At 38.0% G+C, this 133,778-nt stretch overlaps 1 protein-coding gene across 6 annotated transcripts; it reads left to right on the top strand.

The window, feature by feature from the left end:
• Nucleotides 1-28,146: 28,146 nt before the first annotated feature.
• LYST (lysosomal trafficking regulator) lies at nucleotides 28,147-133,118 on the top strand. Of its 6 annotated transcripts, none has more exons than XM_081940999.1 (54): nucleotides 28,147-28,288; nucleotides 28,774-28,848; nucleotides 40,081-40,161; nucleotides 41,852-42,050; nucleotides 43,716-43,806; nucleotides 44,563-46,639; nucleotides 47,856-48,828; nucleotides 49,686-49,847; nucleotides 50,513-50,669; nucleotides 52,233-52,453; nucleotides 55,078-55,144; nucleotides 56,524-56,633; nucleotides 58,010-58,433; nucleotides 59,463-59,604; nucleotides 60,071-60,244; nucleotides 63,078-63,238; nucleotides 65,836-66,026; nucleotides 66,499-66,744; nucleotides 67,610-67,783; nucleotides 68,445-68,594; nucleotides 69,759-69,896; nucleotides 70,654-70,852; nucleotides 72,222-72,350; nucleotides 72,979-73,609; nucleotides 74,458-74,638; nucleotides 77,774-77,943; nucleotides 78,788-79,018; nucleotides 80,398-80,564; nucleotides 80,669-80,821; nucleotides 81,200-81,391; nucleotides 84,175-84,350; nucleotides 85,152-85,358; nucleotides 87,316-87,492; nucleotides 88,602-88,678; nucleotides 89,268-89,456; nucleotides 90,237-90,382; nucleotides 90,467-90,563; nucleotides 91,201-91,262; nucleotides 93,198-93,253; nucleotides 93,676-93,828; nucleotides 96,041-96,285; nucleotides 96,443-96,509; nucleotides 98,000-98,156; nucleotides 98,448-98,588; nucleotides 101,499-101,716; nucleotides 103,029-103,250; nucleotides 105,033-105,222; nucleotides 106,301-106,437; nucleotides 109,021-109,119; nucleotides 114,860-114,999; nucleotides 115,266-115,363; nucleotides 127,478-127,634; nucleotides 130,365-130,436; nucleotides 132,572-133,118. In XM_081940999.1, the coding sequence occupies exons 4-54, from the start codon at nucleotides 41,859-41,861 to the stop codon at nucleotides 132,708-132,710; spliced, it is 11,325 nt and encodes a 3,774-aa protein (XP_081797125.1). In that variant the 5' UTR covers nucleotides 28,147-28,288; nucleotides 28,774-28,848; nucleotides 40,081-40,161; nucleotides 41,852-41,858; the 3' UTR covers nucleotides 132,711-133,118. The 6 variants fall into 6 exon arrangements, with proteins under 6 accessions (XP_081797125.1, XP_081797124.1, XP_081797120.1 ...); XM_081940998.1 differs by having other exon boundaries at nucleotides 52,227-52,453; nucleotides 74,461-74,638; XM_081940994.1 differs by having other exon boundaries at nucleotides 52,227-52,453.
• Nucleotides 133,119-133,778: the final 660 nt, after the last annotated feature.

The following is a 133,778-nucleotide window of genomic DNA, read 5'->3' as shown; positions in this document are numbered from 1 at the left end:
TATTTGCTGCAGGAAGCTACTTTTTGGTATAGTTTACTTTGCCATCAAGTATAACAGATACATACAGTAGATAGATGGAAGCAAAAAAACAAATTACCTATAAAACATGGGTTTTAAAATACAGTTAACAAGATGTGCAAACAGTTAAGCTGTAGAGCACGGGTGTCACGTTGCTGTCATATGACATTTCACTATATTTTTTCCCTTCGCAGAGCTGGAGTAAGCATGGCTTGCGCATGACACATCTGGCCTGCGGGCTGTCAGTTTGACACCCCTGCTATAGAGAAACAACAATAAATATATTCCTCCTGCCTTTAATTGTTTTTTTTTTAATCATGTGTGAGATTTTTATGGGCTCTGAAATGCTGTATGAGCAGATCTCGCCTTACTGGTAGGTTTAATAAGGCAGATAATTCAGGCAGAAGATGCTGTGGGATTGAATTAAAGTGCTATCTATCCCATATGGCCTTCCCGATGCCTTTTAAGCTAGGCTACTGGAGGGCAATTTCTTGGAAACTCTCACAACTTTGCTATTATGGATGATGGTTGTGGTGCAAAAAGTAGATTTCCAAGCAATTCCATACAGGGAAAGGAAAGTCTTAAATCACCTAATAGTGGATGTTCATCAAAGTTTATTGATCACATTAAAGCCTTACAAAGAGTTTGTGAGCACTTATTGCTCGTCTGACAGAGAGCATTAACAGTGAAAAGTTCCAAGTCTGCTTCTTCAGCAGGGAGTAAAAATAAAGCTGTTTCCTTGAGCTCTGAGAATTCATTTCTTCCTCACTGTTTGAAATGAGATCCTCTGAGGACATAAAATAACAAAAAGCTGAAAAGGTGAGTTCTTACTACCAGTTTCTGGGAGGTTCAACCAAATGCTGTTGCACAGTATCTTACTTACAGGTTTTCCAGAAGCATTTACTTGGCTAGTGAACATGATGATGGAGTAGACTGGCCTTTGATGGGACACCTATCACAGAGTTCAAGATCATGAAGAGTCTCAATTTCCTTTGTTGAACTATTCTAACACAGGAAATCTGTTCGCTTGGGATTTCTCTGATTGTACAATTTTGCCCCAATACATTTGACATCAACTTGATAGAATAACAAGAGATTATTAAATGATAAAAAGATAAAATTGTCTGGCTCTAGGGGGCGGTGCTTGTCTTCATTTCTTAGTCAAGGGAGTCAGCATTGTGCAAAGATATTTCCAATAGAGTATACAGTAATACTTAACCAGGTTCAGGTTTAATCTAGGATTGTATGTGATATATTCAAAGATAACCTGCCTTGTATCCAGAATAGATTATCAATGTTTCTGTCTGCCTGAAACCTCCTTATCTTCTTTAAAAGTTCCTGCATTATAGATTGTACAATTTGCGTACAACATGTGCACAAAGAGAAAGTGAACTAGACTCAACTTTAGTATAAGACTAAAGTTTTGTGTTGTAAAACACAAATGTTTCTCCCCTTTTGTATAAAATGACTTTTATTATTTCAATTTACATAGCCACTCACTTCACACTCACAACTCTAGATGGCTAACAACAATGAAAAAAAAAATCAAATACATAAAGCCGCAAAAACAGAATCGATAGCCAAAATAAAAACAGAACAGAACCACCACCAACAAATCAAAAAACCATTTCTCACAATCTCTGCCGTTTATCTAGATCTCCAAACCCCGTGACAAAACCATGTCTCTAAGGCCTTGTAAAAGGCCAGCAGGGTTCTCCAGTCTCCAGTCATATCTAATATCCAGGTGATGTTCCAAAGGACAGGCTCAATGACAGAAAAAGGTCTCTACCTTGGGTCTTGCCAGATGGATGGAAACTGGAGCATTCCTCTCCTACTAGACTTGATGGGATGGATAAGCACAGCTGGGGAGAGGCGATGAATCAAATAACCTGGTTTCATGCAATGTAGGACTTAAAAGCTACAACCAAGATCTTGACCTCCATGCAGAAGCAAATTGGCAACCAAAGCAGTTGATGGACCAGAGGTGTAACGTGCACACCCGGGAGTGCACATAACTGCTATATTCTATAGCATTTGTAGCTTCTGTGTTCTCTTCAAGGCCAGCCCCACGTAAGACACATTGCACGAGTCCATGTAAAGCCTTCCTGCTTGTCTCCCATGTTTTAAAGACTTGCTTTTCTAGCTATTTACTTAGATGCTCCAGTTGTACGTCTTCTTTTCTTCACTTAATTTTCCATTTTACTTTTGTTTTAACTCTTTGATGTCTCATTTATAAACAAATATTTATTCACACATGCACAGTCTGCATCTCTTTTGCAAAGGAGGCATTTCTCACTTTTCTTTTTATGTTGTTGCTATTTGTCTATCGCTCTTCACTGATACTAGCATTTCTAAAAGCTGGTGTAAACTTACCTGCAGCCTTTTATTTGCCGAGGTTTCATCACATCTGCCATTAGAGGGCGCAGTAGTTCTAGAAATTAAAACAGCCTCTGTTTTCTATCCAGTTTTTCTATAATTACTCTTCTTATATAAATAATGTCTTAATTTGTCTCATACTGGCCTTTCTCATTTTTATCCTTTCTGTTGCTGTTTGTAGATTTCCAGAGGATTATATGAAAATGAGAATTCTTGCTTTGGCAAGAAAAGAGAAGAAAAATAGTCAAGAGGACAAAATAGATTGGCTAATTTTTATATGTAACAAAACATACTTTACATTGTAGCCAAGTGTTATTTCTTCAGTGTTATCACATGAAAAGATATCCTTAACTATTTACAAAATGTGAGGGGGTTGTACTCACTTCTGTGATATACTGTAAGGTGCATTCACCTGATGTACATACATGATCTTGTACATTGTTACCGTAGTAACCAATAATATATATTGTATATTGTCCATGATCCAGATGAGATGGCTGCCATTTTTAGACATTCCAGCTCCTTCAGGGGCAGATAAGTAGCTGCAATATATAAAGAATGGCAATCCATTGCACCGTGGCAGCAGCTAGGCGATTTTTAGGCCTGCACTGTCTGCTGTGGATGCACTATGGACAGACACCTTCAAGGCTCTGCTTCTCCGGGTTCATAACTCTTTCTCTTTAAAACAGGCTTGGACTGGAACAACAGTGGACATCCACCGGTACCATATGAAGAAATCTGGACCGACAGATGAGGCGACAGACTACTGAGGTAACAGGAACAGCTTTTGAACCGAACCTCTCGCAAAGGTAACTATGTACAATTCAGCACCCTGCTCTGCTTGACAGCCATTTATACAGGAGCTGTCAAGCAGAGCAGCCAATAGTAACAGAGCAAAAACCCGGTTCCAGCCTGATGCGTCTTAGCCAATAGGCACGAGCCTTTGGTTGCCGGGCTGTCAGTCGTATGTTGAGGATTTGCGGCCGGTTGCAAGTCGCGGACATTACACCATAAGAAACAAGAAACAGAAAGAAGATATCCAGAAAGGGAAAGTAACAATTTCTGAAAGAGTTCCCAACCAGAGGTCCTTTTCTGAGGCGCTGATTCTGGAAACATCCAATGGTGCCATTGAAATCTTCCCCAAGATTTCAATGACATCCCTTGAATCTGTATTCTCCCTTACATTTCGATAATAAGAAATTTGCAGTGCAATTAAAATGACTCATTTTCAGGGCAATTCAATGCATCCCTATTCCAATGAAATATCTATTGAGTGTGATGAAACTTACTCCCAGATAAACACTACAAGTAGTCCTCATTTACTGACTTTAACTGGGATAGGCAAATTAGTCATGAAACAAAATAGACACTAAATGAAACCAGCATTGCACTTATCATCTTTGTATAGCTTTCTTATATAGTCCTGCGAAGATTGTGAATATGGCATTCATCACGATGTTACTTTTTATCATCATCGTAACTGCCAATAGTTGCTGTCTGAGACAGTGGCTAAACAAGGCTACCTCTAATCTTAATCATTCTCAGTAGAAGCAAGGTTATAAAATGGCTGTAATGCAAAGGCAATCTCTGTTTTGGTTTCCTATTAACACTGGAGCTTTTTCAGAAGAGACAGGTCAACCATTTGTCTGAAATGGTATAGGGTTTCCTGCCTGAGCAGGGGGTTGGACTAGATGACATCCAAGGTCTCTTCCAACTCTATTATTCTCTATTTTATTTAAACTGCCAATGGAGCCAATTCTAACATTTGTCTTATGTAATTACTATGAGGTCAAGTTAAAAAAAAGTGAAGTATTAAATGAATGAAAAAAGATGAATCTCTCCACTTGATGAAACTCAACTAAATAGGCCACCCTTAAAAAAGGAGAAAAGATTATAAATATTGTGCTAGGCCATCTGTTATATTGGCTTGCTTTGCTGAGAGATCATATACCTGTATGCGTCATTGCAAAGGAAAACCAAGAAGATATTTTGCGAAGTAGAGTTATTATATGTAGAGTATAAAGCACGCGCAAAAATAAAATAGCCATATAGTGTGATATAAAACCAATTGTTAAAACCAAACCAAACAAATGTTTGCTGTCTTCAGCTTCCTTTGCCAATCTGCATACTATACAGGAAAGAAGCAAAATATAGAAATTATTGTTAATATTGCTGTCAAATACTGCAATTAGTCTTCCTGGAACTCAGTATTTCAGAGATCTAGGATTGCAATGTAAAATTCTTTAATTGTAGTCACAACAATCTAAATGAGATGGAGAGCCACTGATGTCTAGTCATACCTAGAGGCATAAGGCGTAACACAGAATTAAATCCCAGGTTTTGTTTCTTGCCTTCTTCTCTCACAGAAGACTCCTAGCCACCATTTCCTCAGGTATTTTCCTCTTTCGGTAACACAATGTGATAGTTGTCAGCAAAACCACAAAGCAGCTGTGCGCTTTCCTAGTAGGTGTAAAGGTGGCCAAATAATCCTAGGAAAAGATGAAGCTTTTAAATTAATGTAATGTTTGGAGGCTGATTCTGAAGCCCTGCACACTTCTAGCATGCCGACTCCCCCGCAACATTATCCACACAATCTCAAGATGTAACACATTGTTAATTGTAAGCCTTTGTTGACACAGCTGAGATGTTCCACTTTGATATTGTTTCATAGGGTGCATATGTTATGAGCATATCAGTGGTGGGATACAACTGGTACGTCCTGGTACGGGTGTACCGGTGCCTGCTGGGAGTACCAGGTACCTTTCTGGTACAGTGCTCCGGAGGGCCCACCCGCCTGCCCGCCCTCCTTATGTGTTTTTGAGCCGATCGGGGCATTTGCACACGTGCATAGAGCATACGGCGCCTGCGAGACACACCGCTGAGCAGCTGGAGCGTTGCAGGCAGTGGGCATGCATGCGTGTGCTGTGCGCATGCTGCGCACACCCATTTGGTGGACGCCTGGCCCCGTTGCAGCGTACCGGTTGCAACGGGATCCAGAACCCACCAATGGAGCATATGTTATGATAGACTAATGTTCACTCATTGGCTACCACTGGAATTATTTTGCATCTGCAATGAAATCATGCCTGTGTGATACCCAGGATTCTGAGGTATTTCTTACCTTATGAAAATCCTTATGACTCAGCAAATATTTATTGATTGATTTAATTTATATGCTGTGTTCTTGTGGGTTGATCCTTTTCACCTGTAACATACAGATTTCCACATGAAAAACCATCTGCTGTGAAAGAAAGGGTGAGGACATAAAACAGCCCCATCACTCTGGTGCAACTTTAAACTTCATATGGAATTTCCAGTTTTTCAGGAAATATTGTAAGAATAAAGATCATTGCTTATATTCTTCAGCTTAACCTATTTATTTTCTTTCAATCACTTGTAGAAAATCCTGCTTCTAAAAAAAAAAAAGCACTTCCTTGTGAGTATTGTGTGTTTTGGACATGAAGAAATAAATACTACTCCATCACGATAAAGCAGTCCATTGTCAAGAGATGACAGGGCTAAATTCATTTTTCTGTAACCAAATAAGAGTCCAAAGTCAAAGGGCTTGGCTTGGCATGCTTTGGCATGCCATATCATGAATTGTGGCGAGCTGAAGGCAGAAATAGGATCCATTTTAGGCTGGGATTTCAGAAGATTTAATGGGGAAATTGCTGCCTTAAATTTCTGCTAGGCCTAAGGCATCCATTATACCGGATTAGAATTTCTATAGTCAGGAGGTAAAAATCTGGGTGACCACTGTATACAGAGATGCAGAAAACTTTAATACAGATTTTTGCAGTCCAAATATGGCAATCTTATTCTTAATCCCTATCTAAACAATGAAACTAAATAAAGTTAGATATTAATATCTACTACTCATTCAATAACTTTTCTTCAATTGTCATTGGAATCATTTGAAATAGAAACCTGATCCCTGGTAGAATATTTATTTTCACCAGTGGTGGGTTCCAGGCAGTACGCTTTGGTATGGGCATACTGGTGCCTGCTGGGAGCACCAGGTACCGTTCTGATATGGTGCTCCGGAGGGCCCACCCGCCCCAGCTCCTTACCTGCATTTGAGCTCTTTGGCGCTTCCGCGCACGTGCACGGAGCGTATGGTGCCTGCACGATGCTGCGCCGAGCAGCTGGAGCATCGCAGAGGCATCATGGAGGTAAGGACACATGCGTGTGCTGCGCACATGTGCATGTGGGGGACGCCGCGCCCCGTTGCACCATATTGGTTGCAACGGCATCCGGAACCCACCACTGATTTTCACTGTTTATGTTCTTCATAACCAGGGCAAGTTTGACTTTTTCATCTTATAATCTGAAATTATACTTTTTCAAAATTAGTAAATACTTGAATAATTTTTTACTATGTTTTGTTAAGTAGATTCCCAAATACTTAGAATAACAGGTTCAGACTTAATTAACAACAATGTTTATTATCAATATTGTTGTTATTAATGTTGCTGATTTACCTGTCTTGAATGACAGAGCTTTTCTAAATAATATGATGGCATTTTCAGCACAACCTTTGCACTCTTTAACCTTCTGAGGCTTGCAGTACAGTATGACCACTGGGCAAGGCTGCCTTAGAAGCATCATGTTCAGCTGAACAAGTATTAGAGAAGCTTTTAACCATTTCCCAATATTTCATTAATCCTCATATCAATCCGACTCATATTTCATATTTGTCTGAAATTCTTGGGGAAACTGGGAAAACTGTCAGAAAGGAGCTAGCCAGATGTATATGATGTTTCAAGACCTAGGGGTATTTCTCCATGGAATACCATCTTTCCTAGCATATTGGAACTTGGAGTCAGGCCTTTCCAGAGATTTTTATGGGAAAGCCTTAATTAATGCCTTCATACCATCTTGCTCCCTTGAAGTGAGAAATTCTGCAATATTACCCTTTGGGACATGGAAATGCAACAATTGCATTTCTCTGTGCTGAGCTGACTGATGGCGAGTACTCTAAGTCTAAACTACTAAATTCCTGGTCAGTCATGTTTTTTGAAGACTTCTCATGTACAACAGAATGCAAATAGTTCAAATCATTAGTGATATTCTTTTCAAAAAAGAATACATGGAAAAGAACGCATTTTATATACAGAAAACTAATATAACATGAATAAATTACTATGCTAAAACTCTTCCCCATATCTGTAACTGTTCTGTGTGAAATGATATGTTGAAAAGAAAAAAAATGCAATTACTTGGGTGGAAAATCTATGATCCTCCAGTTACAGATGGACTCCAACCATATCACTTCCAGTCAGAATGATTACAGGTAGTTCTTGACTTTTGACCACAATTGGGACCAAACATTCCATCACTAAGCAAAATAGTTGTTAAGTGAGCTGCATCTGATTTTATGACCTTTTTTTGCCATGGTCATTAAGCGAAACACAGCAGTTATGGACCAAATCCAGTTTCCTCCATTGACTTTTCTTGTCAGAACCCCTCTGGGAAAATTACAAATGAGGATTGTATAACTCCAGGATTCGGTGGTAAAAAGATGCTGTTTGCCAAGCACCCAAATTTTGATCATATGACTGCAGGGACACTGAAACAATTTTAAGTCTGAAGTCAGGGCATAAGTCATTTTTCAGCATTGTCGTAACATTGATTAGTCACCAAACAAATCGCTGTAAGTAAGGACCTATAATAGTAAAAGAACAACTTTGGGAATTTATTAACATTTGGAAGTGTACAAGTTCCCCATCCCTAAACTAAACTCCTACCTTAGCACGAACTGCTGCAGTCTGCAAATTCAGGGGCAGATGTATTATTTGTGAGTTTTATGAAAAACGGATACGGTATAATAGCTATTACATTTCTCCACTTTTTGTACTGCTTTTAAAACAATTGAAGGGGGATGAATGTTATGAATACAGTAGTGACGTTAAGCTTGCAGAGGAAGAAAGGCAACTAAAAATGGTGCTGGGAAAAGCAGAACTGAAACCACAGTGAAGAACAAAGAATCGGCAAGTAGACCGGCTCTGCAAACCTCTCTGGACAAAGAGAAGATGGGAGATTGTCCACAAGTGCTTCCAACAGTTGCTTTTCATGAGGAGACCACAAGACAGTAGGCAGTACATCTGAGTACTGGGAGATGAAGAAATAGCAATCTTGCTCAAATCATGATTAGCATCTAAAAGAACTCTCATGTTTGCATACTTTCTTTTCTAACTACATGCACAAAATGCTTATTAATTACTTTTAAGCTGTTAGAAACCCTTGGATCCATATGTCTGAAAAGACTGGGTCAGTCTGCCTTAATTAAAAGCTTAAGAACTTAATATTTTTTTTATAAACAGCAAAATGCTAATTAAGATTTTAGTTCTAGAAAGTTATAAACAGATTAGATTCAAATGAAATAAGTTTGAAATAATACCTTGGAATTAATTATAATGAATTCTTCCTGAGGGAAAGTTGATTTGTTTTGAATTGTTTCTATGAATAAGAAGAGCTCCTTGCCTTATCTTTTTTGTACAGTTAATAGTAAACAAGCGTTTATTAATGGCAATTGCAAAAAAGCTGGTTAGAAATACAATCTCTGGGCATCTATGGGAATCAGTAATTGCTATAAAATGTGAATAAATGCAGGAGATGAGATAATTCTTTTAAAAGTTCCCCTGTGATTTCCTTTTTTGTGTCCATTGCACAAAAATGGAACATATTTTGAATGCTTTGAGTTAGCCACAGGCAGCTTTGGATAATGACGCTTGCTGTTTGAATGAATTAATTTTATGATCCATGTGAATGATCGTAACTAAGCTGTCTTCCATAAATAATTGACAAAGGCATTCTTTTCATTATGATGAGCATGGAAGCTGGCACATTGAATAATGTAAAACCTCAAACATAAGTCTGCTATTTTCTCTTGGATTCATCGGGACAGTCTGTTTGGAACATGACAAACTGAGCTTAGTTGAAACAGAGAGAATGAATTTCAGTCAGCTAAAATATTTATGCATTATTCCAAATAATATGAATATCTGCTTCCACTAGACTAATATGAATTACGCAGCCAGCACTCATTAATGTACAAGGCTTAACAAGACTATTTTTCACACAAAGAAAAAGTCTGTATTAGAATTGCTAAAATTTATCCATGTTCTTAAATCCTATAAATACACTGAATAGAAAATAGATATGCAGTGAATTCTCACTGGATTAACTATTCTACCTGCTGAACTGTATTAAGAACTTAACTTTTAATTTTTCAGATGGTTATGCTGGCTGGGTATAATGAGAATTGTATTCCCACAAATGATATGTTAGAAAAAATAGATTTTTGGATACAATACAACAAAGCTGTTTGACATTAATGTTAAAAAAATGGTGACTACTTATTTTATTGCTTATTCTTCCAATGCCAGTTTCCTAAATCTTTTGGTAATAGGTGGTGCCCAGTGGTGGAATTCAAAATATTTTACTACTGGTTCTGTGAGCGTGGCTTGGTGGGCGTGGCAGCAGAAGGATACTGTAATATCTCCATTCCCTCCCTACTCCAGGGGAAGGTTACTGCAAAATCTCCATTCCCTCTCGATCAGCTGGGACTCAGAAGGCAGAGAATAGATGGGGGCGGGGCCAGTCAGAAGTGGTATTTACCAGTTCTCCAAATGTTGTATTCCCCGGTCGTAAGTCGAGGAAGAAAAGGGAATACAACACCAAACTACTCAAAATTTTCACTACCGGTTCTCCAGAACTAATCAGAATCTGCTGAATACCACCTCCAGCAATCAGTACCTCAATTTTTCCTCTAAAAGGTGTGTTTATTGTTGATGTTACTCTTGTTGTAGACTTCCTTCCTCAACCCGATTTTGTACACATCATCTATTTTACCTGTTATTAAGATAGAATATAATTCAAAATAAAACATATACTATTTTATTATTAATATATTTGTTACCTAGAGATGGAAATTTAAGGCTCATTGGGATTTCTCATTCTCCAGTCAATTTGGATTGCATTTTGCAGACAAAATGGTTTGCAATTCTCCTGACTTGTATGCCATTGTGTTGACAGCAGGATGACTCAGCCAGGATTTCATCAGTCATAATTGTTTTAGATTGTGTTTTACGCAGTCTTATGATATGCACTAACTATTTGGGGATCTGAGACTCATCACATGGTTTTGGGAACTACGTCCTTCCTGGATTATAGCATTGTCAAAAACACCTTTACTATCTGGACCATCTGGGCTTTGGCACTGGTTAAAATGGCTGTGTAGATACCTCTAATTTGCTTCCAGGCTGGCTCCAATATGTAGGAAACAGCCCTTCCCACCTGGATTTGCCCTAGGCCTACTCATTACTGATTCTGAAGTATGAGTCACGAGCTCTGTTCTCTTATTGGATAATATGGAGGCGGAGGGAACTGCCTAATCTTGTTTATATTTTTTTTTTTGAAAAAATAAAATGGGACAAAATTTCCAGGAACTCTGGAGGATTATAAAGAGATGAAATTTGTTCAATTTCACAGAAACCAGTGCAGATATTATATAGGGCAGGGGTGGGGAACTGTGGCTCTTTTGCGACTTGTGGACTTCAACTCCCAGAATTCCAGAACCAACATAGCTGCCTCAGGAATTCTGGGAGTTGAAGTCCACAAGTCGCAAAAGAGCCACAGTTCCCCACCCCTGATATAGGGAGACTAGTATAGATCCATTTCAAGCTATTTAACTCTCATCAGCTAGCCATACCCTTACTGGGATTTGAACCTGGGATGTGTTACATATTAGGCAGATTTGTTAGCCACTACACCACACACACACACACACACACACACATATATATATATATATATATATATATATATATACATATACATATATACACATACATACATACATACATACATATGTTTGTGTTGTATTTGTGCTGATAAATAAATAAAGGGAGACTAGTATAGATCCATTTCAAGCTATTTAGCTCTCATCAGCTAGCCATATACAGTATATTTATAATCTATTTGAATAATACATCCATAAGCTACTTGCTTTTAACTTCAATGAACTGGCATTTATTAGATGTTAGATTGTTGTGAAGTGTTAAAGGATGCTTTTCATAACAGTTAGAGCAGTTCAGACTGATCAAAATACAGTATATCTGTAGCATTTCCAAAACTTTCAGTACATATTGACCAAAACTAAGCCCTAACTTTATGTCGCTAAATGAGACATTTGTTAGGAGAATTTTGCCTCATTTTCTTACCACAGTTGTTAAGTGAATCACTGTAGCTGTTAAGTTACTAACACAGTTGTTAAGCGAATCTGGCTTCTCCATTGACTTTGCTTGTCAGAAGGTTGCAAATGCTGATCCTGGGACCCTACAACCATCATAAATAGTAACCACCTATCAAGCATCTAAATTCGGATCACGTGACATGGGATGCTGCAACAGTTACACATATGAAAAATCATCATGTCACTTTTCTCAGTGCCGTTGTAACTTCAAATGGTCATTAAATGAACTGTTATAAGTTGAAGATTATCTGTAATTCTTTGTGGGTGCAGATCATCTCCCTTTCTTGCGACGAAAGACATTTTGAGCTACTAATAAAAAAATAGCTTGTTTTTACGGTATAGATATTACGATATTTTGTAATACTAGAAAATCAATACTTATTTATTTCCAAAGGTAAATTTAGAAACCTATTTGACATTTGATTAGTACATGACATATCAATTGTTTCCTCCTTCTCTGTTCTTTCTTTTTGCACTTATGAATGCATTTCTTTCTTGCTTTATTTTATTTAGAGACAGAGCTGTAAAGCACTGTGAAGCAGTATATAAGTCTAAGTGCTATTGCTATTTTCTAATTTTTCTCTCTTCTGTTAAGCAATAAATAATACAATTTTTTAAAAATCATAAAATAAGAACTGATCTTGACATTTTCTTTTGCTATGAAACAACCTCCAGAATCCAAAATATTTGGAATGTGGAGGATTTTAGCACATTAGTTATGTCAATGTAGGTGTATTTGCAATTAGGAAATGGGTATTTGTACCTCGCATATGACCTTTTCAGCTATATACATAACCTAGTTGCTTTTCTAAAAGACGAATCATTAATTGCAATTAATAATTGGCTGCCATTACATCCTGTTTGTTAAAAATACTGGACACTAATCTACATACAATCTGAAAACAAATTAAAACAATTAACTTGAAAAAACCCGTAGTCATTAAAACCATCCTCTGGAGTAATGTTAGAATGATTGTCACAATCTATTGCAAATACCATTTACAATGTAGTAGGTATCAACTGTATTCAAGTGTGGCTGATATCGAATTACTAATGTCCGCTCACTTGGTCAATTGAGTTTCTTTCTCACTTTCACTATGTAATGCCTTTTGAAAATAGATGCAATTCTTGCGACATCCAATGCAAAGGTTGCATTGGAAAGTTCTGAACCTAAATAATCAAACTAAGTGAAGGCCTAATTAGTGGAAGGGCTATTCTGTCATTATTTCCGCTCTGTAGTTCAAATTACAACTCAGAGATATGGAAGAGTAGCAAAAACGTCAATAAACTATCAAGCATCACTTAATACAAGTTAAAGGAATATACATCAGGGATGTATTCCGGCTGCTGCTACTGCTGGTTCGTTCAGGGATGCGCCCTGCACATATGCTTGATGTGTGCTGCACGTGCATGCACAGTGCAATGGTCTCTGCTTGATCTCTGCCTTGACAATGTGACTCAGGTCAGAACAGATATATAGCCCTATGTTGCTGAATATTTTTTTTCAATATCCGTAATTTTTTTAAAAATCCATTCTCAGACTGCCTCCTGGCTAACCTTATCGGGCAAGGTAACTACTTTACTTACTTTACTTTATTTTGTATTTCTAGACCGCCCCCTCTCCCAAAAGGGACTCGGGGAGGTGTACAGTCAGGCTAAAACACAAATAGGATGCATATAAATAAATACATAAATACATAAATGGAGGAGGCTATATAAAACTGTACCTTCAAGTAAAGTATTAAAAGCAGTATTTAAAAACAACCCCTAAAAATACCCCAAAAAATTGAATTTAAAATAATTACCCATGAAATTCCCCAATTAAATATCTGCCAGGAGGTAAGATAAAACTATGAGTGGGCCAGGCCGGCTAATCGAAACAGGTGAGTCTTTAGTTTTTGTCGGAAGGAGCAGAAGTTGGTGGTAGTTCTGACTAACTAAGCAAAATCAAGCTTGATTAATACTCAGATGAGAGGCCTACAGGAAATCCTACCTGAGAAATTGATATCCTGTAAGAAGGCAAAACAAGTCACTTCCATACCATTCCAAGAAAACTGCAATGAAATCACCAGGAAGAAACATTTAAACCTGCCATTAAATAAGTGATCCTTTTCAAATGGCATTTGCTGCTCAAACCTAGGAAGAAGGGTTTTTTTTTAAATTAGGGCAGTCCCTGCTTTGAAGTGATTTGGGTGAAAGAAGTCCATTAGACCTTGTTGTAGCAAAGCAGCTTTATATTTTTAGTAAAGTGAGTCCTGGATTCCCCCCCCCCCACCTTCTGCACAAGGCAGAAAAAAAGGTGCACCATTAATGCACAGCAAAGAAGCATTGTGCTTACTTGTGGTTCAAAGCACATGCTCCAAAACATTTTCAAAATGTGAACAGTTTCAATGCCACCTCTCACTGTTTATCCAGAAGGAACTGGTGCTGTTTGCCTTTTGAATCATTGATTTCTCTGTTAAGGTGTAGAGAGCCAGAGAGATGGCCCTGAAGCAAATATTAAGAAACTATTAGGCAAACCGAGGTGCAGAAATGGAAGATAGTATTATGAAGAGATTCAAGATGACTCTTCTCTGACTCACTGGGGCATAAGAGGAAAGGAAGCAGAAGTACAATCAGACTTGCAAAATTTTGTTCTTACAGCCTCTCAGTATAATAAAGTATTCCGCAGTTCTTTCTGTGGAGTTAGTTTCCTGATCAGCTCCACTTCAAAGAGCTGACATAAGGGGATGCACAGCCTGAATCCCCCTCTGTTGATCTTTCAGTCTCTGGTTTTACTTTGATTGAGATTCATCTTGCAGCTTATTACCCTTGATTGAAAAGGTGGATGGTGTGATGTGTGATGTGATCCAGTCACATCAAGTCCTGTTTTATTTGGGGGAAGAGACCAGTGGTGGGATTCATCCAGTTCGCACCACTTTGGGAGAACCAGTTATTAACTTTCTGAGCAGTTTGGCGAACTGATTGCTGGAAGAAATCATTAGGGCAGAGAACTGGTTGTTAAATTATTTGAATCCCACCACTGGAAGAGACCATTGTTCTTTGATAAAGATCATGTTTCATTTTTGACATGTCTCCTTTAAAAAACCCCAGAGAACAACAGTGGAGGGATAGAGTAGGGATTACATCTGAGAATCAAACTCCGTGTCATATGATACTGTGCAAAAGAAGAGAAGACTGGAAGAGGAATGCCACTGACATTCCATTTACAAACAAACTTTTTCGTTTTCATAGGCTGCTCGGAAAGTAAAAAAAAATGTCAAAAGACAAATAACAGTAGCTCTTATTGAACAACTAGTTCAAACCAACAAACTTCATTTTATTCTGCTCAAATGAGACCGTTTGGGACCTTCTCTAAATGCTGCAGCTTTGGACATAGACCGATACTGTACAAGGTTTTATTTTGATTTACAGAAGCATGTTAAAACAGTTTAGATAAATGTTGTGCATTCCATGGATAATTGACACAAACTGTTTTTGTACATAATCATAGAAAGCTTGCTCATTTCTGCCATCTGTCTATTCACATTCTTCTGTACCAATGAATGCCTGAGATTGGAGCTTAGAGGTTTAGCTACCACATGATACCCAGTCTCATGCCTCTTCATCAAGTGATTAATTGTGTATCCTTCTGATTTCCTGCAGGAACTGCGCCTGGCTCTCTCCAACATCAGAACTGGCAGTCAGTTGGGCGGGTGTGGTTTTGCTGCCCTTTTCAATTTGACCCAATTATAAATCACAAAGTTTCCTGCTTTTTAATTTTGCACAAGAGATGCACAGTTGCAGGAACAGCCCTGTATACTGTGAAAACAAACAAGACTAAGCATCTTTTACTTAAAATTAAAACCAAAAGAGGTTTTGGTTTTGAAGGCTTGTTTATGGTTTGGTTTGAACCTGGGCTCATCAGAGCCTAACAAACTTTGGGGAGTGCTTTAATTGTTTATCCATATGTAGTGTCTTTGTCATGTATTATGATTTGGCTTGCTGGCAGTGACAAGCCTAATGGGCATTTCTGAAAGTATTTCTGCACCACTTTTATTGTAGCCTTGAATTCTGCAGGCTCAATAGAGCGTAAGCAGAGGTCAATGTGCTGCAGATGCTCAGCCAGGATGCAAAGGGGAAAGCGCTGAAGGGCTTATTCCTCTGTTTTCTTGTGCCTTCATGGATCACAGGAAAAGAAAGCCAGAGCAATGCTTAGGCAAATCAGAAATGATTTGATTAGATAATTGTGTCATGGGGTTGTTTTTCTTTAGAGATTTTATACGGGCTATTGGATATTTAACTCTGTCTCCAATTATACTCAGTCTGGACATGTGCACCTAAATTTAATTAGTACAAAATGCCATAAGCATAAGTGATAAACAAAGTGAGAAGAAAATTGCATAACAGCTGCATTTCTAAATTCTTTAAGACGCCCCATTTCATTATCCTGGTTCTTCGCTTTGGGGATTCTATTCCTATTTTACATCTAAATGAGCTATATATTAAAAAAAGGACCACGCAAGTCAAAATGACTGTCAAATAATCTGTTTACTTTTTTGAGGAGTTAATAGTGCCTGTCAGAAACTACTTCCTTCTATCTGTTTGTTACCTTGAGGTGTGTGTAGGGCAGGGGTGTCCAAACTTGAGAACTTTAAGACTTGTGGACTTCAACTCCCAGAATTTCCCATGCTGGTTGGGGAATTCTGGGAATTGAAGTCCACAAGTCTTAAAGTTCTCAAGTTTGGACACCCCTGGCGTAGGGTAATTAAAACAGAAAGTCAAGACAATAGCTAACAACCATGCAATTGAAGCCCTGCCTTTTTGAACATATCAATGAAACACATTAAAAAGGAGCAGAGCTTCAATTGCAGGAATTGCCATCCTGACTTTTTTTTTGATCTCCCTCTGGTTCCCCCAGTAAACCCCATCTTGGAAAAAACAACCTAAATGTTAGTTAGCACTCAGCCTAAACCTGTTTCCCTAAGCAATTTTGAAGGCTAGATCCTCATGATATTGCCACTCATCTCATCTTCAACCTACCATAGAGGCAGAGGTGGTATTCAACAGGTTCTGACCAGTTCTGGAGAACTGGTAGTGGAAATTTTGAGTACGTAGTTCGGAAAACTGGTTAAAACCACCCCTGACTGGCCCCACCCGCATCTATTCTCTGCCTCCTGAGTCTCAGCTGATTGGGAGGAAATGGGGATTTTGCAGTAACCTTCCCCTGGAGTGGGGAGGAAATGGGGATTTTGCAGTATCCTTCCCCTGCTATGCCCACCGTGCCATGCCACACCCACCAAGCTACACTCTCAGAACTGGTAATAAAAATGCCACCACTGCATAGAGGCAGCTTACATTTATTTAATTTAATTTAATTTAATTTAATTTAATGCTTCTAGACCGCCCCCTCTCCCGAAAGGGACTCGGGGCGGTGTACAGTTCATACAAAATATATCAGATACAATAAAATTAAGTATGTACAATTGACAGTTGACATGGAGGAGGTAAGAATGACATTAAAAGTTATCTTTAACTGTTCCTGTTTCTTTTTTCTTCACACACAATTTCCACTGCGATGTCATCTATGATGCTTCTTCAGCTGTGCTAGAAATGCATTGGCGCAAGCATTTCCCAGAACTTGTTTAGCATGTCTCCCACAAGGCCATTTGGGCTGCAACACCTGGCTTCTGCAGAGCCACTTGCCCATGTCATGCCTTCCCAGCTGCTTTCTGAAATATGTGTTGGGTATTTACATGGGCTTCTTATAAAACCAGGTTTACAGCTGTTTTGAAAGTGCGGCAGACACATCTTTAAGCAATGGGGTTATAGTTCTCTTGGATGCGAGTAAATGTATGCATGTAGCATCTTAAGAGAATCCAGCCAGGGAAGCAATTAAAAAATCCTGTTTGCCTTAATGTTATATTGGCACAATGACTATTGGATAACTCTAGAAGACACTGCAAATTGCTAATATTGAAATAGCCATAAAAAGGCAGAGAAATTGGCAAGAGCTACAGTGTCTAGGCTGGTGGGAGAGAAGACACTTCTCTGATTGCTGGCCTGTTCTTTTTTTCTGGGGCTCATTACCTCCCCAAAGTTGAAATCCATTACTGAATTCTACACCATATTCCTTTAGCTCTAAAAGGGAAAGGAAGAACTAATTACGTTTAAATGGACAGGAAGAATAAATTAACACATATACATATTCGTATCTGTTCCCAATATCCAGTAACTCCTCTCATTTCATCTCATCACTGCAGCATCCCACATGCATCAGTTGGTTTTCTTTTACACATGGGTTTAGCACTCTTCCAGAACAGTGATAGCTATTTTGGAATGTATTTAGTTGACTTTATCCTTTACCTTTATAATCGTTTATAAATAGCTTAAGACAGCAAATATACCTAATACTCTGTCCTCCTCCTGTTTTCACCACAACAACAACCTTGTGAGGATGGTTGGACTGAGAGAGAGTGACTGGTCCAAAATCACCCAGCTTTAATTCATGGTCTTCTGGCGCTAGGCCAGCACATTAACCACTAGACCAAACTGGATTTCAAAGGTACTATACCATGTCCAAGGGGACGGCTCAATGGCTAAGATGCTGAGCTTGTCGATCACAAAGGTCGGCAATTTGGCAGCTCAAATCCCTAGCACCGCATAACGGAGTGAGCTCCCGTTACTTGCCCCGGCTTCTGCCAACCTAGCAGCTTGAAAGCACGTAAAAATGAAAGTAGAAAAATAGGGGCCACCTTTGGTGGGAAGGTAACAGCGTTCCGTGCGCCTTCGGCATTTAGTCATTGCGGCCACATGACCACGAAATTGTCATCAGAAAGCACTGGATCCTCGGCTTAGAAACGGAGATGAGCACCGCCCCCTAGAGTCGGGAACAACTAGCACGTATGTGCGAGGGGAACCTTTACCGTTATCTATACCAGTGATAAGCTAACCTTTTTGTTGTTGGGTGCCAAAAATGTGAGCGCACATGTGCGAAAGCAGGTGCATGTACTGGCACTCATAATGCAAAGCACATGCCCCACACGCACATGCACGCACAACCCACCCTACGCTCCCCATCCATGCACGCTGCACTGCTTGCCTCCAAGCTGAGCTTGGTATTTCTTCCGGGGGGCCCTCCCCAAACTCCAAGAAAGGCTCCGGAACCTGGGGAGGGTGAAAACTGCCTTCCCGGAGGCCCTCCGAAAGTCAGAAATGGATTGCTTCCAAACTTCTGGTAGGCCCATTGGGCCCGTTTTTCAACTTCCCCAGACTCTGGAGGCCTTCCTGAAGCTTGGGGAGAGTGAAAACGGCCTCCCCCAGCCCTCCAGAAGGCCAAAAATCAATTGGCCGGGACGCACATGCGCACTGGAGCTGACGGCTTGCATTCCGGCAGATATGGCTCCGCGTGCCGCCTGTGGCATGGGTGCCATAGGTTTGCCATCACAGACCTATACTATGTCCAAAGGATACAGCATAATATCAACTGAAACTCAGGCTCTCTTTAAATGTGTATGCACAACACCAGTGTGACAAAGCTGTAAGGGCAGCCTTGTTCTTTGGGTTCATAACAAGAGTGCAACCAGTATCCCAATTACTTGGCAGCTGGAGCAGTGCAATACCTACTTTTCTGCTGACTGAAAGCCTGGAGGAAAGCTCTTTAACACAACCACAAGGAACAGCCCCATGATCAAATGGATTACTTCAAAGGTGGCATCCACTTTGTGGGCCTCCTTTCCCAAACACAAGGGCTCAAAACACTTTACTTGTTGCTAGGGAAACATTGGACAATATGGGTACACATTTGTGTGTTTATTTTACAGAAAGGGTTTCACACTCACAAATATATACAGGACCTATCAATAAAATATATATGCAATGTTTGTACTGTAGAACTGCTTAATAGTTCCTGGGTATTTGATAGAGTTTTATGGCTTTGCGTTGTGCTTTTGTTATCTATGCTTCTTCTCCCACCCAAAGTAGAGTCTGTCAATATTCTTCTTGAAAATAAAATCACATGGCTAATAGATTGACTCTGTAACACCACACTTCTAGGTAAACAGATATACCAGTTCTTTCCTTAAGCATATATGTTTTGCCTCTTCAGATTTACCTTCTTTGCTCTCTTTCACCCTTCATATAGTCATTGAGAAGCTTCCAAATTTGGAGTGTCATAGTACGAATAAAAAGATAAGTTGCTTTTTAGCAAACAAAAACCCTCCTCCACCCTCCAGATGTGCAAACTGCCCGAAGCTTTCAGAGTTTTGCAAAAAATTACACAAAGGGCGGGAGACGCTGAAAAGCAAGTTGTGTATAATGGGAGGGAAATGCTACTGCAGAAATCCAACATGTAACAAAGGGGGAAAAAGGAAGGGTACCATATAATGCTACTTTTACACAGCTTCTATTCCCTCATCCAAGTTGTTTATGAAGATACTGAAGAGTACTGAGCCCAAGATGGAATTGTGTGATACCCCACTGCTTCCTTCCTTCCATATAGACGTAGACCCATTAAGGACTATTCATTAAGTATGGTTTGTCAGCCAGTTATGAATCCATCTGGTGGTGATGCTATCTATCCCACTTTTTTCTAGCTTGCCAAGAAGTAGGTAGTGGTCTACTTTGTCAAATGCCTTGCTGAAATCAAAGTATATTATTTCCACAATATTTCACTGGTTTAATTTAGTCACTATTTTGAAGAATGAAATAAGATTGCTTTGGCACAGGGGTGTCAAACTTGATTTCATTGAGGGCTGCATCAGGGTTGTGTTTGACCTCGGGGGGCCAGGGTGAGTATGGCCAGCTTGATGTCACCTGTGTCAGGGGTGCCTGTGGTGGCCCAAGTGCTCTGCCAGTGAAAACAGGCTCCCTATCTCTGTTTTCAGCTGGGATGGCCTCCTGCAACCTTCTGCCAGCGAAAAAGGAGCACACAGCCCTTGCGAGCTCCATTTTCACTGGCAGAGTGATGCAGGAGGCTGTCCCATCCAAAAACGGAGATTGGGAGCCCGTTTTTGCTGGCAGAGGCACCGTGGGCCAGTCTTTTGTTCTTTTCAGGGTGGCCCCGTGGGTCAGATCCGGCCCAAGGGCCTTGAGTTTGACACTCCTGGTTTGGCATGATCTGTTTTTAATAAACCCATGCTGACTGCTAGTTATTATTTAACTCATTTCTAGATGTTGGCAGATCTGTTTTTTTATTATCTTTTCCAGTATCTTCTCGGGTGTTAATGTTAAGCTGATTGGTCTGTGACTTCCTGGATCTGTTCCCCCCCCCCCTTTTTTTTTTTTTTTGAAGATGGGAACCACATCAGCTCTTTTCCTGTCCTCTGGTAGTTCCCTGCTGCTCCAGGACTTTTCAACTATGTGATACAGTGGTTCTGATTATGGAGCTTTCTATGTAATTAACTGGGTCTACAACTGGGTCTTCAATCTGGCTGGAGAATTCTGGGAATTGAAGTCTACACATCTTAAAAGTTGCCAAGTTTGAATATTGAACATTGCCTTAAATAAATTCTGATGTGTAGAGCTGATTTCAGTAATAACCTTCTCTCATTTTACTTGAATTATTGTTTTTGCATCCTCTTTTTAAAACTTGTTATTTTTTTTTTGAGGTTAATAAATATTTGCTCCATTAAGCATGGAACAAATTAGCTGGGGTTACCACCCAAAATGAAGAAGCTGTAAGTTGGCAGAATCTGGGCCATCCTGAAACAGTTGCTGCTAAAAACCTTTGCCATAAAAAGCTGTATTATAACAGCCTATCGTTGTTTTAACGAACGAAGCCAAGAACATGGAGTGCAGCTTTTCTAGCATATGCTTCTTGCTTCTTAGATGGAAAGAACTGAATCAAAAGTGGCATTTCTCTTCCAGTCTTCTCTTCTTTGCACTATGCCTTAGTTAGTGTGCTGTGTGAAGCCAGCCTTTGTGGGGTATCAGCCAAGATTTCGGTTGGTAACGTATGAATTTAACAATTGAACTTAATTCAGCAAATTATGGCTTAAGAGAATGCATGAATCCAGTTGCTGCAGGATATTACTGGCTGTGCACACATGACACCTGGATGAAATTACTCTGTCTCACTGTAGTTTAGTGTCCTGAATTATTATTGGCTTACTTATGGCTAGCTCAAGTCCCATTTCTAGGACTTCCATACAGGTAGTCCTCGAGTTACAACCACAATTGAGCCCAAAATTTATGTTGCTAAGTGAAACATGGGTTAAGTGAGCTCACCCCACTTTACGACTTTTCTTGCCACTATTGTTAAGTGAATAATTTCATTTATTAAATTAGTAACATGGTTGTTAAGTGAATTTGGATGCCCCATTGACTCTGCTTGTCAGAAGGTCACAAAAGGGGATCACGTGATCCTGGGATACTGCAACCGTTATAACTATGCACCCCTTGCCAAGCATCTGAATTTTGATCATGTGACCACGGGGATGCTGCAAAGATCGTGAGTGTGAAAAACGGTCATAACTCACTTTTTTTCAGTGCCCTTGAAACTTTGAACGGTCACTAAATGAACTGTTGTAACTCGAGGACTCCCTGTAATGCATCAAAGCAGAAATTAATCAAAGTGGTTGTGTTTCCTTAATTCAACGAACCATTCATTAGCCACCATCCACAATATAATTTAGACTAGCATGTTGTAAAATCTCAGCTAATGTGTATCTTTCATGCAAGATGGTCTGGAGCAAAATTTGCTACATTAAACTCCTAATCCAAGGAAGTGAACGAGAAAATGAAGAGAGGGAAATTAATGATCCATTGTACGAGAGGATACTCTGATTATGGAAGGCAATGTCTGAGATTCAGATACAATGACAACAAATCTCAAAAATAAGTGCCACATATATAATAAAATGGAGAGAGATTAGACAGAAATTCCAAGGGATAGAAAAATTAAGCATATATATAATTTATCTACTCAAAATACCAAGGCTATTTGTATAATAGTTAATCAATCGTAGTAAGATATACGGTACTCTATTTCTCTATAAAATCTATGCTTTTGGTTCACTTCCAATAATTCAGATTTTGTTGGATGAGATGTGAAAGAAACATAAACTTTAAAATGTATGTTTCTGAGTCTTGACTGAAACTGCTGAGTCATAAAGACCTATGTTTCAGAGGTGACATTTGTGTAAAAGTCATGGATTATTCCCACTTATAGGTAAACAAGATTGCTTATCATTGCAGTGGAATAACGTCACAGATTATCTAAAAAAGATGAGTAACCTTGCTCAGTCATACAAGATAGGCAAGGTAAATGGTTTGCTCTTGTAAATGTGGAAAATACACATTCTAAGAAAAGCAGCACAAGAATAGGGGAAAAAGAGCAATAGTAATGTCTGATTTCTCCTGTCACAGCTATACTGTGATGGTAAAGAGTTTAGTAGCAATTTATCTTCTCTTCTCCTTACCCTATGATGGAAACTCTAGAACTAGCCGCAGTGGGGAAAATACAAGGGAGAAAAGACAGCAAAGCAACTTGAATTCACTAAATGCACTTTAGGCTATCATATTCTAGACCAGGCTCCCCAACCCCTGGGCTGTGGCCCACTAGCAGACAGTGGCCTATTTGGAACCAGGCCATGTGAGAGGTGGGCCAATACGCCTGTGTGCAAGTAGCTCCACTCATGCGAGTGGTGGGCCGGCATGCAAACACATGCACACCGGTCCACCACTCATGGAGTCCAGTTCTCCTCTCCCTCTTCCCACAAGCCAGGCAGCCAAGCCACAAAGTTTGGGGACTGAAATTCTAGACAATCAGCCCATATAATTAGCTTATGGTTCTATTTTTCCTATAAAAAGGTAAAGGTTCTCCTCGCACAAATGTGCTAGTCATTCCCGACACTCGGGGGCGGTGCTCATCTCCGTTTCAAACCTGAAGAGCCAGTGCTGTCCGAAGATGTCTCCATGGTCATGTGGCCAGCATGACTAAACGTTGAAGGCGCATGGAACTCTGTTACCTTCCCACCAAAGGTGGTCCCTATTTTTCTACTTGCATTTTTACATGCTTTCGAAAGGCTAGGTTGGCAAAAGCTGGGACAAGTAACAAGAGCTCACTCCATTACGCGGCGCTAGGGATTCAAACCACCGAATTGCCAACCTTTCTGATCAACAAGCTCTGCGTCTTAGCCATTGAGCCACCGTGTCCCTATTTTTCATATAAACTCATACAATCAGGTTAAGTTACAGTTATACACACAGTTTTACAAAATAAAGAGAGACAGGTATAATACTGTAATCTTTTAATTCTCTGCAACAAGGGTGTCAAGCTCAAGGCCCGCGGGCCAAATCTGGCCCACAGGTTGCTTATATCTGGCCTGTCGGGCTGCCTTAGAAACAGCGAACAACTGGCCCGTGGTGCCTCTGCCAGCACAACTGGAGCTCCGGAGGACTGTGCTCGGCCCTTCCAAGCACTGTTTTTGCTGGCAGAGGGTTGCAGGAGGCCATTACAGCCAGAAACACAACTCGGGAGCCCCCAACACAAGTGACATCGAGCTGACCATGCCCATCCTGGACTAGTTTGGGCACTGAGTAGCAAGTTGCTCACTTGTTACATGTTGAGGAATATTTAAAATGTGTTTATACAGGTATTATGGCTATTTTGTTATATACCGAGCTGAACCTCTTCCCTATGTTTTATATGTTTTATCCATGGTTAATGTTTATGAGGGGGGAAAATAATTTAAAGGGGGAGAAAAGATTTTTCAGAGATAGATACTGCCTAAATACACTTAGTGAAAGCTAAAAAAAGTGGACCGTCTCAGTAAATTAATTCAATATGCAATTATACTGCACAATTATTATATTTTATATTTAGATAAATTCAAGAGTTTGTCCTGAAAAATCTGTCTTAAGTAGAAAACAAGAAGCACGTTATTTGAAGAGTGCTGATGGCCAGAATGTTTACTAAATGCATACAGATACAAATGTAATCTTTGAGATGGAATAATATGAAAGTATTTCAGAAAATTGTGAATTCTTACATTTTGCACATACTTATAAAGTATGAATACTTATAAATGACTACATTTATAGCACAGTTATATGCACATTTACTAATAAAATATTCCACTTAGTTCAAAAGAACTTATTTCCTGGTATTTGTGCTTAGGATTTTAGCACTAGATTGCAAATAAGTATACTTATTATTACTCAACTATTTAGAGAGGACTTTCAATGTTTAAGCTTAGGTTTGTATTGGGCTATTAAGAAATTGACACTGACCTGTTCCAATTGTTAAGCCTATCAGTAATGTAACTCAGATCTTCTATCCATCTTCTTAATTGCAATTTCATAAAAAGAAGCACATGTGCGTAGAGTTATGTGTGACTTGTCTGCAACAATTCTGTGTACAGAAATGTTTGTATTTTACTTGAAGTCAAAGGTGAAACTTCTCATTTAGTACAGTAGAATTTAACTAGTTCACATGGTTTAATCTTCATAAGATCGTCTTGGTTAGTTTAGAAAGTAACTAAATCCCGTGAAGGATTTTTGTAGTGTTCAGACTTTATTTATTATTTATTTATTTGGGGAATTTATATTGCTGCCTATTTGCACATGGCGACTCAAGGCAGCTTACAGAATATAAAACCTCACATAAAAACAATAAAACTAATAAAAAAGAGTTATATAATAAATTAATATAATAAAATCACCCCCATCCCCTGCCCTGGCGACAACACCTCACACGAGCCAATTAATGGGCTCCATCCCGCTCTGGGTTCCCCAGGCCCACTGGCAAAACCAGAGTGGTAGAGTGGGGGCCATTCTAATCTCTGGGGGGATGATGTTCCAGAGAGAGGAGCTACCACGGATAATTATACTACTTTAATAGTATAAATGCTGTTCTTTATACAGCTACACTGATTTACAAGGTGATGATATAAGTCTGCACCTGACAATAGTACTGTAGAAATGCTAGTATTTTTTATAAGCCATATATTTCATAATTGGCAACACATAGGCATCTGATACAAATTGCGATAAAAGCTGACAAACTGTACTGCACCATCAAAATACAAATCCGAGCCTTTCTTATTTGTATCTTAACAAACAGCTTGGGAAGGCACATAGTTTGCATCATAATATCACAATGCACGATTTGTCATTTGTCCGTCCTGCTTACTGCAGAGCTTACTGCTTACTACTGATGAAAGAGTACTGCAAGACAAGCTCCACTGCGTTTATATCTGCATCAGAGTATAATCTATGTCTGCCAAAGGGGCAGTGTTTGCATCAAAGCAAACTCTTAAAAGTTTTCAGCATTTTGACAGAGCTTGTGATCCTGTGGATGACTGTTTTACCGAATGACTCTAACTTCTTGAACAATATACTGCACTGTAAATTACATAGAACAGAGTAACAAAGGGACCCTGGAGGTCTTCCAGTCCAACCACCTGCTCAAGCAGGAAACCCCATACTATTTCAGACAAATGGTTGTCCAATCTCTTAAGTATTACTGAATGGGTTCTCACTGTTTTCCTATTAACTGATCCATGATTTACTCAAACCAATTGTCCGAGGTTGCATAACATGTTGAACCATGGCAGTGTTCTGAAAATATGCTAAGCTATAGTACCGCTTTATAAAGCCTCAGTAAGACTACAGGTAGAATACTGCATCCAGTTTTGGTCACATTACAAAAAAGATGCTGAGACTTTGGAAAAAGTCCAAAGAGAACAATTCAGATGATTAAAAACCTGGAGACTAAAACATATGAAGAATGATTGCAGAATTTGGATTTGGCTAGCCTAGAGAAAAGACGGACTAGGGAGGACATGATAGCACTATTCCAGTATTTGGGAGGCTGCCACAAAGCAGACGGGGTCAACTTATTCTCCAAAGCACCGGAGGACAGGACAAGAAACAATGGATGGAAATTAATCAAGAGGAGAAGCAATCTGGAATTGAGGAGAAATTTCCCAACAGTAAGGACAATTAACCAATGGAACAGCTTGGTGTCAGAAGTTGCGGGTGCTTCATCACTGGAGGTTTTTAAGGAGAGACTGGAGAGTCACTTGTCTGAAGGGCATGCAGCACCCTCTCTGTGGGCACCGCAAGCCATCGTCCCAGCTCAGCTCCATTGCACATGCATGCGCGCCTCTCGCTGGCCACCTGCTCTTCGGGTCTCTGCCGCGCTTGTGTGAGGAGGCAGGGTGCATGTGGGGGTCACACATACATACGTGTGAGGGTGGGGTACATGTCAGGGGCCACTGCATTTTGGGGGTTCACATGTTTTGGGTACTTGGTCCAAAAAAGGTTAGCCATCACTGGTTTAGGATCTCCTGCTTGAAGAGGGGGGTGAACTAGAAGATTTTCCAGCCCTATTCTGATTCTATAGCGTGCTTGGCTACAGAATCCGAGTATGTGACCTGCATTTGCAACCTTTGAGAAGGAAAAAAAAAGTTACCGATAAATCAGATCAAAGCTGAGAGATCCCATATCGAAATAACAGTGGCATGTTAAATTTCTCAGGAGGACCACAAGGGATGAGGTGCTTGGGGCCCAAAGGGAGAGACCACTGAAATATAAAGATGAAGAAATTACCATTCTTAAACAGATTCCGAAAAAGATAAGAGAGAGGAGGAAGTATTCCTCCCTATCAAAGAAATTATACAATAAAGGAATTTGGTTTAGATGGTTATTGCCAGAGGGAATGTTGATCTTCTGGGAGGGAAATAGGATTAGAATTAATACAGTGCAGGAGGCTGAAGCCTTCATTAAAAAGCATTTCTCCCTCCTAGATGTCGAACACAGCGAAGGTAGTGAAAAGGGTAGCAAGGTACAAGACATGAAGGAGGGGGGGGTTGTGGCTCCTTCTGGGGACAGGGAGGAAGGATCAATATCGAAAAGGCTCAGGTCACAAAAATAAAAATATTTGAAACATTAGTAATTGTTAATATTCTAGAAAGTGACAAAGGAAAAACGATTGAACACATGGTTGACACAATATAGAATAGGATTCTGTTTTTTGCTTATCTTTTATATCTTGTTTTTAATATTGTAAAATTGTGAGATTTGGATGGATTTCTACCACTAGCGTGGGAGCTGCCAAAATTTTCTATATATCCCCTTACCTTTTCCCATAAATCTTGAAAAACCAATAAAATTCTTTTAAAAAAGAAAAGAAATAACAGTGGAATAGTAAAGGCAAAGTCCAAAAACGAGGTCACACGAAATCGAGATCCCGGAAGCCATGAATTCAAGAAGCCGAGAAGGGGAAATCCAAGCTCCCCCCCCCCCACCTCCGCCGCAGAACAACGCAGGCTTTTCCCAGCCGCTGCGTAAGAAACGGGCGTTCATTCAATGAGGTCAAGATTTAGAGCTACTTTCCTATTGGCCCTTCGGCTGTACGTGAGGCTGAAGGGGGGGCGGGACCCTCATTGCGTGGCCCGGCGGGTGGTTTAGGTTCAGGGAGCTGCTGTTGCTGCCTCCGTCGCTGTTGCAACTGCTGGAGTGGGCGGGCTCTCGAGTTTCCCTGGCGACGGGAAGTGCGGGGGGGGGAAAGGGAGGGCTTTGAGGAGGCCGGATTCTGCTCTGCCATGGGCAGCGGTAGTTGGACGCCGCCGGCTCCGCTATCAAAGGGAGGAGGACGAAGCTGGCGAAAGGCCGGGCTGAGTAAGGCGGTTTTTGCGCGGGCGGCGGGTGCAGGTAAGCGGCGGGGAAGGAAGTGGAGGGATTCAACTAGGAGCCGGGCCTAAAAAGCAAAGCAAAGCAAAGCGGGCGAGGGGGCATCTCTCCTTGGTTGCTGGTTGGCACCGACAGGCTTGCACCGCCTCGCTTCTTGAGCTGGCTCTCTCCGCCCCTGAAGAGCGGCTCTCGATGCCGCACTTGCTTGGGCTAAGGTTGCATCCTGCCGGGCTTTGCCAACCTTCCCGTTGGGCCGCTTTCCTCCGGGTTTGCGTGGGACACTGTCTCTTTGTTGGGTGGCAAAAGGGAGGGAAGAAGGGGGCTTAAAACTTGCAGGCACTTTGCCCTTCCTTTCCCCAGTCTTTTCTGCTTACCATGGGTATTTCTTCATTGAATGGTTGTCATCGCTCTACCCTTTATCTCCCGGTAGAGGAAAGGGGCGCCTTCAGATTTGGCAACCTTTTGGGACAGTTAGTAACTTTTGCCCGTGTTTTTTTAAAACCAAGAATCAGATGGAGTTTGCTGTCCCTGAAGAGGGTCCTGCCTCCATCCTGTCAAGTGCAAATCGCTGTTTCATGGGGGTAAGAATAGGTTCTGTCTCGCTTTCCCTCTGCATCATCATCATCTCTGATACATTAGCAGCTTTGACCAGAACGCAGGACTTGTTCTTGCCAAGGGGCCGATACTCGGCTTAACTCTCCCCCCCCCCCCCCTGGGATCATCAGACTGGCTGCAAGAAAATGGTAGGGAAGCAAGGATGGTTAATTAGCTGTAGCAGCCCTGAAGTTGGGTGCAGAAGGAAAACAATGCCCTGTTAATCCCTGGCACCTTTTCTCATTAATGCAGCAGCAGAACGCTGTTGCCAGGTGAAGGTGAGGACTTCATTATTATTTATTATTATTATTTATTTTATTGAACTTATTAGTCGCCCCCTCTCCCCACAGGGACTCGGGGCGACGTACAGAGCAATAATCAAGATAGCACCATAAAATCGTGCAGAGGAGGTAAAAATAAGTCCATAAATAAGCATACTTACAAAGTTTAAAACCCCAAAAATATTAAAAACAAAATTTCCCATTGTAAAATGACCTGGGAGCATTATAGCAGAGGATAAACCACAAGCCTTGCCTGGAATCTTGAATATGAAATGCACTTAGGGCTTTTCCTTTCCTGTACGGCCTTGGATAATTTCCTCATATTGTCACTTAATTGCCTTGGTTAAATTTATAATTCCCCAGTGTTTTGTTTGTGCTGTAGAAAACCCAAGAGTCGGCAGGTCACAAAATAGACTTGGTCCAATTCGTGTAAACACATAACTTGGTTATTGACGATATATTTGGGGTTGGGGGGGGGATTTGCATGATGCATTGACCTATAAACTGTCAAAATAGAGTGGGTTAATACAAAACATAAATTATGTGTTTCAAGTATTGAAAGCTGCCCAGACTTTTCAGAGTTGGACAATTTTAAAAAGCAACTTAAATAACCAAACCAATGTTAGACTAATCAGGCTTAATTGTTTTGTTCAGATGCATTTATTAAGCTATCTGATCTGGTTAAACATGTTATATGACTACCGCTTTAAGAGTAAAAGCAAATTTGGAATAAAGAGAAAGAGTTAAAGAATGCTTTACTCACATCAGAGTCCCCCCAAAAGAAGAAAAACCTTCATTACTTGGGAATTGTCCCTCAGCATAAGTGCCAAGCCCTCATAATTGGTTGATACTATATCCAGACAATGTGAGCCTAGAAGAATTAAATTGGGATAAGCAAGCAATAGATGGTATTTCTTCTTCCCTTAATTCTTTTTTTTGTGAATTTTAGTACAATCCTAAATTGTTTTACAAAGGAGGTTTATAATGTTACTATGGCTTACTTTAATGTAACGGTCATTATGATATAACACAAGGATAATACATTCTGAGATTAATGGGGATTTAGGAAATTTGCTTTGTATTATAGTTATAGCAAAGGTGACTGCTTAAAAACACTGAAGATAATCTATGTACTTTAATCTTTGAAAAGCTGTGATGGTTGTGTATCATATTTTGAGGAGGGCTTGATTCTTTTTATTTGTAGAATATAAATTTGAAATAGGTTAGGTTGAGAAATAGTTGTGTATTGAGTTCTATGAACTACTAGCCAGATGGATACTAGAACCTGTTATACATCCGCCCAACGTTTTATCTTCTTCATTATGGTATCTTAAGCATAATCTGAATTTGTTATCTTTTCAGCCATTATGCGTTCTATGAAGAATTTATCCACTAATTTAGATAACTTAATCTCTGTTAGATTGCATGACATGTCATTTCTTACATTAAACACAGTTAAAGAATATAATTCTTTGCATGTTACCAGTAATCTTCTCTGAAAACAGCATTGAATGTGTTGCTTGTAAAACATGTTAGGCACCACAAGTTTTTTCTCTGTATAGAGACCAAATCTCATGCAGTGTGCAGGGCAGTTCTTATTTGACAATTTTAACTGGATTTTTTTTTAAAAAAGATACCCTAACTTTATAAAAAATTATTACATTTGAGGGCCCTGCAGCAATTCCAACCAAATACGGATGTGTATTTTTTATAGTTATATTTCATACATGACATTTCAGTGCCATGATGAAAATGAGCCTATTCATAAATATAAAACGGAGTTTAAAAATAAAACCCCTGATGTGTGCTATCAGAAACCTTATGGATTCTATGTGTTTTAATACTAATTAGAAGGTTATATTTTAAAATCATTTTCTCCTTTAGTAAGTTTGTGTTGAATTCTGGATGAAGATAATTGAATAAAACACAAACATGATTTCAAGCTAAATTCAAGAATTTATATTACATTCACATCCAGAAAATTTATGAAAGATCTGGAATGTAGATTCAAATTTAGAATATAAGCTAATGTCTAGAAGTGCAATACAGTATGTTAATACATTATAATAATAATAATAATAAGTTTGAATTTATTAGCCGCTCCCTTTCCAAGTAGGACTCGGGGCGGCGTACAATGGAGCATAAAACATAAAGGATGTATAAAAAGCAAATAATCAAGGAGAGAAGCAACTTAGAACTGAGGAGAAACTTCCTGACAGAACAAATAATCAGTGGAACAGAAGTTGCCTCCAGAAGTTGTGAATGCCCCAACACTGGAAGTCTTTAAGAAGATGTTGGATAGCCATCTGTCTGAAACGGTATAGGGTTTCCTGCCTAGGCAGGGGGTTGGACTAGAAGACCTCCAAGGTCCCTTCCAACTCTACTATTGTATTGTATTATTGTAAATACATTATGAACTTATAAAAGAGTAATTATAGTCTTGTGCTTCAGTTCTGAGCATCAAAGTAAATTTCTTATACCTAATAGTAATTATGTAACAAATATATGCTTTTTTATTCCTTCTCTCCCTCTTTCTTGATGTAAAGGTTGTTAGATCATTCAACAAATACTGGAAGTCTAGTCAAACACCTTTCTAGCTGGATAGTGGATGGCAACATGTAATTCTGGATATTGAAAGAATGAAACACACACATATACCACCAAAATAAATGTGCAACTGAAACATGTAGATTGTTTATTGTAAACAAGAACTTTTGCTCACATGGACACTAGATAAGCTAGATACACCTGTTGGCCTTCTGAAAACCTGGCTCTGCAACCCGTTTGGGGCTCTGATGAGGGGGTGTCTCCTACTTTGGAGGAAGCCAGTAGATTAGGAGAAGATATCATCTTCAGCCTGTTTGCATACTGGTCCATTTTTATCCACTTTTTGGTTACCTTTCAATTTTTAAGGTTTAACATTTTAAACATTTAAATTGTTTTATATTGTTTCATGGTATGTAAAGTATACAGAGTTGCTTAACAGTGAGATGGGCAGCATGCAAATCTAATACATACAAATATGAAGCATAAATAATCATTTGCTTCATTCCCTGTGACAAATCAGCAATATGTCAACAAGGCAAGAAAAGAATTATAAAGTTCAGTCTTCCAAAAGAATAATTGGCTCATGATATCAGTGTGTGAAAGGGTATAATAATCTATTTAGGCTATCGTTCTATACGTTTATTTGCAAAACTATTTTAGAACACAATTTAATATTGAAATGAAGGAATGAAATAATTCAAACTCACGTAATTCTAGTCTAGAAGAACAGATATGGTCCCAGCTCATTTGCCGGCTCAAATTACATTATGTACTCCTGTGATCATAGTGGTAGCATTAATATATTGTTATTTTTATGTATGTGGAAGTAAAACCTCTAATCTGAATGGTATTGGGACACCTTGTCGTCTAGAACTAGCTGATCCCTGCATATTGTGGATTTAATTCAGGTTTTTTTTAATGTAGCAAAATGCCTAAGGCTAAATATCTGTGCTTGTAATGTAGTTGTGAATGAAGAAATTAGCGCTTAGAATAGCTTTCTATTGAGCTGGATCATTGGTCTATCTGTTTCACTATAGCTATAACTGGCAGCTATAATTTATTTATTGTTAGAATAAAACAAATAGAACGTCAAGCAAAGACCATTCTCACTCTCTGTTACCAAGAGCTTTTATATGAAGATGTATGGGATTGAAATGAGATATTATGCAAAGAAAGCACTCCTGTTGTCCTAACAGATTGCCAATGGCTGTTTTGTCTAAACTTTGATCACCTGCAGCTACAATTGGTCCTCTTTTACAGTAAAGCTACACATACTGTAATCAAATGATATTATATATGACAAATAAAGCTTTTTTGATACAGAAATATATTTGCTTTCATCAGGCTTTGTTTTGTAGTATGGTCATTCAGTTAACATCCTAATGTTTTATGCTGGAAAAGCTTAGCTAGATAGATATTAGCTGCTAAAACATGATTACCTAAAGACTGAATAATTGCCAAATTTATTTGTGAAGTGCAGTAATTAGGAATATAAAGACATTTATTAAAAATAGCTATACTCTACCTTCATTGTTGCATAATGAAATATTTATGGTTCCTTTTTTATTGCACATCTTTATGTATAATTTAGGATACATTTTATGTCTAGATAGTTTAACATGGGTAGAGATTTTGGTGCATCCAGGTGGATATGCATTTTCAACAACCCCAATCTTTTGTATTAAATGACAAAGGATTAACACCATAAAAGTAGCTCATCAGGCTAAAATATAAATAAACTACAAGTTCCATAATCGTGTTTCAGAAATAGACATTCTAGATGTTTAAGATTAGCCATCCTAAGATAAAAGATTGTTATCTTAGGGTGACTAATCTTAAATATCTGGAATGTCTATTCCTAAAACATGATTGTGAAATTTGTAGTTTGTTTATATTTTAGCTTGATGAGCCAGTTTTTATGGTGTTAAGTTTCATTTCTTGTTGGCATTGTGGTCAGTTAACCCACAGCTTTAGGATGTGCCTACTTCCTTTTCAGAAAGTCTTTTCCTGAAGTCTCAATTACAGTATTGAAAGATTGTGAGATACCATAATTACAATGGTTGATATTCTGCTTGTACAACACTAACTAGATATTACTGGGAAAATTTGATAGTAAGATCCTTCAGAAAAGTTGGTTAGATAAGTCTTTGCTAACATTAGATTATTATTAGATTGGTCCTCTTAATTAAAGAACAGCCTAGAACTTTTCTGACCTTCCCTCTGTATAATTGCTTTGGGTGGAGTTGTTTGTTGTGAGGGCTGAGTCAGAGGCTCTGCAATGTATCTATCTGCTGACTTAAAATAGTATTTTCCCCTTCCATTTATGTGTCAGTATTATTTTTTGTATGTTAATGTGAGATGAATGCAAGATCATTTTGGTTTCTCTTTTTTGGTATAGAGAATTGTAGTTTGTTATTATTGTTCCTATTGGGACTGCCTTGTTTTGGATTCAGGAGTGCTGTTCTAGTATTACAGTGTACAAAATCAATTTACTCTGAATTCCCTCTCTGGAAGAACATTTCCACTTTTTGCAGAAATAAAATTTCCCTTTAATGCCATGGATCACATGTGTAGTGGAATGTAGCTCATCTAATCCCTTCTCACAAAGCATTTTCAAAGTGGAAGTAAATTGTTATTTTCATCAAAAGTCTAAAGTGAAAAGCAGTGAAACATGGTACATGTTGTGTAACTTAATAATGAGTACCATGCAATGCTGATTTTGGCTTGTTTAGAGATGACATAGAAAAACAAAGACAAAAGCTTGCTTTTGAGAAACCTTCAAGCTTATCTTTAGAATAGAGACTGTTATGAGAAATTATTGACTAATAATCCAGTAGGTGGTGGTAGTTTCATCTATTGGAAAAGCTAATGTATTAGTATTGTATTGTTACTTTTAAAACAAGATTGAGGATACATTAGCTTTTCAAATAGGTATGTATCCATTGTATTTTAACATTTTAAGAAGTCGTGATAAGCCAGTTGAAGAATCACTTTATAATTAACAAATAATTAACATATAATTAACAAACCACAAAATATTTGTAGCTTTCTCTAAAGCAGTATAATGGTGTCTTCATGGAAGGACAGAATGTTTTAAATGGTCTTACAATACAATACAATAGTAGAGTTGGAAGGGACCTTGGAGGTCCTCTAGTCCAACCCCCTGCCTAGGCAGGAAACCCTATACCGTTTCAGACAAATGGCTATCCAACATCTTCTTTAAAGACTTCCAGTGTTGGGGCATTCACAACTTCTGGAGGCAAGCTGTTCCACTGATTAATTGTTCTAACTGTCAGGAAATTTCCCCTCAGTTCTAAGTTGCTTCTCTCCTTGATTAGTTTCCACCCATTGCTTCTTGTTCTACCCTCAGAGGCCTTGGAGAATAGTTTGACTCCCTCTTCTTTGTGGCAACCTCTGAGATATTGGAACACTGCTATCATGTCTCCCCTAGTCCTTCTTTCTCTTAAGCTAAACATACCCAGTTCCTGCAACCGTTCTTCATATGTTTTAGTCTCCAGTCCCCTAATCATCTTTGTTGCTCTTCTCTGCACTCTTTCTAGAGTCTCCACATCTTTTTTACATCGTGGCGACCAGAACTGAATGCAGTATTCCAAGTGTGGCCTTACCAAGGCATTATAAAGTGGTATTAACACTTCACGTGCTCTTGATTCTATCCCTCTGTTGATGCAGCCTAGAACTGTGTTGGCTTTTTTGGCAGCTGCTGCACACTGCTGGCTCATATTTAAATGGTTGTCCACTAGGACTCCAAGATCCCTTTCACAGTTACTACTACTGAGCAAGGTATCACCTATACTGTACCTGTGCATTCCATTTTTGTTGCCTAAATGTAGAACCTTACTCTTTTCTTAGTAAATGGTGTTAATTACCATGGGCTAGACATATTTACCAAGCAATTTACTGGAACTGGGCTTGTGCTTTGCTTTCTATTATTCATTCCTATTGATTATATGTCACCAAGTCAGTGTTGACAGTGACCACATAGATAGATTTTCTTCAATGCAACCTATCCCTAATCTGGTATTTAATATCTTCAAGTGATGCATCCATGGCCACTGTAGCTTGGGCCATCCACCTTGCTGCTGATCACCCTCGTCTTCTCTTTCCTGCCATCTTTCCCACAATTAGAGCCTTCTACATAGAGTTAGGTCTTTGCATATTGTGAGCAAAGTTGGAAAACTTCAGCCTGGTCATTTGCATATGCAAATTCTGGGTTGATCTGTTGAATAATCCATTTCTTTTCTTAGCTGCCCATGGTATTCTCAAGAGTCTTCTCCAACACCAAAGTTCAAAAGCATCAATACAATTTCTATCTTGCTTCCTAAAAGTTCAACTTTCATTTCCATAGACTGTCATTGGGGAAACCATCGCCTGCATGATTCTGATCTTTGTAGGTAGATCAGTACATATTATAGCATCTGAATATCGTGCCCATGGATTTGATTACTATTCTATGAAGTACTAGTCTGCAATTATTTCTTGATTGCTTATTCCTTACCCGTTGATCCTAAATGACAGAAGTTATCTACCACTTCAATATTTAATTGTCAGTTCTAAGTCTAGTTGTCGTACCTATTGTCATTATCTTGATTTGTTTATATTTGATTTTAGTCCCATTTTTACACTATGCTCCTTGATTTTTATATCCCAAAACTCATGTATTCTGATTTCTGCGTGACTATATTTATGGATATTAGTTATTAGAGAATGGTTCCCTATGTTGTACATGAACACATACATAGTAACATGCATAATACTAACAGCAAGCCAAGGCCATCATCAAAAAACAAAAGTGTAAAAGCACAAAAACAAATATCTTAACAAATTTAATAAGTGTTCCTTTAAGTCATTTGTAAATATGTTGTGTACTCTTGGGCCAAGGACAGAAAATTCTGGGAAAGCCCCACAGTTATTTCTTTTCTGGATGATGCAAAATATCTTCTGAGTGTGCTTATTCATTTAGTTTAAAACCTACTGTGTTGCTATATCTTCTACTTCACATTTATCCATCTGTCCACAAGGATATCATGAGAGAATCTATAACATGCTTCAGTGAAATCAAGATATACATCATTCACAGCATTCCCTTGGTCTACTAAATTTATTACTTTGCCATAAAAAGATCTGCCATCCACCCTATATCTAGTTACCTTGCCCAAATTTAACCCCTTAATTATTGGGTTTTTATATATGTATTGGAATGTCATATTTGTTGAAGTCAAAATAATTCTGTCCACAACATTTCTACAATCTCTATACATAGTTATCCAATTTTTAAAATATAATTAATTTTACAATGAAATTCTACTTCATTATTTTCAAAATGCTTATGGATTAGCAATTTTAAAATCTGTTTTTTGTTATCAGACTGACATCCCAAATTCACTATTCTTCATTCTGAAACTTTCTTTGTACATTCTTCAAGATTTTTCAGAAAAAAATAGTTCAGAATCTTATCACAAGGTTTCTTTATTAGCTGGCATGCACTCAATCCTGCCCAGGAGAAGTGAATTTATTCAAAGTCAGTACATGTTCGATAATTTCTATCAAAGTTGGGCTACAATCCCTTTAACCTGCACTTCTAGTAGTTCAGTGGGATACATGCCATCTTCTCAACAAATTCAAATTTAAAATAGTTAATTGTTTTCTTATCTGAGTTCTGGTAGAGATAAGCAGATGTTATCATGAAAATATATGAATAACTTTCTAAACAAATAACCATTTCTCAATATTTGCATATCAAGTTGGTGGATTATATAACATTTGAAGGGAATGTGGATACTTTTTCCATCATTTATTTTCCCCGGCCAACATTATAACCTTGGATTTATAATGATTTAAAAGATGATATGTGCAAATTAAATTTAGTAGATATTTGAAGCTATTAAGAAAATAGATGATAGAATTATTTTTGCCCATACTTCTGTGATATGTATAATTAAATGTGTCAGTAGTTTAAATATCTTTAAAAATGGTCCCTAAATGTCAGTTTTGTTGAATAAGTATTTACTTAGATAAATGGAATAGAAGGCAGGAGACTTCTTTTTAATTAATAGTGATTTGAGTATATTGCTGTCTGCTATAATACAACCTCAAATATATGCTTTTGGAGTATACATATTCCAAAAGCATATATTTGAAGTTGTATTATATATACATTTTATAAAAAGAAGCAGTACTTAGATAAGGTTAAGGAATTCTTAAACAATTATGAAACTCACCTGTCTCCAGATTTCCAACTTCTCTAAAATATGAATAGTTCTGAAGAAAAAAAAATAGGCTATATTTTCCAGAAATCCAGAACTATTGTAGGAAGCGTCTTCCTTTTTTACCTTCTTTAAAATGATGCTTACTATATGCATTTTCTAAGAACTTCTATTACAAATTCAAAATCTGTCAAGTCCATTAAGGCATCTTTTTAATTCATTAAATATTTTTGACTGAACAATGTAGTTCTGATATAAGCACCGGTTTCTTTTCTTTAAAAAAACGAGTTATTTGCAAATCAATGCTACCTCAGGGAATCCTGTGCATCTGAATTTCCAGAGAGACAGATATAAAAACCAAGATTAAGAATTCATATGGAAGGGTAAAGGGATTACAGATAAGCTGTAGAACATGGAATATGAATCAAAGAAATATTGCTTTTTTAGATAGAGACTGGTGATTTTTCAAACAAATGTTAAACCAACTTAGTCCAGAAATGCTTTATTATGTGAAGGCATTCTAATTATAGAAGTAGTATAAATTGGTCCAAGGGGTACTGATTCCAGTTTGAGTTATCTTTTTCTCTTCCTCTTTCTTTTTCTCTTTTACACGCTGTGTGTGCACATTCTCATACAGAATTATTATTGATCCAAGTTCACTATGAGGCAAAAAAGGCAAGTTTTGCTAAGTTCCTAAGCTTTCAACCCATGGTGGCCATGCCACATCAAAGCTGTTAAGTCTTGCTTGTTCATTGCCCCTTTGCTCTGAGTTCCCAGGAACAATGATCACAATCCATTGCAAGTGCAGATCCAGAATTTTGGAGGACAGCTCTCATTAGCATGTGATGCCTTGGGGTACTAGTCAGGTCCACTGTTACATGCACCCCCTGCATGCGCCCTTCCCCCTGTGCATGCGCACATGCCCCCGTGCGCATGCCCTGCCCTGTGCATGCGTGGCAGAGACCTGCCGACCAGCTGGCCAGTGGGAGGCACGCGTGCATGTGCAGTGGAGCTGAACTGAACTGAACCCACAGAGAGGGCACTGAGTGCCACCTGTGGCACATGTGCCACAGGTTCGCCATAAGACATTCTTCTTCCTTCTCCACTTATTTTTCTTTGCATGTAATGCATTAGAAGTAATTTCCTAGGAAGAATTTTGCCAAGTTGAGTTAACATACGCCATTGTGTCAGTCTCTCTAGAGCAGGGGTGTCCAAACTTGGCAACTTTAAGACTGGGAGTTGAAGTCCACAAGTCTTAAAAGTTGCCAAGTTTGGACACCCCTGCTCTAGAGTGTCCCTGCCTAACCTGCACATTTATGTGGCATTCAGTGCCTTCCCTTGTTTGCCAAGAATATTAAGATAATATATTTGCATGCTTTTAGAATCAGTGAAGCCAAGAAGGTTTATTATTAGTCACACACCTTGAATTGAGTGTTCATAGCAATGCATGCCTCAATTAGATCTCAATCTGGCAAACTGTTCAATTGTTGCGGTTTCTCCCAATGTTATTATTGCTCTTATAAAAAAGGTTGCAATCATATCAGTGGACAAAGTGCTTGACTTTCCAGATTGATACCCAATTAAAATAATTCATCCAATTTGTTTTGTACAATTATTTCTGTGCTTCTGATGCCATCTCAATGTTTGAATTGAAGGAAAGGAAAAGCAGCTCCTATGCCATTTTAGTTAGATATAAATGGATTATTTTTAGTCCTCAGATGTGAGATACGAATATAAACAAAACAGAGCAATTAGTCAATGTACACTTTCCATTCCATTCATTAGTTTGTATTTGCTTTAACAATTGTAATTACAATTTTCAGTAGAAAGTGCTTTAAAAAACACACGAGTCTTGAATACTAGTTGTAATGTTCATTTTGGGTCATTTTCTAATTACCTTTTTACATACTCACTTTGAACACAGCCTGTCTTTAGTAATTAATTATGTTCTGTATTCTGCTGATTTCTGATATACAGATCCCATTTGGAGAAAAATGGGAGCAGTATAGATTAAACATGTAGCATGCAATATGCAGCCATTAGGAATGAAGTTGTGTTTTTTAAGCAAGCCTTTAATTTGTGAAGGATTCTAACAATTATTTTTAGGCACATTTTTTATTAGCTATAGTATGCATTTTATTTATTTCATATATGCCTTGTTTTACAGGTCAGTCGCTAACAGACATACTGAGAACATCTCTATTTAACGCTTGATAATTACTATCAATGAGAGAGGAAGTGTAATCTGGTGAGTTTTGGGGACTGAGCGTATTTTAAGATATTTAAATAAGCACAAAAGTGTACTTAATCAAGATGTCGAAGATTGTAGAAAACAGGATAATTCCATTACAATTCTACTGCTTGCGATTACAAAGAAATTATAATTGTAGAAGTTAAATAGTATGTCTTCCTCTGATGCAGGATAATTTGTATGACCCTAAATCTTGTATAGGTTTTCATGTGTCTTAAGTAAGCTTGGGATACTTTATAGACTAATAGTATCTAATAAATAGTCTGGAGTACTGCTGACATGAATCTCAATTGACCTTTAAAAAAATAAATATGTGTGTACCTTACAACATATTTCATTAGTACCATAATTTAATTGTGAATAAAATGGATAATGAAACTTGAAGCTTCCAATGTTTACAATGTTTCCATGTATAGACATTTTCTCCTTTCCATCTCAGAATTATGTAAATTAGAATTTATATAAGACAGTGGTGGCTAACCTTTTCCGGACTGAGTGCCCAAAGTGTACACACACGTGAATGCGCACCTGCCCAAACCCCCAAAATGCAATGTGCGCACAGTCTCTGGGCATGTGTGCACCCCCTGTATGCGCCCTTCCCCCTGTGTATGCGCACATGCCCCCGTGCGCATGCCCTGCTCTGGGCATGCGTGGCAGAGACCTGCCGACCAGCTGGCCAGTGGGAGGCATGCGTGCATGTGCAGTGGAGCTGAACTGAACTGAACCACAGAGAGGGCACTGAGTGCCACCTGTGCCACAGGTTCAGCATAAGACATTCTTCTTCCTTCTCCACTTATTTTTCTTTGCATGTAATGCATTAGAAGTAATTTCCTAGGAAGAATTTTTGAGAACTGTTTTAAACAGCTAAATGCAGCAATCCTTGCATAAACCCTTATTTTGCTTTCTTATCGGGAAGGGATATGAAGAGCATCCTAATTTTTATGCAGCTTATTAAGATTTTAAATTCGTGCATACATTTTAAATACATGCTTTCATATTTCCTCTAAGGTACTCCTCTTTTAATCTTCTTATTCTCCTCTTTTCCTTTGCCTCAGATGAGAACAGAATGTATCATTCTGTAACTTTTTCAAAGCCAATTCTCTTAATAGCGTTTCAAAATGTTTTGATGTCCATTTATTTGAAACTGAACAGTTTTGCAAAGATTTAAAGAGTTGAGAATGTGTCTATCATTTTTTAAAAAAATGTTAGCTTATTGTATAAATTATTTATTTAAAAAATCAGATCAGTATCTGTCCTGTATGTATGCCAATAATAGGCATATTGTTTAATTATAAATGATTAAATACTGATAAGCTTGCAATGTAAGGTGATCTATCACGTATCTTTTTCTAATATATGGGGAAAGTATTCTAATCTAGGAAACAAAATATTAAATACTATAGTGTAGATTATAGTAGCAGCCAGTTAACTGACAAACGTTGTCGCTCTTTTAGGTTGCTAAACTACACAATAACAAAGGATACAATTACAAACACCTTACAATGAAACCTTGCCAGGAAAATTGCAGGGACTTGCTGAGGCAGCTACCTGGAGTCAAAAACTGACTCAAAGTCACAAATTTTAAAAATGATACCTGTACAAACTATACAAACTATTCTAGCTTCCTTACATCTTTGGAAATCACGTTTTTTATTAATGTTGAAAACCCTTTGTTTATTCGTGACAGCTCAGACATGAGCAGTGCGAGTAACTCTCTGGCACGAGAGTTTTTGTCTGATGTCAGCCATCTTTGCAATGCAGTGGACCAAAGGGTGGAAGCCAGGGAGGAAGAGGAAGAGAAAACACACATAGCTGCCCTTGGACAATACCTTATTCAAGGTCGTGGATTCATTTTGCTTACTAAACTTAATTCCATCATTGACCAGGTAAATGATGTTTTCACATTTGTCAAAATAGGATGCATTTAGCTGGAAAAATATCTATTTGAATGAAAAAATATGATGCATATCCTTCATTGCACTTACAGTATAATTATAAAGAAGATTAACTAATTGGGATCACTTTCATATTCTTTTTGAAATTGGATTTTTACATCAGCCAGGATCAGGGTGACAGATGCATTTGACAATCTTATTGGTCGTATTTTATGGTTCACACAAAAGCCTTCCATTGGGACAGGGCTGTCAAACTCCCGGGCTGGATGCGTTACAGGCTGGCCATGCCCACACCCAGTTTAGCAAAGGGGATAAAAGTCCCGATGTGCCATGTGACACCGCTGTGATAATGTGAGTTTGATGCCCCTGCATTAGGCCAACATTGTAAGATAGAAGCCAGTGCTGTAGCTTTTAGCCACTGTACTAATAATGTAGGACATGGTGGGTGTTTTAGTCACATGAAGTAATCAGATACGAATGACTTGAAGGATAGGATCTCTTTCCAGCCAGTTCACTCATAGGTTAACTAAACTTGGTAATTTTTTTCATAATACATTGAATCATAAATTAAGTAAATAGGCAGGTTTAAATTTCTTGCTATTTAAAAATGAATCAGAGTTGCAATTTATCAAGTTAACCTGGTGTGGAAATGCAGACAGTACAAATTTAATAGCCTGATTAAGCCATTACTGTCTTAGACAATATTACTTCTATTTTTTATTGTTTTATTTTTGTGGCTATACAATATTTTTGCAGCTATACGTCTGTTTACCTGAGTGCTGTCACACTAATGGTATTTCTTTTCCAAATTGGTTATTTCATTTACCATTTTAATGTGAATATTAAACCGGATTTGGAGACAAGGCAAGAACCCATTATACTCCTGGTATTTTCTGGAATTGATTAAGCTAATAAAAAGAAAAATCTATCCTGGGGCCGACCTATCCAGAGATCAAAGAAAAACCTGATTGAAATTGATGTAGGCTTCAGTATCATTTAAAAATAACTGGTAAAAATGATCACAGTATCTGTTGTCTCACTGGATTAAATAGAAAGGCAAAGGAGGGCAACCCCATATTACTAATGTACAAGTTAAAAAGGGTGTGCAATAAAACTGAATTCTGTGAAGCAATTGCCATAGTAAAATACGGTAGTCCAAAAATGTTATGAAACAGTACTCCAAACTTCTGCCAGCTGTTCTAAAATGTTATTGTAAATTTAGCTGTGTTGAAATCTAAGGGGAAGTTTAAGGAACACACTGATTATGTAAGGCATTTCCAGTCTTAAAGCCAAACCTTAGGTTAAATTGAAAGAACTAGAGAAAAATCTTGAGAGATGGAAGAAAGAAAATTTCTCAGGATTAGAGCTCAATTGAATTACAGGTAGTCCTCACTTTATGATTGGTCACTTAGTAACTGTTTCAAGTTATGACTGACCTGAAAAAGGGGACTCCACTGCAGTTATTACTTTGAGGATTACCTGTAACTTTTTTCACTTCAGGTTAAATGGTTAAAATGTTAATACAGAATGCTGTAAATTGGTATTAGAAGCTTTGAAAAAACCCAATAAACCTTTAATCCAGGTTTGATCATGAATGTATGGTAAATTATTTTTCAGAATTATCAGAAAAAACATGCGTTTTTGTTTCTTTAATAGGAGCTTACCTGTCGAGAAGACCTTCTTACTCTCCTTCTATCACTTCTACCACTAGTATGGAAAATACCTGTGGAGAAAGAAAAGGCCATAGGTAAATTTTCTGTAATCTTGATGCATAAATTTAAAATATGTTTTATAATTATAAGTTGAAATACATTTTTCCAGATAAGTGATCATCTAAAATTTCTATGCATATAACCATATAAAAGCAAGGTTGTTTAATAGGTATCGTAGAGCTTTTTTTACAATTGTATTCTACATCTCTCAATTACCTTATAAAATGTACTTCTTAAAGTGCTTCATAAATATTCATGACAACTTGGAAAAATGAAGAGTCATATATAGAAGACAGGGTACTGAACTGAGTTGTGTCTGAAATTAAACTGAGGGTTTGTTTAGCTTTGATTTAAAGAGTTCATATTCAAAGTTTGGCATCAGTTTTTGTGTTCAAGGGCTAATTGTGTACCACAGCTAGTTTCATTAAATTCTTTTCTCAAAATAATCTGTAGCATTTCATATTTAAAAGCTATAGTTCTTGTTATATGTAACCAAAGAGAAAAAAAAGAAAATGGATTTGGTTAGGACACTTTTGAATTTTCTAGATAGATTATATTTATGACAAGGTGAATCTTAATAACATACATTTAGATCATTCTAAAATCATTTAGGTACATATATGTTGTTGACAGTTAGGTTTTGCCCTCTGTGTGGCAAGTCTTTAAAGATCTTTTAAGTAATAGGTTGGCCATATAAGTTTACATCTAGATGACACTGTATGATGACACAGTTGTATCTCAAGCTGTGACATTCTAGTATCAATTGACATAATCTTCCTGTTTTCCAATAGATTTTAATCTACCCTTCTCTGTTGAAATATGTTTGACCAAAGAGACAACCCTAAGTTCTCTGAAACCTACTCAGGAAAAACAAAACATAGGAGAAAATGTTCATTTGTCTGCTCAGGCTTCCGGAAAGCTAAATTCTTCTTGGAAGAACAGACGCCAGCGCAAAACTACTCATCGATATTCTGTGAGGGATGCTAGGAAATCCCAAATCTCCACCTCTGATTCAGAAGGCAATTCAGATGAGAAGACTAGCGCTATGATAAGGCACAGGAGACCACAGCTTCTGCAGCCTTTTCCAGCAAACCAGTCTAAAGAGCAATCTGTAACAAGTGGGTGTAACTTTCTAGAATCTGAAATGGTCCAGAGCTGTAATTATGGAAGAGAGAACTCCCAACAATTCATTCCAGTTCAAGAAAGTATTGTTCAGGCTTCAGATGAGTCAGTTACACCATCTGCCAGTTATCTAGACAACTCTCCCTTTGATTTGTGTCATATCTTACTGTCCTTGCTGCAAAAAATATGTAAGTTTGATATTGCATTGAACCACAAGTCTGCATTGGCAGCCAGTGTGATAGGCACTTTAACGGAATTCTTGTCTAAACTTGGAGATTGTTACAATATAAATAGTGCTGCTGAAAATGAAGCTGTTTCATCAAGTTGGACAGAAGAATCAGTTGCTCTGGTTCAGAGAATGCTCTTTAGGACGGTGCTGCATCTTATGGCAGTAGATGTTAATAATGCTGATACTATGCCTGGAAATTTGAGAAAAAATCTTACTGATTTACTTAAAGCAGCCTTAAAAGCGAAATGTATTCTAGATGCACTATTTTGTCCTTTTCCTTTAAGATCGCAAGGAACTTTACAAAACGTATTGCAGGTTAATCTTTTCTCACAGAATCGCCACAGATTCCTTCTTTTGCCCGAGTTCCTAGAAGGAGTTCTGCAAATTCTAATCTGCTGCCTTCAGAGTGCAGCCTCTAATCCAATTTATTTTAGCCAAGCAATGGATCTAGTTCACGAATTCATACAACAGCAGGGTTTCAAACTGTTTGAAACCACAGCACTCCAGATGGAAGGATTATGCGCCAGGGGCCCAGAGGTTAACACAGAAGCGTCAGAGTATCTCAAAGCCCTCATCAACAGCATTATGAAAATAATCAGCACTATCAAAAAGGTGAAATCGGAACAACTTCATCAGTCTGTGTGTACGAGAAAACGGCACAGGCGGTGTGAGTATTCTCACTTCATGCATCACCACAGAGATCTCTCAGGATTGCCAGTTTCTACTTTTAAAAATCAAGCTTCTAAGAGTCCTTTTGAAGAAACAGCTGATGGGGAAATTCATTATCCTGACCGGTGTTGCTGTGTTGCTGTTTGTGCTCACCAGTGTCTGAGATTGTTGCAAAAACTCTCTCTGAACAGTACATGTTTTCAGATTTTAACTGGAATCCATAATGTAGGCATATGTTGCTGCATGGATCCTAAATCAGTAATTAGCCCCTTGCTTCATTCCTTCAGATCACAAACATTCAAAAATTTTCAGCCACATATATTAAGCATCCTTAATAAGTTTATTTTAGAACAACTTGGAGGATTACAAATTTCTCAGAAAGTGACACATGCCTCTTGCAACATCTGTAGCATTGACTGTGATCAACTTGCAGAACTTGATGACTTCCTACATGGGAATGCTGCTGAAGTATCAGCGTCAAGTTCATCAGCTCCATACAGATTTCAAGGAATTTTGCCTAGCAGAGGATCTGAAAATATGCTTCTGAAATGGGAGGCCTTGGAAGCATATCAGAGCCTTGTTTTTGAGGATGATGACAAACTGCGTTGCATGCAGATTGCTAGTCATATTTGCAGTTTGATCCAAAAAGGCAATGAGATTATTCAGTGGAAGCTGTACAATTATATATTCAGCCCAGTGCTCCAGAGAGGTGTTGAGTTGGCTCATTACTCCCAACAAACTGGTGCAACTGCTGCTTTTATTCAAACAAGTGGCTATCAAAAAAGATGTCTGCCTCAGGAAGTCCTTCAGATCTATTTACAGACTCTACCAATACTGTTTAAATCCAGGTTTGTTCATTTTGTTCATTGGGCGGGGGGGGGGGGAGAATATATTTGGCCAGTTTCTTCCATACATCTTTTTGGCATAATAAAATTGGAAGCTAAGAACGTAACTGGTGATAGGAAAGGAAGATGAGTAAAGATCGGCAAAGTCATACCGTGTTTCCCCGAAAATAAGACAGGGTCTTATTTTCTTTTGACCCCCCAAAATAAGCACTTGGCCTTATTTTCAGGAAGCCCTTGTTATTTTTGAGGTGCAGGAGGTGGCCAGCGTGGTCATCTCATGGCTGCTGCTGTGTTGCAATATTTTCGGGGTGGGCTTATTTTTAGAGAGGGCTTATTTTAGTGCATGCTCTCCAAAGCCCAATTGGGCTTATTATCCGGGGAGGTCTTATTTTAGGGGAAACAGGGTAAATTTTTATTCCTGGACAGCTCCCATTTTAAATTGGCCTTGGATTAAACTTCTTATGGCCCTACTAAGGAAATTATATTGGTGTAGTATTTACAAGATTATATTCTATACTAGATTTACATAAATGCCCAATTTTGGAATTTATTTCTATACTAAATCTATATGAGGCCACATTTACTTTCTTCTCTCTTGACAAATCTTGCATCTTTAAAGATAAATAAGCACGTATATTTTCAGATGGTTAAGGTCCTACCAAAAGACCTCCTCAATGCTCTGAAAAACTATTGCTTCACAGAAAAATCAGCTCTTGTATTATTTGGAAATATATAAGCCCATATTCCATAATTCCCACAGTATATGTTCAAGGCCAAAGTCTAGTATTCCGATAAAAGTTTGTATGTTACTATGCTTATTACATCCCGCTTCTCAGTTGCTTTCTTCATGTATGTTGTTAAAAATGTAGCAGTTAGTTACTGAAGCTGTGCTTTGAAATATGAATAGCATAGTATAGCATAGCATAGGATAGCATAATTTGGCAGCATAGTACATTCTTTGGATTAAAAGATCCAAATTCAGTTCTTGTCATCTCCAAGTATGGGAAAGCTGCTGACTGAATCCTTTTCTTCTTCCCACTAGATTATCCTGTACTAACTACAAGAAACTATGTATTAATGAAAACAATGTTTGTAAAGGAATTTAGAAGTTTAGCGTTAATAAGCCAACCCCCAATAGCATATGGCATTATAGTAAATTATTTCTCTCTGTCTCTTTCATTTAGTTGATAACAGTTTAAAATATATTTTTTCTCCACAGAATAATACAAGAATTATTTTTAAGCTGTAATGGAATAAATCAAATAACTGAATTAAACTACTTGGACAGTGTGAGAGCATACTCATTGAAAGTATTTGAAACATTAATATTTTCCCTTGGAGATCAGCAGACAGATCAATTGATGCCAGATGTGGATGGTTTGGACAGTGAAGAAAAAGTGCCTGTCTTAGACATGGATGCTTCTGTTCATAGACAGCAAATGGTTTCCGATGTGCCTCAGAGCCTAAGTAAATTTTATGCTGGGCTCAAAGAAGTGAATCCAAAAAGGAAGAAATCAGTCAGTCAAGATGTTCACCTCAACATGATAAACATATTTCTCTGTGTTACTTTTTTATGCGTAAGTAAGGAAGCAGAGGCTGATCGAGATTCAACAAATGATTCTGAAGATACTTCAGGTTATGATAGTACTGCTAGTGAACCTTTCAGCCATAAGCTTCCATGTCTGTCATTTGAAAGTTTGACTCTACCTTCCTTGGAACATATACACAGGGCAGCAGATACTTGGTCAGTGTGCCGTTCAATCTATTTGTGTAATGCCGTATTCCAAAGACAATTCCATAGACTTGGTGGTTTTGAGGTATGTCACAGATTAATAGCCATGATTATTGAGAAACTTGGCATGAAAGAAGAAAAGGAAGAAGGTTTGCAAGAGAAACCTACTGAATTCCTTTTCAAAAATGGCTCATCGCAGTTGATAGTGAACAATGGGAAAGGGCAGTCGGACAATAACACGGATGGAAATCTTGACAATATAGGTCAACAGAAATCGATCTCTTACCAGCATTCAGATGCAGAGCAAGCTTCGACTGATGGCACGGCAGAATCAAAACATGTCTTAATGCAAGAGAATGAATGGTCGTTGCAAGGTATAAGACTTTTGGAAGCTCTGCTGGCAATTTGTTTACACAGTGCGACTAATTTCCAGCAGAAGGCTGAAATGGAGTCTCTTCAGGTATGTGCCATTAAAACCTCATGAAATATTGACATTCCTGGTTCTAATTGACAGATGCTTTAGAAAGTGGATTTAAAAAGCCAGTTGTTTGGCATGTTGAAACAAGTACCTCATGACAAGCAGAATTTATAAGTTTAATGAAGTTTACCAAATGTATCAGAATGACAGAATGGCATTTTCTCAACTCCCCCCAAGCCCCACAACCCATGCCATCTATTGCGCTGTGAGTTCTTCATATTCTTGAACAGCTTTGTGGCGGGGAGGGGCTGAGTATAGTGCAGTGTTTGTGGCAAAGATAAGGGGAAAACCTGTGTGAATAATAAGTGCAAGTAATTTGGATGAGTTGCAGGAACATAATTGTAAATGGACAGCTGAGAACCAGCATTTAAAAGGGAGTGTAATTCCTTTTAATAAGGTAATTCTGAGGAGATAGCAAATAATAAAAGAGGACTAATACAAATAACTGTGTCAAAATTGGATACAGAAATGAGAACAAAATAAAAACTGCCAAGGGATAATCAGAATGAATTCTTATTCACAGTGTACTTTTCAATTTCTGATGTAGTGAAAATTGTAGTATCCCTTACTCAAAAGTAATACAATAGTGTTTTACTACCTTTGTAGTGTTTTTTAAAATGAAGCCATGTATATTATATTAGAATGCAACAGAGACATTTAGTTGGAAATAATAATTGTAATGGGAGCACAACATACAAAAAAAACCCTTGGAGAAATGAATGTTGATTCTTGTTTTCAGCAACAGTTTACCATAGAATGCAAATAAGAGAAGAAACTGTAGTTGGTTTTGATAGCATTTCTATGAATTAAAAGTGAATATTTTTTGTGCTTAAATTTAGAACATTTGTGTAGAAGATATATTACTTGAAATGAGGGAACAGTTTACTAAAGCTAGAGTAATGGAAACAGAGTTGGTGAAACCTTTATTTGATTCTTTGCTTCGAGTTGCATTGGGAACATATTTTACTGATCTGGATCGTTCAGAAGAAAAGAAAGAAAAGGTATAACTGGCTCAAATTGCATGTTTCTTATTGTTTGCTTACTTGTCCCAAACCCTGCAATTATGGGGTTGCTCTTAGGCATATTACCATCCTCTTGAAATGGGTAGCATACATATTCTAGCTGAGCTACTATTGTGGTAACTTTGAGTAACTTCCAAGATTTCTGCAACAATTTGATTCTTTTTTCGTGTTCTTTTTAAATACAGTCTCATTTTTCAGAAGTTTTGTAAATAGCTGGACCAGAATACTAGACTAGATAGGATTTTTAGTGTGATCTAGAATGTTTTTTTGGGAGGGGGGTGTTAAGTGTGCAAAACAACTGGGCAAGCTAGGATGCATGGTGAACTAAAATTCACATGTGAATGTGAATTTCAAAAACTTTAAATGCTGCCTTCCCATTTATTTATTCTGCCTAGCATGAATTCAGAGTCCCCTGCATTTCTGTTTTGTCTGTTATGTTCTTCATACATTGGATGTAAAATATTAAGGAATGTAGGCACCTAATTGGAAGTGAGGGTTAGTATATTTAGACAGATATTTTCTATCCTATTTTACCTGTCAATATTTCAGCATAGTTTTCAGTGCTATGAAGTCCAGAATCTATGAAAATAGATGGTAGTCTAATTTCTAATTGAACATTTTAAACTTCTGTAATGTCATGTCAGACCCATCAGTCTGAAAAGGAGTCTGTGTCTCGGCCTGATGATATATCTGAAGAACCTGATGAATCACAATGCTATTGTTTTAAATTTTTTGCTGAAGAAAAAGGCTATGATGCTGATAGTGAAAGTAATTCAGATGACAATGAAAGCAAGGATGAAGGCAAGTACTTGAGCTCTGAGTAATTCCTTTTGCACTGAAATAGCAAATTGTAGAATTTTTTTCCATAGTTGATAATCCTAAACTCCTTTAGGATATGGACCTGTTCAAGTGTTGTGTAACAGTTTTTAAAATTGACCCTATTAGACTTTTGCTCCCCCCACCTCCTAGTTCATCATTATAGTTTGCTGTTTGAATCAGCAATTGAGAGGAACATGAAGACAACTACACCAGAGTCCTGAAAAATTCTGTAATGATGTTATTATGAGAAAATAGAAGCAGTTACATTATTTCTTCCATTCTTGTTTGCTTCATAATTTTGCCACTCAAGAATACAACTTGAGTTTTTATTTTTTGTTTATGGGAGCTCCATGTTATAATCCAGTGGTCCCCAAGCCTTCCAGCTTTGTGGACCGGTGGGGCAGGGGGAGAGTATATGGTTCTGTGTGACCTGCAGGTATATCTGCTCACACATGCCGTGGGCACTCATGTGTACCGTGAAACTCTGTTTATGCAAGCAGCGTAATCTCTGCCACTGGTTCCAAACTGGCTTTGGCCCAGAACCGGGACATGGCCTGGGGATTGGGGACCTCTGTTACAAACCTTATGTGGTGTTTTTTAGTACAATGCAACCGTTTATAAACACTTACTTTCTAGAATATTTTTTTTTAAATTGGCATAACAGAGTTTGTAAGCAGCATTATTAATGAAGATGTAAATAAATAAATAAAAAGCCATCAAAATAGACAGTCTATTGTCATGTAATGTACAATGCCTCTGTATATAATCAACTTCATTTCTAAGGCCAGAATATGAGTGCATATGATTTACCCTCTACATTTCACTGAGAGTGTGCTACAAGTGGATTTGGGACTTTGGACTGTGTAGAATATTTGATTTCTAGTCATCCATTCTATTGTCAAGTACCGTATTTTTCAGACTATAAGACACGCCCTTTTCCCTCATAAAAGAGACTGAAAATCTGGGTGCGTCTTACACACTGAATACAGCATTTTTTGCCTCCAAAACCCCACCCCCTTCACCAAAATGGCTGTGCAGAGCCTGTAGGAAACTTTCAGAGTGCTGCTGGGGAGGGCAGAAATGAGTGAAAAACGGGCCATTTGCTCAATTTCCCCCCCAGCCCCCAGGAGCACTCTATAAACAACCTAAAGGCTATGAATGTAATTTCTTTGACAAAAAAAAAACAGTTTTCATGAAAAATGGGCCATTTTTAACTTGTTTTTGGACCTCCCTATCCGCCAGGAGCACCCTACAAGCCTCCTAAAGGTTATTCATGCCTTGAAAAAAAATGGGCCCGTTTTCGTGAAAAACGGGCTGTTTTGGGGAGGTCTGCAGAGTGCAAAAACCTTTTTTAAAATTTGCCTCTTCAAAACCTTGGTGCGTCTTATACTCCAGTGTGTCTTATACTCTGAAAAATATGGTAATGAACATTATTGTTGAGTAGCAGGATGAGACTCACACTCACAAAAAGATGAGTAGGGCAAACAGACTCTGAATAATGAATTTCCATATATAATGATGTGCCTCTTTTTTTTCCAGGAACAGACATTAAAAGAGAGCAAGGATGCTTTGGCTACTGCAGTGTTCCTAGTGATCTTGCCGAAAATATTATTCAAGGAGAATTGATATATCCTGAACTATGTATGCTGGAATTACATTTACTTTCTGTTGGCAGTCCGAGCCTAGATGTGCTCACTCATGTTTTCCACAGCTTCTTGAAAGTAGTCAGGCTGAAAGAAAAAAATGCAACATTACTAATGGAACAGGTATGTATCCTTGTGGCTGGATTCACACATCCTACTAGGCACAGACACAGCTTGACAAAATCCATCTGTCCCAATCAAAGAAAGAAGAACACATTATGGTAGTTTCGTTCAGAGTCTCTTAAGCATTAAAACCAACTTTACAAAATCTAGTTGCCCAAAGAAAGAGAGTAATGGCTTAATACAATGCCTTAGTTCACACAGCGTGCTACACTGCAAATTTGGGGGATTTGTGTTTGAAATTCAGCATTGCTGTCATAACTTGCATCTATTTTCCCTAGACAAGTTATCGGCTTGTCCAAGCAAAATGGGAAGGAAAGCTTCTGGTGTTGTCAGGCAGGACTCTGGCTTTTCTCTCCACTTTGTTTGAATAAGCCAGCTGCCAAGTGAGTTCTGATTTTATATGTTTAACCTGTATGATTTGGACAGCCAAAGCTGAATCACTGTCACATTTGTTCCTACTTTGCTTGGCTTGTCCAAGCAAATCAAGGTGAATCTGGAGCATTGGTTTACAGATACTAAGCTGGATCACTGGGAGTACTTCCTCATTCTGCTGTAAAGAGCAGGCACCGTTCCAAAATAGTAGAATTAAAAGTACGAATGGCTATCTCAACTATTAACAGATTTTAGAAATAATGCAAAACTTAACATTTTTCCTATTAGAAATATGGTTTAAAATTTGATTGTTTTATTGTTTATTTCCAATGAATTGTTTTATTTTATGAAGTGGGAAGATCCTATCATTGTTTTATTTGCTAAATTAACATGTAATTATTAAATTAAATAAAATTTATTAAAAGTATATTTCTTGCCCAACTCTAAGCCTAGAGTTTTATTTTGGGAAGTCACACAAATTTATTAATTAAATTAATTAAAGGGGTTGCATCACTGCAAAATTTCAGAAGCCCAGTTTTAAAACAATGATTGGCTTCTCACAACATTCTGATCACAAACTATGCAATCCATTTTAATCCAGTTACGCTTTGGTTCATTTGAAGACATAATTCAACATGTTAGTGATGAAGAGTTTGATGCATAATACTTTACTTTAGAGACTGGCACTAGGTTGTTTATGCTGTAAGAGTTGATAGAGAAATATTCTCTGTGTTGATGAGAACAAAAAAATAGCCCTTCAGTAACCATATTTAAGCTGTAAAAAATTTCTGCCTTGGGCTATCAGACACTCGTTTTCATTGTCTGACTTTCTATTTGCAAAAGATGTTCACGTCACAGGGAGTATAAATTTTAGTTGAGGTTCTGTTTTCCACTGTATCTCCTGTTTTACCAGATGATGTGGATAATTTTTGTTTCTTATTTTATACATGGTTTTAGTCATGGGTTATGTTGTATAAAATTGTGAACATGGTTAGAATAGAAGATGACCTATAAGTTGTTTTTATATTCATATTTATGTCTGTTAACAAATTGCTTGGACAGAAGAAGCAAGAGAGATATTCCTACAAAGCCTAGAAAAAAGGGGAATCAATTGACAATTTGAGGAACTTTCAGCATTTCAACTAGAGGAAACCTTCAAGGAATCCTTACCCTAAGGCTCCCATATCTCATGCAATTGTCATTTTCTTAAGAGAATAAAAGAGCCTTAAGAGAATAATTCGTTTCAATGACAAGGAAGGAATGTGCTAATCAAAGCATTCCAGGAATGGTTTGTTTCTGGAAGTGAGTCTTCTGGAACACTAAGTAATCCATTGTGTTCTAAATGTGTTCACAATGTTAATCCATGGGTTCTGGATCACAGATAACTCTTTTGTAGAGAGTTCACTTCCAAAAATAGAGAAAGCATCTCTGAAATCAGGCTGTTCCAGAACTGAAATATTCCATGAAACAGTGGGATGTCATTCAAATACCAGGTTAATATTTGGTTTCAAATTCCTCCTCCTGCTAACTAGAAATGATTGCTACTGCTAGTTTAACTGTCACACCTGGCCTTATGGAGGACTTAAAGCACATTTAAAGGAATTTGTTGTATAAGGAGTCAAATGACAATGCACATTGTCTTATTGTCCAGTTGGATGGCTTTATTGTGTTGGGTAAACAAAGTCACTGCATGTCTATATAGAGATTCTCAATCATCCAGGTCATGGTTTCCAAAGGTGCTTTTTCAAAACATCTTCAAGTCCAGCTGCCTTTTGAAAAGGTACCTTTGGGAAGTCACTGCCCAGGCTTATCTCATATCTAGTCATATACCCACCAACTTTACATAAAATAGCAACACAGACATTCTTAACAGGCATGGAAACAAGAGTTTGGAAATAAATGTGGGAATAATGGATGAGGCCATTTGCTGTGAAAACACTGTTGATGGAGAATTTAGAATTTAGAGAAGAGGTGTGAACAAGAGCAAATTGTTTCACGTGTTAGACATGTTTATTTATGTAGACTACAGTCTCTGCATCTTATAACTTGGCAATGAGCTTGATAATGTGAAAAAATAATTACGAACTTGAGGAAACAGAGGGCAATACAAAGGATTTAGTTAAAAATACATTGGGGCTGGGGTTGTTACTCATTTAGCTGTAAAATATTGCTGGACAGTACTTCCCTATCACTGCTGGATATTTTATTAATTCATGATGAGTCTAATTTATTTTATCTTGGTTGGGTTTTAGGGAGCTGTAAAGAGCCTTCTGGGAGGATTCCTCCATGTATTGACACAAACAGATTCCTGTTTTCAAGGTGAGTTGTATATAAAAATGGATATTTCCTTTTGATTTGCTTTAACACTTGGCAGCTACTCTTATATTCTTACTCAGTTACATATTTTCAATATATTCTTCTAATATGAGCACAGTCTAGCAAAGCTAGGCATTTTATTGGTTTATGTGAGAGAGCATTACACTAATAAGATAAATTTCTAATGAAATACTGAGATTTAAATATGCTTTGTTTTGTTGAATTATATACAGCTTTTATCTGTAAATAAGTATTTAACGTAACTTCATATTTGCCCCAGGATAATGATTAGATTGAGTGTGAAAGAAATTACTCAATTTGTAAACTGTCTTTCAAACTCTCTCCGTCCTATTTCATATTCTAATGGGTTTCAGAAGAGAACCAGTTTTAATATTCAATTTTAAGAAAGATGTATAACCATGAGAGGGGAACTATCACTCTTGGGTAATAGCCTCTATTATATTAGGTACAGAATCAATAACATTCTGTATTGATTTTTTTTCTGGTTTGATAAATCTCTTCAGATAAATAGGTAGATATTTTAAAACTCATATAAGGAAAATGAAATAAATGACACTAATTCAAGAAAAACTGATTTTCGTATATATTGTCTTCATAATATATTATTTACTGTATAAGCATGTGACTTCAGTTGCATGTCTTGACTGGGAAATTACATTGTGTATAGATTATTTTACTTATTCTCTGGAAACTTTTGATTTTGCTTCAGTTCTACTTATTTTACCATAGGTTTGGGTAGAGTATAAGTATGAAGCAATCTGGCTTTCCTCACAACATTGTTTAAGATAGAGGGTCTAGTAGTATCTCCCTCGAGGCGGGGGAAGTATCTTAATCTATAGCATATTTGAAGTGAAAATGAATATCACTTGCGTAGTTCCACAAGCAAAAGATGCTGAATATAATATTTAGTATTATTTGTAGCTATTGGAAATTGCTTTGCCTTTGTTATTCCTAATATAACCCAAAGGGTTTCTTGTGTCATCACTATGACACCATATTTGTTTACATTTTTACATTGCTCTGGTGTCTGTGTGAAATCTTCTAGAGCAGCAAGTCTTTGCGCTCGTGATTACACACCACAAATTGTAGCAGTGAACAAACAGCAAATGGATATGAAGCAAGATACTTCTTCCTAATGACAAGTCTATGTAGTTGTTTTCAGTTATTTCCTCTAATGTAAGAGGAAAAAAATATCCAGTATTGTAAGGATTGCTGCTGGGACAAATAAGAAAAGAAGCCTAGAAGCCACACTGAGTAGTTTATTAGATTAAATTCGTTGAATTGCATCCAATTTTTAACAGATTTAACAGAGTTTAGTATAATATGGAATAATATTTTAAAACCATGATTCTGCTTTTCAGAATGTCAGAAAATATTAGTGGATCTGCTGGTTTCTCTGATGAGCTCAAGCACATCTTCAGAAGAGCTCACACTTCTTCTAAGGATCTTTTTAGAAAAAACACCTGCTATGGTAAGATTTTAATAGTAAAAGGGAAGTACTTTGAATTGAAGTTAATTATTGATTTCATATCTGTGTTTTATTACTAAGATTGTCAAATTAGTATGTTATCCTTTAACTCGGGAGTCCCCAACCCCTGGGCCATGGCCTGGTGCCAGGCCTCTGCCCTTTTGGAACCCAACCGCGCAGCGGCAGGCAAGTACGCATGTGTGCGCAGCTCTACTTGTGTAAGCAGCATGTTTGTGCGCACTACTCCATTTGTGCAAGTGGCACACTTGCACGCTCAGTTCCATTTATGCATGTGCCTGCTGCTTGCACAAATGGAGCTGCACACACATACCTACCACCTGCACCAAACCATCCCCCTCCCCTCCCACATCTGTTTGTCAAGCGAGAAAGGTTGGAGACCGCTGCTGTAACTGAAATATATTAACAGTTTGTATAGATTTGGGCAAAAAAAAATTGTTAGAAATTTAGGGGAAAGTAGCCAGGGAAGATAATTTGATGGTTTGAAAATAATGCTGTTTTAAGATTATTATTATAGTTTATGTTTGTTTCTTTCATCATAGGGGTGGTGGTGTAACATTTCTGATTAAAAATAGCTTCAACAATATAAACATCAGACATAAGATTATGCCCTAATCTTATGGTTGTGCATTGATGGAGGTTTTTTTTGGTGGTGATGAGAATTTGGCTGCATGGGTAGAGAGCAATGATGGGAAGATAGCACGTAGGTAAATCCCAGACGTCCATTCACTGAACAGCAAACTGGCAAGCTCACTTCTTACTATACTTTCTAGATTTGCAGGATATCCTTTTTTATCCTGCCGTGCTTTTCTTCTGGGCAGGACAGTCCATATAGGGTTTATATGGCAATATTCATCTATTGCAGTGGTTCTCAATCTTTTCTTCATCACGGACTCCCTTTAAATACCTTTTGTGGTCACAGGCCATGGCCATGGACCACAGACTTAATTCAATATTTAAATAATAACATTTTTTCAAGCCTCAGTGGAACCCCCTGTGATGACACCATGGCCCTCTAGAGGTCCGTGAACCACAGGTTGAGAACCACTGACCTATTGTTTTATTTTCTCAGAATGCCTCTGAATTCTGTCTGAAGGTCAGAAGCTCTGTTAGAAATAGATTATGCTTGAGGGTTGTGCTTAATTTTGCAGTATGCATCTATTAATTTGTTTTAAAAAACTTTTTAGAAAGTGAGCAGGAGCTATCAGCAGGCACATTGATACTCATAAGTGTTGCCGCCCCGAGTCCCTTTGGGGAGAGGGGGCGGTATAAAAATCGAAATAAAGGTAAAAGGTAAGGTAAAGGTTGCCAAATATGTGGTATGATGACCCTTTGTTAATTATTTTGTTCATTTCTTTTAGGGTATCCTCCTTAAAGGAATCCTAAAGATTTTGGAGGCAAATACCAGGATGAGGCCTTTACAGCATATCGTATTTCCTTTGCACCAATTTCCAAGTTTAGGAAGCAGCCCTTGCCAAAAATCAGCCCCTACATTCGGCAGCAAAACTGTAGCATTACTAAGGCGAGCAAAATTAGTCCAGTCAAAGAAAGAACCAGAGGGTGAGAGTTTGCCACACCATCTTCTCTCTCCATGGCATGTGGCTCCAATCCATTTACCTCTGGTGGGACAAAACTGTTGGCCACATATGTCTGAAGGATTCAGTATCTCGTTGTGGTTTAGCGCTGAATGTATTCTCAGAGGAGGCAGTTCCTTGGAGAAAGGCAAAAAAATGAGAAGAAGGAGCAAATCACTAATATCACATGAAAGCAGTTTTGATGAAACAGGTAAGTCACACATGTAAAGCTGTGGAAATTATTAAAATATCTATATGACTGTTCCTCTGAGTGTTGAAGAGAATTAAACATTAAAACAATTATAAACTGCAAAAAACACAACATGTACTAAAAGAAAAAGAAATAGCATCCAAATGTGAAAAAAATCAAAACAATGACAAGTGTCTACACCTTCCATACTTCCTGATCTCATTCTTGGGCAGACAGTCAGATCTTAAGCACCTTCTAGAAGGTCAAAAGGCTTGGTGTCAATCCATTCTCAGGTGGTAAGGTATTTCAAAGGACAGGTACCATACAAAGGGGCTCATTTTCTGGGTCCCACAACATGACTGGGACATTTGCTTAATTTTATATATTGCTTATTAATTTTGATGAGGGCTAAGATTAAGTTCTGTTATAACATTATTATTAGCTTTGAGAAAGCTAATTTTGGCACGGTTAGACTTTTTAATCAGTTTTTTGATATATTTGTACTTAGTGCTATAAAGATTTAAATTATTGGTACAAAAATCAAAAAATTTCATTTTTGGTCGAAACCAGTTAATTGTAACTTTAAGTTAATACTTTTAATATTTTCATAAATCACTGCCATTTGATCTACTTGTTCTTTAATACTTTTCGCAATTTTAATTTGATGTACTCTTTCTAAATCAGTTTGGATGAGGATGTAAAAGCATAATCGCCTTGCTTTGGAGGCATTCTCATTTTTCTTTTAATTGGCTCCCATATTAAAATTTCCATACAATTCTGTATATTTTAATACTTAGTAAAAAAACACTGCAACAATTTCATTCTTTGTTACTTATACAATTGTTACGTTGTTACTTATACAGCTGTTGTAAACTTGTCTTAATTTTTTACAAATTATGAGAAATACGAAATGAAATGCTCCTGTGCATAATACTTGTGCATGTCTATAAGTTAAATTTCAAAATAAACCAAAGTTCCTGATTCTTCTCTTTTGTGGAATAATATTCTGATTAATGATACACTTGGTTTTATCATTGTTATGTGTTACAGAAGAAAGCAAACCTGGATTTGATTACCTCAATTTGGGAGACAAACTTCTTGAAGATGGCTACCTTCATATATTTTCACTGGGCTCTAAAGCATTGATGATACAAGTCTGGGCTAATGTGAACTCAGGAGCTTTCACATTTCGGTACCATTATCTTGTTTTAGAGATGAAAAACATGCATTTGAACAGATTGTTTATGCCTTTTGCTATAACATCCAATGAAATGTTGTTATGTTCTGTACTTTTACGTACCCTGATTTTATCATATTGTATTGAGTTCAAACAATGAGTCAAGCACAATGTGTAAAATGATATTTCTGCTCAATCATTTTAACTGGTTGCGTTTGTATTTTACTTGCCCCAGAAATCAGTTGGATGAAAATAGTGTTTTATAACATTAATAATGTGGCATATGCAATAGAGTTGCAGCTTCTAGAAAAATAAGTTGGTCCATTGTTAAAGTGTATATCAGACTCCTGTGTTATGCCTTGATCAATAAAGCACATGATAGAACAACATAAGCCAAAGTAGTATTGGGAAGGGGGTAAGATATATTTTGAAATATATTTTGATAACTTTTTAGTGATTTTTCTCTTTTTTATTTTCATAGTATGTGTATGGATCCAAATGATGAAATGAAAGCTGGATTATTAGCACAAGCTGAAACACCAGAGAATACCTTCCTTGTAGGCAAATGGCAGCATTTGGCACTAACCTACGTTGAACAACCAGAAAAAAAGAAAAATATCCATGGAACTCTCTCTCTATGGATTTGTGGTCAGAGGTATGCTTTCCCAAGATTATAAATAATATACAGGTAGTCCTCAATTTACGACCACAATTGAACCCAAAATTTATGTTGTCTAGTGAGAAGTTTGTAAAGTCAGTTTTGCCCCATCTTATGACTTTTTGCCACATTTGTTAAATGAATCATTGTAGTTCTTAAATTAGTAACACGGTTATTAAGCGAATCTGGCTTTCCCATGGACTTTGCTTGTCAGAACGTCACAAAAGGGGATCACATGACTCTGGGACACTGCAACCATCATAGGTATAAACCAATTGCCAAGCAATGTAAATCATGAAACTAGGGGGATGCTTCAATGGTCATAAGTGTGAAAAATGGTCATAAGTCACTTTTTCCAGTGCTGCTGTATCTTAGAACTGTCACTAAATGAAATATTGTAAGTCAAGGACTACCTGTATACATATAACTAAGGAGATCATGGGAAGCCTTGTCTATTCTTTTAAGATCTGAGTAAACAATAACGTTTTCTTTGAAAAGGTTTTGCTTCTCATTCAAAAAGCTTTGAAGAACTGAAAAAGCTTCATGGCTGAGAAGCAAAATGTTTCCAAAGAAACATCAAAAAAGTCTAGTGGCCTTTTGGAAAAAGCACGTTTGGGGCAACCATGACCTGGATGAGTGAGGATCACTAACTTTTCAAATGGTTTATAATTCTACAGGTTTTCAAGTAAAGGTCTGTTGACATTTAGACAGGGGAATATATTCCTCTCATAAAGAGGAATCACTTATCTCTGTCAACCATGGACCTGATTTAATCAATCAAGGGGCAAGAGATGAGGTCCTCAACTTTCCAAAGAGTCACAAACTGATGAGATTTAAAAAATACATGGCAAGTGGTTGTTGATACCATACGTCTGTGACCTGCTGTAATTCTGACAGCTCCGATGCAGTTTGTTTAGGACATGCCACTATATGTTAGATTTCCTGTTCTCTGCTTTCTTGGTAAAGGAAATGCTGTACAGTACAACAAATTGCCTATTCTGTATAGCAGCAGTGGACTCGGAGCAGTAACCTACTTTCACTAGTTGCAGAGTTAAGTGTTCAGATTCTGAGTACAGATGTACTCCATACACAGTCCGATCTATCTAGAGTCTCTCCACTGGCGCTTGGAGCACTATTCCGTCTGTTTCCCTGGTAAATCAAGGTAATGATTTGGCTCCATGAAAAGGAAGAGATTCTTAAGAGGATTGCGGGCATTGACGTTGAAGGTAGTCAATGACTGCCTTAAGCAATGACCTATTGCAGTTACAATGGTGATGAAAAAAGTAACTTTGTGTCAAATGCATGCATTTGAAGCCCCTCTGTGTCAGTCACATATCATGTCACCATTACAGTCAATTATTACTTGTTGTCCTGTGCCTGATCCACTCAGCATGGAGAAATGTGTTGATGAGAATTCACTGCGACCAACTCGCCACGGCCAACTCTCCGCGGGACAGCTCACCACAGCAAGATCTCCATGGGGCAACTCACTGCAGGACAAGAGTTACACTAATAGTTAAAAAAAATGGTGGAGTAAAATCATTAAAGGAAGGATACAAAAGGAGTGACAAAATGAAAATTTCCTGCATTGAATTATCCCATGGCAAGTTGGCTGTGTCTGTGTCCTGCAGCGAGTTGGCTGAGTCAAGTTATCCCATTCCATGGAGAAATTGCCTAAAGAAGCAATCTCTTCCTGAGCTCCTTTTTCTTGCAGTACATTCCTAAAAAGGGGAGACTGCAAATTAACAAGCTCAGCCCTATGACTTTAAGTAGTTAATTAGAACTGCAGCTGCTGCCTGAAATTGGCCAGATCTTTAGCACACCAGGCAAACAGCAGGCACAGGTACATTCCTTTCAGCGTGCATTTCCCATTGTGTGCCTGCTTGCTTTCTTGTAATCCGTTCCTCTCTAATGAATATAAACACAAATATCAATTATTTTCCTTGCTAACTATCCGGTTACAAAGACTGGTGGAGTGGAGGGAAAGGGCTGTAAGATTTTACCCAGTTTCCTCTTGAACCGACTTCCCAAAACCCTTCCCTGCGTTTTGGGTTCACTGGCTATTTGGGATCATCTCCTTCTAATGCTGTAAAGTGAAGAGAAAACTGAAGTAAAATTGTAAGCACAAACAAAGTCAAAGTGGTTTTTCATTTAGCAACTGCTTCGTTTAATGACCAAATTGCTAATCCGTGACAGGCAAAATGAAAAATTCTTGAAGTGCATTTAGGAAACTGTGAGGTGCTTGGATGGATAAATGCGAAGTAGCTCTTCCGTGTGCTTCACTGAGAATTGTTCTTTGGCAGCAGACATTGAACCTTTTTCATATTTTAACGGGATTGATATAAATTAGCTCATTATATGGTTGTTCATCAGTCAGAATTGGGGATTAATAGGAAATGTTACTGAAGCATTTGAAACTGCAGGTTCAAGCAAATGCTATTTCCATGTCATTAACTGCATAATGCAGGGGAAATTTAAGAGATGATGATGAAAGGTATCCTTGAAGGGATGCCTGTATCCTCAGTTTGCTTGAAACTAGAATGTGGAATTGCTGCCAAATGCCTACTGCTACGTGTGGGACACTTTAATAGAAGCAGAAAAGCGAAATTTGACGCGGATTACAGCAGTCACAACCCTCTAAGGCAGAAAAGAAAGGAATAGATGGAGACTGTTGGACAGCACTTCAAATTTTCTTAAATCTCTTGCTGCTTCAGTTAATGGATGATAGAGAATAAATAACATAAAGCTCTTACTACCTTTTCTCCTCAGTAAAAATGTTTAGGACATATAAAAAGCTACATTTATTTATTTATCTCTTTATTGCTTTTAGAAAACCTGACATTTGTTTAGATTATACACTTCCAAGAAAAATGAGTTTGTCATCCGACTGTAATAAGACCTTCTGTATGACAGGCCACTATACGTCATCCCAAGATGATTTTTTGCAGTTGACTGGGAGGTGGAGCCTTGGGAATTTGCTTCTCTTCAATGGTATGTTATAATTTTTGCTCTTTATAAACTGCTTCTTATCTTGTTTTGAATTTGTGCCTTATATTGGAATTGGTTTTAAGGCTTATTTACAGGAATAGAATAGAAATAGAAATAGGAATAGAATAGAATTCTTTATGGGCCAAGTGTGATTGAACTCACGAGGAATTCGTCTTTGGTGCATATGCTCTCAGTGTACATAAAAGAAAAGATACATCTTGCTTTATTATAAATTTAGAGTGTATAAAATCAGGCAAGCCATTAAAAGAAAGGAAGGAAGAATACAGAGAAGAGCAACAAAGATGATTAGGGCTCCACCAATGGACGTTTTTAAGAAGAGATTCTCCGCAATGGTATAGGGTTTCCTGCCTGAGCAGAGGGTTGGTCTAGAAGGCCTCCAAGGTCTCTTCCAACTCTGTTATTCTGTACTGTGATTCTGCTATATTAATTGTCCCAGAAATCTTAAGAACTTGAGTTTATCAAATAGTCATAATAATGTTACAAGAAGTTATAAATGCAGACCAGTTAATTTTAGCCATGTTTTTTAAAAAGTAGAAGCAGCAAACTTTAAGGAAATAAATTTATAGCTATTCATTTATAGCTCTGTTTTCTTTGGCAAGACAACAGGGTTCCCTTGAATGTTCTGGCTTCTCAATCCTTTCCTTAGACATCTTTAAATATATCACTCATGGAAGTATTCTGCACCACTTGATGGGAAGAAACTGTAGGCATATAGTGTTTGCATGTTCTGATTTTCCTGGGGCAATAGTTGTGGAAAGTGGTACTAAGCAGCATTTCACAGCAGTAAAGGACTCTGGAGTTCCCAATACTTGTCAATATCTACCTGATATAGCTGGGAAACGTCTTCTGAGGATCTGAATCAGTGGTGGGTTCTGGATCACGTTGCAACCGGTATGGTTGCAATGGGGCCCAGCATCCACCACATGAACATGTGCAGCGTGTGCGCGCACACATGCAGCCGCGCATGTGTCCTTACCTCTTGCGATGCCTCCGCAATGGTCCAGCTGCTCGGCGGGGCATTGCACAGGCGCCGTGCGCTCTGTGTGCGTGCACAGAAGCATCAAAGAGCTCAAAGATAGGTAAGGAGCTCGGGCGGGCGAGTGGGCCCTCTGGAGCACTGTACCTGAACGGTACCCGGTGCTCCAGGCAGGCACCAGTAGCCCTGTACCGGCGCGTACCGCCTGCAACCCACCGCTGATCTGAATGATGATATCATCCATGCAGAGTCAGTTTAATACTTTCTTACATTCCAGGGGAGCTGTTTGGAATTAATACTTTGCAATGAATGAGAATCAACTGATGAAAGTTTAAGTTAAGTCGAAATGGGTAGAAATGTTTTATGAGAAAAATATAAAAGCATCTTTGCAAGATAGAAAAACACCCCATATTAAGACTCAGTTTTTCAGTGTGGGAAAACACTTTTGGATATTCAGGTCATCTGAAATGTTTTTATCCAGCTCTGGCTATGTCAGCAATTGCACTTTATTTCTAGAGAAAGGAAATCTAGCGTTGTAATATAGCCTTTGAAAAGCACTTGGAAATTTCCCAAAAGTTACAAGGCAGAACTCTGCTTGCAAAGAAAAATTTTGAAGGACTGCTTCTCAACCTGAAAAAGTACTAAGATCAGCTCTCCTCCATGTCCCAGTGTCAGATATAAGATTTATTGCAGCATGCAAGATAACTACATGATTTGCTTAGGCTATGAAATTTCTTAAATGGGAAAGACATCCTTCCTGCTCTGTGAAGATTTTCTATTACTTTTTTAAAAACTTTTCAACATTTAGCCTCATGAGTGCTCAACATATTTATGCTCCTGTGTATATCTGTAAAGAATTAGCTGCAGTTCATTTAGGATTTTTAAAAAAAAATCTTATATATTTTAATCAACCACCTCAAAAGCTTTTTTCCATCCTAGAAATAGAAAAGCAGCAGGATATGAGTTTTCTTAAGAAAATAAAATAAAGGGCTGCTTTTTTGAAAATGGCTAACAAACAGTGATACCAAAGAAAATCATCAGGGGAAAGCTTCTGGGTGAGATCATGAGTTTCTCCCAGGGTCACCATGGCATTACAGAGGAAACGTAATGTTTTTGTTCTTATAATTTTACTATAGGGAGTTTTGCAAGCATCTGAGAGCTGCTTCTATTCAGTGTTTTAATTCCTCATTATCTTCCTTCAATGAAGCTTGAACTTGTACCTTTACATCGTTGATAAAAACTTTAATTATAATTCAGGCTCGTGTTCATATTACATTATGCATTATATTTATTCATCTGGAATAATATAAGAAGCAACATAATTATTAGCCTGTAACAGATGGATTTCAACCCCTGTGCTTCTTATGAGTACACCTATTTTGAACACTGTATGTCTTGCAGTATGCTGTGACTAACCCACTTTACTTTCTTAAATGCATCATGTTTCCCATGTAGGAAGTTTATATACAGTAATCTTTTATGCTGTCTTGGGAACTCAGTTAAATTTTCAGTAGTATTAATTCCACATTAATATAAATATAATTTATGTATATGAAGCAACATGTATTAAAATACAGTGTGTGGTGTGTTTGTCTTTCTGTAGGTGCAACCGTTGGTCCCGAAGAGGCATTTTATCTTTATGCTTGTGGGCCAGATTTCACGTCTGTAATGCCATGTAAATACGGCAAGTCAGTACCTAATTACTCCAAATATATAGATAAAGAGATTCTACAGTGTGAACAAATCAAAGAACTTCTGTTGACCAAAAAAGAAGTAGACACTGCGCCTTTAATTGTACGTTTGTAATCCTGGTACTTGTTATCTTTCGTATGGCAATCTAGGTTAAGGCACCACCGCAAAAGATCCAACATGAGAAATCAAGTTGAATCAAATGGAATATGTATTTATGAAACAGCAAATACATTTTATTACCTGTTTTGGATTACCTGTTTGATTTCGGACATCCTAAATATCTCAATTTAGAATATGTGTCAGAATGAAATTTTAGATAGCGTAGAGAAAAAAGAACTCCTTATGTCTCTTAACTGTCATCAAGAAGTCTGGGTGTGAGAAGGTCTATATGTAGGAAGAAGTCCTGATTTCCCATCGTGGACATTACCTACTCTGGTCCCAGATCTGAAGATCCAAAAACTTGCATAAATGAAAAAGGATGGTAGAATGAAATATTGCATGCATTTTTCTGACAACTTAATCCTATTAATCTTCCACAGGTTCTCCTTCTTAAATGTTGTCTATTATATTTCAGGAAAACCTTGCTACAGTATACACCACTTGCTGCCCTGGTTACTACACAATCTATGAGCCAGTAATCAGACTTAAAGGTCAAGCGAAAACCATTTCTTCTCAAAGACCTTTCAGTTCAAAAGAAGTACAAAGCAATTTATCAGATCCTCATTATCTGAAAATGCTGCAGCCTGCTGAATACAAAGGTCTCCAAGGCATTCTTCATGAGATTGGTGGAATTGGGTCGTTTGTCTTCCTTTTTGCCAGAGTAAGATGTTAAAAACATTACATAGTATATTTATGGTAGGCCTTCAGGATTTTTGCTATTGTTGTTGTAACTAGGGTATGGGAATCAGTATACAAAGAGTATTCCATAGGAATAAGTGACCTAGAAATTAAACTTAACATTGCTCTTTTGCTGTAAGGTAAAAGTGACATAGAATCCTCACATGGTGGGTTCTACTTTTGTGTATTTATCCTGCTGTGATCTAGCATGATAATGGGTTGACATCACTGCGGTGAGTATAGAAAAGGAATGGCCAATTTGTCAGAGCATTAATTTAAACAAACCCAGGCAATCCTTTAAAAAGAAAGCAGTATTATGTATGTATTAGATTTCTATCCCACCTTCCTTGCAATCATTGTAGTGGTACACACATTGCTCCCCCCCCCCTTTAGAAGCAGACATTAGACTTGGGGTATGAGACCGAGACAACCCGAAATAACCCACCAAGTTTGCAGCACTGAGGGTGAACTTGAAATTGAGTCTCTCTTTTCCTAGACATGTTGGTCAGTGACCATAATAAAGTTAATAATAGGAGTATCTGTTTTAAAGTCTTTATAATTTATTTGGGGCTCTGGGGATTCTCTGAACAGCTCTGTAAATGGTGGCTATTTAAGTATTATCTCTTATGTTAAATGCCCCATTTCAAGAGTGCATTGTGCAGGTTTCATTACAAAACAATCCATCTGATGAAGTCATTCGTGCATCATTTCTTTTGACAAAATGAATGTTTGCAAGTAAAATATCTACCATAGATTTTTAGTCAATAAAATTAGCTGCAACTTGTACGGCAAATCGCAGTTTGTCAAAAACACTTCTTTTCTTCAATGACACACTGGTTTATTTTTAGGTTGTAGAGATCAGCAGTTGTGAAGAAACACAAGCTTTAGCTCTGAAAATTATCCTTGTTTTAACAAAACACAATCAGCAGAGAATACATGAGTTAGAAAACTGCAATGGTTATTCAATGATTCATCAGGTGTTGATAAAGTCAAAGTGTATTGTTGGATTTCACATTTTGCAGGTAAGATTTGGTACTGAAACATTCCCTTTTCCAGTTAGTAAGATAGCTTATTTATTTATTTGTTAAATTTATTTGCTGGCCATTTCGCTTTGGGGCTATTCTGGGCAGTTTACACCGATAAAAAAATGAAAATGTAACAATAGCAAGGGAACAAAACAATTAAAAAAAGAGTGGAAGTACAATAATTTGAAATTAAAACGATGGGCGGAAAGGAGCAGGAAGCGTGGGGATGTGTGTGTGATAGAGGCAGCTAGATAAACCAATAATAATAATAATAATAATAATAATAATAATAATAATAATAATAATAATAATAATAATAATAATAATACAGTTTTCATAAACTATGTTTTCTGACTTTGAACTCTTGGGATTTGTATCAGCAAAGACACATAGTATATTATGTTAATCTTATAGTATATTATATCAATCTATGCTTTATCACTAAAATAAATTATTCAGCCAGACAAACATCATATTAGATTTAGAGCTAAACCTATAATATTAGTTCAAAAGCCAATGATTATTATAATTTGTGTTTGAGCTTGCATTCTTTGAAAAGAAATATCTTGAGTGCTAGTGAAACAATATAGGGTATGCCCAAATTCTGAAAGGTGTTTTTAAAATGTTTTCAATTTAAAATGTTTTTATACTTTGAAAGACTGTTCTTGAAGGATGCTGTAATGAGAAAATAATTCATCAAGATGACAACGGACAATTCATGCTTGATGTGGAATCCAGAGCAATAATCCAGGATGTAAAATTGTTGGAAGAGATACTGTTTGATTGGAAGATATGGTCTAAAGCCCAGGTAGGTTGCACTAATCAGAAAACAACTGCTTGTAACATGGTAAAATATTACTGTGCCCAAGATAAAATGTATCTTTATTCTGTTCACATTAAATAATTATTAGAAAGAAAGATGACCTTCTGTTGGTCATTCCCCTTCCCGCCGATATTTAATCAATCTCTTAAAACTATAATTGCTCACGGGAACTTAATTTATACAGAAGTAGACATAAATTCCAGTTGAGAAAAGACTTCTATGGTGTATTCAGTCTTTGTTCCCCTCTGTTACTCCTTGGCTATGTTAGCTAATTCAGTGCCATCTGCCTTTAGAGTCACAGGATGCAATTTTGTAATGGAATGGAAAGGCTTTTTGTAAAGGTATCCATCACTTGATACCCCAGTAGTTCAAGGATCTTGGCTTCTTGAAACAACCCATGTATCAGGCCCCATTTACACCCTTAACCTGCTAGGAACCTTCAGCTTTCCAGGGCAGATAAACATATGGGAGTCCACGGCTTAAACATCTAAAAAACAGAGGTAATTGTCTGAGCCAAAGGTGCTTTTTTAAAAGGTAACTGGACTTCCTTGATTTTTTTTTCTTTTGAAAACGTTTTGCTTCTCATTAAGAACTGAAGAAGCTTCTTGGATGAGAAGTGAAATATTTTCAAAGGGAAACACCCCCACCCCCCAAAAAAAAGTCCAGTTGCCTTTTGAAAAAGCACATTTGGGACAACCATGACATGGATGATTGAGAACATACATAGACCTAATTGGCTGAGGTGCTCCATTCTTTTATAAATGTTGCAATAGTAAATTGTGCATTTGCCAGGAGATGGGAGAAATTTATTATCTGTTTTCTTCATTAACAGCAGACAAATGACAAAGAGAAAAAGTTCCTTGTTTGCGTGTAGAATGCAGGCTCATGCATCCCTTGAGGCCTTGTACACAGCCTCTCCAAAAATTGTTGCCAAATGGCAATAAGGACATATCTAAATATTGTTCTAATTCCAGGACATCAAATTGTGAAAAGCAGCTCCATGATCATAAAATTGCACACACTTGTATATAAGGTTTTTTTTTGCAACAAAGTAAAATCTCCGTTTTTAGTACGGTTTTTAAGGTAACTTGCTTTTAACTTAATTGATTTGTCTGTCTGCTTATGTTATTGCTCTTTTGTTTTGTTTAGCAAGGTGTGTGGAAAACACTGTTATCAGCTTTAGAAACACTTATCCAAGATAATCACTGGCAACAGCTGTTTAACATTAAACAACTTCTTAAAGCTCAAGTTGTGCATCACTTCTTGAGGACATGTCAAGTTCTGCAGGTACTGTGCCATTTTTAATTTGAATATAATTTATAATCTGTGAGATTGCTCTCTCTCTCTCTCTCAGCTTTTGATAATGCTTTTCTATTTTTTACCCCATATATTACAAATGACAAGTAGCTAGAATGCCATTATGAGCAGAAATTGTTGACTATTGAAATATATCCTTATTTTCCAACTCACTTTATTACTGCTAGTCTATGTGGCAAATACCTTGTATGCTGTTGCTTTGCTACTGGCACATCATGAGGATGGAGGGCAAGAATCATGATAGCCTGTTAGTTTTTCAAGTCCTTTGGTCCCTCAGATCCAATTCTTTGGACGGGGGGGGGGGGGGGGGAGGAGGAAGCTTTTTATAGACTTTATTGCTACACTTGTGCAGTGTATTGTCAGGTAATATTGACCATAATTGTTGAGAATTGGGATTGCTATCAAATTACTTATAAATTACCTTATATATCTGGATTTTTTAATTGACAAGCGGATCTAATCCAATATACTGGAGAGAAAAACATATCCACTTTAAAGTATTGCATCATTTTCAAGAAAAGATGTGTGGTAACAGCATGATGCAACCTCTCTTGTTCTCTACCTAAATATTTTCAAGGAATATGATTAAAACATTTAAGTTAAGGAAAACACTATCATCAGGTATAATATTTTCCTCTGAGTTTACCCTTGGATAAACTATGAAATGCAATACTAATTTTGTAGGAAGGTATTTTCAGCTTTTTGCCTATATTTCTCTCTTTCTCAGGAGCACAAAGAAGAACATTTCATATCTATTCCTTCAGAAGTTTGTACTTCATTTGTGAAAATAATTGAAGAAGTGCTTGGATCTCCACCAGATCTGGAACTGCTGACCCTGATCTTCAATTTCCTTGTAGCAGTTCACCCTGCTACCAACACATATGTTTGTCACAATCCCAGAGATTTCTATTTTTCCTTGCATATAGGTAGATGAACTATAACATTTGTTATAACAGGAAATGACAGTTTTGCAGTAGAGGCTTTTAGGCACCCAACATAACTTTTGCCCTCTTTCCTTTACAAGCTCTGATCTGTCAAATCTTCTAGCCCTCCAAGGCATTTTTGTGGTAGAAAGGTCTGCAAGAATCTATTGTATAAAAGCATGCTGTTCCATTGAGAAAGACACTAGCAGGTTACCATTCTAAGTAGTAGAACTATTGTCAATAATATTTTATTTCACTCTTCCACCTCAGTCATTCTATAACCTCTGCTTTGATTTATTCTTCCCAAACTTCATTGAATGTATAATTAGTTCTGTTATGTTAAATGTTAGGGGTCTCTATCTTACAATATTAAATGTATTGTATTGGGAAGAAAGGTACGTAATTTTAAAAAGCTAAAAGGAATGATTTAGTGAAAATAAAACATTGCAGTGTAAACGTGAAGAGTAACTGTGACATTTTATCAGCAAGAATCTTTTCAGGAAAAGTTGTGTTAATGTCACACCTAGCTGATATGAGCTGCAATTTTCTATAAAGAATAACCTTGTAGCCTTAATATGACCATAAAGCTTTTTGATAGATTATTGTATGAGGGCACTTACGTTCATGTGAAATTCTGCTAGAAAGTTTTTCATTTTCATTTTCTCAAAAACTTTACTTAATCTTAACTCAAAAGAGTCTTCTTAGGTCTTTAGTGTATAGAAGGAATTTGCAAAGCTTTCTGATTAAACGGAAACACTGTAGCCCCATGTAGATTTATATTACATATTGCAGATGGTAAATTATTTTTGCTCTTGAAATAAATAGTAAAATGCCCATGGGTGTCTTTTTCTATCCTCAATGTTTACCTTTAATTTTAAGTGGAAAAATAATGAACTGCTGCACATAGCTCCTCTTTTTTACAGACTTAAATAGCTAAACATATTTACTAAAAAGCTCAGTGAGACCAGCAGTTTATTTGTAGGGTTCATCTTTTGACTTTTGAAAATTTAATTTTGAAAATTCAAGATCTTTACTAGGCAAACAGATATTGTGATGCAATTCTTTCCATAGCTAATATGCATCGCTGAACTTGTACTTCTGAGCAAATATGCATATGATTGCCTTGCACATTTCTGGCTTCTTCCCATCTCTTAGAGCAAAGGACACGTATGTTATGTTCTTTTTTAGGATTAGTGTCAGCAGAAGTAAAGAAACCTTGTATGCTTGTTCAAGAGGGCTTTGATGGATAACGATGTTGACTTAAGATCCTATTTACAAGTGTAGTTCATAATCTAAGCTTCTAAGTTTTTAATTTTATCTTTAAGGGTGAAATCATCTTGAGATGTTAACTCACCATGTTTACTTTTTCTAGATGGCAATATTTTTCAAGAGAAGGTTCAATCCATCATGTATATGAGAAATTCCAGTAGTGGTGGAAAATCTGTGGACAGTCCAGTTTTAGCTATGACGAGCCCAGATAGATTTTCTGCTGTCCACCAAGGTAAGTAATCAAAATAATAATATGCATTCCTAAAAAGGCTGCAGATGAGTTCATCGTTGGAACATTATTTGTATTGGAGTTGATAAAACTAAACACAGATTTGAAAGACGACATGCACATTGATCCAGCTTATATATTTACTCTCCTGATTTACTATATGTTAGGAAGCAAGTATAGAGCTGAAAGCACCAGTCAAGGGCTGTAGTTGACAGTACATCTTAGCTCCTTATAGGATATAGCTCTACTGTTGTCAGAAATAGTAGCTAGGCTCTTTGTGGAAAATGGCAGCAGAAAAAACTGGAAGTAGACTTCAGGAGTCATAGGAACTCTTGTCAACAAGTCAGAGATGTACATTGTTTTTTTTTAATTGTCTTGTAGTATTTTGCGCTTGCAAGGACTGGATTCATCACCCTGCTTTTAATAAATTGAAAGCAAGGTGATGAATGAAGCATGTGGAAATATTTCTTGGCAAAGAAGACTATCCAAGTGTGTTTAAAGTTTCCCTAGGAGTGTTTTACAGATTAAATGCAAGAACAGAATTAATAAACGTACTGGTTTCATGACAATGATTTTTGTTATGGACCATTGGAAGAAATGTGAATAAAATTTGGCATATCTGTTTTTCCAGGAAATGATTCTTCCGAAACAAGCAACTCACAAAGCACAGTTCATCAAGCATCTGAAAGGCTCTGTAAAAGCTTACCATCATCTCCTATATCCTCCCCAAGAATGCATCAAGGAGGTTTCTTTAGGAATATAGGCTGGAGTGCTGAGAATATTCATGAAGTTACACAGCTTAAAAGAGTTGAGCCACTCCAGAAAAACAATTTGATAAAGCACACAGAAGCCTTCAAAAGGAGTGAGGAAGAACATTTCATTAGTAGTTGTGAATCTGCAAAAACAGTTGTAGGATTGGGAGAAGTAACTCCTGCGGAAACACTGGGTATTTCAAGAGAAGAGATAGAATCGTTAGATAAAACCTCTGAGAACCAGGAAACAGTCCCGGGAGTGAAACCCAGTGAATATAATGTTATTCCTGAGTTATCTCTGAAGCGGCCTGATAATCTGAAGGGGTTGTCTCCTATACAAAAAAGCCATGGCAATTTTGCAGGCTTGGGGTTAGCTTTCTCCATTCACACTGGAGCGACTGTATATCGCTGGCCAAGCTATAAGAATGTGCCTTCAGAAGATTGGGAACATCTCACCTTTTCTTCAGCTAACGAATGGGCTCCACAAAAATTTGAAAGCATGTCCAATAGGTAAGTGATGGCTGCTGTGTTTTGGAATAGTCTGTTGTTCATGCTATTTAATTTTAGCTACCGGGTGAATTGGAGCCCAGTGGGGTTTTTTTTTGGGGGGGGGGGTATTATGTGCCTTGGAGTCAGTCTTGACTCTTGGCAGCTGCCTGAACAAGTCCCTGCAGTTTTTCTTGGCAAGATTGTGGAAGTGGTGTGCCATTGCCTGCATCCTAGGGCTGAAAGAGAATGACTGGACCAGTGTCACTGAGCTGTTTTTGTGCATTAGGCAGGAATAAAACTCCATCTCTTGATTTCTAGCCTAATGCCATAACTACTGCACCAAACTGCTCCCATTGGGAGTGGTACAGAAATATAAATTATATGTTAATAACAAATGCTATGTTAAAACAAATGGAGCCTGAATTATTCTTCTCTACTTAAGCCAGTAAAAAAAAAAATCTACCTAGCAAGAATATTTCTAGTAACTTGCCTAAGTTACAACTAGGATTGTAATGCATCATACTGTGCAATTACTGTATATTGTGAGACAGTGTTAGCATATACTTCAAACTAAATTCTTTTATTCTAGTAACTATTTAATTTGATTAAACAGTACAATAAGTCTTCTTAAAAATGGCATCAGTGTTTAGTATTTTACTGTACATCTGTTATTTTACTTTTGCTAATTGTTGATGGTAATAAAGGCCAACTAATGGACTATAGTGCTTGTGCTATGGTAAAAATATGGAGGAAATGGCCTTGTTCAGACTCTAGTATTCTCCACTTTCCCAAATCTGTCTGGTAGTTGCAATCTCCTTTCATTATACGCCAGTATAGGATATCATAAAAATACAGGGTTTTATTTTCAGCAGATCAACAGAAGATTGTCTCGTACTCATATGCCATGGTCTTTATCATCTTCTGCGAAGAATTCTTTTAATTTTGCCAGATGTGATGCTCCCAGATGTATTGGACAAGCTGATTCAGCCAGACATTCTCATAGTTCTTGTGAACCATCCATCTACTCTCATTCAGCAAGGAGTCATTAAAGTAAGTGTGTGTGTGTGTGTGTGTGTGCGCGTATGAATGAGAGAAATGGCTAGAGAGAAAAAATCTATGTATTAAAATAATTAAGAAGCAAGGATATCCCATTGAAATAGAAAACTTATGAGAGACCCACTATCCACATTAAGCAGGATCTGGGGAAGAGCCATATTTCTAGAAACTTTTTAAAGGAAAACAAAGATATGAATTTCTGGGGAAAATCAGAAGGCAGGCACAGTGATAGAGAAGGCCTGCTTTTTGAATCCTATCAGATGACAATGTTTGTCTGATGGAACATACAGAATGCCAACTATGTCTGATTGAACAAGATAGGCAGAAGCTACCTCAGATATCCAGTTCCTAAGTCACGTGAAAGTCTTTATAGGTGTAACTGGAATCACAGATTGGATCAAATGATGTTTTTGTGTTGTGCAATGACCTTTCGAGCCACAACTGCCACTTTCTCTTCACGTAGAAGCTATGTCCAGATTGCACACCTGTTCTGAATAGGGAACTGCTATCTCATCCAGAACTAAAGGTGAAAATTCTCTGGGATCTTGTAGCTAAAGTTCCACAACCACTGAATCGTGGTAGGGTGGAGCCAGAATCTGTTTTCCGATCCTTACAGCCTCAAAATGAGAGGACAGGACCTTTACAGCAGAGTTTGTCTGCTTCACCAAAACTGTTTACGATAAGGAGAGTCTGACATATGTTATATGTTTCATTCAGTGAAACAACTTTATTGGAATTAGATTACAAGTCACACTTCTTTAACAACTATTTATTCAGCAACTGATAAGTGGTAGTTAAGACCAGGCTTTGAAGTTGTGTCCATTATAGCACCCACATAGTTATACAATACAAGAGCAGAGTTGGAAGGGACCTTGGACCTTGGAGATCTTCTAGTCCAACCTAGGCAGGAAATCCTATACCATTTCAGACAAACGGCTATCCAACATCTTCTTAAAGACTTCCAGTGTTGGGGCATTCACAACTTCAGGAGGCAAGCTGTTCCACTGATTAATTGTTCTAACTGTCAGGAAGTTTCTCCTCAGTTCTAAGTTGCTTCTCTCCTTGATTAGTTTCCACCCATTGCTTCTTGTTCTACCCTCAGGTGCCTTGGAGAATAGTTTGACTCCCTCTTCTTTGTGGCAACCCCTGAGATATTGGAACACTGCTATCATGTCTCCCTTAGTCCTTCTTTTCATTAAACTAGACATACCTAGTTCCTGCAACCGTTTTTCATATGTTTTAGTCTCCTAATAATCTTTGTTGCTCTTCTCTGCACACTTTCTAGAGTCTCCACATCTTTTCTACATCGTAGCGACCAATCACAATTATGTGATTGTAATTCATGTGCTTGGCACCTGGACCTGTTTTCCAACCATTACAGCATCCTGTGGTCACAAGATCACAATTTGCAACCTTCCCTGCCAGCTTCCCACCCAGCAAAGTGAATGGGAAAGCTAGTGGGACGTCAGAATTTGAAATCATGCAAATTCTTAACTTAAATGAGCAAGTTCTCGTTTAATGACTTGCATAGTCCTTGCTTAACAGTAATTGGGGACTGCTGAAACTGCCATCCCCAAGCAGCCCTAAGTCATATGACATTGTGCTTTAGAACCACATTGCTTAGAAAGGAAAAATAAGGTGGTGTTATAACAGGCGGAAGGGATGGTAAATAAAGCAACCCAAACTGTATATTATAACCTATCAAATGGAATAACAAATGTATAAGAATGACAAATGTAAAGAAGAATAACAACTATTTGAATGTATATTTACAAAAGTATGTAAGAGAATAAAAAATTTAAAAAATGGAAAAAAAAGTGCCACGTTGCTTAACAGTGGAAATTCCAGTCGCAATTCAATTGGTAAGCAAGGACTGCCTATATTTTGAATCATCAAAATAGTATCAGGCATGAGCTGAATTATGTATCTTTCCAAACATCTCTTTCTGTGGCATTTATATTCCTTTAATTAGAACATTCCTTTTGGTGAGAGTGAATATGAGTGAATACTATTGTTAATTTGTTTCTCTTACAGCAATGATCTGCTTTGTGAACCTTTTCAGTTTTTTGATTTTGGATTTAATTCTTCATAATCTTAAATAACCATCTTGTGCTTTGGAATTACTATATAATTTTTCATTGGGGAAAGTTAACCAGCAGAAAAGTTGTAATTGTTATGTGGAAATGGGATATTGTCACACCAGACTAGTCTTAATTTGACATAGACTGAAAAAAACCCATGTATTTTACTCTAATTGAAAAAACATTATACAATCTTCACGAGCTACTTGTTTGCTAAGAACAAATTAAACTTAATTTCCTGGAACTATTCTGCTAATTACTTCTACACAATTACCTACTATTGTTTAAAAATACTTAAGAGAAATTTTTCTTTTATAAAGTTAGCTTTCACAGTGTTGTATCCATTTCTTATCTGGGGAAGACATTGTACAATATTTTCAAAGATCAGACTGCAAGTTAATCTAACAAGATAAACCTGTTCAGAGTTCATGATAATCTCTCCTATTACTAATCTATCTATCTATCTATCTATCTATAAAAATATGTGTGTGTGTGTGTTCCAGCATAACTCTGGAATGCCTCAAGCAATTTCAACCAAACTTGGTACACAGATGACTTCCTCTCTGGAAAAAAATAGTGTGGGGGTAAGATACCCCTAACACCCCTTGGGTATGTGTGTTCTGTTAAGATACAGCCTGTTGTGCCTTAAAATGGCTTCTATTGTACTGCCGTAAAATGGCTTCTACTGTATAGCACAGTGGAGTTGCCACGATAATGGCTTCACACTACTCCACAAGGGGGCTCCCTCTGGTAAGGGGGAAAATCCAAAATTAGAAAATTGGCCATTTTCCTCCTATAAATAAATTCCCGAGCAACGCCAGGTTATCGGCTAGTGACATATAAAACAGTTTAGGATGGGGTTTCTTCCCTTCCATGTATTTCTTCAAGCATTTCATTTTATTAAATTATTTTATGAAAGCTAAGTAATGCTTGAGAGCTTTACAAATAATGTATAGTAACAATGTACTTATCAGTGAGACAGTACAAGTCCTGTTCGAAAACTCAGAATATATTACAAACTCCAGATCTTTATTTTTTCTCTCTCTAGCTTTTGAACACCTATTTCAGCAGAGCAACTAGAGAACAAAAAGAGAAGTTTTTGAAGAACCGAGGTTTCTCCTTGTTAGCTAATCAGCTGTACCTTCACCAAGGAACACAGGAACTTATGGAATGCTTTCTAGAATTTCTTTTGGGTCGTTCAGTTTGCCTGGATGAAGAGTAATTATAGCCTTTTCCCTCTCTTTTGATCAATAATGCGTTTTCAGGAAAAATAAAGATTTGGTAAATTGTGGTAGGCATGTTATGTTTATGCCACTTTATTTCTAGAGATTCTGAGTAATTTAATGATTAGTTAAACCAATTAATACAGTTATTATGAACAGTCAGTGTATCACCCTTACTCTTCTTCAGATTCCTTTTTTAAGATGATTGAGAGGCGATACTTTTCCTTAGTGGCTTTCATATTAAGAGGCAGAGAAATAATCTTTGAGATCTTGCAAATAATATAAAAATATCTAACATTCTTAGTTTTGTACCCTAAAGGAAGTATTCAGCAAATTTCCAGATTAAACTCACAGAATGTCATTACATTACCCTGGCTTTTAAATCACTGAAAGAAAGAAAGGAAGGAAGGAAATTTATCATTCATAATTGTATTATTTCAGTATTGTTCAGTGTAACCTTTGTTCATGGCCAATGCATTTTATTGATAGCAAAGCTTTATTTCATTATTATGCTAATAGCACTTTCATTAGCCATTTCAGGCTAGTAGTTATTGTATTGCTTATAATAATATGGAAGCTGAATTAAATCCTAAAACTTGCTGTGGTAGCTAAATAAGTAATTAAAGGTAATGTAGTGAATCATGTTGTGTAGTTATTCACCGCTAAAAGTTCAATTTATCCATTCAATTTATCACTGACGTAAAGTTATTGTATGTAAATTGATACATTCATATTATATTTCTATTTCTTACTGCCAATAGCCATACATAATATTTTTATTTTTAAAATGGAAGTCTTGCTGCTTTGAGCTTAAGATTGCATTATTATTGTTTTTATAGCTTTGATCTAGAAGAAGCGAAAAATGCTGGCCATTTTCAAAAGTGGTGTGTCATTCCTTTTCTGGGCCTTATTGAGAATTCCCTCCATGATTGCATCCTGTTACATAACTCCTTTTGTTTCCTGCTGCAAATCATAAATTCTTGTCCTAAAATGGCAGACATGCTGTTGGATAATGGCTTGTTGTATGTGCTCTGTAATACTTTAGCAACACTTAATGGACTTGAAGCCAAGTAAGTGGCATTGTTACTTTTCTTCTGTTGTAGAACATTTAGATTACTTTTGAGATATTCATGTAAGGTATAGGCTTGCATGGAGTGGCATGAATTGGAAGAAGACATAAAACCATTTATGTCATAGCTGTGGTTAGAGTGCAGTACTGCAGGCTACTTCTGCTGCTTGCCAGCCGCCATCAGGTTTGCAGATTGAATCTCACCAGGCTCAAGGTTGACTCAGCCTTCCATCCTTCCAAGGTCGGTAAAATGAGGACCCAGATTGTTGGGCGGAATATGCTGACTCTGTAAACTGCTTAGAGAGGGCTGTAAAACACTATGAAGTGGTATATACTGTATTTTTCGGAGTATAAGACGCACCAAGATTTTGAAGAGGCAAATTAAAAAAAAGTTTTTGCACTCTGCAGACTTCCCAAAAACGGCCCATTTTTCGCAAAAAAAAGGGCATGAATAGCCTTTAGGAGGCTTAATAGAGTGCTCCTGGGGGGTGGGATGGGGCCAAAAACGAGCAAAAAATGGCCCATTTTTTGTGAAAACAGGCCTTTTTTTTTTGTTAAAGAAAGGGCATGCATAGCCTTTAGGAGGCTTGTAGAGTGCTCCTGGGGGCTGGGGGGGGGGCAAAATTGAGAAAAAAACAGCCCGTTTTTCGTTCATTTCTGCCCTCCCCAGCCCCCAGGAGCACTCTGAAAGCCTCCTAAAGGCTATGTACGGCCATTTTGGTGAAGGGGTGGATTTCAGGAGGCCAAAAATGCTGTATTCAGTTTATAAGATGCATCCAGATTTTCAGCCTCTTTTTTGAGGGGAAAAAGGTGTGTCTTATATTCCAAAAAATACGGTAAATCTAAGTGCTATTTCTCTGATTATTTGAAGGGCTGGCTGTCTTATGTATGTGCAGACAGAATAGCGGTACTCCAAGTCCCATCAATTCAATGTCATCTTTTTTTTATTAGAAACGTAGAGTTAATTCTAATTATAAATTAGAGATTACAATTACAAGAAAAAAACTAATGGAAACTAAAAAAAGAATATAAAGAAAAGAAAAATAAATATAGTAAAGGAAAAAGAAATATATACATTTCTTATATATTGTATATAAATATACAAAGAAATGACTTTCAACTTTCAATCATAAGTATGAACATGGGGGCATTGATTAATAACCATGTTACATATTATGTAATTTCGAATGCAGTCACTAAAAGTAGCTTGAACTTAGGCAGGTTCATGTGTCTTTTTTAGAAAATGTACACTTTTACGACATATGTAGTTTTAAACAAAATATTCAGAATTGCCCAGTAAGCCATTGGAATAAAGTCAGTTGAACTTGGATGTGGGACTAAAATTTGGGATTTAATTAACTGATTTCATCTTTCCCACAGCATTCTCTCAAATGACTCCAGATTGCTTGTGTGTGATATACAGCAGTTACTTGTAGCTGTGACAATCCATGCTTGCAGCTGTTCAGGAACACAGTACTTTCGGATTATTGAAGATCTTATGGTGTTACTTGGACATCTGCAGATGAGCAAGAACGACAGAACACGGAGTAAGCTCCAAATTCCTTTGTGTGAATAACATGCTTGAGTTATTTAATCTTTGAAATAATCAGAAGAAATGACGGCTTGTTCATTTAATCTCTATTGCTTTCAGAAATGGCAGTTAATTTTCAATTCACAGTCTTGCAATCAGCTATAAAGTATATAAAAACTGTAGGAAATCCAGATTCAGAGCATTTAAGCCATTCACCCCATTTATCATTTGAAGATCGTCAGGCTATATTTCAGAAACGTAAAAGCATTGCTGGTAAGTTTTTTAACTCAGCAATTTTCAACTATAATTTGGTTAGTCACTGTTCTGTGATGAAGTGTACAGTGTTTTTTTTAAGTTTAAAAGTTTATTGAAGATGAGTAATTAAAAGAAGATATATCTCTATAACAAAGTATTATCAAAATGTTTGTTATTATGTTAAGTTTACGAGCAGAATCTTTTGATCTGTTTTTAACCTTTAATTCATTTTGCTAAATCATTTTGCCTTATGTAAAAATCTTTGTCAAAAGAAAAAAGATCTCCCGCCCCTGCTATTACCTCTAATAGTGTGGACACTTGATATTTGCAATTTAAAATTTCATCAAGGAATTTTATCAGTGAAGTTTTATTGGTATTTCTTTTTCATTTTTGAAGCACCAAGAACATTTTCTATTGCTCAGTCTGAGATATTCCTAATGAGAATGCATACAATTGCAAACGAGGAACTGGATTTTATGATGCTGCGTAGAATGAGTCAAGACAGTTCTCTTTGTGCCACTGAAGCAGAGCTTATACAGAGGTTACAGAGGATTACTGTACTAACCACCAATAGATTCATGTATCAAGGTAATAATATTTCCCAACATTTTTATGAAAATTAATCCACAGTGCTAATATCAGCTTTCTTAAGGAATTTTTGGAATCCATTAAGACACATCATTTGAGCAATATGTTGAACAACAGCAGAAAGAATTATATATTGTAATTATTTACCAAACAATATATTAAAAGTAGCCCTAAAGAAGGATTATGCAGATTATGGTCCATTATAATGTTGGAAATTGTGTGGTAGAGTATTTTGCATGTCCTGGCTTTTTGCTTTTAATTAAAATAATAATAATAGAGGCAAAAGTGATTTAAAGTGTTGGTTTTGAATTGTCTATCATTAAATTCTTCAGCATATCTCCACATCCCATATGGATTTATTCTTAGGGAATAAAAGGTAGATCAGATTCCACTTTTATAATTTAGTAAACCAGGAGACTTGGAGCAACTAAGGAAAGGCTGAGAATGAATGAAGCAGATACTTGGATAATGGTGGGGAATGCAGACCTCAGGGTAGGAGGAAACTAGAAACAGAAAGACTGAAGTGGAAAGGTCAATGGCAGAATGTGGTAGACTATGCTATGTCTTGCTTGAGGGAGGGAGGGTCAATGAATGTGCATTTATATGGGAGAGGTCTAGAAAGAAATGATAGAAATATTGCACATGATTTTAGAGATCCCGATTACACCTTGAGAGTTTGTTTAGATTCTTGGATGAATTACTTGCCTTTTACCACCATCAGCTTTGTCTTTATGTGCTAATCCGTGACATGCATTGTGTGAATGGCAAATCTTCTATGGTAACCAGTATTTTCTAAATTTTCATCTTTGTACAGTTTGGCATTTCTAATCCAGTTGATGACTCTGGGTTTTATGGAATGTAGTAGCTTTCATATTGAGTTTGTTATTTGTTGTTTGCACAAAAGACTGGTTCATTTCCATTCAGTTCACCACCACCCCTGGAATAGGAAGAATTTTTTAGTAGCAATAAAGGATTCAGTGGGCAGGAGAGCAGTGCTGCACAAATAGATTTTTGCTTAAACCTAGATCAGTGATGGCGAACCATTTTTTGGCTCGCGTGCCACAAGTGGGGGGAGCGCAGGGGGGTCGAGTGCAGGCGTGCCACACCCATAATGCAACGCGCGACCCCCCAGTGCGCATGCGTGCACAACGCACGACCCCCCCATTTTTACATGCTTTTTTCGCCCTCCCCAGGCTCCAGGGGCTTTATATGAGCCTGGGGAGGGCGAAAAGAGCCTCCCCCGACCCCCCGGAGGCCCTCCAGAGGCTTCAGGGACCGTCCGGAGGCTTCCCTGAAGCCTTTGGAGCACTTAAAACCACCCTCCAAGCAACCCGGAAGTTGCTCGGAGGGTGGTTTTAAGCGCTCCGAAGGCATCAGGGAAGCCTCGGACAGTCCCTGAAGCCTCCGGAACGCTTAAAACAACCCTCCGAGCAACCCGGAAGTCACTTCCGGTTTGCTCGGAGGGTGGTTTTAAGCGTTCCGAAGGCTTCAGAGACGGTCCCTGAAGCCTCCGGGGGGCGGGGGAGGCTCTTTTCGCCCTCCCCAGGCTCCTATAAAGCCTCTGGAGCCTGGGGAAGGCGAAAAATAGCTTTTAAAAAGGTGAACTCAGCTGGCCAGCGCGCGCATGCGTGCTGGCCAGCTAACCCTGACAAATGGCTCTGCATGCCACTTGTGGCACGCGTGCCATAGGTTCGCCATCACTGACCTAGATCTTTGTCCCATATAAAGAACTGCAGAAGCAAATATTGTTCTTCATTTAAAAACAGTTCATTGTTTTGTTCTTCCTTAATACCATACTATACCATACTGGATCGTGTACAGTACTCATAATGGTTTTAATTTCTTGGTGTCATTAACCTTTGTTATGCATGCGTCCCACTGTGAGACCTGAGTTTAGCAGCCCTTTTCATTAGTGAGCCTGAGCCCAGATCCTAAAATCAGGGCTTTTCATTTTAGGCTTTGCCCCCTGTCCTGTCCTTGGAAGCGATCATTGATGTGGGTTATAGAAACTCTTAAAAGCCAGGATTTGCTTTCAGGTGCCTGAGCCTCTTGCTGCACTTGCTGTTGCTCCACTCTGCAGCTCCTTTTTTTTATTTTCAGTAACTTTCACTGTATTTTTCTTCTCCCTGTATTTTTAAAATATTCCAAATCCTTTATTTAGATACGTTTGCACATTTAAATGCAAGATGTTGGTACAGCTCAAAATTTGATGTGAAAAAAATTACATGTTCCTTGTCTTGCCAGCTGGCACTATTTTAGCAATGACTTAACATATTTTTATGTGTCTTTCAATTACCACAAACTCTTCTTAGTCTACTTTCATTTTTACAGCAAAGAAAATGATAGCCTGAAGTCCTTTTAATGCAAACTAAAGAATTGAATAAAATTCAATTGTATTCAATTCAGTGGCATTCAAAGCAGTTATTTCCTGTAATCTATCAGCCATGCAAGTAGGTTTAGGTTTAGGTTTATTGGACTTATATGTCGCCCTTCTCCCAAAGGACTCACGGCGGCGTACAACATAAAAACACATATTACAAAAGTTAAAAGAAAGATTAAAATAGAATATAAAAAAACCTCAATAGACATTTACAATGCAATTTAGAAATTAAATTTAAAATAACCATTAAAATTAATAATTTATTTTATTCAGGCCAGGCCGGCTTGCTGGAGAAGCCAACTTTTTAGGGCGCGCTGGTTGAGTACAGCTTGGACAGTGGGATGCCTTGGATCAAGACAATCTGTGTTAACATTGACCATATAATCCTTTTTCAAATTTGCAGACCTTTCTGAAAATTGCCCTGAAATGATTGAGATCCCATTCCAGAATATATCTTCCAGAATAGTTTCCCAAAAGGACATGGCTGAAAAGGAGGATGAACAGAAGGAACTTACCCCAAGAAACACTTTCTTGAGAGAAATGTTTAAAATAATGATTGAAGGAATCGAATTATCTATTGTAAGTGGTTGTGCTGTGTATTACCTCCTAAAGATCATCAATTCCTCTGATCCATTCTTACTGCTTATTGTAGCCCAGACCACAATGAGCCCTTTGACTATACTTGTCTGGTCCATGGTAACAGGGATGGCGGTGGAGAGGGTGACAGCTGTACCTCTTCACCAAAGTCCCAGTTTCTCAGGTGGCCCCTTGGGAAAATTAATTGCCCATCCCCTTTATAGACAGACATTTCTTCTTTTTTTATTTCCTCACATCACTTTTAACCAAACAATGGTACCCATCCTTTTAGGCTCCATGGACTGGCAGCGGGGGGAGGGGATGGTTTTGCACGTGCAACCTAATCCTGCCTATGTGCAAATAAAGCTTTGTACACTTGGCTACTGCTTGTGCACCCATTCCCAATAGGCCGTGGACCGGTACTGGTTCACAATCTTGGTGTTGGGGATCTCCGCTATAGAGTACCTATTGGAATGTGTCAATATATCTGCCTGAGGTGCAGTAGACTTTGAATGGAAATAAGCAGGTAAATAACAGTTTATATGTTGCACATTATTTTAATACAGACTGTACAAAATCTCAACTTTCTAACTAGAATCAATGTTTTGTTTGTTGGAATCCTTCCGGATGTTTATGGTTTATGTCTACCAAGGTGTGATATGTATCTTTGTAAAAAACAACAACAACCTAACCCTTTAAGAGTACTTCATTTTAGTCAAATGCTTGTATTGTATTGGTCGTGTGTTTTGTTCTTAGATGAGAAAGAAGAATCTCGGGAGATAATTTAATTTTTCTCATGCCTAGGGCACTTCCAGATTAAGCACCCCTAAGCAACAGTGGAAGAAAATTCTCTTGTCTTGTAAGGATACTTTTCGAGTACAGCTTGGGCGACTGCTTGTGCATGCTTTGTCTCCAACACGCACTTTGCAAGAACGAAAGCACACTTTGGAATTCTTACATGAAATTAACCACCAGGAGATTTTGCGAGAGTGTTTAAGTACAACTTTGCAGGTAAGAATTCTGGTGCTTTTAAAAGCTTGAAGGGAGATTGCTCTAATGTTTTTTTCTTAAAAATTCAGATATTTAAGCTCTAGTATAGTTAAAATGCCAAGCTCCATAGAGAGAGAGGTACCATTTGTTAATAGTCTGTTGTATGGGAAATGATATTTTAGATTTCTAGTCCTACCAGTGGCTTTCTCTAGGTTTTTATTTATTCAACATAATCTTGATAAGAGGAATTTATATGGAAAAATGTGGTCTTAATAGATGATAGTTCTATCCTGTGAACTGACAGACTTTGAACTAAAGCCACATTGTCAACATTTGGAAGAAGTAGGAAGTCGCATGGGATTAAATTATTACCTGAGGAAATTGGGCTTAAAATATGAAGTTCATTTGTGGTTGAAATTATTGCCTTGGATTGTACCTGGAGGCAAACAAAAAGCAATGCAGGTATTTCATACCGAATAGAGTATTCTTTTTGAGCTATGCTGTGTTATTATTAAATAAGTAGCAGTGTTCTATATCAGCCACTTATTTTTCAGATCAAATGTGGTATAGCTGAGGCACCTACGAGGGCTTTTCCCCTCTTACAACTAATTATGACATATCCCCCCCCCCCGAATTCTCCATGACATGCCTTTAAGTCGTTCTTAACAGGATTGTTAATGGGAATATGATATGGAAAATCAAGGTGAATTGAGAGCACTTCATCATAGCAATAGAGAGCATCTATTTATGCAGTCCCATTTAGCTCATTTCTGTTGACCCTGAAGTACAGTGGAAGCTCTTTTTCTGTATCTGAAGTTCTTTTAGTTGTAAAGAAGTGCTGTGCCATTGTGCTATGGTCTTTTGATTAGTAAGTGTTTTAGTAGTTACGTGTGGTAAAAGAACCAATTCATGTTAAGAAACGGCTGTGGCCCATGTTTTGTTGTCATCTTGCATCAGTGATGATATGGACCTCTTGAAACTATCTTTATATAATAGCTTGTAAAGACATTTAGGTATGACAAAGAGTTACGCGATCTGAGTGGAATTTTTGATACTGTTTTTGTGAACAGTAGATACATGTAATCCTTGATTTACAACAGTTTGTTTAGAGACCACCCGAAGTTACAATGGTACTCCAAAAAGTGACTTATGACTGCTTTTCACACAATAATTGCAGCATCTCCATGGTCACATGATCAAAATTCAAACACTTGTCAAGTGACTCAGATTTATGACAGGTTCATGTGATCACCCAGAGCACCGTGACTCCGGTGGTTAGTATGCTGGGTCAGACGTTAGCAAGCTCGTGTTCAAGACCCGAGTGCTGCAGGGTGGCAGGGTGCGTCCCTTCAGTTCCTTAACGGAGACATGAAAAGAGCTCCCTGGGCATTCTCCAGGCAACGGTGATGCCCTTGGCCAATCCTTTCAACCCAGAAGTGGCTTAAATGGTGCCTCCAACACGAATGGGACAGGGATGTGATCACCTTTTGTGACCTTCTGACAAGCAAAGTCAATGGGGAAACCAGGTTCACTTAACCACTGTGTTGTTAACAACTACGGTGATTCACTTAACAGCTGTGGCAAAAAAGGTCGTAAAATGGGGCAAAACTTACTTAACTGTCTCCCTGAGCAACAGAAATGTTGGGCTCAAGTGTGGTTGTAAGTCGAGGACTACCTGTATTAAGCTACAGTATATAATCATCCATGTTCCTTCAGCTTTAAAAGGCTTTAACCATGTTACACAAGGAACTGTTGTTCAAATGGCACAAACTCTAAAATCTATTTGTGTGCATAATCATGTTGAATATGCTTTGAATAATTATAAAATATGTAAATGAGTATTTTTATCTGATTTTTTCCTATAGTCCTTAATTTGTTATTGTTGTTGTTGTTGTTGTTGTTGTTGTTGTTGTTATTATTATTATTATTATTATTATTATTATTATTATTATTATTATTATTATTATTATTATTGCAGCATGGGCCTAAGTTGTCACTGTATTTATTTGAATTAATGCATGATCATAAAGATGAATTAACCAAAGAAGAACAGATATCGGTTGGAGCATTCATGAACACATTAAAGCTTTGTGGGTACAAATACATTCCTCTCAATGCTCCACCAAAACCTGACCTCATAAAAGCAATGGAAGAGGTATGTAAATCTACAGAATATACTGTATCACTTAAATTACATTTATATCATTAACATCTTTGCAAAATTAGATATGGGGCATCTATTGAAATTCCCATTTCAATAAGAAGTTAAACAATTCTGCATTTTCAAATCAATATGAACACTGAGATTCATGCAAAGACACATTTTTCTCCAAATTATGAACTATTATGATTGTCTCAAAAAGAAATATGTGTAAAAATGAACATACTAGGAAAAGATTTGCACAAAACCCCATAGTTTTGGAAAAATAAGGGAGGGAAATTAATTGAAGAAAATTGTTTGCAAAAAGTACATATACTACTGTAGGAAAATTGCATGCAGATATGCAAAAATAGTGATAAATGTATATGTGTGTAATGTCTTCACTGTAGTTTGGAGCTTCTCTGTCTCAGTAAATGTATTTCTTGAGGGAAAAAACTACCTCTGTTTAGTTGTTTTGGCATGCGATACCCTATAACAGTGTTGGCAAACCTTTTCGGCACCGAGTGTGCGGGAGCACCGGAAACTGGAAGATTCAGAAAACGCATATGAATGTGCGTGCCGGGAAGCTGAATTTCCAGTTTCTGGCATGCGCATGTGCACTGGTCACCTGGTCTTCTGGTTTCTGGCATGCATGCGTGCACAAAGACCAGCTGGCGTGCCGGAAACCAGAAGCTCAGCTTCCCTGCGCATGCGTGCGCGCCATTCGGCTGCTCTTCCAGTTTCTGGTGCTCCTGCACATGTGAAGATGCACCCGGAACTCAGAAGAACAACGGGGCATCCCCGGAGAGATGGCTCTATGTGTCACTTCCGACACGTGTTCCGTAGGTTCGACATCACGGCCCTATAGCGGTGTCCTGAAGAAAGGAGTTGAAACAGTTTATGTCCAGGATGTGAGAGGTCAGCCTTCCTTCTGACCCACACAATATACAGATCTTCCAAGGAAGGCAGGCTGATTGCAATTGTTCTTTCAGCAGTCTTAACTGTCTGTTGAAGTCTGTACCGGTCCTAGTTGGTTGCTGTACCAAAGCACTGTACTTGATATTGCAGCAATATTAAGAAACTAGATGAAATAGTGAATCACTTTTTTTAAAACTGCTTATCAGGACCATAAGAAATACATGGGCGAAGAAGAGGTGAATAAAGCTGCTTGGGAAAAGATAATGGCCAACAACTGGCAAACGTAAGTTGCTACTGCTTTTACTAAGAATAAAAATATATGCTGCCTCCCCATTGAGCCTTCACCAAGATAGGCACCAGTCTAGTTTACTTCCCTCTGAAGACATTGTTGCACTGTGCTTTAAAAAAAACATCTCTGTGCATCTTGGCAAAAGCATGGAATAGAAAGAAAAACATACAAAATGCCATGTGCTTCATTATTATACAATGTGGGACGGAAGAGTCAAACAGCATAAAATTGCTCTTTCTAGCATCAAAGGTCTTCTCTTTTTAACCATGTCTTTCCTCAGTAGGATAGCTTCAATGCCATGCTATGAAATTAAATTGTGGTTATAGCTGGCATTATCTTAGAAGTTGGTGATTTGAGAAGTTCCTTCTGAATCCTACCATCCATATTGAATCCTAATTTGAAAAAAAAAATCTTTTAACTTTAGAGGAGACATTTGGGGGATTGGTTAAACTAAAAGAGACGAACAGAAAAAAAGCATTTCCTTATAAATGGAAAATCCCAGCTACAAATGGATACAGTGCTCGCTTTGTTTGTTGCTTAATGTAAATGGTGCTGTCCTTTTAAATTGGTTATTTCCATTTAGTCTGTTTCAGCGCTTGGATGCAAAGTCAAAGGAGATTTCTAAAATTGCAGGAGACATCACTCAGGCTGCCTCTCTGTCCCAGGGAATGGAAAGAAAGAAGGTGATTCAGCACATCAGGGGGATGTATAAAACAGACTTAAGTGCCAGCAGACACTGGCAGGAGCTCATTCAGCAGTTTACACATGATAGGTAAGCAGCTACCTTTCTACTTTTCAAAAAATTAATGGCTGCTGTTATTGCCTAATGAGAAAAAAAATCTGAGATAGCTGTTCCCATTTGTGAAATAGAATTTGATTCACATTCAGATTTGCATTTTAGAAGGGCAGTTGCAAACATTCACTTGAAACGCTGCCTTAATTTCCCTTAAAAGAAGCAAACTGCAATTCTTCAGAATCGGTATAGGATGAGACTGCTATAAATCAAATAACCTTTTCTCTGTTACAACCTAAAATCTGATCAAGTTATAGTAATGTAAAATGTGTGTGTGTGTGTGTGATTTCATCTATTTCATTCCAAATCAGTGTATCATTGAAGCAAGCAGATCAAGCTGATTTATTTGGCCTTCAAAATTATCATCTCCAGCTTTCTCTCTCCTGAGGGATTGACTGTTTCTCATTCCTGCTTAGCAAAATTGCATATTATATATGTAATTTCTTGAAGCTCATCAGAATGGAATCGTTGATGTATAAAGTGAAATTGGGAAGGTACAGACCCTCTGCCTATTGCACCTGCCACGGGGTAGGGTATCAGTCTTACTCCAGTGCTTCTACTTGAGTGGGATTGAATTGAATATTTTATTTGGCCAAGTTTGATTAGACACAGAAGGATTTTTTTTCCAGTACAGAAGCACTCAGTGTACTTGCAAGACAACAGAGAAAATAATAATAATAATACCAATAAAAGCAGGAACTTAAGAAAATAATTAATAGATTATAATACTGCAACCATTCTGTGGGTTTATTTCTTCAGGGCTCTTTGGTATGACCCTACCTCCTACCCATCATCTTGGCAGCTGGACCCAACCGAAGGACCTAACAGAGAGAGACGCCGCTTGCAGAGGTGCTACTTAACGATTCCAAATAAATACCTCCTCAAAGACAGGCAAAAATTGGAAGGTAGGTTGTAGTATTCTTTATGAGTCCAGTTACTTTCTCTAAAAAAAATTAAAAGATAAAAGTTTTGTTTTTGTTTCTTAATAGAGGTTCTTAAGCTCCCTCTGGCCTATCTGTTTGAAGACAAAACACATTCATCTCACTCTTCTACAGTGAAAGACAAAGCTGCCAGCGAGCATATAAGGTCAGTTCTCCAGAAAGGGAAAAGTAACAAAAAGTAACATAATGCAGGGTCATCAGTATTTATACACAGAATGCTTAAGAATCATCTGTCTAACTAGAAAGCTTCTCACAAATTAGGCCCGAGTTATAGAAATATGATCGCATGTTGAACAAGTAAATGGAGAAGTAAGTAGTGGGGAGGTCAGGCTAACTTAATTGACAAGAGGAGGGCTCAGTTATTACCACATACATATATTTTTTATGTATTTAGCCTGTGTTAGTAATGCAATTCATTAGACTTAACTGTTACATTTCCTCCCCTCCACTTGTATTTATGTAGGTATTTTCCCTACCTCCCTCCCTCTCTCTCTGTGTATGTATGTATATGTATATCCTGTTAATATCTAAGGAATAGATTATAATCCAAAAGAATGTTTACCACAATAAAAATATTAGGTTTGAACCCAAACTATAAGTTTCATGGCTCCCATCAGCCAGTCTCTACATCTCAGAAGAAAGGAGGTGGTAGAAGAAATAGGAGGGAGAAGAAAGAAATATTCTGCCTGTAAATTTCACTTGTGATAACTAGGATTTACCATTCTTGATTTTATATTACCATAGTATTTGAAGCTGTCATATTTCACTGTATCTCTTTGCAGAGTTAATCGAAGGTGTATAAATGTGGCCCCATCCAGAGAGACCCCTGGTGAATTGTTACTAGGTAAATCTTTTTTTACTCTTAACTCTGTATTTGACCAAGCAATCTAGTTCTTATATACAGGCAGCAATTTTCAGATGAGTACTTTTGATACCTGCAAAAATAGCAAATCTAGCTGTTTTCTACTGAATAACAGCCAGGGGGTGCATACTGCGGAGTATGGAAAAAGTACTTTAGTCCATAGATATAATTTAGCCTGTAGGAATTTTTCCATACTTTCAAAAATGACCTTCATCTCAGCCTTAAAAGCAGTTTTATTAGAGAGGAATTTTAATAGGATCAAAGTGGGATGCTGATGACCTTTTTGAGGTCTCACCTGATTGGGTTGCTGTTGATCAGAAGGGAAAATGCAATGTTGGGTCATATTTGGCACTTAGTGAATAACTTTATTTCTAGATGCTAACTAGTGCTTTTTCTTATAAATGTGCAACTTTGAAATGTCAGATTTGTCATTGAGGCTGAGAATAGTTGGAAACCGAATAAGCACAAGCTGCTTAATTGAGACTTGTTTTTAGATTAGATTTGGGTGATCACTTTCTTTTGTTTTCCACTCTTTTACTACCTAAACTGTTTTATCTTGTTTGTTGCCTGTTTCTTTGCTTATGGGTAACAGTAACTGAACTAGATTCTCTGTCTAAAAGCTAAAGGCTAAAACTCTATATTTGGTAGAGTTAATACCTTCTTTTCATTTATGAATTCTGCTACAACAGAATTATATTTTACAAATATAAGTTTTAAAATTGTTATCAATATATTTCATTTTTATTTATCACACTTCAAGGCTGGCTGACTCTTAATAATTCTTGGCAGTTTATAAAATAAAAGACAATATACATAGTATTAAAAAAAATTGCTAACAGTGTTTTTGTCATCCATTAGTCCAAAATGCAGTGGTGTTTGGGCAGTGATGGGCATGCTTAAGTATGCCAATGTGACACCCCTGCTTTGTAAGTTGCACTACTTTACCAGTATCCTTTCAAGTGTGATTCAAGGTACTGGTATGGAGTCTGCCCAGCTGGAATGAGCTGAAACAGTCCTGAAAGGGTATCGGTAAACTTGTGCAGCTTACAGAGTAGGAAGGATTTGTGACAATTCACCGTGGCCAACTCACCACGTCCAACTCGCCACAGCCAACTTGCCCGGTCAACTCGCTGCAGGACAACTTGCTGTGGCCAGCTTGCCATGGGACAGCTCGCTATAGGACAAGACTTACACTAGTATCAAAGAAATGGTGGAACAGAATCATTAAAGAAAGGAAGCAAATGGAGGAACAGAATGAAATGTGAATGACAAAAATCGAATTATTTTTTTATTTATTTTAAATAATTAAATTAAATTGTTAAATTGTCCCGTGGCACGCTGACCATGACAAGCTGACCATGGCGAGTGGGCCACAGTTGTCCCCTTCCACTTTGGAATGAGATCCCCCCCCCTCCAAATATATGTGTGACTCCCATTCTGCTAGCCTTAAAAATCTGACTTTTCTCCCAAGCCTTGGATTAAGGTGGTTGGAACACCTTTTGGATTGATTGATTGGTTGATTGATTGATTGAATGATTCATTCATCCATTCAAAATATTTATATTGCTGCCCATCTTTTAACAAAATCTAGGTAGCTCTTAATCAAAAATTAAACTACAAAATATCAAAACTATAAAACTAAACACATTAAAACATTAAAAACAACATGTGTTGGGTTGTTAGCCATTTGCCAATGGTTCTTGTTCTCTTTTATGATTTTATTATATTGTGTTTTCTATATTTTTTGCTTTTATTGTACATGCTTAGAGTCAATTTGAAGATGGGTAATACCTAAGTTTAATAAATTAAGCTTATTTTTACGTCAGTCTTTCGATATAACATATAGGTTAAATATAATCCACGATAACTCTCAATGTATAAATTAAAAATATTTCTGAAATATGTTTCACTTTGCAGGCAAATGTGGAATGTATTTTGTGGAAGATAATGCTTCTGAAATTATTGAAAATTCAGTAAGTAAAAGTTTTGAATTGTTTTTAAATCATTCTTTTAAATATGCTTATGCATATTTAGTTATAATTCAAGCAAATCCTATAATAGGTAAGAATCCTAGGAATTAAGACATTTTTATGTGATTTGTTGAAAGAAAATTTAAAACATTAGGTAAATTTCATAAGTAGACTTTCTCTGGCATCTGAAAGTATTTAAGTTAGTTAGAAATGTTTGTTACTTATTTAAAATGCATGGAATAGCTGTATTGATTAACACTGACATTTGCCATAAAATATCAAATAAAACAATAACAATAATAATTTATGCATCCTGTAGCAAAAATATCAAAACATTAAAATATTTCCATGTCAAATAAGTACATTCTGGGTTTTATTATTATTACGAAGAAGCTAATTACTTTAACATGATGAATTTTCTCTAGAGTTTCCAGGGAGAAACTGAGCCAGCATCATTTTCTTGGACATTTGAAGAAATCAAAGAAGTGCACAAGCGTTGGTGGCAATTAAGAGACAATGCTGTAGAAATATTTTTAACAAATGGCAGAACGTTACTATTAGCTTTTGACAACACAAAGGTAGGTATGATGGATGACTATACAGCAATGCTGGATGGAACCTTGTGTAATTTTGCTTCATATGCATGAAAATTTACAAAGGAAATCAAAAGGAGTCCAGGCAGAGAAAACTGAGCAGTAGAATTCCAACCTTTGTTGGTTTGCATGTATGTCTGGGAAAGGAACAATTCTTTGCTAAAACCCAGGCATCCTGAAGAAGTTATTGCAATCCAGTAGATGGAAAGTCTCATTTTTGATCATAGGTATACTGTGTATCGTAGAAGATATCCCATATCTCCTTCCAAAGGTTAGGAGATTATATTCTGCCCCCAAAGTTACCCATACCAATGTATAGCAGGAAGTATTTAAAACCACTCTATTAATACATACTTTAAAAGATCACAAGAGAAAAGAAATAATCATGGTTTAATTCAGATGATATTATATTGAGAGATTATAGTAGAAAAGTTCCATAGATGTCATAGTGATGGCATTTTATTTGACACTATGAACAATCCCAAAGGTGCTTTTTCAAGAGGCAACTGGAAGAATTTATACTCATTGAAGACAGCTGGTCATTTGCATTCTTCTTAGGAGTCACTAAATGCCTCAATGACTCACTAAAAGAATGCAAATGATCAGCTGTCAGCAAGGATTACAAATCCTTTCATTTCCCACCTTCCAGTCGGAGCTGAAGAAGCTTCTTGGATGAGAAGTGAAATGTCTTCAAAGAAAAACCAGAAAGTTCAGCTGCCTTTTGAAAAAGCACCTTTGGGACAATAAAGACCTGGATTACTGAGAATCTCCGTAGACGTACAGCATGAACAGGTTTGTGCATGTATAGGTAGTCCCCAACCTATAGCCATTCATTCAGCGACTGTTCAGAAATAACAACAGGACTAAACAGAAGGTGGTTATGACTGGTCCTCAACCTTCCAGCCACCCTAGCAACCCCACAGTCATGTGATCATGATCTGGGCACTTGACAACCAACTCACACTTAGAACTGTTTGCAGTTCTCCACAATCCCATGATTGTCATTTTCAGCCTTCCCAGGACCTCAGTAGGGAAGCTGACGGAGAAGCTTGCAAGTCGCTGAGATCAGTCTCCCCCCATATGCACACCCTTCCCTGGCCCCTTTGTGCTTGTGCCACACTGGTCACTCACACATCATTGTGCAGTCTTGTGCACCTTCCTCAAGTCGTGCCACACTTTAGTTCCCTTTTACGGCTGCATTGCTTAGTGACAGAAATTCTGGTCCCAATTGGCATCGCAAGTAGAGGACTTACCTGTATGCAACTTATCTTGGAAAGAAGACAAGCATCTATTCATGAGACTACATATCAAAAGGTGAATGAGGCATGAAGATATGTATGTCAGCGATGGCGAACCTTTTTTGGCTCGTGTGCCATAAGGGGGGAGCGCAGGGGGGATCATGTGCAGGCGTGCCGCACCCATAATGCAAGACGCGACCCCCCAGTGTGCATGTGCGCACTACAGGTGCGACCCCCCATTTTTGCATGCTTTTTTTGCCCTCCCCAGGCTCCAGAGGCTTTATAGGAGCATGGGGAGGGCGAAAACAGCCTCCCCCTCCCCCTGGGAAGCCCTCCAGAGGCTTCAGGGACCTTCAGGAGGCTTCCCTGAAGCCTCTGAAGCAGTCAAAACGACACTCCAAGCAAGCCGGAAGTCACTTCCGGTTTGCTCGGAGGGTCGTTTTAAGCGCTCCGATGGTTTCAGGGACCATCAAGAGGCTTCCCTGAAGCCTTCGGAGCGCTTAAAACGACCCTCCAAGCAAACCAGAAGTGCCTTCCGGCTTGCTTGGAGGATCATTTTAAGTGCTCTGAAGGCTTCAGGGACCTTCAAGAGGCTTCCGTGAAGCCTTCGGAGTGCTCAAAATGACCTTCCGAGCAAACTGGAAGTGTGTCCCTGAACTTCCGGTTTGCCCGTAGGGCCAGTTTTTTGTGCTCCGGAGGCTTCAGGGAAGCTCATGAAGCCTCCAGAGGGCCTGCGGAGCGGGGGGGGGCTCTTTTCGCCCTCCACAGGCTCCTATAAAGCCTCTGGAGCCTGGGGAGGGTGAAAAATGGCTTTAAAAAAGGGTGAAGTCAGCTGACAGGGCAGCGCCTCTGGCTACAGTTCTAAAATAAACACATGACTGGTCAAGTATATTGAAAATGTATATTTCAAAAAAATCATGATTTAAGGCTTGGCAAAAAATTTCTTTGTTTCTTTTTAGGTGCGGGATGATGTGTACCACAATATCCTAACAAACAATCTTCCTAATCTCTTGGAGTATGGCAACATTACTGCGTTGACCCATCTGTGGTATACTGGACAGATCACTAATTTTGAATACCTCACTCATTTAAATAAACATGCTGGTCGTTCCTTCAATGATCTCATGCAGTATCCAGTATTTCCCTTTATACTTTCTGACTATACTAGTGAAACATTGGACTTACATGACCCATCGGTTTATAGGTAAAAATATAATGGCTTGCTTTTTAAAATGATTTACTAGATATATCACTTTCTGTGAAATTCACATATGGTAGTGGGGAAAAAAAATCAATTTGATTGCATTGTTGTGTTCCTTAAGTTCTGGAATTGACAAATTGTAATATTGGTATAATTTCAGAAATTTGATCAAGCCAATAGCTGTACAGTCAAAGGAAAAGGAAGATCGTTATGTTGACACTTACAAGGTACTGAAATATTTCAGTTCATATCATTCATATTTATAATCAAACAGGTATGAGAGACAGAGAACAGTATTAAACCATGAAGTGCCTTGTGTTCTGCTAACTGCCTGCCTGATTATTCAAATGTGCAAAAGGGAATAAAATATTCAATATTCCTCCTCATTCTAGTTTTTGATAAGAGATAATTGTCTTCACAAGTGATCACAAGCTTGTTGTTGGAGCCACTTTTCTTTGTTGCTACAGTTTAGAGTCCAACCAATTTTGAGGCTGATGAGTTAGTTTCAATTAATTGCTGCTTTGGTAGTAATATTACTAAGGAATCTATGAAAATATTAATGATTTCATGTACTCAGCAGCTGAAGAAAACTTTTTCCAGATTTCCTCTTTGTGACTGTTTTGAACAAAATGTTCACTGCATGATGTCTTCACTGACACTATTGATGGTCTCTTTAGTCCTGATGACATCCAAGTTTTAATCTGTTTTATCCAAAGGCAATTAATTTTTTAATTTTCATTTTGATCATGTTGATTAATAAATTGATTTTTAAATTATCAGTCCAAAGATAAGTTTAAGTAATTAGTTCACTATATTGCTAATTTAAATAGCAGCACTGCTTTAGTATTGCTGTACACACGTAACACTTATGACCATTTGAATTTATGATGGACTTCCCCAAGGCTACATGTCCTGGATTCAAAGTTCTGACGGCTTCCCCCTGCCCCCACTCTCCCAGTCACCTGATCGCATTTGGGGCACTCAGCAACCAGCCTCTATTTATGGCCCTTTGCAGCGCCCTACAATCACATGACCACAGTTTACAATATTTTTTGGCCAGAAACCTATGTTTACTTCCTAATTCCCAGCAAAAAAAAAAGCCTATTAGAGAGAATCAATTCACTTAATAACCACCACGTTTGCTAAATGACCACAATAATTGTAAAATCAGGCAGTCTTAGACTAACCTTTTTGTACAAAATGATGCACACGCCCATCATGAAATGCATGTGTAACCCCCTGTGAGTGACCCCCTATGTATGTGACCCCCATGTATGCACATGTGACCCCCCCTGTGTGCGCCCTGTCCCACACATGCATATATGACCCCCATGCACGGACCCTATCCCGCGTGCATGTGTGCACATCTTTCGCATGCCCCCTGCCCCCCATGCAAGCAGGGCAGAGACCCCAAAACCAGTTGGCTGGTGGGAGGCGCACGCACATGGGCAGTGGAGCTGAGCTGGGGCAACGGCTCGCGTGCCCGCAGAGAGTGCTCTGTGTGCCACCCATGGCACTTGTGTCATAAGTTCGCCATAATGGGTCCATGGTAATCTCCTTAACAACCAGCATGACTTACAACCATAAGTTTGGGCTGAATTATTGTGAGAAATGCATGACTTTTTAAAAATTTTGTACTTTAACTTTGAAATAATATTTTTTAAAAAAATACAAAAAAACCCCATGTTTTTTCTTCTGTTTTTTCTCTCTGCTGCAGTACCTAGAAGAAGAATATCGTAAAGGAGCTAGAGAAGATGATCCGATGCCTCCTGTACAACCTTATCATTATGGATCTCATTATTCAAATAGCGGAACAGTTCTTCACTTTCTGGTTAGAATGCCTCCTTTCACAAAGATGTTTTTAGCTTATCAAGGTACATTTTCCTAGGTTTTTATGATGTAAATAATTTTAATTTCCTTGCTTTGAATAGGCAGTATTTGGATAGTCACAACACAGAACCAACAAACCATTGCAAATATTTACTTTAATCCTTTTTTTATAATCCTTAGAAATAGAAGTGCTGAAATGTATCGTGTGTGTTTGCACCAGTAAAAGTGCATACACATAGATAACAGAGAATTAAATGTATTCCTTGTTGATCACCAAATATTTAAGTGTGTTATATTAATTTCTAATTAATTTAATATGATTTCATCATTTTCAGATCAGAGTTTTGATATTCCAGACAGAACTTTCCATTCTACTAATACAACCTGGCGCCTTTCATCTTACGAATCCATGACTGATGTAAAGGAACTCATCCCAGAATTTTTTTATCTTCCTGAGTTTTTAGTTAATAGGGAAGGTATGCTTCAAAATGACATTTTTTTAATAATCCATCCAGCACTCAATCACACTGAATGCTGGAATTGTTGAACTTTTGGACTCATTTGGTAGATTGCAGATGTAATGGGAAAGAACAAAAAATACTTGACTCATGAGAGGGTGGTGAAAATAAAAAAGTAGAGATGGATGCATTTCATTCAGGAATAATGTTGAGGTACAGGATGGAAACTATACTGGTTGCATTTGTTTATTTCCTGTCATTATTTTTACAAATACCGTATTTTTTGGAGTATAAGACGCACTCAGGTTTTGAAGAGGCAATTTTTTAAAAAAAGTAGATATGTAGATTGAGGGATAGAGAGGGAGAGAAAGAGAGAGAAATACAGGTAGATAGGGAGAGAGAGAGTAGTTAGGTAGGTAGGTAGATAAAGGGATATATATATATATATATATATATATATATATATATATATATATATAGAGAGAGAGAGAGAGAGAGAGAGAGAGAGAGAGAGAGAGAGAGGGATAGAGAGAGAGACAGAGAAATGCAGTAGGTAGGGAGAGAGAGTAGATAGGTATGTAGGTAGAGGGACACAGAGAGAGAAATATAGAGAGAGAAATACAGTAGATAGGTAGGGGGAGAGAGAGAGTAGGTAGGTAGGTAGATAAAGGGAGAGAGAGAGAGAGAGAGAGAGAGAGAGAGAGAGAGATAAATACAGTAGGTAGGGAGGGAGAGAGAGAATAGGTAGGTAAGTAGATTTATCCATGTGCTGGAGAAGGAAATCGCTGAGAACCTGTAGCACCTAAAACTTTCTGCTGGCACAGCACTTGATCAATGTGATTCTCATCAACCACTCTAACTTAACAGCTTTCCGAAAGGAAAAAAAAAGGTTTTGCACTCTGCAAACCTCCCCAAAACGGCCCATTTTTCGTGAAAGCGGCCCCCCTTTTTTTCAAATAAAAGGCATGAATAGCCTTGCAGGGGCTTGCAGAGTGCTCCGGGGGGTGGGGTGGCGGGGCCAAAAATGAGCAAAAACCACCGTTTTTCGCGAAAACGGGCCCATTTTTTGTCAAAAAAATTGCATGCATAGCCTTATGGAGGCTTATATAGTGCTGCTAGGGGCTGGGTCGGGGCAAAAAACGGCCCATTTTTTGCTCATTTCTGCCCTCTCCAGCCCTCAGGAGCTGTCGGAGGCAAAAAAAATGCTGTATTTGGTGTATAAGACGCACCCAGATTTTCAGCCTCTTTTTAGAGGAAAAAAGGTGTGTCTTATACTCCGAAAAATATGGGAACTCAAGTTGATGAACATATCCAATACACCTCTTCTTTTTCTTATTTTTTCCCACAACCACTCTGTTGAGATGATAGAAAGTGACCAGCCTCAAGTCACTCAGCTGGTTTTCATGGCTAAGCCAGGACTAGAGCTCACGGTCTTGAGTTTCCTCAAAATTCTGTTTTATTAGAGATGTCATATAGGCACATCTGGGAAAACACAAATCTGAAAGCTTCCAGGTTTCCCACACCCAATTGAAAGTTCAAATCCCTGCCCAGCACCCACATGTCCATCACATGGTCCAATCAGATCCCGTCCCTACTGGAGATGCCTCCCAGTCACATCACTGCAGGTCCAGGGCAAGATGTCCTTGACTCTCTGAGAAAGGAATGTTATTTAGACTATATATCTCCCATACTACATATAATCCCCCCTCCCATTTTCACATAGCATTAAGTGTCGCAGGCCTGAAGGTCCAAATGCAAAAGATGGCTTCCAGGCCTGACACAGTAGTTGTAGATAAGAAGAAATTAGCCCAGTGGCCTGCTATAACAGAGTGTCGCAGAGCTTGGTTCTTCACCCTACTTTTTAATCTTAACTACTAGAACAGGTCATTAATTAGTTTAGGGCGCAGTATCTTGTATATTGCCACTCACACCCCGTAGTTAGCATCTTGTTTCAGAGCCCAGAGGCTATTTGATATGATTGGGAAGTAACAAACTGAAGTTGAACCAAAGCAAGATGAAGTGCTGTTCATTCACAAGATTCTTTGCTAGATCTGGTCTCATCTCTCAAGAAGTGGGTACTACCTTTCAGGGAAGCAGATCCATGATTCAAGAGTACTTCTGGACTTAGAACTACTGCTGAAAGGAAAAGTGAGGTTTATGACACAAAAAGCGTTTACCCAGTTCCAACTAGTATACTTATTGTTATACCTGAAATGGAATATTCCCTCATAGTTCCCCACTATCATGAAATCAGGGGGGGTTGAGGCCAGAAGGAAGGGCTTCTCTAAAATGGTCTCCACATTAGCCCCCCCCCCCAATAAAAATGATTCCAATGTTGATTCCCTTCTGAAAGCAAGTTAAGATTAAATTCCTTCCGTGAAATGCAAGTATTTTATTGCTCCAGTTACATAGTAGGTTTTAATTTTCTAATAATATTGTTATTATGCCATTATTGTTTATTTTGTTTGCTGGGAGTCATATACTTGCAAAATAATAAAAAATGGACCTTCAACTGTTGGTAAACAAAACATAGATCTCAATTGTTGTGTTAAACTTTATATCTAATCACAGGTCAAGTGGACCATTATTATCACTGAAAAACATTGTTTAAAAAATGGGTAATAGATAATAGATTCAAAATGTTTGGTTCATTCATAATAAACTGCAGATTGGTTAAAAAATAAGTTTTTCCTGGAGGAGGAGAAAAACAGGAGAAGTGTGCAAGTCCAAGATTCACCTTCAGATTTAAAGCTATATGCAAACTATGCAATTGATTTAATCAATTCCCCACTGTAAAATTTTGGAGAACAGAATTTTGCAACAATTGCTATGAGTTGGTTTTTAAAAAATATCGTGTGAAGATAAAAATGATTTTTATATTGATTATTTAGATTTAAGCCAACTAATATGAATTATTTCTATTTATAGGTTTTGATTTTGGGATACGTCAGAATGGTGAAAGAGTAAACCATGTGAACCTCCCACCCTGGGCTCGAAATGATCCAAGATTATTTATCCTGATCCACCGTCAAGCTTTAGAGTCTGACCATGTTTCTCAAACCATCTGCCATTGGATTGATTTAGTATTTGGGTATAAACAAAAAGGCAAGACCTCTGTTCAAGCGATTAATGTCTTTCATCCTGCTGTAAGTATCCTTTTTTAAAAATAATAATAATAATACATTTGCCCTTCATTCATTAACAGTATTAGATCCAGCATGTACAAGGAATCAAGGCTCATCTAAAATGTAGCATATTCTCATTCTTGTTTGGACATTCCTACTAAAAAACATCACGTGTGTCTTATATGTGTTAAGGTACTTTATTAGGCTGCAACCAACCCATTACTATATCCATAGAGTATATACTATATTGGTTAGTTCAAAGCTATCACTGCTTTCTTTGCATTGAAAAGAAAATGAAAACTGGGTGTTAGCTATATGTTGCTGATTTTTCGGAATGATCTCTTTAGCTGTTCCTTGGCCCTCAATAACAAATAGCAATCTCCCAGCATCCATTTTTAGGATGTGTTACGTAGAATTGGAATTATTGTGTCAGTTCCTGTTTCAGAATCCAACAGGACACTAAAGATGGTAGAACTGAAGATTGTGAGGATGTCAGGCAGAATCAACAGAAACAATCTTGGTCCAGTGCCTAATGTCATCCTCTAAGGAAGTGTTTTTTAACCTTAGCAGTTTTAAGATGTGTGGACTTCAAATCCATAAAGTCTACATATCTTAAAAATTGCCAAGGATGCGACTACCCTAAGACATCCATAGCAGTATCCGTTCTAAAATCAGCCCAAGATGCTCGCATTAAGCTGTAGATGGCTTCTATGGTGATAAAAATTAAAATATTTTAGAGTGACTAAATTATAGAAAGATCAAAGGTAAATCTGCAGAGGTTTAGAAGCTGGGAGATACAGGGTGTCTTTTATGTTCGTGCTTTATGTGTGGGACTTACCATTCTTTCCTACTGGATCTTTCTGGATCTTTTTATTTTGCTGATAACTGAACCAAGTGGAAGTCAGAATAACATTTGTTAGCTTGAAACTTTGGTGCTACTGTTTTGCCTCAGCTGCATAGTATACTTGCTTGGCTGCTTAATTTTTGTATTTAAAAAGTTTTATGTGTGCCTATTCAATGTAATGGTTAAGGTTTTGGACTAGAAATAGGGAGACACTGAATTCTAGTCCTCCCTTAGGCAGAGAAATAATTGAGTGCCTTTACTCCAGTTATTCTCTCTCAGCCCAATCCATTTCAAAGGGTGCTTGTTGTGGGGAAAATAGGAAGAGAAGGCATTACTTACACTACCGTGATTTTTAAAACAATAAGAGAAAACCAAAATCTAAGAAAAGGAACATATACATGCCCTAAGAATGAATTTTTCCCTTTAATGAACACACATGCTTATACATGTACATAGATATAATTTGTTTGTTTCTGATTTACATTTTAGACATATTTTGGAATGGATGTGTCAGCTGTTGAAGATCCAGTCCAAAGAAGAGCTCTGGAGACTATGATAAAAACATATGGGCAGACTCCTCGCCAGCTGTTCCACACGGCTCACGTCAGCAGATCGAAACCTATGGAAGGAGAACTCCCTGCTGCAATGGGATTATTAGTGCAGTTTGCTTTCAGAGAAACAAGGGAGCATACGAAAGAGATTGTCTATCCAGTATGTTTCATAATGCTACTGTGTTCATTATATAACAGAACTTCTTCCTGCAACATACTGCAATGTAACACACACACACACACAGAGACACTGACACTCAGACTATTTGTATATCTATCTCTTATTGTTTATCTCTTATTGCTTTTTTAATGGTAGGAGGATCTTGGGTAGAGAATTATCTGTAGAGAAATCGATGTTGTTTTTAAAGCTTTTGTTAAAGCGTCTGTCAAGGCTGTGTGTTACCTAAGTACCTCTTTTATTTCAATAAGTCATCTCCCCCCCCCCCTCCCGGATTGGAACAGCATCAAGTAATTCTTCCTGCTTTAGATTCCTTGTTCATTTTATGCTCATATATATTTCTACTAGAACAATTATCTGTGTCTCCCAATGGAGAAGTCAAGAGCTGCTATTTCTAAAATAATGCTTTAAAAGTAGCATTGTTCTTCAAATACTGTTACTCAATTTCCGTAGAGATGAGTTTAATCAAAAGACCCAACCACATTTTTAAAACTCAGAAAATAAAGATAGCGTTGTGATCCAGCTTTATTAAACCTTTAGACCTGGGTTAGACATAATGGTCCCAGTCTGATACAATGGCTTCTTCACATTTGGATGTGCGTTATGGGTGACCTCTCCCAAATCACTAAATAATGATTTAATAGACTGGCACTATCAATTCTGAACCGGTCAAGTAGATTCCCTGTCCATTGCACAATAAATGACATAAATACCTGACCAAAAGCATCAAGATAAAAGCAGTATATTAATTGGAAAATTAAACTAATTCAGCTAAATTAATTAAAATATACAGGTAATCAATGGATCCCCAATTGCACATGGCAGCCATTTTTACCCACATGCAGAGTTAGACTCTGACTTGCACAAACATATGAACATCCTTCCTTCCTTCTAACAGAGAGAGAGTGGGTGGGTGGGTGGGAGGAAGAATGAAGTTAGAGTAAGAGATAACTGAACTGGAAATGGCAGAAAAGAGAAAGTGGAAAAATAAAACTGGAGGGAAATGAGACGCAGAGACAATTGGACAGCAAAGAAAAGAGAGAAACTGTATTTAAGTATTATTAAAAGACTATAGATTTAAATTCATCAAACAACTCTTCCTAAGCAACAGCTTATTTTTCAAAGGCTGATATCATTTGTAACAATGATGGTGTAGTTATCTGCACCAATTGTTGTGTGTCAATGGCTTCTTTTATGCAAATTGGCCAATTTAAGATGACTACTAGGTCTGTGCAACTCATCAGAATGCAAGGTAAAAAGGCACTTTGGAATGGATGGGGACAGACACAGTTGCGATTGCTGTCTCTAACCTTTTCTCGGGGATCACATGGCTGCCATTGGCATTAGGGCCCTGTGCCAGGGAAAGATGTGTTTGGTAAAGAGTCAGGCACAGGTGCTGCATTAGCGCCTCACAAGCTCTGGAACATGTTTTGTGCTTTCTAATGAGAAGCACTATGCAATCCTAATAACCACCCTCTAGTTTAGGGGTCTCCAACCGTGGCAACTTTAAGCCTGGAGGACTTCAACTCCCAGAATTCCCTAGCTAGCTTTGCTGACAGCTGGCTAGGGAATTCTGGGAGTTGAAGTTCGCCAGGCTTAAAGTTGCCACGGTTGAAGACTTCTGCTCTAGTTCACAATAAAGTGTTTGGGAGAAAAATTGGATGGGTAAATATGTTCTCCAACAATTTCATTAGAAATAAAAACACATTAAACCTGGTGTTTAAAAATTGTTTTAAAACTGATTGCTGTTTTGTTTTGTTTTAGAGTCCTTTACCTTGGATCAGAGGCTTAAAATGGGGGGAGTACGTAGGTTCTCCCAGTGCCCCTGATCCACTTGTCTGCTTTAGCCAACCACATGGAGAAAGATTTGGCTCCTTGCAGGCTTTACCAACTAGAGCAATTTGTGGTCTGTCCCGAAAGTTCTGCCTTCTGATGATCTACAGCAAAGAGCAAGGTAAGAACTCTAGTACACAGTCCTAGCAGAAACATTGGAAACCAGAGTTCAAAAAAGGCCAAACTATCCTCTTTATCCATTGGTTCAGTCATCCAAGGATGACAACTGAGTTATTGAGGCCCATACTGTATATTACTGAGTGGCGTAATTGCTGTAGAGATCTTAAATTGGGTAGAAAGTTTGTGAAATGGCTCCCACATGAGCTATAGCAGTTCTGAGGACAACTGTAGAAACATCCACAATGAAGTGGCTCAGCAGATGTAATAAGGTTCTCTCTACTCCATGTTGAAATTATTGCCCTTAGGTAGCTTCCTGTAGAGATGGCTCACATATGTTTTGGATCCCACAGGAATCAGTTCCTGTATAAGTAATGTAATTCTGTTTTATTAGGGATTCATTAGGCAACAAAAACATATGAGGAAGCGTTAGAACTCCCAACATTTTTTCTTGTTATGACAAGTTCATTGCTTTAGATTTTAACATAGGGAATATGGAAAGTTTATCTTATTTTTTTTCCAAACAAAGTTTTTTATTTTTGTTACATATTTGAAACTCTTTTGTGAACAAAGTGTTGTCCGTTTGTTTCCCTTTAACATTCTCACATATACACAATTCATTTTACATTATATTTCCATTTCCAATTTTAGCTGTATTATTTTCTTCCCATATTTTCTGTCTTAGACTTAATCTTTTCTTAACACATAAACAATGTCATTATTTATCCCTTCAGAAATAAACCAAATTTATCATTTCATTTCCATCTATTTTCTATAGGTAATATATATCTTCAAATTCAGGTTTTATATAATAAGCATTTTACTTAATTAGTTTCCACAATTAATAATATTAATATAATTCCCTCACATCTTAATTAGCTACATTACCAGGATTGACATATTTATCTTATGAAGACCACATAATTAAGGCCTTAAAAGGTTTGTAAGATGGAAGACGTTGTTAAAATAACACTGATTTTAATAAAATTAAGTAAAAGAAGAGATTCCAGTGTTTGCTTTTTGAAAAAAAGATACATGATAGAGTACCTTGAAATGTCAACTGAATTCCAGATCTGTTGCAGGTGTTAGAAGCATGCATAGTACAGATATCCAGTGGTCAGCCATCCTGAGCTGGGGATATGCAGATAATATCTTAAGATTAAAAAGCAAGCAAAGTGAACCTCCAGTAAACTTTATACAGAGTTCACAATTTCACCAGGTAAGACTTGTTAATTCTGTTTCTGCTCGACTAACTTAGCATGGGAGGGGGGAGGGAAGCAATCCTTAACAAATAAAGTCTGCTTTAGATGTATTGATCCTTGTCTAATAAATCACTTTATCAAACTGAGAATGAACCTATAACTTTGCTACAAACTCCTTCCTAAACACTTGTAATGTCGTAATCCATAATTCAATTTCTTAATAATGGAAATGATTTAAGTCTATGCTAGTGTTATTGTAGTACAACACAGAAAGAAAACAGAAGGCAATCCATACAGTTACAATTAGTCATCAGTAGGATGTGAACTTTTATGATTTTGTATTTGTTTAATCAAATGCATTAAAGGATGAATGTTCCTAGTTGCAAACAAAGAGCCAGCTGCTGTTTTTCCTGCTTCTCATCAATCACACTATTCATAAGTGTTTTTGTTACCTAGTCCACACAATTGTAGAATGTAGGTGTGTATGGCCTCTGGTCCAGGCAAATTAGTACCACAATAAACTGCTCTGACATTCATGCTACTCCCTGACTTTTTAAAATCTGTGTTGGCTTTTGATCCTATTTAAATAGATAAAGTTGCTACTTTATGGTTATTATACTATCAGACTTGGGGAATCACTGCTCACTTCAGTAGTTAGCAGAAAATGATTCTCCGTCTGAATTAGGTGGGCAAAAGTACATGATTCCAGAGCCCAGTTACATGTGCATGGTATACTCATTATATCAAAAGCTTGAGCTGCAGAGTTTAGAGTTGCAGTTTTCCACCTGTTACTTAGAAAGCTTATTTCCAGCACCCTTAATAACTTTCTTGTGTAGTTTGCTATATGATGCAGAGTAACTACAGTAGGAGAAATTTTAGTTGTATATGTGAGTCAATGCTTGTAGATTTGCAACTTGATTACTGTAAGTGTGGTTGTGGCTTTTTTCAGTGGAGGAGTGGAATGAGTTCAAGAGCAAAACTGGACTTTATTTCAGTAATGCAACTTAAAAGGTGAAACTAATATATGAGATAGACTCATTACATGCAAAGCAAGATAGTTCAAGCTGTGATTTGTCATAATTATGGCTTACAGCTCATGAAAACCCCACATCCACAATCTCAGAAAATTAGAATATTGTGAAAAGGTGCAATATTCTAGGTACAAAGTGTCCCACTCTAATCAGCTAATTAAGCCATAACACCTGCAAAGGGTTCCTGAGCCTTTAAATGGTCTCTCAGTCTGGTTCAGTAGGAATCACAATCATGGGAAAGACTGCTGACCTAACAGTTGTGCAGAAAACCATCATTGACACCCTCCATAAGGAGGGAAAGCCTCAAAAGGCAATTGCAAAAGAAGTTGGATGTTTCCAAAGTGCTGTATCAAAGCACATTAATAGAAACATATGTGGAAGGAAAAAGTGTGGAAGAAAAAGGTGCAACAAGCAGCAGGGATGACCGCAGCCTGGAGAGGGTTGTCCAGAAAAGGCCATTCAAAAGTTTTGGGGACTTTTACTAGGAGTGGACTAAGGCTGGAGTCAGTGCATCAAGAGCCACCACGCACAGACGGATCCTGGACATGGGCTTCAAATGTCATATTCCTCTTGTCAAGCCACTCCTGAACAACAAACAACGTCAGAAGCGTCTTACCTGGGCTAAAGAAAAACAGACCTGGTCTGTTGCTCAGTGGTCCAAAGTCCTCCTTTCTGATGAGAGTGACTTTTGCATCTCATTTGGAAACCAAGGACCCAGAGTATGGAGGAAGAATGGAGAGGCACACACTGCAAGGTGCTTGAAGTCCAGTGTGAAGTTTCCACAGTCTGTGTTGATTTGGGGAGCCATGTCATCTGCTGGTGTTGGTCCACTGTGCTTCATTAAGTCCAGCGTCAATGCAGCCGTCTACTAGGAGATTTTGGAGCACTTTATGCTTCCTTCCACAGACAAGTTTTATGGGGATGCTGACTTCATTTTCCAGCTGCCCACCCTGCCAAAAACACCAAAACCTGGTTCAATGACTGTGGGATTACTGTGCTTGATTGGCCAGCAATCTCGCCTGACCTGAACCCCATAGAGAATCTATGGGGCATTGTCAAGAGAAAGATGAGAGACATGAGACTGAACTATGCAGAAGAGCTGAAGGCCGCTATTGAAGCATCCTAGTCTTCCAAAACACCTCAGCAGTGCCACAGGCTGATAGCTTCCATGCCACACCGCGTTGAGGCAGTAATTGCTGCAAAAGGGGCCCAAACCAAGTACTGAGTACATATGCATGCTTATACTTTTCAGAGGTCCGATATTGTTCTATGTACAATCCTTGTTTTATTGATTGCATGTAATATTCTAATTTTCTGAGATGATGGATTTGGGGTTTTCATAATCATCACAATTATGACAAATCACGGCTTGAACTATCTTGCTTTGCATGTAATGTGGCTATCTCATATATTAATTTCACCTTTTAAGTTGCATTACTGAAATAAATGAACTTTTGCACGATATTCTAATTTTTCGAGTTTCACCTGTAATCCTCTTTGGCAGTCTTTGAGATAAACAACAGATAAAACATAAATACTGTTTAAATGTCTCACTTTTTTGTATCTAAGGTAACAAGTTGTGCCTGGGTGCCAGACAGCTGCCAACTTTTTACTGGAAGTAAATGTGGAGTTATTACAGCGTATATCAACAGATTCACTAGTAGCACTGTAAGTATATAAAACTGAGGCTATAGCTGCTTAAAATCTGCCTGTAGTTTAGTTGAATTAGTTTGCCTAATATAGTCCTTCTTTCCCAATCTTAGATCTTGTGTCTTTCTTGCCCATCCCTCATTAAATTATTAAATTATTTGATTTCACTTTTTTTGTATTTTGCCAAACGTACCAGGTTTATTTGAACATCTAGATTAAAGTTTGGACATCTATAAAATAAATGTTTAACTTTTACCTCTGCCATTTTGCTAATAGTTATAAAAGTGTGTGTGTGTGTGTGTGTGTGTGTGTGTGTGTGTGTGTAATTTTACCTACATACTGTATATACATGTATATATATCCCGTATTTTTCGGAGTATAAGACACACCTTTTTTCCTCAAAAAAGAGGCTGAAAATCTGGGTTATACATTGAATACAGCATTTTTTGCATCCCGAAGCCCCGCCCCTTTCACAAAAATGGCCGTGCATACCCTTATGGAGGCTTTCAAAGAGTTCCTGGGGGCTGGGGAGGGCAGAGATGAACAAAAAAGGGTCATCCCCCCCACCCCGCAGCCGCCAGCAGCACTCTATAAGCCTTCGTAAGGCTATGCATGCAATTTTGTTGACAAAAAACTAGCCCGTTTTCATGGAAAACGGGCTGTTTTTTGCTCATTTTGGGGGGTCCACCCTCCCCAGGAGCACTCTGCAAGCCCTCCCAAAGCCTTTTCATGCCTTTTTAAAAAAAACAATGGGCCCGTTTTTGCAAAAAACGGGCCGTTTTGGGGAGGTTTGCAGAGTGCAAAAACGTTTTTTTCCTTTTGGAAAGCTCTTTAACTGATTGATGAGAATTACATTGATCAAGTGCTGTGCCAGCAGAAACAAAGTCTTAGGTGCTCCAGCGATTTCCTTCTCCAGCACATGGATAAATACACCTGGAAACATCTACCTACCTACCTACCTACTTTATTCCCCCCCCTCTCTCTTTCTCTCCCTCTCTCTGCCTCTCTCCCTACCTACCTACCTACCTACCTACCTACCTACCTACCTACCTACCTACCTACAAACTGTATTTCTCTCTCTTTCTCTCCCTCTCTCTGCCTCTCTCCCTACTTACCTACCTACCTACCTACAAACTGTATTTCTCTCTCTTTCTCTCCCTCTCTATCCCTCCATTTATCTACCTACTTTTTAAAAAAATTGTCTCTTCAAAACCTTGGTGCGTCTTATACTCCGAAAAATACGGTATATAACCACCAAATATTGTTGTTCCTTTAAAATATTAGCTTGAAATATAAATTTATAATAAGTAATTTAGTTAGGAATCTCTTAACTTTCAAGTATTTTGGTCCTCATCTATTACCCTAAAAATAAGCAAACCTATGGGCTATATTTTTCTTCTTCTTTATTTATCATCTAGATTTATATGGCTGTACTATCAGTATATGACTCAGAATGGCTAACAATAGTAAAATAAACATAGCAATCATTATAAACAATTAGAATCAAGTTTTGCCTTTAGCAAAATAATAATTACACCACAATGGGGTTATCCCAATGCTGACACCCAGTGCTTGGTTGAAGAGACTGGTTTTTACTGGCAAGATTAAGGACATCCAAATCTCAAGGGTATGTTGTTCCAAAGAGCAGGTATCATGACAGAGAAGACCTGCTTTCTGGATTGCATTAGATGGCACTGTTTAATAGAGGGTACTAGCAGCATACTACCCTGCCAGACCTTGTAATTGGAGACGAGCAGTGCACAAAAAAATGAAGGGCTTAATAGGTGATAATCAGTGTCTTGAATTGCACCTGGAGGTCTAGTGGAAACTAGTGAAATTCCTTGAGAAGTATCACAGTATCTAGGTGAACTGAGGAATCCATATCACTCCATTTTAGAACTAGCTGCAATTTTCAGATGATCTTCAGGAGCAGCATTATCTAGAGCAGGACTGTCAAACTCACGGCCTAAGGGCCAGATCTGTCATGTGACGCCACTGTGATGTGAGTTTGACACCCCTGATCTAGAGTATGTTGCAGCAATCCAAACAGGGTGTGATCCAGTGGTGGGTTTCTATTATTTTTACTACTGGTTCGCTTGTGCACGTGATCTTCTGTGCATGTGCAGAAGCATCCGGGCAGGTGGGCGGAGTCTCCCACCTCTGGTTCGCCCCATCCAGGCTGAACCAGCAGCACCCCACCTCTGGTGTGGTCAATGCATGAGTGAAAGTGAATAGGGCTTCTGATCTAGGTATAGGCCGAATTGTCAGACGGCCCTGGCCCCATCTCTGCCTCCAACACAGAGTGCTCATCAGAGTCTTCCCCAGACTCCAGGACTGGCACATGTTCCTCCCCAACCTCCTCACTGTTTGAGTCTGCCATCAGCTCCACTGGCCACTGGCAGGCCACAACAGAACAGCCCTGAAGTGTACATCAGTGTTACCACATTCAAAGCCAAAGGTGGTAAATTCTCAGCTCAGGGTGGCTGAGGATGGGCAGGGGATAGTCCTAAATACCTATAGCAACTCAGTCTTGTCAAGATTGACATGTTTCAGTCCATTCAGGCAGTGGAGGAGAAGCTTTATGTATGTTTCCTTTCTGAGCTCTAGATTGTATCTTTTAAAGGGTAAGTAAATGGAGCTTATCGCTATGTTGATGGCTTTTGATAGCTGACCTGTTCGAATAGCAAGCTTCCAGGAAGGAAACAAAAAGCTAGAATGCATCTTTTGTAGCAGATAACACTGATAAGCAGGGAACAACACCAGATAAGCCATCAGCGAAGAGACAATATTCTAATCAAGGAACTAGTAAGGAAGAAACAGGATCCCTACCAAAACTGGCAGAGCAAGGTATTATATATAAACAGCCAACAAATCCCACTTTCTCTTGCACTAATTATGTTATCTATCTATCTATCTATCTATCTATCTATCTATCTATCTATCTATCTATCTATCTATCTATCATCTATCATCTACCTACCTACCTACCTACCTACCTACCTACCTACATACATACATACATACCTTATCTATCTATCTATCTATCTATCTATCTATCTATCTATCTATCTATCTATCTATCTATCTATCATCTATCATCTATCTATCTATCTATCTATCTATCATTATCTATCTATCATCTATCTATCTATCATCTCTCTATCATCTCTCTATCATCTCTCTATCATCTATCTATCTATCTATCTATCTATCTATCTATCTATCTATCTATCTATCATCTATCTATCTATCTATCTATCTATCTATCTATCTATCTATCTATCTATCTATCATCTATCTATCTAATCTTTTATGGCACATCTAGAGTCCATTTTAATAAATGCAGTTTCACTTCTGATTATTGCACTGAACGCCATCAAATTCTCTATGTAACAACTGAAGTCATACTTTGTATTTTCATCTTAGGGGGAAATTCCCCACCCAGGTTTTGGGTTACACATATCAAAGGGATTTTGTCAGTTTAAGTAATTATTCTCTGATTTAGAAAAAAGATGATTCTTATATGAATTTGTATCCAAAATATGCTGTTATTAAGTGATTTTTAAAATGGGAAATAATCTTTTCATTTTTCAAATTTTCTAAAAAGTCTCCTTATTCCTCTGGTTAAGCAGTTTGTTGGGTGATTCTGAAATCTGAAAGTAGTACTTTCATAACAGCAGTACTTTTTAAAGTAAATTATTGCAACACAGACTTTGCTTTGGTTTGTGAACATGTTCAGTCAGTCAGTGAGATAAATGAGAACATTTGTGTCACTGCTGTTCAGTTGTAGATCCTTGGATTGCCTTTTTCGGGAGCCTCACACACTGGACCACATAGAGCAGAGGTCCTCAACCTTTCTGGCTCTGTGTACTGGTGGTGGTGGAAATGGCGGGGGAGGAGAGGAGATGGTTTCACAGGTGCGCCATTTGTGCAAATGCAGCTTTGCGTGCTCGCCTGCCATTTGTGTGGCCTGGTTCCCAACATGCTGTGGTCTGGTATTGGGCCATGGACTGGAGATTGGTCAAAAAGCGGACAAAAAATGCTCTACAGAGAATCATTAAAACTGCCCAGAATATCACCGGGCTCCAGCTACCAGTCCTGGTTGACATCTTCGCATCTCACTGTTTGAGGAAGTTGCATAACATTTTCAGAGACTCTTCCCATCCTGCTTACAATCTTTTTAGATTGCTGCAGAAGATACCTAACAATTAAAACTAGGACCACACGTCTTCTGAATAGCTTTTATCCCAGAGCTATAATTGCACTCAACAATGAACTAAGGGGTCACCATCAGTGAGCTATTGGAAAGGACTACTTGGTCTGTTGTGTGGATGTTTGGGGGGTTTAGGCGCAGGGAATTTTTTGGTGTGGGTGTGGGTGTTTGGAGATTGTTATGTGTGTTGGGTCTGGTCTCTGGATGTTATGTGAATTGTGTTGTATGTGTAAACTGTGTATATACATACATTGACAATAAAGTAAAGTAAAGTGGCGTAGTTAGTAGCATGAGAAGAGGCCATATGATATGACAGTATGTTCGCTAAGGTCTGTTTAGGTTTCTTTTCTAAAATGAATATTAACTTAGAGAAACAATGAGATTTTGCACAGAGCAATAAATAAGGAAAAGCATTGTCAGTTACATGCACTAACTTGTGAACATGGTCTAAATACCTCTCAGTGGCCTTCTTATCTATAAAAGGTAGGTCAGATGCTGAAACATTGTTTTCAGTGTACAATCTGAATATGCATTATTTGCCCAAAATTATTTGCAGCGTAATAAATCTTGAGATTTGGTATATTAATGGGTTGTTGAAGTCTAGCAGCCTTCCTTTTGGGATTCCAACAAGACAGTGCTGTACCTGGTATATCAAAGCTATTGTCTATCACCTCTGCTTTCCGTCATTATCAGCTTATTTTATTACATTCTTGAATCTTAATTAGCTCTCTCACGTTTAAGAGAGGAAACAGCAGAATTTTTTTTAAAAAAACAGCATGGGGTAAAAGTTTCTGATTTTGCACACCATTTGGTTACAGCTAAAGAAGTATATTGTATATATCCTCTCATGAATTACTAAGCAACAACATGTGCTGTAAAATAGGCAGCTATTTAGAGCTTTCCTCTGTGCTAATAGCTACATGAAAGATTTAAATGAGCTAGTTTTCACAGTTAATGCCATAGTAGCAATTGTTTGTCAATCAAGCATTCAGTTTTAAAGAAAAGCTTGAACGGAGACATAAGCAGTCTTGGCTTACTGTTTTTGTAACTGAAATTGAGAAAAAAAAACAGTTATACAGGACTAAAATGGTTACGACATTGGACTTAGCAACAGGAAGGTTGGCAGTTCGGGATCCAAACACCCTCTGGTGGAGTGAGCTCCGGTTCCTTGTCCCAGCACCTGCAAACCTAGCAGTTTAAAAACATGCAAATGCAAGTAGATAAATAGGTACCCCTTTGGTGGGAAGGTATCAGTGTTCTGTGCACCTTGGCACATAGTCATGCTGACCACATGATCACAATAGCATCAGATAATGCTGGCTCCCTCAGCTAAGAAACAGAAATGAGTACCGCCCCTAAAATCAGACACAACTGGACAGGGGAAACCTTCCTTTCAGGGAAAATGTAATAAAATGGCACTTGTTAATCAGTAAAATAATGAATGAAGCAGTTGTATCTTTAAATATAGTCTCAAGTTTGACTTGTAATATACTACATTTGTTCCCACCTTCTGCTAAATTTATGGTTGTCTGTTTTCCTTCGCAGCCTTCTGAAATCGACATGGAGTCTCAGATGCATCTATATGGACACACTGCAGAGATCACCGGCTTGCTTGTCTGCAAACCCTATAGCATCATGATAAGTGTGAGCAAAGATGGAACCTGTATCATATGGGATTTGAACAGGTATCAGCATTTTAAATCACACTCCTTACTGTATTGAATGTCCCCAGATTCTAAATTATAAATGAAGATTGATTTGTTCCATCTTATAAAATTAACAGTAAGATTGCTTAACCCTGTGTATTTTGCCCCATCTACATGCTGATGATAGTTAAGAGTGATATTCCAATATTAGTATCGGAAATAAGGATTTAAAGCATTACTTTAAAATGTTACAACTGCTATTAATGATGAGAGTGGTTCTTTGAACAATCAAATCATTGTTACAGGCTCTGCTATGTGCAAAGTCTTGCTGGGCACAAAAGTCCTGTTACGGCAGTGTCTGCTAGTGAAACAACAGGGGACATTGCAACTGTTTGTGATTCAGGTAGGTGCCTTATCAAGTGGAAGTAATGCAAACTAGCAATGCTAAGCCTAGGGAGTTAATTTTATACAATTTTTCATAGAATTGCAAAGGAAATAGTAAGAAGTTAAATCTTTATCTTAACTTTGATCAAGATATGCAAGCTTTTGCATTGTGCAGAAGTCTTCCTTGGTCAGAATAAAAATGTGACTGATTTCCAACTATGCTGAGAAGAGGTTAACTAAATAACTTAATTTCCAGTATTAACTTCTGGTGGATGAGTGTCTATAAGTGAAACGGGCTTACCCGATAGCCCCTCATTTGTCTTAAAAGTGTAGAATAAATAATCTAGGAAGAATGGTTTAGAATTGGAAAAGTGGTTGCTGTGCTTGTGTTCAGGCTATGGCAGAGGTGAATAACTGTGGCAACTTTACAACCTGTAGACTTCAACTCGCAGAATTCCTGAGTCAACCATGTTCTGGGAGTTGAAGTCCATAGGTTATAAAGTTATCATACTTTCTCACTCCTGCTCTAAGGCCTGGGTGATTGGCTAACTAGTTAACATATCAGAAAGTCATTGGCATACAAGAGAATCAGAAAATAGTTTAAGGTCCAGCACATTGTTCATAATAGGTTGCAATAATAGCTTGCTATTATTAGAAATTGAGAAGGGAATTATATTTAAATATCACTGGAGGACTTCTCCTTCCTGTAATAGATTCTTGGGTTGTGACTAATGAATTCTTGTGAAAAGCCAATATATATTACTCTGAATTTTCTGGCACCATTTGGTGCAACAAGGGAGTTCTTAGTCTGTCAAGGATTTTCTTAACAGTCCTAAAAAGAATAGAAAGAAAAATACCTTGATACATAACTTAACAAACAATGCACGAGTTCTTAATGCAAGGTGCAACCATCCAGTCTTGTGTAGTTTTAATAGGAGACTTACTTATTAAACCAATGAAACCACAACTCTAAAATGGGATTTGTTGGGAAAAGAAAAATTCAGGGAAAAACAATAGGAAAATAAACATACAAAGAAATCCCAGCTAAAATCACTACAAACAAACTAGCCAAAGAAATTAAATTTTATCTGCTTCAATAAGTTGATGGGTTTCAGTCCATATTCAGCAGTTGTTACACAAAAGATTACCGAAGAAGTTTCTCTCAGCTTTCTGCTCAGAAATTTATTTTTCTAAAGCACAATCCTTAGTTTCAAATAAAAAATAATTATGGAAAGCCAGTCCTTTGGGCAGATTGTCTGCTGCTATGCCCAAACATAAAAATGCTTTGATACTTGATATCCTGGGTTTAACCTGCAAATAACAAATGATCCAGGAGCTAAACGTACTTTCCTAATGATCCTTGGCGAAATTGTAAAATACAATCTAATTTTCCCCAATTGTGCCACTATATAAATGGATTATACAGGGGAGACTTTCAAGAGGAAACAAAATCTGAATTCAGTCACGTCAGTGTGGAGTCAATTTATCAGATCCTATAGGAGACCCGGTGGTTCAGTGGCTAAGACCCTGAGCTTGTCGATCAGAAGGTCGGCAGTTCAACGGTTCGAATCCCTAGCGCCGCATAACAGAATTAGCTCCTGTTACTTGTCCCTGCTTCTGTCAACCTAGCCTTTCAAAAGCATGTAAAAATGCAAGTAGAAAAATAGGGATCACCTTTGGTGGGAAGGTAACAGTGTTCCGTGCGCCTTCGCCGTTTAGTCATGCTGGCCACATGACCGCAGAGATGTTTTCAGACAGCGCTGGCTCTTCGGCTTTGAAATGGAGATGACCACCGCCCCCTAGAGTTGGGCACTACTAGCACACTATATATGGTACTTTTAATACTTAAATTTTACTGTACATATTAAATAAACCAATGATAGAGCCATACAACTTATAACTTTCTCTTATTGAAAACAAACATATCCCCAACATATTTTTATTGGGGATAAGCTATTTAATGTTTACTTATGCATAGTTCCTGAAATCTGGGTTTTATTAAGACAGCTACCAAAGCTCATTCACCAAAATCCAGGGTAGGAAGAGCAAGAAGTGTTTTCCTGCATTACCTTCTTTTCAAATTGTTGGAAGAAATGTCCATCCGGGTTCAGTTCCAAGTGGGAAGAAAGACACTGGAAACATGGAGACTGCGTGGAAAGATGGTTTTAATGGTGGACAGGAACACATGGTTTGAGATCCTGGGAGGAAAAGGCACATGGGTGAGAGAGAGAGAGAGATTTATACCCGCTCCTGGGCCCCACCTTAGAACTTCCTGTTCATGTATTCTGATTGGTGATCAGACTCCTAGGGGGCGGGGGTCTTAACTAACTTTGTAGGCTGTCTGTCTCCCAGGCTTGGTTGAGCCTTGCTGATGGTTGTAATCTTTCCAGGTGCCATGTGGTGAGATGGGTAGAGCCTAATCCTCTCATGTCCTGAGGGCCATGTCTTAATCCCATCACCCTGGATCTTAAGGAGAGGAGGGAGCGGACAGGGAGCTGCAGGAAGCAGCTTTGTCCTTAAAACATGTTTCTCCTTTTGTCATCCAGGGAACTTATTCTGCCTTTTCAATATTTCCTAAAATATTTCATTTTTCTAGGAGGGGTGAGTGCTAACTTTCTACAAAATGTTGCAGTTTGTGGATTCCTTGCAAGCTTCAAGTCGCTTTTGCTCTCTTTTCTCCCAATTGATCCTGCCCAGAGATAACAGCCTCAGTCCATTTTCTCCTTTGTCACTTCTGTCTTGCTGATCTGTGCTTGTAAACTGCTGGTTCTCTTTTGTAATTTCCTCCTCCCTGCAGCATAATGGGCAGTGTCCTCTCCATTGTGATTTCCTCTTCAGACTAAGGATCAGGTGAGATGATCAGGGCTTTTACTGAAGCCTTATGCCCTCCAGGTATGATTGCTGTCCCTTCAAAAGGCAAAAGCAAAGTGTTGAAAAAACATGAAGGACATTCAGGCTTCATAAAGGGCCTGAAGTAGTTTCGTTGCTTTGCATTTACCATATATTTGCATCAAACTGGCAGGCTTACTGAGTAAGGACTTCTGTTGTCTAAGTGGTTCCACTGAAGGTCATAATTTGCACTTTTGGAAACAATGTGCTCAGCCAGAGTGCTATTTGTTTGATTACGATTTGCAAACCACATTATATAGTATTATGTCTGAACCAGAACTGTATGATTTATTCAGTGAAGTACAGTGTTATTAAAATAAACAACAGCTTAGCACAATGTGTTAACCTAATCTCTTTTCCCAACAGTAGTTGGTCATAAATTACTGTAAAGCTAATCAAAGCAAGTCTACCATGATCGAGCTGCTACTGGTATTCCCTTTAGAAATACTCTTTCCTGTTCTGAAAAAGCCTGTTCTTTATTTATATACTGATTTAGTTGATCTGGATCCTAGAGCTTTTCAAGGCTTTGAATTCTCTGTTTGATTTGGACCCAAGGTTGAAACTCTCTTGATGGATCAAGTCTGAATTCATGAAGCCTTTTACTGTATTCTCTATGAAGGAGTCTTCTATAGATAAGTTTTGGGGTTGAATACCATCTGTACGCTGATGATACGCAGCTGTACATCTCAACCCCAAACCACCCCAACGAGGCTGTCGAAGTGATGTCCCGGTGTTTGGAAGCCGTCGGGGTCTGGATGGGGGACAACAGACTCAAACTCAACCCCTCCAAGACTGAGTGGCTGTGGCTACCGGCACCCCAGTTCAGCCAGCTAACTCCATCGCTGGCCATAGGGGGTGAACAACTCCCCCCTGTGGAGCGGGCGCGCAATTTGGGTGTCCTCCTAGATGCCCGGCTGTCTATGGATGACCATGTGGCAGCCGTGGCAAGGGGGGCGTTCCACCAGGTTCACCTGGTGCGTCAATTGCGCCCCCTACTGGACCGGGATGCCCTACGCACGGTCACTCATGCGCTGGTGACGTCTCGCCTGGACTACTGCAATGCCCTCTACATGGGGCTTCCCTTGGGACGCATCCGAAGACTACAGCTAGTCCAGAACGCAGCCGTGCGGGTGATTATGGGGAGCTCAAGATACTCCCACGTGACACCTCTCCTGCGCGAGCTGCACTGGCTACCTGTGGTTTTTCGGGTGCGTTTCAAGGTATTGATTACCATCTTTAAAGCGCTCCATGGCACAGGACCCAGTTACCTGCGGGAGCGTATCCTCCCGCACACATCCCTACGACCAATCCGCTCTCACAGGGAGGGACTACTACTGGTGCTGTCCACTAGGCAGTGCCAGCGGGCGACGCCTAGGGGTAGGACCTTCTCTGTGATGGGCCCAACCCTGTGGAATGACCTCCCCCCCGACATTAGAACTACCACTGACTTCCGTTCCTTCCGTCAAAAATTAAAGACTCACCTGTTTCGATTAGCTGGCCTGGCACATTCTTAGTTTTTACCTCCCGGTGGATATATTTTAATGGGTAATTTTGGGTAATATTTTAACTCCTGGGTTATTAGAGTTTTTAATGTACTATATTTATTATTCTATATACAGTCTTGCAACCTCCTCCACCTACGTATTTAATTATTTAACTGTTTTATGTATGTATTTTATAACGCATTTTAGTGACTGTACACCGCCCCGAGTCCCTTTCGGGAGAGGGGGCGGTCTATAAATACGAATAATAAATAAGCATATGATATCTGGGCTGCAAAAATCCAGTTCACACTAGATGGTAGTGGAGTTACATTTTTGTATACCTTAGTGTTGCTTCAAAGCTATATGCAGTGGTGTCAAACTGGCGGCCTGCAGGCTGGATGCATCACATGCAGTCCACGCCCACCCCAGCTCCATGTAGCGATACGTCACATGAAGGCAATGTGACACTGCGAGTTTGACATCTGTGCTATATAGTATAGCTACTTGATGCATAATCCCCCTTCTAAGAATATGCAAACGTGCTTCATGGGAAAGGAAAAAGAACACTTTCCGCTTTCAGTTTTATGGAACACTCCTTTACCTTTAAACTGTAAAATATCTAGTTCTTGAGTTAATGTTCCCAAACCAAGACCATCCTGTAATTGCACCAACATATAATTGTTTTTATTACATTAAGACAGCAAATTTCTTTTATAAATACTGTGTTTCCCCGAAAATAAGACAGGGTCTTATTTTCTTTTTACACACAAAATATGGCTTGGGCCTTATTATGAGGGGAGGGTTAATTGTTTTGGGGTTGCCGGGTGGCTGCTCTCTTGCGAGCGGGCTCCTAAAGAGCTAGGCACAGCCTCATGGGCGAATGGCTGTGTTGCGCTGTCGCAGCAGTGCAACACAACAGCTATGAAGCGACCACGCTCACAAGCAGCTACCTGGCAAACCCCCTTTCCAGCCAGGCACAGCACCATTCATTGACCTGGAGGTATTGCCAAGCTGTGTGAGCACCTGTTCACCGCCGCCCAGCTCCCGCGGCTTGGCGCCTTCAAAATGCAAGTGAATGGCACTCTGCACAGCTGGAGAGGGAGGTTGCGCGACCGGCTGTTCCGCTCTCGCTCACGTGCCTCCCAGCCTCACGATGCCCTTGCCCAGCTCTCCCTGCTCTGGGCGTACGCTCTATGGTTGTACGCTCTGCCGACAGCCAGCCCACAACCATAGAGCATACGCCCTGAGCGGCCACTGCCGGAAGACTCAGTTTGGAAGCTGCTGAAAAAGCCATGTTGGGATGGCGGTGGCGGCAGCGGAGGTGCCTTGGGAGAGCTGGGCCAGGGAGGTGCTCTGTAGGGAGAGCTGGGCCAGGGCATCGTGAGGCTGGGAGGCGCGGGAGCGGAACAGCCGCTTGCGCACCCCCCTTCTCCAGCCATACAAAGTGCTATTCACTGGTATTTCGAAGGTGCAAGCCGCAGGAACCGGGCAGCGCCGAACAGGTGCTCACACAGCCCCTAGGTCAGTAATTGGCGCTCTGCACGGTTGGAAAGGGGGTTTGCTGGGTGACTGCTGTGCTCTTTGGGAGCCCGCTCACAAGAGAGCAGCACCCGGCAACCCCCCTCTTCAGCTGGGCACAGCACCGCTCACTAACCTAGCGGTATCCCAAAGGCACAAAGCAACGCAATCACCTTTCCCCCCCGGTTCCTGCGGCTTGGGAACTTCGGGCTACCGCTAGGTTGGTGAGCGGTGATCTGCCTGGTCGGAGGTGGGAGGTTGTCCAGGGGGATGATTTACGGGGGAGGGCTTATATTTTTGCCTACCAGAAAAATGTTGCATGGCCTTATTATCAGGACATGTCGTATTTTCGGGAAAACACGGTATAAATCAATTCATTACCGACAGCTGCTATAGTTACAATATTTTTTAGCAGAGAAAGGAATTTTTCAAGAACTTGTACATCTGGAATCAAGAGTATTGAATTTGACACTGGTCCACAGAGTTTTCCACAGTGATAGAAATCTAGCAAATGGTCTCATTATTGTAGTTGAAATTAGAATGATCTGAACACTTGCTAAATTCAGTTGAATTCAGAAATACGTCTCTAGTAAATAAATTAATAAAAGAAATATTTTGAAGAATCCCATTTTACGTCTGGCAAGAATAGGAAGCTATCTTATATTGATTCAGACTGCTCATCCATCTTGTCATAGTTGCATGGCCCAGTAGTGGTGCTGTATGATTGTTGACATTCTGTCTAGATGTGAGATTTTGTAATCTTCACTTGGAATCTTCACCAAACACCCTGTAATGTTTCTGAATCTTAGCAAGATGATTACTGCATGCTAATGAGAATATGTTTTGTAAATGTACAGAGTCACATTTAAGTGATATTGTGATTTCAAAATTATGTTTTAAAAGTTTCGTTTCTCTGGCTGTGACATTACATTTGTTAACCAAGATACAGCATGGGGAAAATAAAAACCAAATTGCTTTTGTTGAAATGATATCTTCTTCCGGCCTCCTGATGCGAAATAATTGACAGCATAGGGATTACATTAAAATGTTCATTAACTGTGGATAAAAAAAAAATGAAGCAAATAAATGTGCTCTCTCTCCCTTTCTCTCTCTCAAAATGAGCAGTATAGATGTCTCTAAAAATAGAAGGATCCAGCAGATAGTGTGAATTTATCCAGACTTATCTGAAAGTCCCTAGCATTTGAAAATATTTACTGGCAATCTTTTAATATTATAAAAGAGTCATCCCACACTTTCCTATACATGCATACTCTAGCAGCAGCCTTCTATCTGACATACCCAGAGAAGCTCCCCATCCGCATGGTTGCAATCTGTTAGGTAAGAGGAGGAAATCTTTTTTTTTTCTGCAAACAGTATGGAAGCCAAAGAGACGCTTCCGTACTCTTCTCCTTAACACGACTCATCCAAGGATTCTATATGTGACCGTCAAATCAGAACTTCTTAATCTGTTCCTTTGATTGAAATATTAATATTAATAGAACCGTGATACTTATTCATTTATCCTGCTTGCAAGATAGTTTTGATCATAAATTAAACATCAGTTGAGGGAGGAGGACCCACAGAATGAAGTATGAGACTTGCAAATATTATTTCTAACCAGTTTCCTCTATTGATTCAAAGTTGTTTTTTTTTTTAAAAAAAAAAGTTTATGCTTATGTTATTAAAATCTTATCTTCTGCAGCGACCCGTTTATTGGGGCCAAAATTGTCAAGTAATTTCATCCAATTCATTTGAGTTCCTAAAGCTGAAAACAACATTCTGGTTTTTTAAAATTTCAAATTGTGGAGAGGAGGGAATCTCATACTTGATTACTCTTCCTTCCTCTGATAAGATGGATCAGGATTTTAACACTCACTGGAACTGTAAATGAATTTTTAGCTGAGCTGAGCTACACTGCTTGCCTTTCTCCACATACTTTTGCTGGAAGAAATTTATTAAAGTAGAGGTTTTGGCCTTTTGCGTTGAATATTAATTCTATTATTCCATCTTGCAGTATATATAATAATAATGCAATAAAAATCCTGCAATAATACTTTCAGGCTTTACCTCCATCGTACTGAGGAATGTCATTCTTGAAAACAGCAATCCCATAGTTCAGAGAGGAAATCACTTATCATATCCAAGGCTTTTTAAATAGCTAAGTCATGGCACTTTTTCTAAATGCTAACAGAACCAGTGCTGACTGAGTCAAGTTAGCTCCAGGTAGATATTAATGTTCTTCCTGATCTCAACCTTAATAATGCTTAAGAGGCAAGTATTTATTCTTTCCATTCTTGCGGGCAGTGTTTTGGAAGTTACTATAGCTTCTATCAATTTTTTTGAAATTTTTCTTATAGCCATCATTTATACCATTATATTTGATTTTGTCAAATGCTTTCCTTGGATTGGAATGTGAAGACCTCATTTCTATGGTGGGGATATCTACCATAGACAATTTACAGCGATGTTGTATGCTTTCTTTCTCTTTTTCCATTAAATTTTTATTGGCATTCTCTTCGCCTGTAATCTGAAATTGGACATTAACTGCTTTCTACTTAGTCAAGGTTAAAATCTTCAACCTTCTTACCAGGGCAAGGTAGAGGACTTTTCAAGTATAGGATGTCTTTTCTCTACCATAATAATAAATTGCATTACTACTTTCAAAGATTAAGTCCCAATATCAAATCATATCATATCAAATCATTTATTACAGCCATAAAGTCAGATAGAGTAAAATATCCAATAATAGAACTGTAACATCTATCTATCTATCATCTATCTATCTATCTATCTATCTATCTATCTATCTATCTATCTATCTATCTATCTATCTATCTATCTATCTATCTATCCTATCTATCATCTATCATCATCATCTCTCTCTCTCTCTCTCTCTCTCCACACACACACACACACACACACACACACACACACACACACTCTATCTCTCAACTTATGAATACAATTGAGCACAAAATGAATGTTGCTAGGTGAGACAGGTAAGTGGATTTTTGCCCCATATTACATTCTTTCTGCCACAGTTGTTAAGTGCTTGTTAGAAGGTTGCAAAAATTCATCATGTGACCCTGGTACACTTCAACTGTCATAAATAAGAGTCAGTTGCCAAGCATCTGAATTTTGATTACATAACTATGGGGATGCTACAATGGCTGTAAGTGTGAAAAATTGTCATACATCACTTTTTTCAGTGCTGCTGTAACTTTGAATGGCCATTAAATGAACTGTTGAGTACATACATACACACACACACACACACACACACACACATATATACAGAAAAATGAGTATAATAAGAGCTAAAGATAGATAATACATATAATAAAAGAGAATAAATATTATACTATAAAACATGATGAATAAATAAGTATCCAAATTTAGGGAATGGTGTGACATATTGTGCATGTGGTGGCACAAAACTGGAAACATATTTTTGAGTCCTGCTCCAAAAGAAGTATTTTTATTTATTTGTATCCTGCCTTTATTATTTTTACAAATAACTCAAGTTGACAAACCTATCCAACACACCTTCCTCCTATTATCCTCACAACAACAACAACAACCCTGTGAGGTGGGTTGGATTGAGAGAGAGTGACTGACCCAAGGTCATCCAGCCATCTTTCATGGTTTTGGCCGGACTTGAAACTGACTGCCTCCTGCTTTCTAGCCTGGGGCCTTAACCATTACAGTAGCGGTAAATTTCTTGAGATCCCCAATCTCTCTATTTCCTAAAAAACATAGGAAGCTAAATGAACTTCAAGTGATGCTTGAACAAAGAGGTTCAATTGGCTGTGTTAATTCTGTAGAATAATAGCCGAGTAAGCTATGTTGAAGGTCTGCACACCATGAATAGACTTCACATAACTATTTCTTTCAGAGTGTTTTGAGGAAACTCATTTTGAACATTTCCGTGGTTTTTCACATGTAAATACAATAATGTGACAAAGAAAGTACACCCCATCTGTTTTATTTTTTTAATGTATGTGGATATATCAATACATCATTAAAACAACATTAAAGATGCAGAGCAGAATTGAATTGAATTGGATTCTTTATTGACTATGTGTGATCAGCCACACAAGGAATTTGTCTTCAGTGCATAAGCTCACAGTGTACATATAAACAGCAAGTAAAAGGTCATAAATCATAATCATAGTTACAATCATTAATTATAAGTTACAAACAATTGATAAACCATAAGAAATCAATAGAAGATAGTGGGAAAGATGAGAAGATAAGAAAATATGAGATATGAGGCAGTGCTATGGGTCTTGTTCAGCCGAGTGATGGCATGGTGTGTGTGTGTGTGTGTGGTATCTTTATGTCTGGTTGTTTTGGCATGCAGTGCTTTTCGCGGCATCCTGAGAGGAGAATTTTTTTTTCAGTTGTGTGTGGTATTTGAGAGGTTCCTTGAGAACCCTTTTCAAATCTCTATAAAGCACCCCATGGGATTTTGATCCATACCTTTACTTGATTATTCCAGACTTTCCATTTCTTTGTCTTTTTCTTTCAGCCATTCCATGGTGGCTACTCTGGAATGTTTAAGGTTATTTTCATATTGCATAGCCCACTTTCAGTTGAGCATCAATATTTTGATAGATGGTCTCATATTACCCTCAAAGTCTCTGCAGTAGAATAAACAATTCATAATGGATCCTTTGATGGTTAATTACGTAGGCCCTGATGCAGCAAAGCAGTTACGTATCATAACATTTCTGCCACCATGCTTTACTGCTAATATCAGGTTCTTTTCCTGAAATATCTTTGGGTTTTGCCTATCATGTCTTTTGGTTCTGTGGTCAAGTATCTGTTTGCTGTATCTGTCCAGAGTATACTGTACCAGAAGTCCTGGTCTTCGTCTAGATGTTTACGATTAAATTTTACTCTTGTTTTGATGTTCTTTCTGGACAATAGAAGTTTCTCCTTGACCTATCTCTATGTAGATCTAATTTGTGTTGTTTCTTTCTAATGGTAGAGTCATGCAAATCAGTAGTGTGAGAGTTACAGGTGACCTTAGAGACTTGCATTCTGTTCTTGGCCTGACCTGACCTGACCTGAAAAAACTTGTAGATGATATTCTGGGCAGTGGAATGTTTGATATCCTATTGTTTAAAATTCTTTTGCAGTTTTATAGGGATTTATAACCTTTTTTCTGAAGACCACAAAGAGCTGTTTCGATCTAGGCATGGTAATAACACACACTAAAATAACAAAGAACAAATCAGACTAAATACTTGAATTTTAAATAAGACAGGTTCCTCCCAGATCCTCTCTTAACAGTGTTCTAATTATTTGCACCTGATGTGGTGCAATGGATTCTAATTTTAGATACCCGAGGACATGATAGTGGAGGAATGTACTCAGGGTTTTCCACATGGGAAATTTTCATTTATGTTTACTTACCATTATATAATAGATTACAAAATGTAAATGGTGCATGATATTTGTTATATTATATCCCATTTATTAATTAGTATTATTGAAATGAAGATCAAACTTGTGTATGTTAAATATGTGGAAAAAGTAAAAAAAATAAATGGGGCATACTTATTTTTTCGCATGAGTATAATTTCTCAATTGTTTTCTTACATTCTCAAATGAAATATTTTTTTTATTTTTCCACTGACAAAAAGTCTTCACAAAATCCAGTGACATCTTTTGTCTTTTAATGATGATTCTATTACTCAAGTGAGGGTGTGGTGGCTCAACAGTTAAAGACACTGAGTTTGTCAGCTGGAAAACTGACAGCCCGTGTTCAAGACCTGAGTGCCACGCAATGGGGGGAACTCTTATTACTTGCCCCAGCTCTGCCCACATAGCAGTTCGAAAGACTGCAAATGTGAGTAGATAAATAGGTACCATTTCAGTGGGACCATAACAGTGTTCCATGTGCCTTGGCATATAGTCATGCTGGTCACATGACCACGGAAATGTCTTAGACAACGCTGGCACCCTTGGCTAAGAAATGGAGATGAGCACCGCCCTTAGAATCAAACGAGTGGACAGAGAAAACTTTTAACTTTATATCAATCAATTATACCCATTTTCATTACATCTTGTAGACATTGTTACTATCTGATGGTGGTATACAGTTCACTACTTCTATATAACTATAAACTTTTCTTTCCTCTGCTTTAGTAAAGTTATTTGGATCCTATATGTTACTTTGTTTAATTGTGTTGTAGATTTTACTTTGCTTACTCAATAATTTGACTATATTTCAGTTGGTGGTGGTAGTGATCTCAGACTCTGGACAGTCAATGGTGACCTGGTGGGACATGTGCATTGCAGAGAAATCATATGCTCTGTTGCTTTCTCCAACCAGCCTGAAGGAATCTCTATCAATGTGATTGCTGGAGGGCTAGAAAATGGAGTTGTAAGGTGAGTGATTTTAATAGAGCGTTTTCGTTTTTAGAGGTATAAGTCACTTATAAAACTATAATGCATTTTTGGATACTATTCAACGTGTGCATTGTTTTCACCCCAAAGTGTCTGATATTAAGATATATGTGGCTGCTTTCTGTTTTTGTTCTATTGTGTAGTGAAAACTTTTTCCTTCATTGTTCTACAAAGATTCTATTTTTATAGCTTTATTTCGGTACAAAAAACAAAGAACCTTTAGAAATCTTAAAGGCTAATAATTGTGGCCCTTAAATGGCATGACTTTCACGCACTGTAGCTCATTTCCTCAGATGCATGGGCATCCTGAAGACTGTAAACACATAGGGAAATATTACACATTCTTATTTTACTTCCTGCTTGGAACTGAATCATTTATGCAAACTAGCATTTTATACTTGTCAAAGTTTTACCTCCATCATTTACCGTTCTTACTGCATTCAGCAACCAACCTTCAATTCCATACACATTGAACTTTTGTAATTCAAATCTATTCACTTTATCATACTTTCTTTAAAGCAACAATGTGCACTGAACTTGTTTTTTCACATTTGTACATTTCTGCAGTTTGTTGGAGAGCAAAACTCTAGTCTTTGCATAAAACCAAATTTTGTTTCCCAAATTTTGCTTATTTTTACCTCTTGAACTTTCCATTCAGAATACTTCCAAATGCTTTACCAAGCACTATAAAAAAATTCTCTTCAGTTTGTACTTTCAATATTTCTATCTTTCGTTTTGTAAAAGGAAATATTAACATAATTCTTCTGACATACATTTTAGTGTTTCATAATTAAAGCAATATGCTCATGCTATTTTATGTAAAATTGGGTCTCTAATCTAACGGCTACCTCACAGGCAAACATAATATGGCTTGCATTCCATCAAGTAAGAGTTTAGGTAGTCCTCACTTACCATTTATAATTGGAATTGGCAACTCTGTCACTCATTGAAGCAATCATAAGGTGCAATGTCATGTAACTTATGTAAGTTTGATTTACTCAACTTATGTAAGTTTGTCAGTTCCAACTGTGGTTGTTAAGCAAATCATGAGTCATTAAACACATTACATGATTGTGATTTGTCACTTCTTGCCACTTTCCCCATTGACTTCGTTTGTTGGAAGTCAGTTGTGAAAATCACAAATGGTGATTGCAGGATGCTGTAACAGTTGCAAATGTGTGCTAGTTGCCAAGTGCTAAAATTGCTATTATTTGACTAAGGGCTGCAACTTTGAGGACCACATGTCTTTTTTCTAGCACTGTGGTAACTTTGAATGGCTGCTAACTGAATGGTTAGTAATCAAGGGCTACTTGTATATGCACTATATTGACATAGATTAAAACAGTAGGCGCCAACCATTGTGGCTTGAGGCCCAGCTGACGGGGAGGGGAACTGGGCCACGCAAGCACAGTGATATTACATGCTGCAGCTCAACTCATGCAAGCGGTGGGCCAATGTATGCAGCTTGACTGCAAAGTAGAGCTGCATACGCATGTATGTGTGTGTCAGCCCACCACTTGCACGAGTTGAGCTCTGTACGCATGCGCGAGTTGAGCCGCACACATGCATGCCGGCATGCCTTTTGCGCAGCTCAGCTCTGAATAGCCCATAGCCCTGTAGTGAGCTGCGGCCCAGGGATTGGAGACTCTTGGATTAAGGTATTTGTAAGTGAATCTGATGAGGTAGGAACCAGATGAAAACATGTTTGAATATACAAGTTCACTAAGTGAACCATAAGTATGTTAACCTGGAAAACTATGAGCCTAAGAACTCTGGAGAATAGATGAATATAATGCCTTTGACTTCTTTTGCCCTGCAATGGTCAAAATTATTTGTCCGTACGTAACTTAATTCCTGGCTATAATAAAATCTTTTAATTTTGTTGAATCAGGTCTGAGTCTTCTGCTGAGTAAGCCTATTCTTAACTAAGAGGTTAAAATATCTGTAGGGCTCAGATTTGCTGTGGACTCTCTAGTATGAAGCCTGACAGCCAAATATTAAAAAATATATTTGGATGGTTGAAGTTTTCTCTTTTTTTAGTTTTGGGTGTTTTTATAATTGATTTATGCCCATAGATGATTGTGCATAGTGACTGGTTTGTTTGTCCCATGTAGGCTGATGTCTATCATGAATCATTATATTGTAATGAAAGATGAGCAACCTGATGAACTTCTGAATGCTGTGGATGTCTTGTAGTAATTTTGTGAGATAAAATATGGGGACTGTCTCGCTTAATGAAAAGATTTAAATCAGACTTTGTATATTTTGTATAATTTATTACAATAAAAATTCAGAAGATAAAACAGAACTTTGGTGAAATGGAATCTGCTTGACTATAATGATGGATCCTATCTATGAACAACCAGAAAAATGTTTTTGTTCAAACAAAAAGGTAGACCAATGGTACAACAGGCACATTTGGAAATAAGATGATATAATAAAAGGGTTTTGATCTTTTCCAGCACAGCAGGCCTTCTCTCAAATTGATTTCTGTCACAATAAAATGTAAAAATCAAAACAAAACGTATATACAGTATGCATTAGTGCATCAGAATCATGTTTTTCAGTATTACATGCAATTTTCTTCCATTTTAATTCAACAGATTATGCAAATCTGCAACATAACTTGAGCAAAAATCATGGCAGGATATAGAAGCAATTTCTGTCATTTAGGTTGCACAAAGTAGCATTCATTTTGTCTTTTCTCTTTAGATTGTGGAGCACATGGGATTTGAAACCTGTCCGAGAAATTACATTTTCTAAATCAAATAAACCAATTGTCAGGTAAAAAAATAAAGATCATTTTGTAGCATTTAGCAATTTATTTTTATGCCTTTTCCAAAAAGTTAATATAATTGTTGGAGTGCTTTGCATATCTTTAGAGTTCCCTTAAGGTTTCCCTTTTGGAAATAGCACTTAATAACTTTTGGTTTTAATGAACGTGCCCACTGCCTAATATGACATTAAACTATCCCCATAATGTGTTCCTTGTTAAAATGCAGAATTAATCAAAGGGGGGGGGGGGGAGGTTACAAAATTGTTAATATAACATCTTGCACTAATAAGTCCTTGCTTGGCAGTGGCAATTAGGGTCAGCTACTCCATCCCTAACTGTCATGGTTGCTATAAGCCAAATATCATATGATCATGGTGGGCTTATCTCATTTCCTCTTTGGTTGTTAAGTGAATTATCAGAGTTATTAAGCAAGACATCGCATGATAGTGACTTATGATTTTACTTCCACCTTTTGTATTAACGCTGCTTGTAACAAACCAGTTGCCAAATGCCCATGACTGTTGCAATGGTTATGAAAGAGAGGAATAGTTGCAAAGCTATCTTTTTATATCACAGTATAAAAGCCTGCTAAATGAGACAATCAATAAGTGAGCTTTATATTTCCTCAAGTAATTTTTGCACATCTATTCTATGGGGTTCCAGATCACATCAGTAAGGTTTGACAGGCTACGCTGGCGCATATGTGATTGCTTACATGCCAGTTTGCGGTAGAGAGATTTTTTTGTAAACAATAAATTCAATGTAAGCAGAAATATATGTATTCAGTGCAGAAAATGAGTAAGATTAACATTTGTATTGTCTTTATTATTAAATTTATTTGCCTCCTATCTCACAATGGAACTACTCTAGGCAGCATATAACCCAAAAACTCCAAAACCGAAACCCTGAAGAAATAAAAAGGAAATTTAAACAAAGCGAAAGTAAAATAGAACAGTAAAATAACCAAGGCAAAGGAAAACAAAGAAAAAAACAAAATACATCAATATGATTAATTTTTTTAAAAAGATGGTTAAGTGGGGAATAGATTTTAAAAAATGTAGATAGGTAGATAGAGGGATAGAGAAGGAGAGAAAGAGAGAGAAATACAGTAGGCAGGTAGGGAGAGAGAGAGAGTAGTTAGGTCGGTAGGTAGATAAAGGGATAGAGAAAAAGAGAGAAATAGAGAGATAGAGAATTACAGTAGGTAGGTGGGAGAGAGAGAGTAGGTAGGTAGAGGGGTAGAGAAAGAAATAGAGAGAGAGAAAAATACAGTAGATAAGTAGGGAGAGAGTAGGTAGGTTGGTAGGTAGAGGGATAGAGAGAGAGAAATAAAGAGAGAGAGAAATACAGAGAGAGAGAGTGGGTAGGTAGGAGAGAGAGAGTGGGTAGGTACGTAGGTAGATGGAGGGGAGAGAGAGTGAGAAATACAGTAGCTAGGGAGAGAGAGTAGGTCGGTAGGTAGATGGAGGGAGGGAGAGAGGGGGGGGAAATACAGTAGGTAGGTAAGGAGAGAGAGAGAGAAGGTAGGTAGGTAGATGTTTCAAGGTGTATTTATCCATGTGCTGGAGAAGGAAATCGCTGACAATCTGCAGCACTTAAGACTTTGTTTCTGCTGGCACAGCACTTGATCAATGTAATTTTCATCAGTTAAATAGCTTTTCAAAAAAAGTTTTTGCACTCTGCAAACCACTTAAAAACGGCCCGTTTTTCACGAAAACTGGCCCGTTTTTTAAAAAGGCATGAATAGCCTTTTGAAGGGGGGATTGCAGAGTGCTCCTGGGGGGTGGGGGGAAGCTAAGAACGAGCAAAAAATGGCCCATTTTCCCCTCATTTCTGCCCTCCCCAGCCCTAGGAGCTCTCTGAAAGCCTCCATAAGGGTATGCACAGCCATTTTGGTGAAGGGGCGGTGCTTTGGGAGGCAGAAAATGCTGTATTCAGTGTATAAGACGCACCAAGATTTTCAGCATCTTTTTTGAGGAAAAAAGGTGTCTTATACTCCGAAAAATACGGTAGTGAGATTTTAGCCCATTTACAGGCTATATACTGTTCTTTCTCTTCCTTTCCCCATTTAATGATATATACTCTAGGATGTAGGCTATCTGACCGACTTGTTTTTATTTGTGTCTTTTTGAAAACTTTATAGCCTTACCTTTTCGTGTGATGGCCATCATTTGTACACAGCAAATAACGAAGGAACGGTGATCTCTTGGTGTCGCAAGGACCAACAACGCTTGAAGCTTCCTATGTTCTACTCATTCCTCAGCAGCTATGCAGCTGGTTGACAGCTCTCTGGGTTTCTCAGCTTTGGTAAATTATGAAGCACTTTCAATACAGAGTGGACTGTAGAGCCCCTTTGGTTTTGCTAGATTTTGAAGAACATGTATGACTTTATCATCAGCAAATAGATCGTTGATGACGTCAACGAAAAGCTGCTACAGATGCTCATGCACCAAATTTATGAACCATATCACAGTGATAAGAAAATTATGGCTTGCCTTTTTTGGTACCAAGAGGACACTAAGGGCGCTAACTCAGAAGTATATATGCTGCAATATGTTATGTAACATAAACATATTTTTATGGATACTTTCCTGGACATAGATATTCTAAATCTTCAAGCACTAGTGGTAACTTTTGCTCATCTGTTATGTAAAAATATAATTAAAGTATTTCAAAGGTTTATATAAAAACCAATGTTTGTGTTTAATTCATTATTAGATTATAATCTACCTTGTTATTCCACACATATGTATCACCATCTCAAGTGTTTTAAAACTAGAGTTTTAAATGCTTAATTTTTTATGGAGAATTTGATAAATTTAGTAGGTGCTTGCCACTAAAATTATTTTAATTTATGCATTTAATTTTATTTATTTAAAAATTTAAATAGCCTCCCATCTTGTATTAAACTCTGTTAATTGGCTCTCAATTAACAATTAAACAAGATCAATAAAAGCAGCATAATGCATATATCTATTAAAACTATAAACATTATTTTTACCCATCTTTCTAGACCAATAGATTTTTTTTTAAAAGGCATAAATTTTCATGAGCTTAAATTTGGATGAAGCAAACTGTACTTCATGAACATGTGTGCCTTTTAATAAATTGTTAGTTCACTTTTTTACTAGACGTATCATGCAGGAACTGAGAATTGATATAACTAGAATACTAGCTTAGTCCATAAATGATGTTGTTCAAAAAGGTGATTTGTTATTAGTGTGATATACAAGTCCTTTTTTACTTAATGGTTTATATGGTCAGGCCATAATTTACAGTCTAAGAAACAACAGTTTGAAAATGTCTTGTCTGATATTATTTGTGAACCAGGTCTGGCATTTCATTCTGCT

This window comes from Natrix helvetica (assembly GCF_964273705.1).
Source record: "Natrix helvetica genome assembly, chromosome: 2".
Taxonomy (NCBI): domain Eukaryota; kingdom Metazoa; phylum Chordata; class Lepidosauria; order Squamata; family Natricidae; genus Natrix; species Natrix helvetica.
The sequence above is the reverse complement of the archived record's forward strand: the minus strand, read 5'-3'. Positions and strand labels throughout refer to the sequence as shown.

Bases quoted from the DNA above. Each gene is read 5' to 3' on its own strand.
- LYST (XM_081940995.1), top strand. From the start codon at position 41,859: ATGAGCAGTGCGAGTAACTCTCTGGCACGAGAGTTTTTGTCTGATGTC. The intron at 101,717-103,028 runs GTAAGTATCCTT...TTTACATTTTAG, and splicing joins TTAATGTCTTTCATCCTGCT to ACATATTTTGGAATGGATGT. The intron at 130,437-132,571 runs GTAAAAAAATAA...AAAACTTTATAG, and splicing joins TCAAATAAACCAATTGTCAG to CCTTACCTTTTCGTGTGATG.